Source organism: Falco punctatus, assembly GCF_963210335.1.
Source record: "Falco punctatus genome assembly, chromosome: 14".
NCBI lineage: Eukaryota > Metazoa > Chordata > Aves > Falconiformes > Falconidae > Falco > Falco punctatus.
In genome coordinates this window covers 2,446-146,018 of record NC_137594.1, presented here as the reverse complement: position 1 = coordinate 146,018, position 143,573 = coordinate 2,446, and the positions used below count along the sequence as shown (strand labels likewise).

The 143,573-nt window shown below is 48.1% G+C and overlaps 2 protein-coding genes and 2 long non-coding RNA genes across 4 annotated transcripts; 1 reads left to right on the top strand and 3 right to left on the bottom strand.

Annotated features, from left to right (window-relative positions):
- Nucleotides 1–10,472: 10,472 nt before the first annotated feature.
- Nucleotides 10,473–12,690, bottom strand: LOC308053489 (uncharacterized protein; the record flags this gene model as incomplete). The annotated part of the gene is made up of 3 exons (XM_080364743.1): nucleotides 10,473–10,669; nucleotides 10,828–11,366; nucleotides 12,650–12,690. 3 exons carry the CDS (start codon nucleotides 12,688–12,690, stop codon nucleotides 10,473–10,475), a joined length of 777 nt encoding a protein of 258 aa, XP_080220869.1.
- A 30,172-nt stretch (nucleotides 12,691–42,862) lies between these two features.
- LOC308053659 lies at nucleotides 42,863–49,793 on the top strand. The gene is made up of 3 exons (XR_013923750.1): nucleotides 42,863–43,045; nucleotides 44,307–44,504; nucleotides 46,343–49,793. It is a non-coding gene; the product is annotated as an uncharacterized lncRNA (long non-coding RNA).
- A 28,226-nt stretch (nucleotides 49,794–78,019) lies between these two features.
- On the bottom strand, nucleotides 78,020–100,931 carry LOC308053636 (heat shock factor protein 5-like). The gene is made up of 6 exons (XM_080365141.1): nucleotides 100,604–100,931; nucleotides 97,467–97,841; nucleotides 94,142–94,239; nucleotides 88,609–89,127; nucleotides 83,737–83,896; nucleotides 78,020–79,465 (listed from the first exon to the last, which is right to left on the bottom strand). Exons 1-6 carry the CDS (start codon nucleotides 100,899–100,901, stop codon nucleotides 79,398–79,400), a joined length of 1,518 nt encoding a protein of 505 aa, XP_080221267.1. The 5' UTR covers nucleotides 100,902–100,931; the 3' UTR covers nucleotides 78,020–79,397.
- Nucleotides 100,932–133,288: 32,357 nt separating this feature from the next.
- Nucleotides 133,289–139,277, bottom strand: LOC308053661. Its single transcript, XR_013923754.1, has 2 exons — nucleotides 138,204–139,277; nucleotides 133,289–135,706 (listed from the first exon to the last, which is right to left on the bottom strand). It is a non-coding gene; the product is annotated as an uncharacterized lncRNA (long non-coding RNA).
- Between the last annotated feature and the right edge of the window lie 4,296 nt (nucleotides 139,278–143,573).

The following is a 143,573-nucleotide window of genomic DNA, read 5'->3' as shown; positions in this document are numbered from 1 at the left end:
CAAGAAGCCCTAAGTTCTTTTGAATCTGAGAAATGGTGCTTGATTCTCAGAGACGGTAATGGTTCCGTATTACTTAGCGTGCTGTTTCAGTTTGGTAATCTACCGTCTGGCAAAGCTTGCATGTGATTAAAGACTTTGGAATATGACTTGTCAGAAATAAAAAGACTTGGAAACCGTCTCCATTCTTAAACATTCAAATTTTATCGGTTGGGTTTTTTTTTCTTTTTTCCTGTGGTTCTGTGACATTCTCACAACAGTCTTTTCTTTACAATGTGTACTCATAGGTTTTTTCCCTCTTCCTGTTTGTTGTATTAAAACTGAAACAGAATGACATGCCTGCTGTGGTAACTGTAACTTTGGCCCCAGCCTTTCCAGTGGTTGGACCTAAACACGCTGTTTACCTACAGATAGGTAAAGTATGTTCAGGAGAGTATCTGTGAGGAGACTTAACAGCACGGTGTTAGGGGTCTTGGGGGTGTTACGGGGTCGCGTGTCATACGGCGGTAGAGATAGACATGCAGGTAGAGGCAGATGTACAGGTGGTGACACAGATACTTACTGGAACTTCTGTAAGGGTGTCTTCCCTGTGGAAATGCAAAAATCCCCCAGTGGTTGTCAGAGCAAAGCTAAGGAATACATTTCAGTGTCATACACGTGTATGCCAGATTTTGGGGTTTTATACATAACCGTGAATTTCCGTTTTTGTTGAACAGCATCTGCGTGCCTAAAGTCACCTTCAGAAGATGAAGGAAAGAACTCGCTAGGATGTTCTGCCTAAAGGGGGTTCTTGGAGATCTTCCCTGTGGAGATACGGTCGTGGGTTTTATAACTTGGTGCAGGAGTCCTGACTAAATGTTGACATGATCTTGGAAAGACCCTTCAGTGAACCTTGTGTGAAGATGGCCAACTTGTTCAGATTTTTCCGGGCCGCGTGATCACAGAAATCTCGTAATAGAAGCAATGCTAATAGAAGCTGAAAGTAAACAGGATTTTAAACATCACTGGGGGGAAAAAAAAAGAGATGGTGGACTCTTTTTGAAGATGGTGGGAAGGCAAAATGGATGGTTGGGATGTGTTTGAAAAGGTGGGAGGCAGGGTGGGGGTGTCCTCTTCCGTGCTCGCTATTATAGAGACATGGTCTAGGGTTTTGTAAGCTAACAGGAGCAAAAGCAATGAAAGTTAGATCAGGAAAGAACCTCATGCTTTAGCAGACACTGCTTTAGTGACTTTAGAGACCATTTTGCTGTTGGCATTGAAACGATTCAAAACAAATGGAAAAGATTTTGCTGCTTGTGTTTGACTATCAGACCTGAAGATTTCTGGAAAGGTACCGTGAGATGATGAAAGCATGACGCTGTGTGTAAAAAGTTGCTTTTCTATCTGTAAAGGGATTCCCTGAAGTGCTACGTCACGACATGTTAATATCACTCTTACAAACTGACTGATGCTTTCTCTGTATTGATGTTGTTTCCAGAATACACAGATGACAATGCCCTGATTCCGGGGAACTCATCGGTAACTGTTAGGAGAGTCCCTGTTAGAGGAGTTAAAGCTACCGGCAAGACAGACCTTGGGTAAGTAGCCATAACGCGTTGTGTCCTGTGGGAGGGGTTTCAGTGTGTTCACCTTCTTTGTGGCTGTTAGTTTACGGAGGCATTCAGGTTGTATCTTTCTTGTTAAAGCTGCTGTTAACTTTTGTTGTGACAGGGCAGATTTGAATGTATCTGTCCCAAAGCAGACTTAGATTTTTCAGCCCGCTGGGACGTGGCATTCAAACTCCAACAGTGGTAGCTGTTCAGACGTTTGAATTGAGTTTGTTCTTGGGCTTGGTTTTTCTGAGAGTCAAGTTCTCCATCCTGTTTCCTCTATGCAGAGAGATCCCTTATTGTATGCTTTTGCTTGTATTGCTTTTAGAGTAAACGGAGAGACACATTGCAGTGTGAACTGGTGATTTGTTCCCATCTGCCAGCAGTCCGAGTCTCCGTGTTTGACTGCTTCCTTTGTTTGGGGGAGGGGGGCAGGGTATTCTTACACCCCAAAGGGGGGTGTGTGTGTGGGCTGCATACTGTCTCCAGAGGAAAGACTGAGAGTGGCCAGCTGGCAAACCGTGCGAACAAGAAGTTTCATTCTTAAGTGCTTCCTATTAGATTCCTAACGACAATGTCTATGTCGGGCAAGAGAAAAAGAACAACATCCTAAAGCGTATTGCCTTTTGTGCCAGGACGGTGAAGGAACAGTTGATCTTTTCCAAACCTGAAGCTCAGAAAGCAGTTGAGCACTTTCCCAAATGTTAGTAGTTACCTTTCTAAGTCTGATTTCACCCTAAGCTGCTCTCTGTGCTCCAGGTATTACTGCTGTATGCCTCAGATTTATGGAGGACAGAGAATCTGATTACAATTGCAGATACTCAAATGTAAGCCTGACTACAGCATTGTCGCTGTCATCGATGTATTCGTACAGTCCAGTTCTGTATCAGCTGCATCAGCATGGTTTGAATGGTCATGTTTTCCAGCCTTCTTCAAGACAGACCTCTCCTCCACCATGAGTAGGTATTATTAACTTGTGGTTTTGCCGTGTCTTTCTAATGTTAGTTCTCAATAAATAGAGTGTACTTGCGCGTTACAGCGTGTCTCAAACAAACAGTCCAGCAGCATCCTAGTACCCATGAAGCATCTGCAAGCAAAACCCCCTGAATTTATGTGGCTCCCCTGTAAGCTTTGGGCATATTACTGCAGTAGGTGTTGCAGTGCTTTCAGGCGCTACCAAGACTTTCTGGATGCCACAGCACTGTGCTTCTAAACATGGCCTGGTTTGGGGGGTTAATTTAGATGGGGATGCTTAGTGCTGTCTTGTCAATATAGCCTCCATTTCTGGTTGGATGGCACCCTCTCCTGGTGTTGGCATGCTGCCCTAAAATGAGAGGCTAGGTGTCACTAGCATCAAAGATCCAAGAAATACCTGCACGTGGGGATAAGGGATGAACGCCGCTGCTCTCCTAAAGTTGCCAATGGATCGGGCAGGTTAGCTTTCTATTCCTTCAGCTGGAAACCTTGTGGAAACAACTGGTAGAGTCGTTAGTGTTTGGGAATGATGAACGCTTGGTGTCACGGTGGAGAGGCCTTCAGAAATGCGTTAGTCACCTTGTAGTATCTTCCTCAAGGCAAGTGGATGGAGAAACCACGGTGCGGTAATCTAAAGCACTTCCTCATGTTCAGGAGGTACGTGGCTGTACTTGCGAGCCTGGTGGTGGTGTAGCAGTGGCAGGAAGAATGAGCCTTTCTATTTGTGCAGGACCTGCACAGCAGCCTTTGGGTTGCCTCTGCTCGTGGGACGCTTTGGATGAGGTATGAATTGTTTGTTAACTGATGGACGGTTGCATGTTTGATTCATGAGTAGCATGCAGGTACAGACCAATGAGTATGTGGAATCTCGGCAAGGGCTTGTGTGTCATAAGTGTTTCCTAAAATATTGTAGCATGTTCAAGATGATCCTAAAGCAAATTCTGGTAATCCAGGCTTTTTTTCGTATTTTTTTAACACAGGCCTCCTCGACCACAGAAAATCCTTGGAACTGCTTTCAGGTGATGTTTCTACTGCTATTGGTAGTCACTTTAGGCTAGAGGATGGTAGGTACCTGAACACAGTGCTTGGGCTTCCACAAAGAAACACTTTTCTACAGACAACTGTTCTTGTTTTGTCAGGGGAGTGTAGAAACCAAAGTGCTCTGTCTGGTACCTGTTTGTGATAGTGGGGCTATACAGATTGCCTGAAGGTGCCTTCATATTTGGATGGCTGACTATTTAAGAACAGAAAACTGTAGCACAGTCTTCATAGTTTTGAGACTTAGAGAGCAGAAAGAAAATACGTGAGGACTTCTTCTTGCACTGCTGTATTCTGTATCTTAGAGTAACTGGGGACAAAGAAGGAATGGGATTTGGGGTTTTATTTCAGTTGCACTGAATGTACCAGGAGAGCACACTTTATGTATAGAAATAAATTTCCATATTCATAAGACTATCAGAACACAGTGTTTTGGTGTTCAGGTTTTATAAACTGTTTTCACGGCTTTATGTTGGTTACGAGTGCTTTATATTAAGTTCTGATCATCTTTTTTTCTTCTTCTAGAAGTCAAACTGAGCCAGCGAGTAGAACATCAAAAGAGGTATGTAAAGACACAAGCTGAAACTTTTTTCTACATGCTGCACCTAAGTCTAAGAAATGTAGCCTTGTACTAATTCTTTTATATATATAAAATAGAAATGTTTTATATATAATATTTGTAATATATATATAGAAACATATTTTCCAGTGAAACACAGTGTATGCCGTAAATCCAATGTATTTGATTCAGCATAGTGAAAACTGAGCAATGCCAACATTTGCGCGGTTCTAATGTGAATAATGATATTTGTGCCTAGTAAGGCATTGCATTTCGTACTGACTAGGCTAGAATATTTCTTGTACGACTGTGTGTTGTACAGATAATGTAGGCTCATTTTTAGAGCTTGCAGGTTCAAGGTTTGCACCACTGAACTTGGTGCCACTCTTTGTACACCACCACGTTGAATTTACATTTGGAAAAGGGGCAGCATTTTTCTTCAGTTCAGAAAACACTGTCGTTCTGCTGCTAAGGCATGAATAAGTAACTCGAGGAGATACTTGAGTGGTAATGGCCTAGATCTCCATTTGGCCCTTGGGTGGAATGCTACGTGCAACGATGCATTTCAAAATAGCCCTCATAGTACAAACCTTACTTTGCGGTGGTGTTTGGTTTTCATCTCTAAGTATAACTGCTTTTTCTTCACTCGAATGGTGTGAGGCATTACACGAGCTCTAGGTCACGGGATCTGATCACTTTGTAAGCTCTTAGGATAACTTAATCTAGAAATTCATGAACTTGGGGTCTAATGAAAGTAAATGAAAGACAGCGCAAAAACTATACTGCGTTCATGAACCATACCTGTGTGCATTTAGAACATGTTGAGCTATTAATTGATTAATTTATAAACTGCACTGACAATGTTTCCTGTAGTGACACTTCCTTCTCAAATAAACGGAAATATTTTTTTTAGATCCTTTTGAGCTGAAAATGGACAGCTTCCTTGACCCTCCGTCTTTTAAGCGGTTGTGAGCATTTGACAAGGGTCCCCCTCTGAGGTATGCTGAGCGATAGATTGATCTCAAGAGGGGTTGGTTACTTTAGTTTCTTCTCATTAACAACGCAGGCATGCTTCAGCCCTTTAAGGTTTGTACTTTGTTCTGAACAAATCCAAATTCCACTGGCTTGGAGGTGGCTCTTTAAGTGGCACTCAGAGGATATAGTGCGGGCTTTCATACAGCAGTAGGCGTGTATGTAGAACTTGAATATGTGTTTAATTTTTCTGAATAGATTGGCGACTCTTCTGCACCTCTTTCTCTGGCCCAGCTTATTAAGGTATATTTAGATGTACTTTCTTGTGAAATAGTGGTTTTAAACCTTACAGTGTGCTCTCTAGCTGGAGAACTGCTGTAACATGAGCAAAACATTAGTTGCTAATAACTCAGAGTGTTTCTCCTAACTTTAAAATGTGCGTATACTTTGATACTATCCTGTAGAGAGTAGTTCCCAGCTTGGGAAGATGGAAGGGGAGCACCTTATTGGCCTCGGTGTAATGCTGCAGTGTTACTCATCTGCAAGACACAAAGAAGCAGCACTTCAGAAGCTGTTTACCATTTTTCATACGTCCCGTTAATTGTTCATTGGAAACTAACACAAATTTTACAGAAGAATTTAATTGGCTGTAAGTTATGGACATTGCTGGGGCCTTTGCAACAGCCAGAACAGACGTGTTTCTGGAACATGGACAATTGCATGGCGGTTATTGAATTTCTAGTCATTACCTAACCCTATGGTAGGTATGACCTAACCCTAAGTCTGAATTTTAAGACATAACCTTAAGACTTCACCCTATGACGTATCCCTATGCCTTAAGCCTAAGACCTATCTCTTAGACTTATGACTCAACCTTAAGATTTAACCCTGAGAGTTAACCCTAATATTAACCCTAAGACTTAAGCTTAAGATTTAAACTTGGGCCTTAACCTTAAGACTTAAATTTAAAAGTTAATATTAAGACTTACACCCTAAGACTTAAACTTCAGATTTAACATGAAGATTGAACCATTAGACTTAAGGTTAAGTTTTAATCTTAAGACTTAACCTTAAGTCTCAACCCTTAGAGTTAACCGTGAAACTTATCCGTAAGACTTATCCCTAAAATTTAAAACTGAGACTTAAACCTAAGATTTAACCTTAAGATGTAACCCTAAAACGTAGCCCTGAGACTTATCCTTGAGACTTAACCTTGAGACTTAATCCTGAGACTTAGCCCTATGACTTATCCCCAAGACATACTTCTAAGGCTTAACCCTAAGACTTAACCTTAAGGCTCAACCCTAAGAGTTAACATTAAGACTTAACCCTGAGATTTAACCATAAGACTCAACTTTAAAACAAAACCTTAAGATTTAAACCTAAGACATAACCCTGAGACTTATCCTTGAGACTTAACCTTGAGACTTAACCCTGAGACTTAACCCTAAGACTTATCCTCAAGACTTAACACTTCAGACTTAACCCTAAGACTTAAAGTTAAGATTTAACCCTAAGACTCAGTCTATAAGATGTAAACTTAAGACTTAAGCTGAAGACTTAAATTTAAGACTTAACATTAAGACTTAACTCTAGATTTTACCCTAAGACATAATCCTGAGACTTAATCCTAAGACTTAACCTAAAGTTTAACTTTAAAACTTAACCCTAAGACACAACCAGACGACTTAACCCTGAGACTTAACCTTGAGACTTTACCGTGAGATTTAACCCTGGGATTTAACCCTAAGTCTTAATGCTCAGACTTAACTTTAAAATGTACCATTAAGACTTAACCTCAAGACTTAACCTTAAGACTTAACCTTAAAACGTATACTTAAGATTTACACTAAAAACTTAACCCTAAGACTTAACCTATAAGACTTAACCCTAAGACTTAACCCTATGACTTATACTTAAGGCTCAACCTTAAGACTTAACTTTAAGGCTTAACCTTAGAATTAACCGTAAGAGTTAAATTTTAAGGCTTAACCCAAAGATGTAACCCTTAGTCTTAACACTGAGACTTAAACCTAAGACTTAACCTTAAGACTTAACCCTAAGACTTATGCCCAAGACTTAACTCTAAGCATCAACCCTAAGACTTATACTCCGGAATTAAACTTTATACTTAACCCTAAGACTCAATCCATAAGACTTGAACTTAAGAGTTAACGTTAAGACTTAACCCTAAAACTTAACCCTAAGATTTAAGCTTAAGACTTGTCCTTAAGACTTAACCCTAAGAGTTAACCTTAACACTTAAATATTAAGACTTAACCCAGTGAATTATCCTTAAGATAAATTTTAAGACTTAACCTGAAGACTTAACCTTAAAACTTAACCCTAAGACTGAACCCTAAGATTTAACCTTAAAACTTAACCTTAAGATTTACACTCATGATTTAACCCTAAGACTTCACCCTAAGACTTAACCTTATGACTTAAACTTAAGGCTCAACTTTAAGACTTAACTTAAAGACTTAACCCTGAGAATTAACCCTAAGACATAACCTTAAAACTTAACCCTAAGTCATAACCCTAAGACTTAAATTTTAAGACTTAACCCAAAGAGTTATCCCTAAGACTTATCCCCAAGACTTAACTCTACGGGTTAACCCTAAGACTTAAACTTAAGCATTAAACTATAGACTTAACCCTAAGACTCAATCCGTAAGAGTGAACATTAAGACTTAACCCTAAGACTTATCCTTAAGACTTAACCTTAAGCATTGACTTAATTTAACCTTTAAGACTTAACCGTAAGACTGAACCTTAAAGACACAACCTTACGAATTAACCCTGAGACTTAACCTTGAGACATAACCCTGAGATTTAACCCTAAGACTTAATGGTAAGATTAACTTTAAGATGTACCATTAAGACTTAACCCCAAGACTTAACCTTAAGACTTAGCCTTAAAACTTAACCTTAACATTTACACTAAAGACTTAACCTTAAGACTTAAGCCTATGACTTAAACTTAAGGTTAAACCTCAAGACTTAACCCTGAGAATTAACCCTGACATAACCATATAACCCTAAGACTTAAACGTAAGAAATAATCCTAAGACTTAACCCGAAAACTCAACCTTAAGACTCAACCCTGAGACTTAACCCTAATATTTTACCTTAAGACTTCACCATAAAAATTAACCCTAAGACTGAACCCTAAGATTTAACCTTAAGACTTAACATTAAGACTGAACCTTAAGACACAACCTTACGACTTAACCCAAGACTTATGCCCAAGACTTAACTCTAAGAGTTAACCCTGAGACTTAAACTTAAGAATTAAACTTCATACTAAACCCTAAGACTCAATCCATAAGTCTTAAACTTAAGAGTTAACTTTAAGACTTAACCTTAAGACTTGACCTAAAGACTTAACCCTAAGGCTTAGCCTTAACACTTAAATATTAAGACTTAACCCAAAGACTTATCCCTAAGATAAATTTTAAGACTTAACCTTAAAACCTAACCCTAAGAATGAAGCCTAAGACTTAACCCTAAGATATAACCTTAAGACCTAACACTAAGACTGAACCTTAAGACAGGCCCTGGGCCTGAGCCATCGCTGCAGGGATGAGTCCTTCCTCGGCGTCCGTCCCTCAAATCCCTCCCTCCGGCCCCCACGGTCCGTCCCTAAAACACTTCCCCTCTGGCCCCCAGTCCCTGCTGGCCCTGAAGGCCGGCCACAGCACTTGGTTTCAAGCCTGAGCTGGTCATGTCATGGCTGTTCTGGAATGTGGTACAGTGAAAGGAGAGATTGAAATGGCAAATGTTCCCTCTCAGGGTGGTCCCATGCTGGCAAAGGTTGTCCGAGGAGGTTGTGGGCTCTCTGTCCTTGCAGATCTTCAAAGGCCAAGGGCACACAGTCCTCTGCAACCTGCTCTAGCTGAGCGTGCTGGAGCAGAGGGCTTGGCCCAGAGGACCTCCACGGGTCCCTTCCAACCCCACCCTCCCGTGTGGCTCTGTGCTTTGCTTTTCCTCCTAAAGCCCCTCAGCTCAGCCCCGATGCCCGCTGGAAAGGGTGCTGGGGCAAGGGACGATCCCAAACTCCTCCCCTTCCCAGGGTCCTTCCCAGCACAAGAGCTCCCCACTCCAGAAGACCCTATGGCAGACACAGTCAGGAGAGGGAAAAGATTCTTTTATTGTCAACAGCAGCTGCGAGGGCCCAGGAGTCACAGCGGTTCAGCCGTTGAAAATCAGTCAGCACCTGCAAGGACAGAGTCAGAAAGCTCTGATAAACCCCCAGAGGCAGGAAGAGGCAGGATTTGGTTCCCCCCTCTTTGGGGGACGCTGTTTCTGAGGAATTCCTCATGGCCCAGAAGGGAGAGCTCTTGCTGGCCTCCACTAGGGGCCTTCTCCCCAGGGGTGATGTCCCTAGGGAGCTGTGCGTGCGCAGGGATGCTGACAGTGTCCCTGTGCCACACAGCAGGGCTCGACGGGGAGCCCCTGGGGAGCTGCCGTGGGGCTCATCCCAAACCCTGCTCAGCACCAGCCCTCGCCGGCCCTTGCCAGCCAGCTGGGCTGACTTAGGGCCGTGTTCAGAGCTGGGAAAGATGGGCAGCAGCGCCTGGTACGCACCTGGCCTTCCTGACGTGCTGCAGCTTCCTGCATTTTCTCAGGTTTGGGTCAGCAAAATGACTTCCTCTCTTCTTCGTTTTATTTCTGCTGTGCTGTCCCTCTCCTCTGCCCAGATTTCTTTTCTCTTTCTTTTCCTCGAGTTTTCCTTCTCCTGGTGGGATCCTGAAAAACTTTCCATCCCACAGCGTGATGAGATGGGGAAAGCCCCAGGCCCCTGCAGTGAGCTCTCAGGTCAGGCAAGGGGAGCTCTTCCTACCTGGTTTCCTGGGGCAGGCTGGTCAGTTGTGGCAGGCGTGCCAGGGACTCTGCCGTGCCCTCGGGGGTGCCTGGAGGCAAATCTGGAGGTGCCTAAACCAGAAATTTGGGAGGTAACGGGTGGCAAGTAACGGCCTGGCGTAGTGAGGGCCTGACTGCCAGATTGCCATCTTAGCTCTACAGAGGAGATGCTGGTTTGCATCGTGCACATTTTGCACAGCCCAGCCAATGCAGCCTAGACTTGATGAAGCTGTGACGGAGTAGGATTTGAGCAAAAGCCCTCTCAAGGTGACAGCTTCTCCCTTCTGTCCTTTTGTGGGTATTTTGTAGGTATGTTTTGTTTGATGAAGCAGATCATACTTAATGAAGTGCATTCCAGAAACAGCCTTTCCAGTTTTCCTTAACACATACCACTCTGGGGGGAGAGGAGGAGCCCCAAAGGCACAAGAGAGCGGCTGCCAGGAGGAGGCCCAGCAGCTGCTTGGCCTCCTGGGAAATTACTGTCCCACTTGAGACATGTTGTCCCAGTGTCTGTGGAGCTGCTGTACCTCTGCCGCTTTGGGCCCTGCCCCTGTGTCTCCCCCAGCTCCTCTTTCGATGTCCAGCAGAGAGGCGGCTGCATCCAGAAAGGCTTTTGCTGGACGCTGGGTGTCTGCTGTGCCTGCAGGGCCACTTTGCTCTTCGCACCGCAGCTCTGGAAAGCAAAAGCACGTGCAGCAGCGTGACTTCTTGGAAGTCAAGAACATCTCAAGCAAAGCCCAGCCGAGCCCTACACCACTTGTCTCCTCAAGGTTGAGGTTTCTGGCATCCCAAGCCCCAGTGTCTGTGACAAGCCTCAGCCCCTCCTCCTACCTGTGCGCCTGTCCATGGGTGCTGGCACCTCCTCGGCTGATGGAGGGGAGAGGCCGGCCACCTCCCCCCCAAAGATGTCCCCGCAGTTTTCAATCAGGAACTCCACCAGCACGTTCACCTGCAGACATGAAAGCCTTGGTCTCAAGCCAGGTGCCTGCAGACGTGTCAAGCAGCCTTTCCCGCTGCTGACCCTTTGTCTGCGCAGGTGGCTGCGGCTGGGGGTTGCTCTTCCAGGCACCCAGCCCACCAGCCCTGGCTCAAGGGAGGAGGCAGCCAGGGACCTCTCAACAGCCAAGCTCCGATGGGCCGGGAAGGCAGCAGCCGGCTGCTGGGTAGGGCGTACCTTCTCGGTCACCGCCAGCATGGCCTGCAGCGGGAGCAGGTCCTCGTTGGGTGGGCTCAGCAGGTTGGGCCCGATGCAGATGGCCAGGTTGCTGCAGCTCATTCTGCTGGTGGCTGCGTTGTTGCCGATGTGCTGCAGCAGGGCCATCAGCCGCTTCAGGAGGAGGAGATTGGCCACAGGCAACTTGTCGGCCACCCTGAGGGAAGAGGAAGACAAGGCTGATGAAGCAGAGGGTGCCCACAGCCGTCCCCGCAGCTGGCCCCAGGCGGGTGGGAGCCAGCAGCTGTGTTGCACAGCTTTGCAGCTGCCCGAAAAGACAGCTTTCTGAGGAGCCCGTGCCTTGGCAGGCAGGTCCCAGAACTCTCCCGGTCCCTGCTCACCAGGCAGGCTGCTGCCCACACTTACGCTTTCAGCTCCTCCACCTTGGCCTGCTTGCTGGCCCTCTCCATGGCTGCCATCCAGTCCTCGTAGAGGTCGATGACGAGGAGCTTGGTGGGGATGCTTCGCAGGAATTCCTGCAATGCCAAGGGCTGCAGGTGAGCCTTTGAACGCTGCAGGCCAGCCAGCAGCTCCTCCAGCTGCAGCTCAGAAGCGCTCACCTTCAAGATGACGGCCAGCAGCAGTGCAGGCTGGCTTCCCACATCGACTTCCGTGCCGCGGTCCAGGGCCTCGCGTAGCTGCCGAAGTTCCGTGCCGCTGGCAGCTCTGCGGAATATCCCCTCCGTCGTCGGTCCTTCCTGGTGCAGGACAGCCAGCAGCTCCTGCAAGAGATGCAGGACAGTGGCTTGGCTGAGGAGCTGCCCTGCAGCAGCGGTGGCCGTGGCCAGAGCTCTTCCCCAGACTGGGCTCTGTCCTCCTGCAAAGGGGCTGGGAGCAGAGAAGCGTGAGCCATGGGCAGAGAGCCCAATTCCCCAGTACCTGGAGCCAGGGGACACTGCCTGTGGACTGAGTGGGGGGCTGGGGACCCCGTGTGCAGGCTGGCTTACCTGGATGGGCCGGGGCAGCGTGTTGTCCTCCCCACAGAGGGCTGCCAGGGGCTGCCCAAAGAGCGCCCTGCTGCAGCCGGAGCCCGCCTGCCCTGGCGCCTGGGCAGCGGCCGGGGTGCGCCGTAGAGCAAAGGGCCAGGGCAGCCCCATCCTCCTGCTGCTGCTGCTGCTGCTCCCTCCTGCTGCAAAGGAAAACAGAGTAAGACGCCATCAACGGAGAACCCCAGGCCAGCGGTCCCAGAGCCTGCCCTGCCCTGCTCTGTCCTGCCCGCAGCGCGATGCTGTGTAGTGCGGCAGGACAGGCAGGGAGCCAGCAGCTGGAACCGTGGCTTTGGCTCAGCAGCTGTGGCTTGGAGGCTGCCGAGAGCTGGTGTGCCACCAGGACAGCCTGTCCCAGCCCTTGCCCTGCCCTCCTGCAAGCTGTGGGCAGCCGCAGAGGCTCTGTGTCCTGCAGAAGCTCATGCAGCGGCCGCTCTCCAGCAGGTGTCCTTGCCAGTCCAGGTGTTGTCCTCCCGTGCAGTGCCCAACCTGCATGGCGACACTCAGGGGACAAGTGAGCACAGTTCAGTCCATTGCAGGAGGTTGCCTTGCTTTCCCAAACTCACCTGGCTCGTGGCAAAGTCCCCCTGCGTTTGCAGATGGGGCCGTCGCAGGCCCTTGCTTGGGATGAGCCTGCAAGAACCAAGAATGAGGCTGCGCTTGGACAGCAGCCCCGCAGCAGAAAGGGCCAGCGGCGAGCTGCCCCCCGGAGCCAGCAGCCTGAGCATGGCAGAGCTGGGACCCTCTGCCCTCCCAGGCTCTCTGCCCCGTGCGGCAGGTTTCGTCCCAGCTCCGCCAGCCAGCCAGTACGTACCAGCGTTCCTGGTGTCTCCCCAACCCCCTCTGCTGCGGAGCGGTACTGTGGGAACCCCCGCCCTCCTGCACATGGTCACCCCACTCGCTGCACATCCCAGCACAGCCAGAGGCAGGTGCAAGGCAGCCATTCTCACCTCTGCCTGTGCCTCCATCAGCCTCTCCAGGCTCCTGGCGCGCACTGTCCTCCACTGGGCGGGAGAGAAGGAGGGGAAGAAGGTGAGCAGCCATGGGTCTGCTGCTCGGCTGCAGGAGCAGTGCTCGGGGACAGGGCCCAGAGCAGAGAGACACTCACGGCGTGGCGGCGGCTCAGCTCCTTCTCCAGGAGCTTGATGGATGTTAGGCGGGTGACGCGGGCTCCCGTGCGTCTTTCTGGTGTCCTGTGCACCGGGAAGGGAGAGGGAGAGAGCTGGGTGAGCCCCAAGCTGTCTCTTGTCTCTCGTCAGGCAGCTGCGCCCGAGAGCTGCCTGCAGCCCCAGGGGCACCTTCCCCAGCTGGGGGCTGTGTTCCCCCGTGGGCCCAGCTTCTCCTGGAGCACCCCCCCGGCTTACCCCAGCAGCGTGGCCACCCACAGCTCCTTCAGTGCCTGGGAGCTGCAGAAAGAGAGGGGAGACAGCGTCAGGCCCTGCTGCCCCCAGCCCTGGGCAAAGGTGGGTGCCTGCACAGCCCTGCCCCGTGGGGCAGGACAGAGGTGCTGTCCAAGCCCTGGGTCGCTCTGTCCTGCCCGAGCAGCTGTATTTGCCCTTCCCTTCTGGGGACCAAAAGGTGACCAGGGGATGCAGGATGGGGAAACATCCCCCATCCCTCCCTCCCTGCCACCGAGCTGCCTGCTCCCTGCCCAGCTCTGCACGCAAGGCAGAGGCCTGTGTTCATGGGATGGCGTGGGCATGGCTGGGAAGCTCTCCTGCCCGACCACGACTCACCCAAAAGTGGCGATGCAGGAGCCGGTGGGCCAGGCGAGGATGACAGAGGTGCTGTCCTCATCGGTGCTTTCCTCCTCCTCCTGTCCATCCTGCCCCGCAGCCTCCTTCCCGCTGCTGAGCACCCACAGCTGGTCCAGGGCCAGGCGGAGCTGTGGGCGCAGGCTGGTGCCATGTCTGCAGAGAGCAGAGGCGGGCACTGAGCTGGAGGGGGGCTCCTTGGGCTGGGTCCCCACGTGCAGAGCCCTGTCCCCCACCTGCCCTTGGGACGGACATGGGTGCCTCCAGCACCGAGGGGCCGGGGCCTGGGGCTGGTGCCAGGGTGTCCCTGGGCTGGGGCTGGGGGCAAGGACCTGGGCTCTGAGGGTCTTACCGCAACTTGGCGACCACCAGTTCCTCGTGGAGGAGCAGAAGGCGCCTCTCGCTCCTCTTGCGGCCCCGGGTCAGCCGCACGTCCGCGCTCAGCACCGGCTCGGCGTCACTGAGAGCCTCCCTGCAGAGCAGAGCGCGGCGGGCATGAGCAACGCCAGTGCTGCGTGGCCCAGCTGTGCCCGCGTGTCCCCGAGCCCGGGGGGAGCCCACCTGGAGCCGCAGCAGCAGCAGGCCTGGCCCATCCTGCCCGGGAGAGGAGGGCCCTGGCCGTGCACCGAGGAGGGGGCCCAGCCGGCGACGGGGAGGCTGGGAAGCGGGGTGCTGGTGCTGTGGCAGCGCTCCTGGGCCAGAGGCTGCCTCCTGCCAGCGCCGCTGCGTGCCAGCACAGCTCTGCCCTGCTGCCTGTGGTGGCCGTGGGCTCCCCGTGACCAACGGTCTGAGCCCAACGGAAAGTGGGCGGGGCCTGGGGGGGCGGGGCCGGGGCCCTCTCCAGTATGGCCGGGCCTGCCCCGCCCGGGGGAGCCCCGAGCAGGACAGGGCAGGGGGCGAGGGCCACCTCCCTGCGCCTGCGGCCAGCGCTTTGACCTGGGGTTTTGACAGGGTCCTGGTCGATAAAAGAAGCTGTTTTTCCTAGAGATGGCCGTTGTGGCCTGAGGCAGACTTCTCTTGGTGGAGGCCGGCCTAGCGGTCGGAAGGCCTCTGGCACACAGGCCGCGCCAGGCCTCAGGCCCCAAGGCGCTGGATCTGGAGCAGGCCCACTGGGAGGAAAAACTTCCATTTTTACCAAGAGACGGGGGGACTAGCAGCAGTCAAGAGCCGCTCGTGTCCTGCCAGGCGCCACAGGGAAATGAAATGTGTGGTGAGCTTCGGCAGGGATTGTGGTGCCCCTGGAGCACCACCCTTGCTTGGGAAGGCCTTATCCCACCTGGGTGCTAAGGCTTCCCCCTTGGCAATCAGGGCTGGATGAGCAGCACCCAGGAGCCCCTGCCCTGTTAGCCATGACCTTCACCCAGCCGGTGGCCGACACGGCCAGGGGCGAGTCTGTGGGGTAGGCCATGACCATGGCAAAGAAGGGACCCGTAGTCGGCTTTTGATGGCCCGTGTCTCGTTTCACTGTTGACCCTAAGCAATGCCTTGCTTCAAATAGAAGCCATTCAGAGAGTTACACACCCGCCCTTTTCAGGAAAAATGCAGGAAATCAAGAGACATGTAGCAAGTTCTCTGTTGGCTGTTGTACACCGCAGCAAGAAGCAGCGTGGGTCCAGTGGCTAATGCTGGAAGGGGAATTCAGCACTTCTGGGAAAGGGAGATAAAGGCACTCTTGTGGGCCAGGCTGGGATTGGAGAGCCTGGGTGGGTGTCTGGGGTCCCAGCTTTCCCGCAGTGCTGACTGTGGTGCCTGCTGCTTGTTCTTCCCTGCATCGCCGGCTGCATCCACCTGCTGGGGCTGTGCTTGGGAAGGGCTCCGGGGGTGAGCAAGCCCACGGGAGAGGGCTGCGGAGAAGCTCTTCTCCAGAGATCTACCAGAAACTGTGCAGAGGATGCTCTGTGTGACAAGGGAAGGTGCCCGTTGGTCCAATGTATGGAGCCTGCAGGGCTACCCATCCTCCAGCCAGCAATCCAGGTGCTAGGGGGTCCCATGTAGGTCTCCTGAGGTACCCTTTAGCCCCGGTGAAGGTGTCATGCCTCAGTGTGTGCTTGCAGGGCATGTTTCCTTCCTGCTGACAAGGGCGGAATTGCAGTTAAATGCCCCTGGGCGATCCCGAGCCAAAAGCATTTTTTTTTCAATGGGCCACACTGCTTTGCAGTCCATGTGTGTGGTTCAGCTCCTGCATGGGAGCTGAGGACACGAGGTGACCTAGCTCTGAAGCTGGCCACTCTTGCTCCAGGCAACTCCAGTTGCTTGCGTTTTCCTTCAGCTTCCCCAGCCTGATCATCTCCACTGTCACCTCCTCCCTGTCCTACAAGAAGTATCCCTCTCCCAGCCATTAGGACAGTGGCGCAGCACTCAGAATCCAGATCACTGGCAGAGAAGTAGGACAGAGGAAAAGAGAAGTTCTCCTTTGAAAGAAATCCTTCTTTGTCCTCCTTTAGCTACCAGTGGATGAAAAATAGGGGGACAGAATTTCAGGCCAGCCACAGCACTGGCTTTCAAGCCTGAGCTTGTCATGTCATGGCTGTTCTGGAATGCGGTACAGTGAAATTAGAAATAGAAATGGCAAATTTTCCCCCTCGGGGCGGTCAAATGCTGGCAGAGGTTGTCCAAGGAGGTTGTGCAGCCTCTGTCCTTGGAGATCTTCAAAGGCCAAGGGCACACAGCTCTCTGCGACCTGCTCGAGGTGAGCGTGCTGGAGCAGAGGGCTTTGCCCAGAGGACACCCTCCCGTATGGCTCTGTGCTTTGCTTTTGCCCTGGCGGAGATCTTCAGGGACTTTGCGTTCCATTTTCTGTTACCTTAGGGCTACACTGTGCTGGGGTTTGGGGGCAACAAGGTTATGGTATGCCAGAGGCCAGGCGAGTTAGTGTCAAAGTGTGTTATTGTTATGGACAGAACCTGTGTTTGTTGGCCCTGTGTTCCTGGGGTTATGGCATTTTTATCATGTGTTCTGTGTGGTTGGTTTTTTTTGTGGAGAGTGCCTTTTTTCAGCTATTTTGCCTTTGTGGGGTTTGGATGGGGGCCTTTGGTTTGTGTATGATGTTTCTTCTGGTTGTTTTTCTGCTGTGCTGGTGGATGGTGGTGGTTTTTTTCTGTCTTGAAACCATCGTTACAGGCCTAATCTATCTCCTGCAGGTCAGGCAGTGTCACTTCTGGCGTGGTCTGACTCATTTCTGGTGAGTTGGTAGGTAGGTATGGAGGACTTGTGGTCCCTCCATGGAGGATGACTGCTAGAGGACTAAGAGGCAGATCTGTGGAGGGGTGAGAGGACTGCTGGCCCATAAGCAGTGACTGTCAGAGGACTAAGTGTACTTGAATTTACGTGGGCTTCCAAATTCATGGTTGTTTCTCCTGCCTTGCGGAAGAGCCATGGGAAGTCACCAGCCACACGGAAGGATAAAGGGTTTCCCACGGCTACGTGGCTTTTTGGGTTTTGCTTTTGAATAAGAAAGTCCTGTCTCTACATGAGTAGAACTATAAACGGTCAATTTTGCCAACTTTAGAAAGCAGGGAGCAGCACTTTTGTGCTGTGCCTCACATGGCGGCCAGGGCATGGTGAGAAACAGCAAGAGAGTTTCTTCCTGGAACCTTCTCCAGGGGAGCAGTGCTGCACTTGTCAAGGTGAGGGGTTTTTTGGCTCTATGCGATTGCAAATGTGAGGGGTTAATTTTCAGAACACAGATACTAGGGAGCAGAACATTTGTGCTGTGCCTCACATGGCTGCAAGGACAGAGTGAGAAACAGCAAGAGAATTCCTGCCTGGCACCTTCTCCAGGGGAATAGTGCTGCACTTTCACAAAGTGAGCTCTGGTTCAGCATGAGTGCACAAGGTTTTGGTCAATTTTCTCTCCACAGGAAGCTGGAAGCAGCACTTTTGTGCTGTGCCTCACATGGGTGCCAGGGCAGGGTGAGAAGCAGCAAGAGAATTCGTTTCTGGAACCTTCTCCAGGGGAGCTGTGCTGCACTTTCTTAAGAGATACTTTTTCTTTTAGCTCTGCATGAGTGCACAAGGTTTGTGTCAATGTTCTCAGCACAGAAAGCAGGGAGAAGAAGTTTGGTGCTCTTCCTCACATGGCTTCCAGGGCAGGGTGAGAACAACAAGAGAATTTTTTCCTGGTACCTTCTTTATGGGAGGAGTGCTGTACTTTCCCAAAGTGACTTTTTTGGGCTCTTAACGACTGCAACGCTGAAGGATTAATTTTGCTCACCACGGAAAGCAGGGAGCAGAACTTTTGTGCTGTGCCTGACATGGCTGCCAGGGCAGGGTGAGAAGCAGCCAGAGAATTCGTTCCTGGAACCTTCTCCAGGGAGCAGTGCTGCAGTTTGCCAAGGTGAGTTTTTTGGGCTCTGCGCAATTTCAAATGTGAGGGGTCCATTTTCTGACCACAGAAAGCAGGGAGCAGAACATTTGTGCTGTGCCTCACACGGCTGCCAGGGCAGGGTGAGAAGCAGCCGGAGAATTCCTTCCTGCCACCTTCTCCAGGGGAGCAGCCCTGCACTTTGTCAAGGTGAGTTATTTGGGCTGTGCATTATTGCCAGTGTAAAGGTGTCCAGTTTCTCCCCACAGAGAGCAGGGTGCACAACTTCTCTACTGTGCCTAACGTGGCTGCAAGGAAATGGTGAGAGGTAGCAATAAAATTCCTTCTGGAACCCTCTCCAGGAGAGCAGCCCTGCACTTTCCCAGGCCATGTTTTTTGGTTCTGTGTGAGTTCAAAAGTGCTGTGTCAATGTTCTCACCAGAGAAAGCAGGGAGCAGAACTCTTGTGCTGTGCCTCACATGCACGGTGGGAAGCAGCGAGAGAATTCCTTCCTGGTACCTTCTCCAGGGGAATTTCCCAGTTCCCGAGAGACTCCTGGCACTGGCTGCAAGGGGGCTCCCAGCCGAAGGGTGGGCCTGGGTGTTGTTGGGGTGGGAATTGGTGATGTCTCCTTTCCTTAGTCACGTTAACACTTTGGGATAACAAATGGATGCTTCGCTCCTATTGCTCTTTTATCATATCGCTCACAGTAACTGCTACTGGTTCCTTTTATCATATTGCATGCTATTTTCTTTTATTGCAATACAAGAAACTGCATTTGATATATTCCATTATTTGATATACTTGATAGATTTGATTATATTTGATGTGGAGTTCAGCTTTGCTGTGTATCCAGTCAGCCAGCAAAACATAATTCGGCGTAGTCGGCAGCGTACGAAGTAAAACTCTCTCTATTTAAGAAAAAAAAACGTTCCTCGACTTGCTATTGTCAGGTGGGAACCATTGCCTTATGGTGTTTGGGCCAGAGTGGTCTGGTGGTGCTGGGCAGTTGGGCCATGCCAGGGACAGAGGGACGGGAGCAGGGGAGGGGGCGGGGGGAAGGGGTTTAGGGAGGGACGGGTGGGAATGGATGAAGGTGTTTAGGGATGGAGCGGGGTGTGTGGGGGTGGGGGGTGGGGCAAGGATGTGTGTTTGTGGGAGTGGGTGTATGGGGGGTGGGGGAGGTTTGAGGAGGCGGGTGTGTGTGTATTGGTAAACCTGGGTATGGGGGTGGGGGGGGTGGGGGTGGGGGAGGGTGGAGGGTGTGTGTGTTATTTAGGGAACAGAGTGGGGAGCCTGGGGGAAGGGTTTTAGGGACGGACGGGAGGTTTGATGAAGGCCTTTAGGGAAGGACCGGGGAGCTGGGGGAAGGATTTTAGGGACGGACCGAGGGTGGGGGAGGGCTGCACCAGGGTCTGGGGGAACAGGTTTTAGGGCCAGGACGGGGAGGTGGAGGTGGAGGATGATTTCAGGAACAGCCAGGATGGAGGAGGGTGTCAAGGGAAGTCTTTCAGGGTTGTTTGGGGGGAAGGATTTTGGGGATGGATGTGGTGTCTGGCGGGACGTTTGATGCCACTGTTTAGATTCCACTATATATACATTTATGTCCAGGGATTCTGCTAAGGGGAAGCTGCTGGCTCGGCAAAGGGACAAGATGTCTGAGCTCCCCAGTTGCCACGCTCTGATTTGCTGTGTAGCTCTACGTTAAACACACCTGCGCACAAAGGTTAGGCCAAGCTGACTCTCTAAAGCTGTTAGAAGTGACGAATTAAGGGACCTCTCATCCAGGGAGTCAGCCTTGGGAAGGATGGGGAAGAAAGAATGGATGGGGAAAAGATCTGCGTTCTCTTCGGTGATGCAGAAAGAGCCTCCGGGTGAGGACGTTGTGGTCGCAGGAGGAGACAAGCCGATAGAGTGCTGCGATCCGCAGAATGTTGGTTGGAATTCGGACAAAGGTAATTGTTGTGGGGGGAGATCGTGACCTCTGACTCAGATAGCCCCCCGAGAGAGGGCAAGGCCCCGCTTGGGGAGCACGGGGAGCTAGTAAAAAACCTCAGCAGTGCTGTCTGAGGGTGTGTGCTCGTTTGCATTAAAGCAAGCAACTTGTAACCCATCCCGTGCCTGACTGAAAATGCATGTGTAATGCGCTATGAGTGTGCAAGTGCTCTGCTGTCCGTAGTGCGTACCCTCGAGGAACTGGGTGAGCACGCTCAGAGGAAACATTCCCCCGTGCTCCCAGCACTGCCATAAAGAATGCCGGCCTTCTGAAACTTGCAAGCAAGTCTTAGAGGGTTTTTCTCCCTGACCGACTTTATGGCATCATTCCCACCATACTGGAGAGAGCAAATCTTTTTCTCTTTGGTGGTGAAAGCAGCTTGGGGAGCGTCACTGAAGTGCAGCACTTTTTTAACCTCAGGTCTAAAGTGCCACCGGTCCTACCGTGGAATACATCCTTCCTCAGGCTTTCAGCAAACGGAAAGGATGCATCAAACCCACCCCACAAACATGTCCTGCACTTTTTTTATCTTTCCTGGAACGTGGGGACATGACCCTGCTGGGCCATCAGTGCCACCTGCCTGGGAGCCAAGATGGTGCCTTTACATTCCAGGCTAAGGACTTACCTTCTTTTTTTCCTTTTCAGCGACTTTAGAGCCATCCTTAGGGAGGCTGGTTAAGCTGGTTTACTGCACAGCTGGTCGCCAGTGGAGGGAAACGGTAAGCTCCACTATTGCCTTTGGTGTTTACTTGTTACCTTGTCGCTCGTTTGAGTGATCTTACCATGCCCCGGCAAGCAGAAGCTATCACGGCACTTTAGGCCTTGGTCTAATAGTCATGCAAAGCAATATTGAAAGTCATTCGGAGATCTGGAACAGGCCCCAATGTGCATTTTATAAAAGTGCATCTTGGCTGCTCTTTATCTTTGTATGGTTTTTTTTCCCGTTTCTCCAGACTGTTGAAGCTCTGAAAGGTGCCAATGAGCTGCTCTCCCTCAGTTTGCTCCTTTGCCTTTGGGGAGTGCGGTTCATGTTTTCTTCATGGCTTTGCAGAGGACAAAATCCATGAATACACCACCTTGGTTTTTTCACCTAAGCTAATTTCAGAAACTGCCTCCTTTAACTTAGACATGAAACTCTTCTTAACCTCTTTGTGCACTTGTAGAAAAGCAGGGTGGGGTGGGGGGTGGGGGATGGGGGTGTCTTCAGGAAGTGCCCGCAAAAGAGCCTTTAGGAGACCCTGTCCCTTGACTCACATGTGGGGTAGTGAAGAGTCTGAGAAAGTCACGGGTTTTTGGTGTTCACCTAGGCAGGTTTTCGTTTTGTTTTTTTTTTTTTTTTCTTATTTTCTTTTTTAACTTATGGAGCTTATGTCACCAGGTAGTGACAGCCTGGGGATGACAGGAGGGGACAGCAGGCAGTGGCAGTGTGGAGGGTGACCAGAGGGGACAGTAGGCGGGGACAGGCCTGGGGGTTACCGGAGGGGACAGCAGGCAGTGACAGCCTGGGTGGTGACAGGAGGGGACAGCAGGCAGTGGCAGCCTAGGGGTGACAGGAAGGGACAGCAGATTGGGACAGCCTGGGGGGTGACAGGAGGGGACAGCAAGCAGTGACAGCCTGCGTGGTGACAGGAGGGGACAGCAAACAGTGGCAGCCTGGGGGGTACAGGAGAGGACAGCAGGCAGTGGAAGCCTGGGGGGTGACAGGAGGGGAGATCAGGTATTGAAAGCCTGGCGGTGACAGGACCTCAGGCGCCAGATCATGGCCCGCGAGAGGCTGAAGGCGACTCACTGCGACCTGCAGGTTACCAGCGCCCAGACCATGGAAGGTGCGTGGGGGCGGCGGGCGCGGGGACCGGGGACCGGCCGGCTGGCGGCGGCGCAGGCGGCCAGTGAGGCGGTTGGGCCGCGGCCGGCAGCGGTGACTTGTGCTGGGGCCTCAGAGCTGCTCTTCCGTGGTTGTGCGCTGGCAGCTGGCGTCAGGGCTGTGTGCGCAGCCAGGCACAGCAGCGTACGGGGTCGATGTGCGACACCGCGCGTGGAAGAGGTTTGGTTTCTGGGAACCCTTCTAGGTAAAACGATAAGGAAATGTGGGACAATGCCTTGTCATCACAAACCTGCCAGATTTCTTTGAAAGCCGGCAGAGAAGGCTGAACGTGATAGAAAAGGAGTGGATGGCTAATTTGAAGGGGAAAAAAGTGGGTTTGGTGACTGAAAGTTGTCTTCAGCTACTTTTACTCCACCGCATTGGAAAAGTGGTGCTTGGCTGCTGCAGAAACTGCTCAGTAGCAACGTTTGGGATCAAGAGTGTATCTGTGAGTGAGAATCTATGCAGACCCTGGAAAGCCATCTTGTAGACGAGCGTTCCGTCTAAAGTATACTTGGCATTTCTTGCCAATACAGCTTCTTTGCTACACGAAAGACATTTTCATTCAGATGCTATTGAGCATCATTTCTTCGTTTCTTTCAAACGGTGCATTTTTTTCCTGGTACTGCGTGTTAGACGGTGTCAGGGCAATACTGAAGTTTTATGGCAGATCACTTATGGTGAATATACCTAAAAATGTTCTTCAAGAAGCCCTAAGTTCTTTTGAATCTGAGAAATGGTGCTTGATTCTCAGAGACGGTAATGGTTCCGTATTACTTAGCGTGCTGTTTCAGTTTGGTAATCTACCGTCTGGCAAAGCTTGCATGTGATTAAAGACTTTGGAATATGACTTGTCAGAAATAAAAAGACTTGGAAACCGTCTCCATTCTTAAACATTCAAATTTTATCGGTTGGGGTTTTTTTTCTTTTTTCCTGTGGTTCTGTGACATTCTCACAACAGTCTTTTCTTTACAATGTGTACTCATAGGTTTTTTCCCTCTTCCTGTTTGTTGTATTAAAACTGAAACAGAATGACATGCCTGCTGTGGTAACTGTAACTTTGGCCCCAGCCTTTCCAGTGGTTGGACCTAAACACGCTGTTTACCTACAGATAGGTAAAGTATGTTCAGGAGAGTATCTGTGAGGAGACTTAACAGCACGGTGTTAGGGGTCTTGGGGGTGTTACGGGGTCGCGTGTCATACGGCGGTAGAGATAGACATGCAGGTAGAGGCAGATGTACAGGTGGTGACACAGATACTTACTGGAACTTCTGTAAGGGTGTCTTCCCTGTGGAAATGCAAAAATCCCCCAGTGGTTGTCAGAGCAAAGCTAAGGAATACATTTCGGTGTCATTTATGTGTATGCCAGATTTTGGGGTTTTATACATAACGGTGAATTTCCGTTTTTATTAAACAGCATCTACGTGCTTAAAGTCACCTTCAGAAGATGAAGGAAAGAACTAGGCCTGGATGTCCTGCCTAAAGGGGGTTCTTGGAGATCTTCCCTGTGGAGATACGGTCGTGGGTTTTATAACTTGGTGCAGGAGTCCTGACTAAATGTTGGCATGATCTTGGAAAGACCCTTCAGTGAACCTTGAGTGAAGATGGCCAACTTGTTCAGATTTTTCCGAGCTGCGTGATCACGGAAATCTCATAATAGAAGCAATGCTAATAGAAGCTAAAAGTAAACAGGATTTTACACATCCTGGGGAAAAAAAAAAAGAGGTGGACTCTTTTTGAAGATGGTGGGAAGGCAAAATGGATGGTTGGGATGTGTTTGAAAAGGTGGGAGGCGGGGTGGGGGTGTCCTCTTCCGTGCTCGCTATTATAGAGACATGTTCTAGGGTTTTGTAAGCTAACAGGAGCAAAAGCAATGAAAGTTAGATCAGGAAAGAGCCTCATGTTGTAGCAGACTCTGCTTTAGTGACTTTAGAGACCATTTTGCTGTTGGCATTGAAACGATTCAAAACAAATGGAAAAGATTTTGCTGCTTGTGTTTGACTATCAGACCTGAAGATTTCTGGAAAGGTGCCGTGAGTGTGTGGACATGATAAAAGCATGACGCTGTGTGTAAAATGTTGCTTTTCTATCTGTAAAGGGATTCCCTGAGGTGCTATGTCACGACATGTTAATATCACTCTTACAAACTGACTGATGCTTTCTCTGTATTGATGTTGTTTCCAGAATACACAGATGACAATGCCCTGATTCCGGGGAACTCATCGGTAACTGTTAGGAGAGTCCCTGTTAGAGGAGTTAAAGCTACCGGCAAGACAGACCTTGGGTAAGTAGCCATAACGCGTTGTGTCCTGTGGGAGGGGTTTCAGTGTGTTCACCTTCTTTGTGGCTGTTGGTTTACGAGGCATTCCGGTTGTATCTTTCTTGTTAAAGCTGCTGTTAAATTGTGTTGTGACAGGGCAGATTTGAATGTGTCTGTCCCAAAGCAGACTTAGATTTTTCAGCCCGCTGGGACGTGGCATTCAAACTCCAACAGTGGTAACTGTTCAGATGTTTGAATTGGGTTTGTTCTTGGGCTTGGTTTTTCTGAGAGTCAAGTTCTCCATCCTGTTTCCTCTAAGCAGAGAGATTCCTTATTGTATGCTTTTGCTTGTATTGCTTTTAGAGTAAACGGAGAGACACATTGCAGTGTGAACTGGTAATTGGTTCCCATCTGCCAGCAGTCTGAGTCTCAGGGTTTGACTGCTTCCTTTGTTTGGGGGCGGGGGGGCAGGGTATTCTTACACCCCAAAGGGGTGTGTGTGTGTGGGCTGCATACTGTCTCCAGAGGAAAGACTGAGAGTGGCCAGCTGGCAAACCGTGCGAACAAGAAGTTTCATTCTTAAGTGATTCCTATTAGTTTCCTAAAGACAATGCCTGTGTCGGGCAAGAGAAAAAGAGCAACGTCCTAAAGCGTATTGCCTTTTGTGCCAGGACGGTGAAGGAACAGTTGATCTTTTCCAAACCTGAAGCTCAGAAAGCAGTTGAGCACATTCCCAGATGTTGGTAGTTACCTTTCTAAGTTTGATTTCACCCTAAGCTGTTCTCTGTGCTCCAGGTATTACTGCTGTATGCCTCAGATTTATGGAGGACAGAGAATCTGATTACAACTGCAGATACTCAAATGTAAGCCTGACTACAGCATTATCGCTGTCATCGATGTATTCGTACAGTCCAGTTCTGTATCAGCTGCATCAGCATGGTTTGAATGGTCATGTTTTCCAGCCTTCTTCAAGACAGACCTCTCCTCCACCATGAGTAGGTATTATTAACTTGTGGTTTTGCCGTGTCTTTCTAATGTTAGTTCTCAATAAATAAAGTATACCGGCGAGTTTCAGCGTGTCTCAAACAAACAGTACAGCAGCATCCTAGTACCCATGAAGCATCTGCAAGCAAACCCCCCTGCATGTATCTGGCTCTCCTGTAAGCTTTGGGCATATTAGTGCTTCCAGGCACTACCAAGAGTTTCTGGATGCCACAGAACTGTGCTGCTAAGCATGGCCTTGTTTGGGGGGTTAATTTAGATGGGGATGCTTAGTGCTGTCTTGTCAATATAGCCTCCATTTCTGGTTGGATGACTTAAGTCAATCTGGGATCATCACTGGGAACCACGGAACTTGGCCAGCACAAGGTCTATTAGGTAGCAGGTTAAATGAGGCAGAGGAGAAGCCCACCACTCTGATGAGCTGGGTTCTTGGCACCAAGGTACCTCTGTGACATTTTCAATGTGCTGCAGTGTAAAGACCGCCTGTGATTTTCAAAAACTGAAGATCAGTCTTTAAAATGCAACTCCTTGGACAATAATAACATTGTGTCAAGTAAATACACACACCCCTCACCAATGGAGTTTTGGTTTTTTTCTTTGTACCTTTGCTGCTTCTGCAGAAGCCAGTAGTGCAGAGGGCTGAGGGCACAGCTACACAGAGTGGCTTCTGTTTTGTGAGCTCTAACTAAACGTGCAATGGACAGCCATTAAGATTGGGAAAGCTCACAAAAAGCTTAAAAACAGATAAACCACAACATTTCTTTCTTTTTTATAGACCTCCTTAGATTACTCCTTTTTTTATAAAAATGAGAAATCAGGGGTTAGTCATGCTTTGTATGCTATCTAAAGGCTTTAATCAGCAGTGCCTCCCCTGTCCATTCAGAGGAGGTCATGTCCATCTTTTTTTAGATTTCCTGTAGCTGGAAGAAGTGTTTTTGCCAGCCACCACAGACAAGTTTTCCTAAAAGGCATAATCTGTCCATTTAAGTGTTCCTTCAGCCTGATAATGATTTAAAAACTGTGCCTGCTGGTCTGAACCTGGATTTCATGTTCTAGTTCCCTCCTAACAAAATAAATAGAATGTTCTTTGCTGTAGATGCCCCGTTGCAACGGGGTCTCCAGGAAGGGATTCTGCATCCAGCCCATCATAAATAATCACGCAGAATTCAAGAGAATATTTTAAGACCAACACGCTCTGCACTGATTAACGTCTTCACCACTGTCATCTACAGTGGTGAAGATGACAATGAGGAGTACAATGAAGAGGAAGAGAACTGTAAACAGTTTTTTTCTTTTTTTTTGCAAGGAAGAAGAATGAGGGGCTTTTCAACTCTTGCAATGCACTGCGCGAATGATTTCTTAGAAAGAGCATTACAATTCTAGGGAAGACTTGTCAACAAGTTTTTGAAATAGTTTCCTAATATTCAAAATATTGGAGCTGGTAGTCACCAGCTGTGGCTGACGCACCATTTTCTGACTCCTGTGAAATGCCTAACTGTCTATTTCCATAGTGGTATCATTCCCATACCTCCTTTTCCTTAAATAGAGTTTAAAATGGGGTCCACAAATCAGATGATGCGGTCCACAATTCAGATGGCCATCAAAGAGTCTTCAAAATTTCTCAAAATTCAGGTACTTCTTTTCTGGGAAACATACTCTTTGCTACTTTAACAGAACATGTACGTGTATGTATGTGTAGGTATTTACAAAGAGGCATTTTGTAAAACATTAGTTAAAACGTTGACTGTCTCTCACTTAGAGGTGAGAGATTCCGGGGGAAGGAATGGATTGCACATTCCCAGCGAGTGAAGGCGAGAGAACACCCTGCTCCCGCGCGTTCCCTCCGTAAATGCCTGTGCTAGTTCTCAGGCGGCCCCAAGCTGCTTTTCACATCCCCCCTGCCCTTCAGGCTGGCTGGCAGGGCTGCCTGTTAGCGCTCCCTCACCGCGTTTCAGGCTGAGCACGCCTGTCAACAAGACAAACAGGAGGGCTTTGCTAACCCTAGTATCCTCAACGGAGACAGGGAAGGAGCACTCACGTCACCAGCTCTGCTGGCAGGCATCACGGGACAGCAGGTCTGCGCAGAGGTTTTGTGTCGAGCCCTCCCTGGGGACACGTTGATCCCAAAGGTTTCCTTTTGGGTGTCAAAGGGCGATTGTTTTGAAAAGGAGTGCTGAGGATGGTTTTGGAATCATTGAAGATCAACAAAGAGCAGCTTCTGAGTACGTGTTGGACCTGCAGTTCCACTGCACTTGGCAATAGCTGCTGTTAAGGACTCCTTTTCCTGGCCAGAAGCAGAGCTTGTGGGCAGACAAAAACCAACAGAAAATCCAGTACCAACAGAAAATTCTTAAATCCCTTGCTAAGGGATTATCAAAAGCTTGATTCCTTTTAGTGCTTCTGGGTCTGAAGCTGAATTTCAGCAAGCAAAAGCATCTGCAACAACTCTTAAGTTGTGTGTCCTTTTAATGCTGCAAGACATAAATAATGCTACTTGCATGCATCTCGGTTAAATGTACCGTGGCTCGCTTCTTCAACCAGTCTGGAGCTTAAAGGCCAGCTTCAAAATGCTGGCTGGTGGGCTTTTTTCTACACATAGCTTCAGTCCGCTTGGAAGAAAATTGGATTGGTTACACAAGTCTTTACGTAAGGTACAAAGAGAGCCTATTTGTAGCCTAACGTGAGTGTCAAATAATCATTACCTGTTAAACAGACTGCCAACCTGGCTGAAGCCAATGCTACCAGAGGATAAGGTACAGGCTATGATGGTACAGTCTTGCTGTGAATACAACCCAGTCAAGTGAGTGTCAGGTATGTTCTTTGAAGGTTATGGGAACATTGTAGAGATGTTTGTTTTAAGAAGAAAGATACATGCATACGTTTTCCTTTTTTTTTTTTTTCTTTTTCAAAAAACTCCTAGTTACATGAAAGACCCCTGGGATCCACCTCCACCATCGAACATTTGCTTGCGTTGTAGAAAACCTGGCCACGATAGAAAGAACTGCCCAACAAAGTGGGTAAGGTTGTGGGGCGCTTCTGGTGTTACTGAACCTTTTAGGGTTTTTACCTTGGCATTTATGTGACAAAGACATGAACGCTCCTAGTAAGAATTGTTTCTCTTGGGGTGAAATACAGAGGTTACATGGCAATGTTGCAAAGCCCTTCCATATTCAAGGGAAGCCTGGAATTCTGAATGTGAAATTTTCTTTTCTCTAGGTCACAGTCATTAAAGATGTCCATAGATCTTTCTCAGTGAACTTTCACACCTATTTTTTGTCTGTTTCAGTAGGACTGGAAATTTTTCTGCTTCTAACTCTGTTCAATGACCATTCAAAGTTTTTAGTATTTCCTATAAAAACAAGATGTTTCTGTTGACCCCCCTCTATTGAATATCTGTGAGTTTTAACTACCAGAAGCCTCTGGCTGAGTATTCATGCCGTTTAACATCAGTCCCTGAATGTATATGCAAGAGGGACGAATTCAGCTTTCATAGATGGATTATTAAAGAATTTCCACAAGCTGAATGGGTTTCTCTAGGTTTGCTTTTAATCACAATACAGAGTTGGGCATCACCTCAGTGAGTGGCAACTTGCGATTTTTCATTTTGCATCTTAGATAGATTTCTTAAAGCAATTACATAATCCCTAAAGTCCAGTCATAAGAGTCCACTTAAAGTTTCATCATCTTTCTGATTCTTCTGTTCTTCTTGGTCAGCCGGAAAGTACTTTGAAATCTCATCCGTCAGCTGATTCTTGTCATTCAATCCAATTGTTGACCGTGTAGGTCACGCTGTTCTCTTCTTGACTCAAAATCATAAAAGTCATTTATATCTAATCATAATCATCTGACAGGCTTATTTGATTATTGCTTACTGTTTAACATACACATTTATTTTTAACTACCGATTAACTCAGTTGAAGGCTAAATCAATCATGGAAAGAAATGTACAACGGACGTGGTTATATTGTTATTGCTGCACCTGTGTTTTCACTGCTGCTAACAACTAATCTTACTACTTTAACCTAGACAATACTGCTATTAATCTATGATTAACCTTGAACATAGATGGTGAATATAAGTTTGCCCAGGGACTTGTGGATATTTCTCGAGCTAGCTTGACAGCATCAGTGAGCAAAAACTGACCTTGGGAGAGAGACACAGTTATGCTTGTTGGGAGGAAGTCATGGGAGCAAGAAGAGAAACTTCAAGATACGGAGATGTCTGCAGAGCTCATGGCCTTGTAGGTAAAGGCAGTTGCTAAGTTGCTGTGTCTGCAATAGAAAAAAGAGCTACAGTGGAAAATTACTGAGCACAATCACAGGCTGATACGTCAACCTGCTGTAAAGGCAAAAAGGCTTGTTTGATTTTAGTAAAGTCTTTGAGGTGTCTTTGATTGTCTTTGAGTCTTCAATCTGCTCTCAGAGTCCGTGCATCAATAAGCCACAGGGACTGATTCAGAGCCCTGAATGAAGCTCTCACTCTGCAAAGCGTTTTGGAGGGGCAGCGGGTTTGTGTCTCTGCTCCAAGCAGATGGTGAGCAAAGGGCTATTTCACCCTGAAGGGTCCTGAAGTTAAGCCAAAGAATGACTGAGTCCAAAACACTGCTCAAAGCTCTGGTATATCCTGGCTATATTCACTGAAGAAAGTAGATATTTCAGTCGAGCAACCCTTATGCTAGCTAAAAGGGGAGGATTAAAGGCTTTCAGTGCTTAAAATAATCACTGCAATGTCATATTAAGTGTGGGTCTTAAGATGAGAGATGTCTGCATTTCCATTCTTAACAGGGCAAAAATGTTGAGTCTCTTCCCAGGATTAAAAGAAGCACAGGAATTCCAACAAGTTTCATGATGGAGGTGAAAGATCCCAATACAAAGGGTGCCATGCTGACAAAGGCTAGGAAAAATGCAATACCAACTATTAATGTGTAAGTGTGGAATTCACTGGACTGACCAAAAAGTGAATGAGATAAACCATGTAAAAATGTAGCCGAGGTGGCCAGCCTCTGCCATTACGAGGGAGGAAACATTATCATCGTATCTTAACATTAAGACCTGCAATACTTTCCAATATTAAAATAGGGTGGTCTTAATGTTCATGCCCCTGGAAGCTGGCTGACCTTGGGATATGCTAAAAAACTGTATTTAGGCAAGGCATTTCAGTAGCATTTACAGTTGGCATCATTCTCTTTGAAAACTCGTTTTGCTTCTGGTTTATGTTTCAAAGGCTTCTTGCAAAATTTAATAAATAGCCGTTGGACTGAGATTTCCTCCCCCTCCAACTTTTAGTGAAGTTTTCCTGTAGCTATAAACTAAGAAATGCCTACTGTGTGCTCTCAAGAGTGGCTGTTGGAAAATGCACTCGGTAGCACTTCTCTTTTTCTATCGTGGATCTCCTGTTGTAGAAGCTGTAGCACAGACTTCTTTAATTTACAAAATGAAATTACTTGGGGACGAACTTTACCCTGATCCAGAAATTTACATTTACCCTCTGGCAAAGGAGAGGTGGGATTCCTTTCCCCTGCTCTCTAGCTGCAGAGCAATCATTTTTCCAGTCTGAGATTGCTTTGTAGTTGATCCAATGGATAGGAGAGCTCTGCAGAAGGAAAACTGTTCCTCCCTCCTTCTTTTGATATTGTGGCTCTAGAAAAGTCATTTAGCCTAAATGCCTACGTTGTAGAAAGCCAATGTGGAGTGAGAAGGCTTCCATCTATTACCTTCGTTTGATAAAATCCAAAGCTTGTAAAAGTTTTCCTTTAGCCATCTTTCAATTTTTTCTTTTTCCTCCCCTCACCCCCTCTCCTCCAGGGAAGCTTATGCTAGAGGGAAGAAGGAAAGCCTCCCTTTTTACCAGAGGAGCCTTCCTCCTCCTCCTCCTCAGACGATCCCATTCCAGAGGAGTTGTTATGTCCCATTTGTAAAGATGCGATGACGGATGCAGCAGTTATTCCCTGCTGTTTCTGTAATGGTATGCAGCCCATGGCTCAGCACCTCCACATCACCTACAAAAAGGCAACACCCTGACGCCAGGAGGGCCAGATTTCCCTGCGGAGGGTGAGGAGTGGGGCGTCGTGCACCGAGAGCAGGGGCAGCTCCGGAGCACAGCACGGCAGAGCCAGGAACTGGCAGCCTGTGCTTGCCCCCAGGGCTGCGGAGCTGCCTGTCCTGTTGAGAATGTTACGCAGAGGTTTCTGTAATTGTATATTTACAAAAAAAACCCAACCCAAAAAAAAGGAAATAAAAAGCTTTTCTTTTTCTGGCTGTGTCCTTGGGTGTGATTGCAGAGTGGTCTGTGCACCCCTCTGCTCTGGCAGTGGTTAGAGAGGGGCTTTGTGGTGCCTGCTCGTTAGTAGGCATTGGGTTGCAATCCAAGCTCCCGGACCCTTCTCTGCCACCTGAATAACGCTGCAAGAAGCAGCAGGGTCAGGAGTGGATTTGCGTGGCAGGGACATACCCTGAAAACTGCAGCTCCTGCCTAATGAAACTCGGCTCAAATGTTTGGAGGGAGCACCTACATCTTGCTGTGGGACCGGGAGACCTGTCACAGGACCCAGTTCTGATGGTGCCGTCCAGCTGACTTGAGAGGACTTGGGGCAGTCCTGAAAGTCAGGACCAGACCTTGCCTAGCTTCAGTGCAGAGCAACACGAGAGTTTGGGTGAGAACTGCGAGCCAACAGACAGAAGAGAAACTGCCAACAGTGGGATTGATCTCGGCAGCTCTTTTTCTAGCATGGGAGTCATGATGCAGCCTCTGACCTTTGTGAAATGTGTCCTGGAGTCCCTCCCCAGTGAGGGAGGCAAAGGTCTAGCACTGCCTCTGGCCCACGGCAGAGGTGGGAGAGAGTTCTGGACGTGTCTCTCCCATCAATTGTCTCCAAAGGCTTTCTGTGGTGGGTGTGGGGCTCTAGGGAAGGCCTGGGCCGTGATATTTCTTTCTCACAAACTTTCTGATGCCAACCATCTGGACAACACATCTCTCCGGTGAGAAGGGGCTGAGAGAGATGGGACTCTTCAGCCTGCAGAAGAGAAGGCCCAGGGCACCTTCTCCATGTAGGTCACTATCTGAAGGCAGGGTGCAAAGAAGCTGGAGCCTGGCTCTTTCCAGTGGTGCCCAGCATCCATGCGGCTCAGGGTGGCCCTCCTTCAACAGGGGCTGGCACCAGGTGGCCCCCGGAGGGCTCTGCCAGCCCCAACCGCTGCACCAGCGTGTGATGCTGGCACAACTACCAGCAGCAGCAGGGACCGCCTGAAAGGGGCCTGAGCAGACACGGAGGTGTGAAGCAACGCTGCCGGAGGGGCTTTGCATCGCAGGGTCTGTCTCTGAGGCTGGGCGAGCGCCTGGGTGCGCCTGCAGGTGCACCCCTGAGACCACTGTGATGTCACCAGAGGGTCACAGTCACCCCTTGACGTCACTTGGGCTGCACAGCAACACTGCCAGCATCAGGTACTGCCAGCGTCAGAGTGTCCTGTGGGCAGCACCCAAGCCATCGAGTCCTGCCACAGCACGCCGGACGTTGAGAGCTGCCAGCAGCTGAGGAGCCAGAGTCCTGCCCGTGGAACCCGAGCCTTCAAGTCCCACCAGCAGCACCCGAGCCTTCGAGTACTGCTGGCGGCACCCATCCAGCCCTGCCAGTGGCAGGTGAGATAGCAAGTGCCGCCAGCAGCTGACAGGGCACCAACTTCCAGCACCAGTGATGGAGGCGTCCAGGCATGAGCCAGCAGCACTGGGAGCCGCCAGGATCTCCCGGCGGGAGGACACCTGCCCCATCTGCTTGGGTCCCCTTGAGGGCCCCGCTGCTGTGGATCCGTGCTGGCATGCGTTCTGCCACGCTTGCATCCAGCACTGGGCTGACACCACCGTCGCTGCCACCTGCCCCATCTGCCGGGGGCGCATCGTGGCCATCCGCCGCCTGCAGGGACAGGTGGACCACAATGGGGCAGCTCGCCATCATCATGGCCGTCTCCATCCTCAGGTAGAGCTGTGGCGGTGGCAGGGGTGGCGGCAGCGGCAGCAGCAGCGGGGCCCCGGAGGTCCCCGGCGCCGGCGGCTCTCTGACAACGCTGGGGAGCGCAGACTCCCCATGCCCCGCCAGCGCATCCGCAGCATGTCCAGCCTGCAGGACAGAGACCGCAGCCCCCTCCGCCGCTTGCCGGACATCAGCGAAGGTCTGCAGTGGCTGCACAGGTTCTTGGAGGATGAGCCGGGCTCAGGGGACCATGCGCGCCGCCTCCCCTTGCCCCGCTACCGAGTGAGGCGGCCGGGCCCCCCAGGGCCCCCCTGAAATAAAAACACTGGGGATGCTGAGAGGGGCCACACCTGGTTTCTTCTGTGTCTGGTTGCTCATCGCTGCACAAGTCGGGGAGTGAGAGGGGTATGGCCCTGGGAACTGGGGAAGAGGCTGGCATATGGCTCAAGAACTGGGAGGGAGGGAGGAATGTGTGTGTCGGAACTGGGGGAGAGGGGCCACTGCTGGCTTCTTCTCTGCTGCTTTGCTCATTGCTGCGGGGATGGGATGCATCCCCAGAAGGGGAAGGGGGAGTGCCCTGGGACTCTTGCCAGCAGATCCCCAAAGGGGCCAGTGCCTGCTGTCCTGAAGGCCAGGGCGAGGCAAGCAGCCGAGATGGGGGTTTCAGGGAGACGCTCCTCTCCTCTTCTGCCCCCACACCCCTGTGCTGCTGAGGGCTGGGGGAGGCTCTCCGGGCTGGGGGAGGCAGCCCTGGCACAGCCGCCTGCCCAAGGGCAGCTGCCTGCGGGAGAAGCAGCCCCAGCTGGGATGTGCCTCACGTTTTGGGGTCACTTCTCCAGGGAAACCCACAGCCCTTCCCTGCTGCAGGGCAGCCCCACCAGCTGTGCTGCAGGGGGGCCTGTGGCCCTGCTGGGGGGGGGCTGTGGCGGTTTTAACCCCCACTCGCAGCCTCTCCCCCCAGCAGGCTTTGGGGGGACACAGGTTCCCTAGGAGAGACCTGCCCGGGCTGCGGCGCTGCCAAGAGCCTCGCTTGATTTTCCGGGCATTCACGGGTGGTTCTGTCTGGGCTTCCTCCCATCCATGGCTGCCTGGCAGGGCTGGCGCTTGCTGTCAGCTCCACTCGCGGCTGACTGCTTCATGGCGTTTGACTTTTTTGTGTAGCGGCACTTTGCTGTTGACACAGCTGGATGGGCTACAGCCAGCTGCCAGTAAGACGGCACAGCTGGAGCTGGTGCGGCGTGCAGAGGTCACCGCTGGAATGCCAGCTGTCACACACAGAGGCAGTCGTCTTGGCTGACCAGCAGCTGAGAAAGACAGCAGTGCTGAACGGGCTCTCACAGGGAGTAGGTACCAGCATGTTCTTGCACCTGTTTGGTATTCTCTGATAACATGTGAACCAAGTGACCAGCTGCAAGGTTTGAAGGGGGACAAGTGAGGTGTGGCGCTGGGGAGAGAAGACACTACTTGGATTCCCGCAAATACAGTGCTGCCTCGTTCTGGACTCCAAGGCTCAATTTTGCAACCTAGTTTCTACACGCCATAAAAGCAACCCATAGATAACGGAGAGCACAAGTTTGTGCACATGCAGCCAGTGTCATAACCCTACTCCCTACACTCACTGACGCACCAAAAGGTGTATGAGCCTACGCGAACAGCGCCGAACTCCATAAAGGCAGTCCTAACTGCCCTGCCTTCCCCTGCCTGTTTTAAGCTGTCGGCTTTCTCCTTTCCCCGGACCAGCTGTATCGCCTCCTTTCTGTAGCAAAAGTAATAAAGCCACTAAATACCTTCTCCAGGGGAGCAGTGCTGCACTTGCCCAAGATGTACTTTTTTGGCTCTGCATGAGTGCAGAAGTGTTGGGTCAGTTTTCTGACCACTGAAAGCAGGGAGCAGAACTTTTGTGCTGTGCCTCACATGGCTGCCAGGGCAGGGTGAGAAGCAGCAAGAGAATTCCTGCCTGGCACCTTCTCCAGGGGAGCAGTGCTGCACTTTGCCAATGTGTTTTGGGGTTCTGCATGAGTGCAAAGGTGAGTGGCCAGTCTTCTCAGTACAGAGAGCTGGTAGCAGAACTTTTGCGGTGTGCCTTTCGATGGCTAGGAGGGCAGGGTAAGAAACAGCAAGAGAATTCTTCCGTGACACCTTATGTGGCGGAGCTGTGGCTGGATATTTCAGTGGAGCATTTGGGCTCTGTACGAGTGCGAAAATGAGCTCTTAAATTTTTCAACACAGAAAACAGGTAGCCAAACTTTTGTGGTGTCTTGCACATAGGCACCAGGGCAAGGTGAGATCCAGCAAGAGAAATCCTTCTTGACACCTTCTCTGGGGGAGCTGTGGCTGGAGGTTTCCACGGAGCACTTGGGCTCTGTACGAATGCAAAAGGGAGCACTTAAATTTCTCAACACAGAAAGCAGGTAGCAAAACTTTTATGATGTCTTTCACATGGCTACCAGGGCAGGGTGAAAACCAGGGTAAACAGGTCCAGCTCCCAGCCTTTACTCCTAAGAGAGATGCTCCAGGTCCCCTCATGTTTGGATCCATACACTGGACCTGCTCCAGTAGTTCCCCATCTCTCTTGAACTAGGAATTCCAGAACTGGATAGAGCACTCCAGATGCAGCCTCACCAGGCAGGGTAGAGGGCACCCCAGACAGCGCTGTAGACAGATTTTGTGCCTTTGTGCAAGGCACAGTTTGCAGCTCCTGCAGTGCGTAAGGTCTGTCCCTTACTGGGAAACGATCAGCAGCAGCAGACGAGGCTGAGGGGACGGCACCTGGAATCTTAAAGCTGAAACTGGATGCCAAGGACGTAAGCAAACGCTGCTGTCCTCAACAGCAGAGAGAAACACGACTGGGAAGCACAGCCCTGACAAGAAAAGAGGTTGCTGACAGTGGTGTCTCTGCTGCCCACGAGGGCCTTTGGTGGAGGTGAAGGTGATTGCCAGGAACGATAAGGTGCTGCTGACAGGCTCACTGTGAAAGTGGTTGGTGTGTTCATTGGCTGTGTCATCAATGGGGCGAGTACTGGCCAGTGGTGAGAAAAAACAGCAGTTTGAGGACGTAGTCACACGAGCGGAGACACTGGTGTGATGTGCACTGTGGATATATCAAGATGAAGTCCCTGGCGGTCACACGAAACGTCGTGGGTCACCTGAAGAGGACAAAGGCCAGCCCCATCGCTGTCCAGCTGTTGGAGAAGCTCCTGCCCCTCTTTGCTGCGGTAAGGCTGATGGGGGAGCCCAAGCCTCGTGGGCAGGCAGGCGCTGGTCGGGGACAGCTACCTACAAGGACGCAAGTCCTACTCGGCTTCTCTCTACCAGGGCTTCGGCGAGCTGAGAGAGCTCTCCATCAGCCTCTTCAGAGACCTAATGAAGACTGTGGTGAGGAAAAACAAGAGGCAGGTGAAGACAAAAGTGGAAGTGGGCTTGTTCCCTCTCATCTTTCACATGAGCGACCAAATCCACAGCGTGGCCAAGGCACAGATTCCAAAGCTAAGCAGTGATGTAGGGATGAAAACCTGAGATGTTTGGGCCAGGGTACCTCCCAGCTTCCTAAGGGCAGGATGACCCCAGGAAGAAAGGAAAAGGCAGGGAGATGCCAGGTCTCCTTCCCCAGGCCGTGGTGCCATCTCCCAGTTTCTGCTGTTCTGCAGGCCTCCAGAGAAGCCCTCCTCGCTGCAGCAGAGCTCCTCAAGTGGAAAACACTCAAAAACCTGCTGCAGAGCCATCAGGCATGGAGGATTGCAGAGGGCTTGGTGAGGACAACCCCTGGACGAGGGCTGCCCCACGGGTCTGCCCTGTGCACTCTGCAGCTGTGCCTCACCTGCCCTGCTGCAGCCCGCAGCCCACAGCCTGGAGCTGCATCCTTGTTCCCTGTCCTCGAGAAGAGAGCCCCAAGGGCTCTTCTCCACACCCCTCTCCCCGCACCCAGCGGGAGGGAGGGCTCTGGGCAGCGGCGGGTGCTGGCAGGCGGGACTGCTCCGGCCAGCTGGGGAGGCTGTGTGACACCCCATACCCTTGTGCTCTCTCCAGCTACGGCGGGACAGGCGCAGGACCGAAGAGTACTTGAATCAGAGCCTGCCATACCTGGAGGATGCTCAGGCCACCTTGCGAACAACGGCCGTCAGGTTCGTCGGTGAGCCACAGCCCCCAGGGTCCCGCTTTTGGCAGCCCAGCCCCAGTCCCGCCGCTGCACCGGCAGCAAGGAGCAGCCCTGTGGCTGCCAGAGCCTCGGCTGCCCCGTGCAGGGCCTTGGCCTCTCTCTCCCACCCTTGACCATGCAGGTGGGCTCGGTGGCTGCCTTGCTCAGTCCCACCCGCCTCAGCTACTGCTCTTCCCTGGGGTCAGCCTGGTGAGGGGGAGGAGGGCGTGCAGCCCAGCCAGCTGAGCTGGGGGCTGTGCTGCTGGGAGCACGCTGGGGAGTGGGGGGTCTGATGAAGCTCTGTCCCTAAGGCTTGCTGGGCAGCTCCTGAGGGACCAAAGGGAGGAGAAGCTGGCTGAGATCTGCAGCAGGGAGTAGGGAGCATGGGCTGGAGGGGATGCCCGGTGGTTTTCGCAGACACGGCAGTTCATCTCTGCTCCGTTTCTTTCCATCACAGCCCTTCAGGCCTTGGAGGAAGACAGAGGACCCTCCATCTGCTCCCTGGCAGCCCAGACCACCTCCATCCTGAGCACTCCAAGGGTGCAGCAAACATCACGATGCACCCTGCGATCACTGTGCTGCTGGTGCTGCTAAGCCAGGCAGAGGTGCAGCTCTTCTCCAGAGAAAGGCTGCAATTCAATAAAGCTGGAACAAGAAGCCTGAACCCAGGGCGTCTTTCCCAAGTAGAACTGACGGGCAGTGAGGAGAGGGCATGGGATGGGTGGTCCCAGCTCTGACCTCCCTGTAGTTCTCCGGGCACCCCAGCGACACCACAGTATCTGCTTTTACTGCACTGCCACGTCCCTGCACCATGATGCACTCAGGAAGGTTTCCATGCAGAGTACAGAGGTGCTAAGGGGGCCAGAGGGACTGGGGGACAAACAGAGTGCCTGGGTCACCATGACGGCCTCGGGAGGGCTCCCAAGGTCTGGCTAGTTGAGCAACAGAAGGCTCTGGGGCATTACAGACACCTATGGAGGAGTGCCGCGGGGACTCAAGTGGAATGGTCGAGTCTAGGGGGGCAGGCCCCCAGTCCAGCGGGCTTCCTTTGAGTGCTTGAGGCTCTGCAGAGGTGTCTGGGGTGCAAGGAAGGTCTCAGAAGGCTAGTCCACCTGGGTGGACTAGCGCGAGCCTAAGACAGCTCCAGGGCAAAGACAGCTCCAGCGCACCCCAGGGTAGAGGGTGCCCAGGGCCAGGTGGCCTCCGCAGCCATCAGGGACCTGGGCACAGGCACTGTCATGTGGGGAGGCAGGGAGCGTGGCATGGGCTTGTTGTGCTCATCGTCTCCCTGCCCCTTGGCAGTGCCTTGACGTTGCAGCTAGCCCAGGCACTGCCCCCCACCAGCGCAGGGACCCTCGCGCAGCACTCCAGCTTAAGAGCACTGGCACCGGCTGCCCAGAGAGGCCTCTGGAGACATTCCAACGCCACCTGCACAGGATTTTGTGCAACCTGCTCTAGCACAGCCTGCTTTTGCAGGGCGTTGGACTAGATAATCTCCAGAGGTTCCCTCCAACCCTGACCATCGTGTGATTCTGTGACTCCTGGCACTTTGGATGAGGAAGAAGAAGTCAGGATCTTCAGGCAACACAACACCTGACTGCCCTCCCAGTGCCTGCCCAAGAAACCTGCCAGTCCTCCCTAACAGAAGTTGGACCTCCACACGTGGGCTTGCAGATGTGCATGAGCACTGCAGGGCAACAGCCTTCTCTCTCTTCCCCATCCTCCACTGCAGGGCGAGTGCAGATGTTCTGTGGAGGGAGCACCAGCCTGCACAGGCCCTGCTGCCCTCCCTGTCATGCACTGGCCGTTCTACCCCGGGCTCCCTCTACTGTGTCCCAGACCACTGGCCTGGTGTGATGGCAGAGCCAGTGGCACTACCCGGCTCTGCACCTTCCTGGTCCATCAGGGCAACCTGGGTGCCAGTGGGAAGCTGGGAATTGCCCTTGGCCAGGGCCTCTCCCTGGAGCTGCCAGAGGAGGAATTCCTTGTGGATGGCAGGGATGCCAAAGCATGAGGAGTTCCCCACTGGATGGCAGGGACAGGGCGTAGAGCCCCATCGATGTGCAGCCACCCCCGGCAGCCCCTCAGCCATGGCCATGGTCACACAGAACCTCACCGAGGAGCTCATCCGCATCGTCCAGGGCACCCTCATAGTGACCAGGCAGTACCAAAAGTTTCTGCAAGTAATGATGGCCAAGTGGCAAGAGGCGGTCTGTAGTGGGACACACACCACGCACACCACCACCCCACAGCTGTCTCCCTCCCCCCCGCCAGGAAAGAGGAGCAGCAGGAAAGAGGAGCAGCTCTATCCAGGGCTGCTGGAGCCCAGAGGGTTTCCCCAGGGCCTTAGAGTGGAGCTGCTGGGGGCAGATGCGCACATGGAGAAGATGGCAGATGGGGACAAAGACCAAGGGGAGGACATGGGGCCAAGCAGAAGCAGCCCTGCGCAGGTGGGCAGAAGGAGCCCAATGGGGATGAGGAAGAGGAGCCCCATGACTCCAGACAGAATCAGCTCCATGGGCCTGGGCAGCACCATCCACGTGGGGCCGGGCAGGAGCACCCCAGCAGACCCCAGTCCCCGGCACCATATCCCCGTGGGCAGGGCACGTGGGCAGGCAGCCTCAGGACCGTGCTGGGCAGGATTGTGCCTGCAGGAGGGCTGCTCCCGCCTGTGGGGCTGCCCAAAGGCTTGGTGGAGATGCCACTGCCGGCTCCATTGTGTCCGTTTCTGCAAGCCCCCGTGGTGGCAGCGCTGCTCCCACAAGAGCAATGGGTTCCCCTGCCAGTGAGCGGCTGGTGGGGTGCAGGGCTGGGACCCCCTGGCCTGCCCCCTCATCTGAAATGTTCAATCTTTCCTCTATCCATGGATCTATCTGTGGAGCTCATCCATCCGTCCCGCAGCTGGGGCTGCTTCACCCTCAGTGCCTGAACCCAGTGGGGATGGTCTGGCATTGGGCACTGCTGGCACCCACAGAATGGGGGGTGGGGGTGTCTGGTACCACACTGGTTGTGCTGGCAGGTGGGGACCGGGCTGGGCTGGAGAAAGGGGCCAGCAGGAACCTCATGAGGTCCAACAAGTGCCAGCTCCGGCCCCTGGGGAGGAGCAAGCCCAGGAGGAACAAGCACAGGCGGGGGCCACCTTGCTGGAAAGAAGCTTGGCAGAGAAGGTCCTGGTGGGCCCCTCAACGAGCTGCCTACTGGGCAGGGGATCTGTGCCCCTTGCAAAGGGGGGAACTAGTATGTAGTGAGACCCCACGGTGAATCCATACACCACAAATAGAAAGTCATGTTATCCCCAGGTTGGCATATTCAAATGGCTAATAAATGGGGTATGGCCTTGGTGCCTTAAGCATTTTTGTCCAAACTAGATAACAGAGTTGAAACATGGGAATAAGTCCCCCACCCCATCAGAGCACTCCGCTCAGGAATTGTTCGTGAACGATTTGTTGTGAATCATGGAATAGAACCATGGTATACCCCAGACTTGCGAACCCTTATTCCCGCATGTGTCCTTGTTTTCAGGCACCAGGGTTTAAACTGCATAACACGTTTGCAGAACAGGTTTGCAGGTTTGGAGATCCCACGTGTTATGCAAAAACTGCCAATCAAGGAAACACATTGCAATATGCAGTTTTGCTTACCCACAAAACAAAATGAATTTTGTGTGAGAAGGAAAAAAAACATGCTATGACCCATCAACGCACTCCACCGTTCAATATCCAGCCCCTCAGGGTCCTTTCTGAGCATGTTCAGATGGGAAGATGTACTTTGCACTAACTACTTCCTCAAAATTATTTACATATGCATAAGGCACTTGCATACGTCACTTTGTTCCTGGGGGCCTTTCTTGGGGTCTTTAGAGATCGTTGGTGGTCAACAACCTGGTGAACTTCAGCTGAACTTTCCTGGGGCACCTGTACTCTACGTGTGGTTATAGACCTTCATTTATTCTCTGTGCTGTGTGGTCTTGAAGGCAACACACCGTTACCCCACTACCCTCATCTATCGGTATAGCCCAGGTGCCTCAGAAAGCTTGCCACCCCTTACTGAGCTTATTCAATAGGTCGAGTTAATCACTGCTTTAGCTGCAGCCTCTCCGAGTGATTCTTTATAACTTAGTCCTGTCAGCGAGGAGAAGCATCCAGCTCTGCCACTGAAGGCAGCGGCTTCCAGTCACCAGCCTGCTCCCTACAGGAAGCAATCCCGACTGCCTGGATCTCGCCGCTGAGAGGCTGTATTTAAAAATGAAGTGTTTTCCAGCAAGGGAAACAAGGCTGGAGCACTCATACTCTGGCTGGTGACTCTCCCAGGCAGCTGCATGTTCCCAGTCCCTCAGCAGGACAGGTGTAGCCAGAGCCCTGCCGGAGTCAGCAGTAAAACACGCTAGCCCTATTCCTGCAGGAACTACAGACGCCGGGGTGGCTCCAGGGGGCTCTGCGAGTCGGGGTGCCCGGTGCCTGTGCCCGGGGCACCTGCCGGCACCTCTTTCCCTCCTTAGCTCTCGGCTCACCCCCAGGGCTGCCCCGGCCAGGCCTGACTCCAGCTGCCCCGGGGCCTGGCACAGCGGGGGGCTGGAACCTCCCCACAGAACCCCCGGGCAGCCAGCAGGCAGCAGACACCCTCGCCCCACGGCCGGCCACAGGTCCCCTCAGCCGGGCCACAGCCCCAGCACAGGCTGCGCCTGCCCAGCCCAACAGGGATGCCAGGAGGCTGAGGGTGGGCAATGGCAGCTCCCAGCATGCCCCGGGAACAACCTGGCCATGAGGTGGCCCCGGGCCTACAGCTCCCAGCATGCCCCGGGAACAACCTGGCCATGGGGCGGACCCGGGCCTACAGCTCCCAGCATGCCCCGGGAACAACCTGGCCATGGGGCGGCCCCGGGCCTACAGCTCCCAGCATGCCCCGGGAACAACCTGGCCATGGGGCGGCCCCGGGCCTACAGCTCCCAGCATGCCCCGGGAACAACCTGGCCATGGGGCGGCCCCGGGCCTACAGCTCCCAGCATGCCCTGGGAACAACCTGGCCATGGGGCGGCCCCGGGCCTACAGCTCCCAGCATGCTGCAGGAACAACCTGGCCATGGGGCGGCCCCAGGCCTACAGCTCCCAGCATGCCCCGGGAACAACCTGGCCATGGGGCAGCCCTGGGCCTACAGCTCCCAGCATGCCCCGGGAACAACCTGGCCATGGGGCGGCCCCGGGCCTACAGCTCCCAGCATGCCCCGGGAACAGCCTGGCCATGTGGCAGCCACAGGCCTACAGCTCCCAGCATGCCCTGGGAACAACCTGGTCATGGGGCGGCCCCAGGCCTACAGCTCCCAGCATGCCCTGGGAACAACCTGGTCATGGGGTGGCCCCAGGCCTACAGCTCCCAGCATGCCCTGGGGCACGCCTTCTCCCAGCAGGCCATGGGACATCCCTGCCCTGCAGTCGGGCCCTGGGGGGACACCAGCCCCGACCCCGGGCCCGTTAGGCCCCATGGCCCCTTCCCAGGGCTGCCCAAGCACAGGCCCCGGCCCCGGAGCCCCCGTGGGGCAGGGACGAGGGGAAGGGAGGCACCGAGCGGCAAGGAGAGGTGGGTCAAGGCGGAGGGGTGGCCAGAGAGGGACAGGAGGTGGCCAGAGGGGCAGGGAGAGCGGGAGGGGCTGGGCAGGGATGGAGAAAGGACAGGGACTGGTGAGGAGAGGGCAGAGGGATGGAGCAGGACAGAGACAGAGGGGCAGGGGGGTGCCGCAAGGAATGCAGGATCAGCAGCAGGAGAGAGGGCTAGGGAGAGGAGCGGAGGGGCGGGAAGGGGGACAGAGGCACAGACCAGCACAGGCAGGGCGAGGGGACAGGATCCGTGAGCGGCTTGTGACTTTGGCAGTGGGCAGCAAAGCTGCTTCTGTGGGTCTTTCCTTTCCCCCTCTGCCCTTATCCCCTCCCCACCCTTCCCCTCGTCTGTGGTGTGCCTGCTCTGGTGAAAGGAGCTCCTGCACCAGCCTGAGGGCAAAAGAAGAGGGGCAAGGAGCGAGCTGTCGCAGTCCTTAGTTTGCAGGTTTAATGTATCGTCCCTGTTCAGAAAACACAGCGTGTCTGTGTGTCAGTGGTGCCGGCAGATTTTTATTCTTTATAGCAATTTCTTTAAATACCGGGCTTCATGCAGAAGGTTCACACGGTGCTGTGCTTGTAGTAAACGGAACTGCTTTTATGCATGCTGCATTCTGGAGGTGGCAAGTGCCAGGTTAGAGATGAAGATGGAAATGAAAGCAAGTGACGCACACGCAGTGGTGATCCTGCCACAAGCATGCTGTGTAGTGACCTGGGAGAACGCTGCAGGGACTCTCAGAAGTCAAGGTTTTCAGTGCTGTTTCTGTGTTTGATACCCAAGGGATGGTTTCCCTCTGCATGCGTTTCTGGGCAGGCATGTGCATGGAACATAGGTGTGTCTCTGTGCCGTAAGTGGGACTGATGGCAGCTTTTCATTTCATTCCAACTCAAAAGTAAAGAAAGATTGTACCTGCAAAAGCATTCAAACAGCCGTCTTTGTTTCCCAGAGCGAGCATACAAGCATGGGGGAGCGGTTTACAGGTTCAGAACTTCAGCCAGCTCTGGATGGTAAACCCTCAGGAGAGGAAAGAGAAGCCCCACTTTTTTAACTACAGCTCTGCTTCCCTTAATGTGTCTTCTTGTTAGATTGTGTCGGTAGTCAGATTAAAAGCACATGATTAAACTGTGCTTGTTCATGAAGATATTTGAGGGTTATTTACTGCCTTAAATCCTCTTACGAGTGGGGCACTCTGTTGCCCTGTGGGCAGTACAATGTCGTGACTGGTAATTTTCCTTTTCTTGCCTAGTGTACGGATGCATTTATGAAGGCGAGTGTTGGGTCTTATTGGCGCCGCACAAGAAACCAACGTGTGAAACCCAGACATTCACTGTTAGAAACAGGAAGAAGCTATGGGCCCTTGCTTCAGATTCTGCAAAAGATGTACCAAGGCTGAGGAAAGTGGCAAAAAGGGAAGAAATGCCGTAGCATAACTTTGGGATGGCAGGTGAGGTTTCCATCAGTGTTCCTCAAATGTAGCAGCCTCATTTTGTTTGCAGATGTGGTGTTGAACTCAAACTGCGAGACTAGTTTCCTTTATTGCGGGTGGTACTGTAGCACATGTACCTTTCATGTCCCAAGTGAAGTTGCCAAGGCTCTAGTTAAACTTCCGCAGAACCACCTCAAATTTTCCGTAGTGCGTGATTTCCTTCAACAGTCAAGTCCAGGTCTGTGGCATACAATAACCCCTACCCCATTTGGGATCTGCATGTGGTTGATTTTTAATTCAGACTTACCTGCTGTTAGAGATGTTTGGGTTTTGGTCCAAATAGGGAAATGCTGATTGTGTGCATTCTTTTGCTTTTTTCACAGTGTTGTTCCATGTTTAGTCATTTGTTCCTTACAAAAATAATGTATGGGTGTCTGTGGAGCTGGAGGTGTTTACATTCTTGTGGCTGAATGTAGCAGTGGAGCTATCTTGCTGTATTTAAATCAAGAGGAGCATAATGTAACTTCACTTAAAATCTGGTCTTGGTAGGCAGATCCTACCGTGATAAACATTTAAAACAAAACAAAAAAAAATTAAATCTGTGACAAGGTATAGGTGGAGCACCTGAACTGGTGCAAGGCAGCAATTCTCTCGCTGATATCCACACATTGCAGAACTGTTGCCATCACGACCTTGAAATAGTGAGCCATTAACGTTAACTACTAGCAGCTTGTGAACCTCACAGTCAAGGTAGAAAATAATTTCCCACTGCCACCTTTTTTTAATTTTCTTTTATGTTTTAAAGTTTCTGATTTGATACTTTCTGATGTATTTGAAACCTGTGTCATATCCTGCGTAGTTTGTGACAAGTGTGTGGCAGATGGGACTTGTCTGCTTGGAGAGGTAGTGAGATGGAGAGTGAAGAATGGTTTTATGGCACAAGTGTAGAAGTATAAAAAGGGATTAAGAGGCTTGTGTACCTTGCTGCCAGTTCAGTGGCATGAGAATTCCTGTAATGACAAATTCCTTCTGGCTCTGAAGGAATGAACGTGCCAGCCTGCTGAGTTCCCAACCAGAGCAACACTAGCAACGGATGTCGTTCCCAAATGGTGAGGTGGTTGTAAGCTTCATCAGTAGTAGAAGCTGTGGAGAAAGTCACGAATCATCTGCCATTCTGCAAGTCAAGTGCTTGGCTCTTTTGTCACTAGTGTTGATTTAAGGGTACATAGCACTTGACCTTTGTAATTCTTCATACTGCTAAGTTCTGGGTGCCATCAGAGAACCACTGTGCTGTGAAGGCCTTGTAAATATACGGCGATGTTTGTGTTTATCCATTTTGCCTTCCCTTAGATGATGTTATTTTGTCATTTGAAACCTTAGTGGCAGGATTTGGGGCTTTATCCTGATCAGGCATCTAAGGGCCAGCTCTCGGCTGCAGCTGCAGCAGAAGTATTCAGGTGGTTTGAGCACCAAATGAAACTTCCACTTGGCTGCCATTTTGGCTTTTCCCTTCCTCTTAATTTTTATATTTTAATTAAGAGTTTTAAGTATTTGGCTTCCTTACAGAAAAAAAAAACCCAGTGCTATCCTTGTCCTGTTATGATAAGGCCCTAATCTGGAGGGCAGAAAGCTGAGACCACCAGGAAGATGTTGAGAGGAAGGGGAAGGATGTTAGAGCCATGAGTTGGGTGTTCTGAGATCTGAGGAGATGGAAAAGGTGCCTCCCAGGTAGCTAAAGGGAAGCACAGGAGAGCAGCTGGGAGCCAGAGGTGTCGTGTGGGCATACGGAAGTGCTACGCTGTGGTGTGTTAGGCAAATTACTTTCAGGAACTTTCACATTTGTTGTCATTTCCCAGGCTCCTGAGGTGCAGGAATGCTGGAGGCAAGAAGCTGCCAGCATCAACTACGTGGAGAACAAACACTTCTATCTCCATTTCACTTTCCTCACTTCTGTGTAGCGGTGGCAGGGCAGTACAGACCCTGACCCGGACCCTGACCCTGACCCTGTGAGTACGCAGGCAGCTTGTGTGGCCAGTGCCGGTGTGGTTCTGGCACAGAGGATCAAGCTCTTCATGCTTCAGAGCTGTCAGGCTGACACTCTTCAGCACTCAATGAAGCTCTAAATTACAGCTAAAGGAAGACAGAAATTTTGCTTCAGAGCTTGATAATGTCGTTCTGATCCATCCTTTTGCTTGTTCAGTGGCTACAGAAGGGAACCACTGCCTTGGTAGGAGCATCCATTGAGTTCTTCATGTGTGATATTAGAGAATCATTGTGTCTGTTTACGCATGAGACCATTACAGTAGGTGTTTTGAAGATGTTCACGTGTGGTACATAAAACCTTTGCCAGTAAAACAGTAAATCCATGCAGTGGGGTCTAAAGCACACAGATCCAGTGCAATCCTCCAAAGAGCTTTGAAAGTGTCTCCCCAAGGGTACAGACCTGGCTGTTGGTGATTCTGTTGCAGGTTGCTTGGAGAAGTTGCTATGTCAGAAGTCATCTTCTGGGGGCCGAACACTGCAAATGGTAGGATGTTTAAGGAAGCAAATGAGTAACCTTCAGACTTGATTTTACTCTTTTAACAGATTGTACACAAATGGGAGGCCTGAGCAGGCTGCCTTTAGCAGGGGAACGTGACCTGACTGCACAGGAGGCAAGGAACTCTCTTCTCTCGCTGACCATGAGCCCTCAGTTTCAAGGCAGATATGAAGAGGAATATTTGACCCGTGGGAAATGCAACTTCAGATACGTAACCCAGGTGGGACTGCCATGTGAGCCCTGTGATAGGAGCCGTGTATCCCAACCGTGAACGTAGAGGTTGGGCCCAGTTTTTAGCTTGGTTCAATATGAACTCTGCTGACTGATTCTGTGATCAAGAGCAGGCAAGTCTGCCCCCTGAGAGGATGTTGTCATGGGTGGAAGGGTTGAAGTGCAGTGACTGCGTCAACAAACAGGTGGTTTGAAAAGTCTTTTGGGCAAGGATCTGGTACGCTGGTGTAATGCCTTTTCCCTTTACAAAGGTGTCCAGTAAACACAAGTGTTCCTGCATGTGTCCAGTAGCGCAGAGACCTCTGTACTTTCTTTGGACTGATTGTTGTGTAAGATCTGGGGGTTTTGGGACAGTTCTGAAAATTGTTCAAAAGGTGTCTTGAATGTTGGGTGAAATGGGTCATCACTTCCATAAGCCTCTAGCCTGTAAAGAAGAGCCGTGGATGTAAGGAGATTTTCTTCTTTTCTCTTTTTATTGTTACTGGGAGGAAAAGCAGTGATTAACTATTGACCTGTGATACCCCCAGGTGCAGACTGTGCAGTGCATTTGAGGTGGATCACTCCTGTACTGCCAAGACTGAGCCCAGACTCCTCGATGCTTTGCACACTGGCACTGGAAGTCCTTGTGCAGCTGTGGGTACTGGCTTTCTGTGCTGCAGTGTGAAAAACACAAAACACTGGGGTTAAGGTTTGCAGAGAAGTGGGAAAAAGTTGATTATTTTGTGCTAGGAAGAGAATGTCCTGTAGTTTTCAAACTTTGAATGTCTCCACTTGGAATTTAAAAGCTGCTTTTAACTCTGCTGCTATGTTTCAGTGGGCGGGAAGGTGTCTGGTTGTCACAGATGATGCGTCCCATCAAGAAGGATCTTTCCCTTCTGAGTTGAACTTTCTTTGCTTGATGTGGAAAGTGCCTTAAGCTGAACAATTTCAATGGCAGTGAAGGAATTACATCGACATGGGGATTTAGCAACAAACCCAAAGGTATGTCGTCTTACATTTCAGTATATGATTTTTTAAAATCAGGATTTGCTGGGTTTTGAGCAGGAGACCCATTTTGCATGTGCCTACATAAGCCCCATTTTCATGGATAGATGGCATGCAGTATGTTTTGTGATGTGATACTTAATTACGTATAAGCTGTTCTATGCTGTGCTCTTCTGGGATTGTCGTAGTCCTTTGAAACGCAGCCCTGTGCATCAAGGGGGCAAGCTGTGTCACCTGCTTTCCCCCACAACATAGAGCAATGTAACTGTCATAAATACAGGCTGAGCAAAACTAGTTGAGAGATTTGTGGGCTACTGTTAGCATCACAGTGGGCCAGGAATTAGCCCATGCTTACTAATAAGTTCCTGTATTTTAATTATCCTACGCCACCTGAGAGGCAGGACAGTGTCAGGGCACTTTCCCAGGGAATAAAACTGGACATGTCTGCTTCTCTCCGAGGGTCCCCTATGTACAAAGCATCCTTCAGCACAATCTGGGTGCTTGGTGTTCTCAAAAGGACCCAAAGGGATGAAGTTCACTCCTCCTGCCTGCGTGACAGCAGGAATTATGTCTGCAGCTGTGCTTCTGCGCACTTCGAAACTGCCTCCGTTTCTTTGCTTAGCCAACCAGAGAAAAAAGCCAAAAAACCCTAAGCTGAGTTGGCAACAGTGTCTTGCTGTCCTCTCTGAAGGAAGTAATTTACCATCATCTCGCAGCTTGTCAAACGTGCACCAAGTGTGAAGAAGAACATGACGTGCACTGGCCTAAGCTCTCAGCAGGTCAGGTTTTGCTGTCCTCTGGAAACTGTCTAGCTCTTCAGTTTTTCTCCACGAAGGACACATTGTTTGGAGTAGTGATGAGGTGGCCCCCAAGATGCCCCAGCTTTGTTTCTAAGTGCTATTGAAGTATTTTGCCTCCTGAAGAGACTGTGTTCCTCATGAGGAACGGTTACTTCTCAATAAAGTGACCCCCTTTCCGCCTAAAGGGATGGAGCTTGAGACTGTGGAGGTGGAGGTGCTTGGTGAGGGAGGCAGTCAGGCAGGGCCAGTCTGGGGTGCGCAGCTGCGCAGGGCAGTGACGGCACCCGTGTGCCTGGCGAACGCTTCTCTCGCAGTGTCGCAGGGAGAAGGTGTGAGGGTGCTGGGAGAGAGCCGGTGCCCCTGGGAATGACAGCAGCTAAAGGTGAGGGCTGGCTGCGTGGGCAGCAAAGGGTGGGCCAGCCACTCCCTTTGCAAATGCAGTGGAGAGGGAGGGAGCCCCTCCATCAGTGCAGCAACGTCTGCTGGGGCAGGGCCGGAGGCACCGGCGCCCAGGGCAGGGCTGGCAGGGGGTCTGAGAGAGCCATTCCGCCACCCCCTTGCTTACTGACCCTGTGGGGAAATCGCTTCGGGGGCAGCGATTAAAAAGTGCGTGCAAAGTTTTTAGGTCCAATTGGAACACTGAGAAGGGGTTCGGGGCCTTTCTCAGAGCGCCACACGTTGCATGGTCATGTGTCATACACAGGTTTGGTGACTGGTTTCTCGCTTCTAATGCAAACGCGTATGCATCCGCAGTAGCACTGCTGAAGTGTTTTACGGACTACGCGTGCTCCCCAAGCGGGATTTTGGCCTCTTTGGGGCAGAACTATTGCAGTTAGAGCTCCCCATCTCCCACTGCCACCATTATCTTTGTCCTATTTTAAACTCATTTCCTGTCGGTGTCAGTGGATCCCAAGACCCGATCAGCTTGTGTTCTCTTGCAGCCAGAACTTTCCCCATTGGAAGTCTTCTTCCTGCGCAACTTAGATAACGGTGCTCTTTCCACTACCTGCTCTTTGTTTCTCACCCCTGCCAAGGCTGCCTCCCTTGATGAGAAGTCCCTTCATTTGTAAATACTTTAGAGAGTGGGTCAGCTCGGTGGAGGGGTCACCTCGACAGAGGGGAAGGTGGAGCCAGAGGGGAAGGTGGAGCATCAGGTCTCTGCATGTGGCAGGGGCTGCATTAACCCTCATCTCCCGCTGCGTGAATGACCGCAGGCAGAGGCACTGTGCAAGGAACATCAAACGTTTAATGAATTAAGAAAGACAGATCTGGTAGAGGGCCGGGGCTGCAGTGGGCAGGTGCAGGTCACACGTCAGAGGGATCTGTGCTCCACACCTTCTCTATCAATATATCAACGGCGACTGGGGCAGCGTGGAGCACCTTGTCTCCTGGTGTTCCTCAGGGTTCTGGCTCGCTTGGTGGGCACATAGTCGCTATTGGATGGCCTCTGCTTGCTGCTGCCCCCCTGCTCCCCACTACAGCCCACTGCCGTGGCATCCCTGTGTGGCTTCCCCTCCCAGAGGGTTTTGGAGCTTTTTGCCACCGGGCACACCACCATCTTCTTCCTCTTCTTGGGTGGCATGCTGCCCCATGGGGACATCTCTGGCATCCCGAGGGTGTCAGCCGATGGGGGGCGCTTGGCCTGTTTGCCAGCAGCCTTGCCTGATCTGGGCACCACCCGGCAGGAGGAGATGCCCGGTGGTGGTGGCAAGTGGGTCAGAATGACCCGGGGCTGCCTCTGCAGCACCTCCTCCACCAGCTGGGCCATGCGGGGCGGATGATGCTGGGGTGCAGTCAGGGGGCTGGCCAGGGGACTCTTCAGCAGGATCTGCTGAGGACTCTCTGGGAGACCCTTGTGGGGACCCTCTGGGCATCCCTTCAAGGGGCTCTCCTCTGAAGTGTCCATAGGACCCTCCTGAGAGGGCTCCATGGGACTCTCTGGCAGCCGGGTGGGGAAGACCGCTGCCAGCCCACCCTGCTTGCCTTTGGCGTCCAGCAAGGGGGATGTTGCCACCCTCTGCCAGGAGGGGTTGGTGTCCTCCTGCATTGCGGCCACCACTTGGTCCTTGGGACAGTCGCCCTCCATCATGCACTCCAAGAGGTCAGGGATCCTGTTGAGGGTGGTGGTCAAGACAGGGACATCAGGGACACCACGGTCGGTGTCCTCGCTGTCCCCCAGCCCTGCCGCCAGCGATTGCTCCTTGGAGCAGCCACCCTTTGCCACTTACTCTGAGAACTCTGGGAACTTGTTGAGGAGGGTGGTCAAGCAGGAGCCGCTGAGAACTTCAGGGAGCTCCAGGATGCTGTCGAGCCAGGCGAGTGGGTCACTGCTGTCCACGGCGGGCGAATGCTCATCCTGAAACGGCAGGTTGTCCTCTGCCAGCTCAGGAAAGGCCTCGTTGAAGGCATCTGGCCCCAGCTTGGGCAGGTCCAGGAGATTCTCTGGGCTTGGCGGGGTGGTCACCACTTCTGAAAAAGCAAACGAAGCCAAGCCACCCCCAGGGTGATGCAAGCCTTCCTTGGTGCAGGTCACCCCCTATGGGCTCTGCCACCCTGCAGACCTCACCTTGGTGCTTGGTCCTGCTTCTGCCAGAGAGCATATCCAGGGCGGGCTGGCAGGGGGTGGCAGCAGGGACGCCATCCTCACTGGCCACCACGTCGTTGTTAAAGGCCTCCAGCAGCTTCTGGGCGCTGCCAGGATGGGTGCAGAGCACAGGGGAGACCTGCACGCGATGCTGAGCCGCAGGGTGTTGGGGTGGCAGGGGCCCAGCATGGGCAGGGACGTTCAGCACAGTGCAGCCCCTAGGGTAGAGGGGCTGCCCCTGGCCCACGTCCCATGGGCCCAGCCCCACTGGCTGGTGGGGCACAAGTGTCCCCATCACCACTTGCTGTCCCCAGCCATAGGCAGGGGGACAAGGAGCAGGCAGAGGGGGCAGCTGCACACCGCTGGGGAGCTGCAGCACGTGTGGCAGCTGCACGACCTGCCCCGAGTCCCCCAGGGGCCCCTGCACCCCCTGCCAGGTTGCCAGGGCGGGCTGGTGGGTGACAATGTGGAGCTGGGAAGGCCGAACGGTGATCAGCAGCCCTGGGACAGAGGGCAGCACACCAGCAGTGACTGGTGGCGGCATGGTCAGGGTGGTGAAGCTCGTGCCGGGCACCTCTGGTCCTGTCGGCAGCTGGAGGGGGAACCTCTCTGTGGGCAGAAGCGAAGGGGGGTGATGGGGTGAGATGCTGGCCGGCACAGCTGGTTGGGGGTTACCCGGAGGGCAGGAGCACCACGAGGAGCGTGCTGCTCTGTGCCGCGGCAGTTGGCCAGTGTGGCGTTTGTTGGGGCACACAGTGTTCTGGGGTTCCGTCTCCATGGCGATCATTCTGCCAGCACCTGGGTCAGCCAGCATTGTGACGGTTTGACTTTTAATGACAGAACAACTTCCCAACTCAATGGTTTCCCATCCTGCTGATGCTTTCCTGCCCTCAGTGCTGATTTCCCACCCCCACCATAGTTTCCCATCACAACTGTTTTTTGGTTTGGGAGTTGAGTTTCATGTGAAAGGGGAGTTTTCACCTAAATTTCTGTTGATGTCAGTGGATCCCAAGACCTGGTCAGCTTGTATTCTCTTGCAGCCAGAACTTCCCTCATTTGAAGGCTTCTTTCTGCCTTCTTTCAGCCAGGGCAGGGCTGGGAGGGAGTTTGAGAGAGCCACTCCTCCACTGCCTTGCTTAGGGACCCTGTGGGGAAATTGCTTTGGGGTGGGGGCAATTCGAGAAAAGTGGGACCTCAGAGAAGCATAGTATTACAGGAAGCTTTTTAGGGTAAGAGACAGCTGTCGCTTTCAGGATGGCCGGCATTCACCATCCTAAATGTGTGTTGCCACGGCTCCCTAAGCAGCGCAGCCTGCAACCTCAGCACGTGCTGACAGGGGTAACGGGGGCTGGAGCGGAGTGGAGACCCCACGGCCAGGCTCTGTTATGCTCCTGCAGGAAGGGGAACTTGACGGTACCACAGAGCTGATGAGATGTCCACTGCCATGATTTTCCCTTTTATAACAAATTCTACCAGGGACGAGCAATGACGGAAAAGGCAGGAATATGGTTACGCCAGTACTTCACAGTCCCTTGAACTTGTTGTAGTTCCAGCGTACTGGATGGATTGTGCCCAGATTCTTTCTTTTCCAGTGTGTCTGGTGGAAGAGAGGCAGCTCCTGCAACCCACCAGACTCCTTGGAATTTAACTTCTCGTGCTGGCCCTTGGCACTTTGACTCTGGGACTTCCAGTCCCAACTTGGTTAGTGTTGCCCAAATGTTTTTCATTGCATCTGTAATGCTTTCTGGCCCTTCTGCCCCGCTGAGGATGCCATCGATGTATCGATACACTGTGAGGCCAGGTGGAATGGTGACCTGTGCTAAGGCTGTGGCCGGAGCATTGTGAGCGATAGTGGGGCAGTGTTTGTATCCTTGCGGAAAACTGTTTGAAAACATACTGAGTCCCGCTCCAGGCAAAGGCAAACCGGGCTTTTTCTTGTGTGTGGAGCAGAATCACGAGGAATACATCTCTAACACGTAAAGCATCTAAAGCTAACCTAACATCTATGCTAACCCTAACGTCCCACAAAAATCACTGGGTTACTGACAATGAAAGGAGAGGAAACAGCACTGTGAGAACGAAAATACCCCACTAAGTCAATTTTTTTGTCTACCTATACAGCAGAAGTGTTCTTTCGTGTTAAAGTCAGAGTATGTTCTGATTTGCGCTGCCCCACTAAATGGTTTTATGCTGGAAAGGTTTACTAAAAAATAATTGTTAGTGTTCTTCCTGGTTATACACCCACATCTTATAATGAAAAAATTAGATGATAACGTCTTTGCTGTGCTACACTGTTCTATAACTGAGAGTTAGGTTGTGTTTCATTTTAAGCATTCTCAAAAAAATACGGATAGTTACAGCTTTTACTAACAGCACTGCGGCAAATGTGAATTCACAGGTGGGCTTTTAAGCCTCACCTCAGCATGTTTGGTGTAGGAACAAACATTACAAGTACTCTAGTATTTTTGCCAATGCTTTCCTGCACAAATTGTATTAAAAGCATAGATTCTTCTGGTCTTCCATGCAGAAAGTATGGTGAGAATAAATCTGATATTAAAATGACTTCTTCAGATGTCAGAGGTTTATTTAGAAATGTCCACTACCTGTATTTTTTCTTATTTACTTGCAGCGGGTCGTAACAACCTGCAGAGAAGATATGCAAAGTATGTCATCCCTATTATTTCCATTCCTGGGTTATGATAGAATTTGGCACAGAATTTTAGATCAGTTGCAAAAAGTAGTGCTGGGCCACGCATATTCAGATTGATCCATGATCCCAGGTAGCTGTATGGGATTTGGTAATTTTCTTTAATAAGTAAAGGAAAACTGCATGTATTATAGAAATGAGAATTTAGTGAGACAAAGGGCAGGTCCAGTTCCTTTTCGACTACTACACAGAGATATTCTAACACATCAAATGAAAAGAATTTCTAAAGAAGTAGACCTTTCTGAGCTGGAGAAGAGGTAGATGAAATAGAAAAGATAGAACTAAAATCTGCAGCAAAATATTGCCTCTAAAGGAAGATGTGTTGGGGTTTTTTTCTTTCACGGAAACAAACGAACAATTACTCTGCGATTCTCCAGACTGGAAATTTGCAAAAAGCTGTGTAGTGTGGTTTTCAGTAGTATAAAAAGCAAAAGCTCTTCAGGGTTTCAAGTACATCTTTGCAACAGCTGTGAAAAAAATGCAAGCATGCAGATTGTTCCATTGTATGAAAACACCTTCATTTACTACTTATTTGTCATACAGGGAATAAACTAGCAGTGACGACCGTTGGAAAGCTTTAGGTGAATAAAAAAATCCTCCAAACCAGGAAAAATACTGTGCTATCAGGTAGCTGCAGCTTTGCTGTGTGAGCTTAATATTCACGTAGAGACTTTTTCTAAATGTGTCACTTAAGGCAGGGATGGCTTCTAATTCTAAAAAGCCATTTGCCTAGAGCAGTCACTCATGTGCCACATACAGGATTTTTATGCTAACACTATTAAAAAATTTCCCTAGAAAATTTTCCATCTCCTTCGAGTAAATACAACCGACGTCCCTAACTGTCTCAGTTTCCTATTCCACCATAGGTTGCTGTATTTCAAAGACGAAGTTAACCAACGGCTGCTTACTAACCGAGGGCTCAAACCAATTTTTGCAGCAGTCAGGTAGAGAGTGGCCATTTAGTCTGGACCCACTGAAGTGCCAATGTAAATACAAACAAAATAAGGTCTATCAAACTTTAGATTCTCTAGCAAAACAACGGAAAGAATATGAAGAACTACGTCTTGTCTACTGTCTGTTTCCCATATGTGTGGTGATCGGCTCCCTGGAAAACAAGAGGCTGGGCTGGTCCTGGCTGTGCCCATGAGCTTGCCAGCTGAGTGCTAGGTGGTAGCAAGGAGAGCACTAGAGAAAAGCACAGACCCATTGACCCAGCACCACCGTTCTCATGTTCTTCATGCACGTGAGGCCTGTTAGCCATTGTACTTGTATTTATTCTAACACGGGACATCAGTCAACAGTCACAACACCGGTGGATTACCAGCACTTCCGTCATATGCTTCACATATAGTGTTAAAGGAGAAATTTACACAGACGTGGGTACCACTAGGTTTGCTTTAATCGCCCCTCAGAGCTGGGCCACCGCCCCAGCGAGTGGCAGAGAGCAAAGGGATACAGCACAACTTATATACACTTATCAAATCATTAGTCAACGTCCGAAGTTTTAGAAGTTTCCTTTGGTCTTGTCCATTCTGCAAATCCATCACCTGACCCTGTCCCTGTTGATTCATCTATTTGCTTCCAGTCTCTGCCTCGGTTCCAAGCTCCTCCTCGGATCGTGATCTTCTTTCTGCCAGCTTTAACTCACACACTCCTTCAAGCACACTTAGTCTTTGAGCAATTCCTATTCACATATACTGATTTTTTTTTTCTTGAAACACCTGCGTTTCTGCGAGCACCTGTGTGCACAAGTTGATCATCTGTTGTTTCTCTGTTCTCCCAGTGATTAACTGGACTGGGTGTTAAACCAGCCTTGGATTAGGGCTATACTGGGGACGAGGCCTGGTTCTGCCACTTTAGCTGCTTTAGCACTTTAAATTTCTGAATTCAAAACACATTTTCTTTAACAAGCAATACCAGAACAATGGAGAACAATTAACAATGGTTTGGTCACTGCTGATGACAATTGCTGTTTCTAGTGTATATTGCTGTATGTCACGTTTATGAAACCTGGATCTGCAGGAAGAAAAATGTTCTGTTTCATGTCCACAGATGAGCTCCCTGAGATGAGCATCCACGTTTTAACAAGCCTTTACATCAAAGGCTGTAAACGAGCGTCAGTCTGCACAACCAGCTGGGAATCTTGTGTTGTTCCAGGCACATATTTTTGTCCCATTCAATACCTTGTCTGTGTGATTTGGCTTTTGTCTGTCCTGTGCTTTCCTGCTAAAGATTTATAGGCTTCAGTCTTCTGATACTGCTCCAGCTCCCGCATCTAATGCTCCTTATCTCTATCCGCTCCATCAAGGTGTTGCTGAAACAAAGAAGTCCAAGAGTAGCAGGGAGTTGCCTCCCCTTCAGGAGGAAGGGAAGAAAAACAACTTGCCACATGAAGTGCTGATCCATTTCACCTGTGCAAACAGGAAAGGAGTGAAGAAACAATGAGAATGTACGTGAGATGCAAAGACACAGGATTTCTGGATAATATTACTGTATTCTGGTGTGTGTCGTGTCCGTGTCTCCCCCCCCCCCCGCCTTTCCCTTTTTTTTTTTTTAATTCAAATCACTATTCTGTTAACTCTTTTGTTTTTAGATCAAGCTTTAACATTCAGACCTGTAACAGTGTGGTTCCAATACGCCCTTGTTTTTGTACCCCATGGACAAAAATGCACTACCATTCTACAACCACACACTTTTCCCATCTGAGAGGCGAACAAAACATCATGGCTATTGGAAAAGAGTAGCATAAAGGTAAAAGAGCCTAGGTGATATCAATTTAAGCTAGCTACGTTTAGGTTAAAAGAAAACTTCAGGCTAGGAAGAAAAAAAATATTTCACACGTGCATAATAGAATGAGCTTAACTGGAGAACTCTTTAGGGAGACCACTGAACTGAAAACCATTTAAGGAGTGGTCACAACACTTGCTAAAGGGCTCTTTTCCAGAAAAAAAAAAAGTTGTTGAGCAAGTTTTTCATCCAATGAGTTTAAAATTCAATGGAAATAAGTATTCAATCAGAGTGAACATTAGTCACTGGGCATGCCTTTTTATTTTCATTACGTCATCGCAACAATACATGCAATAGTTATAAATTTTGTGCATTTGCAAACCTGTTTTGATGCTGTTGAGGACACAGTTAACATTCTAGATTGGGGTGCAAATTTAGTGATGCTGTGTTTGCATTTCTTTTGGACACTGTATTCTTCCAGAAGACATTAATTCTTCTCTTCTGTCTCCAGCAATGTGCTGCTGACAGAGTACAGTAACCGACTCAAAAACACCAGAAGTTTTCCCTCAGCTTGTGTCTTGGATGGATTGTTTTGAATCAGTAAGGAGGAGTTCTACTGTACTAGCTGTAAGTAGATGTCCTAGGTTTTCTAGCACAGATCTATACAGTTCTTTAAATATTTCTTTTTTTGTATATATATATATATTTCTTATAAAACTTAAACAAGAAGAATGATTTTTAGGGTGTTTGCTGTATAACTATAGTAATGGTCTTTTTCTAGGGGAGACTCGCTCTTTGGTCAGCTCAACCAGTCCTTATTTCAGTCAATTCCAGCCAGCTCAGCGGTCCTTATGCTCACCAAACACAACAAGCAGTAGCAGGACTGCAAGGCTGGAACAGGGGAAGCGCGAGACTTTCCCTTCAACTGTTGTATCGGACAACTAGTTTGCTGTTGCTGCAGCTCAGACACTTTTCCCCTGGGTTGCGGGACACTCACCCACACACAGTAGTATACTATTGTTATCGATTTGTTAATAAGTTAAGATTGATTGACTTTATTTGATTGATTATTTGATTTTATAGAATTATTTTATAGAATAGAAATATAGAAGGATAAAAATATATTTTGAGGAAACTTATAACTGCTCAGTAAAAGCTGCTATGAGACCCTCTGTACATCCCGTACCAAGGCCAGAAGAATGGGCTGGAATTATTGTTGAAACTGCGGTAATAATTTAGGGTTTGAAAGGTTTCTTTGTATCTGACCAGTCTTCTGTATGTAGAAAGTGTATTGAGATGTCAGAATATGAGATTAATGGAAATTGGGAAGAGTCGACTGGAACAGCTTGTGGTTACCTGCCAAGAAACCGTGCACTTTAGTAGCAGGTAATTCTGGCAGGGGGAGATCGCGACCACCGACTCACATACCACCTACCCAAATCGTACCCCAGACCCATTTCTAGACCTTTCTAAGCTCTACTGCGCAGAATCGGATATAGGAGGAGAATATGTTAACGATTTACTGGAAATATTATGATTATGTATGAATACTTAATGAATATGTATGAATAAGTTCTATATATGGTGTCTGATTTTGAGACCTGGCGTGCGTTGATCGTGAGAGGACTCGCTCACGCACCCGGCCGTCAATAAAGAAGTGTCTGCTTATCTACATCACATTGGTGTCGATAAGTTCTTCATTCCGAGATTTCGGTAACAGTTTTGGCGACCCAGGTGGGACCTCGCTGAAGGAGACCGGAGGAGTCGGGGACCTGATCGGTTCCAGCCGGCACCGAGGATTTCTCGGGGATCCCCATCGATCCCCGATCCGTAAGGCTCTTTGCGACGTTCCCTGGATTTTTGGTAAGACACTTTTTTTTTAATTGTAGTAAGTGGGTCGGAGTCCCACTAAAGTAAGTGAGTAAGTGCACTAGAGGAAGTGGGTAGGAGTCCCACTATAATAAGTGTATGGTAAGGAGTGGGTTGGAGACCCACCAGTGGGTTGGAGTCCCACTGAGTAAGTCTGCCTGTCAGACGCGGTGAAAGCTGTGCAGGGTTGGACTAAAAGGATCCTTGTGGAAGTGGAAGCCTAGGCGTCTGCCCGTAAGACATAAGCGAAAGCTATTGCAGGGTTGGACAAAAGTGGAAACAAGAGAAACTATATGCTATAGTGTTCTCTAAGGTAGTGCCTCTAACAAGAAGTTAGAAGAAGTTTTTGGGGGTTTTTGTTGGTTTTGTGAGTTTGTGTATTAAGAAGAAAATTAAGAGGTATAATATTGTGTTATATGTTTGTTTAAAGTAACTGTGGGAAAGTGTGAGTGTGGCTGTAAGGGTGAGATGTGTAATTGAGAACGAAAGCGAGTGTGGAGTGTGGATCCGCGGATCGGAGTGACAGAGTTGAATAATTGTGTATTGTATTGTGAGTAATTACACTATGGCAACTAAGTTAACTTGGTTGTTTAAAAGTAAAAGCATGGGTAATCTTGCTGTAAATGACAAAATCCCGAAAAATTCTTTGTTGGGATGTTTATTGGCACATTGAGGAAATTTACAGGATGATCTGCAAAAGAGCCAGGTGATTGAGTATTGTAATAATTTGAGTATTGTAATAATTGGTGGCCTTTGTATATATTGGATGATCAGGAAAAGTGGCCCACGAATGGGACACTGAATTATAACACTATTCTGCAGTTAATGCTGTATTGTAAAAGAGAAGGGAAATGGAATAAAATGCCAGATGTGGATTTGGTTTTTTTAACTTAAGACAAAGAAAGGATTGGCAGGATGAATGTAAGCTAACTATTAGAGATAATTTGGTAATGGCTATAACTTCTGATAATAAGAAAGTGGAAAAAAATGTTGTTCAAATTGTGAGATTGGGAGTGGATACAGGAGCAACATTTTTTTTATTAAATACCTGTAAAGGAAAAATTGGAACAAAACCAGGCCATTCCTGCAACCCCTGGATTTGAAATTTGGAAATAAGATAATTACACATAAATTTTTGTGTGTACCAGAATGTCTGATACCCTTCTTAGGAAGAGACTTGTTATCCAAATTAAATGCACAGATTGTTTTTGACGAAGGAGAACTTTTCTTGAAAATACCTGAGTCAAAAACAGGAGAAATCCTGATGATACAAGAAAAAGTAAAGGAACAAGAAATTCCACCGGAGGTGGATTTGCCAGTGATCCCTACTGTATGGGAAACAAATATTCCTGGTAAATCGAAACTAGCAGAACCTGTTAAAATAGATTTGAAGGAAGGCACAGGAACAGTGAGAATTAAACAATATCCAATCAAACCGGAAGTGAGACAGGAATTGAAGAAATTGATTGATAAATTTTTGGAGTATAAAATTTTGGAAGAATGTGAATCTGAGTATAATACTCCTATTTTACCAGCCAGAAAACCTTCGGGTGAATATAGACTGGTACAAGACTTGAGAGCAGTAAATCAAATAGTTAAGGATATTTATCCTGTAGTAGCAAACCCTTATACACTGTTAACAGCATTGAGGGAGACTTATCAGTGGTTTACAGTGCTTGATTTAAAAGCTGCTTTCTTTTGTATACCTTTGGAAAAGGAAAGCAGAAAACTGTTTGCTTTTGAATGGGAAAATCCTCAAACTGGGCGAAAGATGCAGCTGACATGGGCTAGATTACCCCAAGGATTTAAAAACAGTCCAGCTATTTTTGGAAATCAGTTAGCAAAGGAATTTGAAATCTGGAAACAGGATAAATCAAGACCTGGGCATTTACTTTTACAATATGTGGATGATATATTGATTGCTACAGAAGAAAGATTTATTTGTATACAGGTGACTATTGACCTCTTGAATTTCCTGGGACTAAATGGGTACAAGGTATCCAGGAAGAAAGCCCAGATAGCCTGCCAGACTGTGATATATCTGGGCTTTGAGATTTCAAAAGGACAACGGCAATTAGGAAAAGATCGCACAGAAGCTATTTGTGGTATACCCGAGCCAAGAAATATTCATGAACTCAGAGCGTTTTTGGGAATGACTGGGTGGTGTTGCCTTTGGATCATGAACTATGGGCTAATAGCTAAACTGCTGTACGAGGCCCAAAAGAATTCCCCCTTTGTATGGGGCCCACAACAGCAAAAGGCTTTTGTAGAGTTAAAACACGCCTTAATGTCTGCACCTGCCTTGGGACTGCTGGATCTAACCAAAGATTTCCAGTTGTTTGTTCATGAAAGGCAACACCTTGCACTGGGCGTGTTAACCCAGAGGACAGGAAGCTGGAAACGACCAGTCGGATACTTCTCTAAACAACTGGACACAGTGAGCAGAGGGTGGCCAAACTGCCTTCGAGCAGTGGCCGCAACAGTGATGCTCATACAAGAAGCTCAGAAGTTAACTTTGGGAAGAACAGTAACAGTCTATGTCCCACACATGGTGATAACTGTCCTAGAACAGAAGGGGGGACATTGGCTGTCCCCCAGCCGAATGATGAAATACCAGGTGGTATTGACTGAACAAGATGATGTGATTCTAAAGACAACTAACCTGGTAAATCCTGCAGTGTTTTTAAGTTCCATACAGGAAGAAGGACGACTGGAACATGATTGTTTGGCTGCCATCGAGTATGTTTATTCCAGTCGTGAAGATCTGAAGGATGTACCACTGGAGCGACCAGACTGGGAACTGTATACTGATGGAAGCAGCTTTATGGAACAAGGAGTCCGATACGCCGGATATGCGGTAACAACAGAGACTAGTTATAGAAGCAGGAGCATTGGCGAGTACCACATCAGCCCAAAAGGCAGAACTCATCGCTTTAAACCGGGCCTTAGAACTAAGCAAAGACAAGAGAGTAAATATTTGGACTGATTCAAAATATGCCTTTGGGGTAGTGCATGTCCATGGAGCTTTGTGGAAAGAGAGGGGGTTATTGTCCTCTCAAGGATCAAACATTAAGCATCAAACAGAAATTTTACGATTATTGCAAGCAGTTCAAAAGCCAGATCAAGTAGCAATCATGCACTGTAAGGCACACCAGATTGGGAATACAAAAATAATAGCTGGGAATAATTTAGCTGATAGAACAGAAAAAAAGAAAAAAAAAAAGAAAAAAGGTAGCAAAGAAACAAGCATTGCAAATGGCAATAATTCCTTCTAAAACAGTAACCCTTCCCAGGGAAAAACCGAGATACTCAGAGGAAGATGACAAATTGGGTCAGTTATTAAATGCTAAGAAAAACGTAGCTGGATGGTGGATAACTCCTAATGGACAGGTAGTAATTCCACCTCTTGTGATGAGAGAGATAATTCAAACAAGACATCAAGTATGTCACTGGGGAGCAGAAGCCTTAGTAACATCTTTACGAAAGCAAGTAATATCAGTTAAAATGTTGGGAATAGCTAAAATGGTAACTCAAAGTGTGAAGTATGTTTGAAAAATAATCCAGTGATTAAGAAAAAGGTTCAAATGGGTAGACTGAAACCTGGTACAGAACCTGGAGATTATTGGCAAGTAGATTTTTCAGAGCTACCTAGACAAAATGGGTATCGGTACATCCTGGTAGGGGTTGATACTTTTACAGGATGGCCAGAAGCCCTTCCCTGTCGCACCACACAAGCAAAAAGAGGTTGTGAAGTGGTTATTACAAGAAATAATTCCGAGATTTGGAGTTCCTATTGGAATTTCCTCTGACAGAGGTCCACACTTTGTGGCTGAAGTAGTCCAAAGTGTTAGCAAAGTATTGGGTATTAATTGGGATTTGCATGTGTCTTGGAGACCACAATTTAGTGGAAAAGTGGAGAGGATGAATCAAACTTTGAAATGACAAATAAGTAAAATTTGTCAAGAAACCAGTCTAAAGTGGCCTCAGGCACTTTCATTGGCATTATTATGAATCAGGGTACAGCCAAAGAGTGGAACCTCAGTCAGTCCTTATGAATTATCATATGGAAAAACATATGAGTCTCCAGAACCAAATCTAAACATACATGTAAAAGGAAAACAAGATGTGTATTACTATTTGCTTTCTCTAAGGAAAACTTTGGCAGCGATTTGGAGTGTAGTAATTTGGAATAGACCTTTACCCCTGGAAAATTCAGTGCATGATTTCCAACCAGGAGACTATGTCTATGTGAAGACCTGGGCCTCCGAACCTTTGCAGGAGCGCTGGAGAGGACCTTTCCAGATACTGTTAACCACTTTTACAGCTATCAAGATAGCAGAATCAGATGCTTGGATACATTGTACTCGAGTGAAGAGAGCACCTACTCCATGGAAGATTGTCAATCGTGACTCAGAGACTTTAAAATTGACTCTGAAACATGTCTAATTTTTATATTGGATTTTATTGTGGTCGGTAGTGTTGGTGGGATCATGGGCCGGCTTGGTGGACAGGAACAAAAGACAAATAGAAACAGAACAAGTAATTGACATTCCCAAACAAATGGCTGAGGAAAATTTGATGGTAGGATTGATTAAAGAATTTGCCAATTTACAAAATGTCACGCAGATCACTGCTTGTTTGCCAATACCGAGGGCAGTAGGTGAATCTATTCCATGGGGAATTTTAACTATGAATCTGACTAATCTGGAACATAAAAATGAAACCACCTATTGTGAACAAAGGCCAGTGGCTCGATAGTATGAACAAGTAAAGGTTATTAGAAAACAGTGGAAGTTGCCAGGTAAAGAAACAGATTGTAAACAAAAAAAAAAAAACCAAACTATTGAATTATGATTTTATAACAGGATCCCGACCTAGTGCCATAGCTTGAGTTCTTCTTCCTGGGGGTCCAAATCTCCAGTTAGGATGGTGTTCTTATGATGAACAACTTAAAACCAATGTGAGCAGAAGTATCATGAAATGGAAGTGTAACAAAACTGGCCAAGGTACCCAATTAGTAGAACAATGGGACTCTATGTGGTCTATGTCCATATTTTCCCATTTTCAGTATATGGCAAGAACTTCTTGGTGTTTTACCTGGGATGGAAAAGTTTTTTCAGTATTACCCTGGGTCAATGATAGGTCAACTTCATCGGGAGAGAAGGAAAATAAAATAGTGCCATGGTGGAAATGTGAAAAAGTGTATGATTGCAGTAAAGCAGACTTAGTAATCCAAAGAATTCCTCTGTAGGCCACTGTTTTAAAATATGGTTGTTTTTGTCGAGGTTAAGAACACTCTCAATTTAACCAGCACTTTTATAGTTAGAAAAGGAACTTTGTTTAGTTGTAGTAAAACTACTATTTGAAGTCCAGGATATTTAGTTCGGGCATTAAGAGATGGAACCTGGACCACTCATCTACCATTAGATGGTAAAGTGAAACAAATTACTTTAGGCATGCCAACATTGTGTCCGATTTGGAAGAAATCACCATTTAGAGGATCCCTAGAGAATATAGAACTGAAACGAATAAAGAGATCTGAGACAAATGATGATAATTGGAATGAACCATCTACAGGAGTGAAAATTGGCTGGGCACTTGAATCACTTTTAAATCCTATAGCTTCATACAGAAACAGAGCATGGCTCTATCAGTTAACTGGTCGAGTGGAAAAATTAGCAAACGTTACTAAAAAGGGGTTTAAGGAATTGAACATACAATTACAGGCGACCTCTAGAATGACTTTACAAAATAGAATGGCATTAGATATGCTCCTACTTAAAGAACATGGAGTATGTGGATATCTCAGGGATGAACTGGACCACTGTTGTATCCACATTCCAAATGTCACTCAGGATGTGGAACATGATCTAGACCTATTGGGAAAAATTGAAAAAGAAACTGAAGCAATTCAAAAGGATATGTCAGAAGATTGGCTTGGAAAAATTTTTAACAAATTAGGATGGAACTTGAGTGTTGACGGTGAGGGAAGTCAAGCGGGCAAACTCAATATGAGTGATAAAGCAAGCTTCGATTTATTACGGCGCGATTATGTCTCATATACAGTTCCAGTTAATTATGCCTACTAGTCATCTGCTGATTGGCTAAGCTCTAAAGGGTTACATTTTCATACATCCTCCTACTTGCGGTTTCTGCGGTTAGCTAGCTACATATTTTTTTTCTCTTTTGTCTATGCAAATTCCTCAAAGTTATTTACAGCATTAGGCACAAGGTCAGTGTTTTTCTCAGCTTCCTTATCAGCATGCCTCAGCACAGCTGCAAGGCCTGCTTCAGCTAACTTACGCTAACTTTGTTTCACAAAGATCTTTAAGGGAGTCATGGCCGTGATCACACAGCCATTCTGCAACACTTGAGCTCTTGGATACAATCCATGATCAAAACTTTGTTTTTGTTACTGATTGTCTTTTTGATGATCATGCTAGTATATGCATGTTTGAAGAAGCAGTTTACCAGTAGGATTGCAGTCAATCGTATGATTATGAGAGAAGTACCTACTAATCCACCAAGGTATAGCCCACCACCAAAATATGTTGAAACAAATGACATGTAAATAGTGTGAAAGTATTGAAATAATGATTTTCAACACTTTCAAGGGGGGAAATGTTGTCGATTTGTTAATAAGTTAAGATTGATTGACTTTATTTGATTGATTATTTGATTTTATAGAATTATTTTATAGAATAGAAATATAGAAGGATAAAAATATATTTTGAGGAAACTTATAACCACTCAGTAAAAGCTGCTATGAGACCCTCTGTACATCCCGTACCAAGGCCAGAAGAATGGGCTGGAATTATTGTTGAAACTGCGGTAATAATTTAGGGTTTGAAAGGTTTCTTTGTATCTGACCAGTCTTCTGTATGTAGAAAGTGTATTGAGATGTCAGAATATGAGATTAATGGAAATTGGGGAGAGTCAACTGGGACAGCTTGTGGTTACCTGCCAAGAAACCGTGCACTTTAGTAGCAGGTAATTCTGGCAGGGGGAGATCGCGACCACCGACTCACATACCACCTACCCAAATCGTACCCCAGACCCATTTCTAGACCTTTCTAAGCTCTACTGCGCAGAATCGGATATAGGAGGAGAATATGTTAACGATTTACTGGAAATATTATGATTATGCATGAATACTTAATGAATATGTATGAATAAGTTCTATATATGGTGTCTGATTTTGAGACCTGGCGTGCGTTGATCGTGAGAGGACTCGCTCACGCACCCGGCCGTCAATAAAGAAGTGTCTGCTTATCTACATCACATTGGTGTCGATAAGTTCTTCATTCCGAGATTTCGGTAACACTATGACTCCACCACTTGCTTCGAGAACGACTTCATAGTCGTTAGCTAACCAAAACCCGGCTTACGCAGCATTTTGGCTGTGGACAAGTGCAAAGGCAGCGGCTCCGCATCTCGCCCCAGAAAGCGGGCAGCACAGCTCCTGTGGTGCGCTCCACACGGCTACCAGGGCAAAGTGAGAAGCACCAGCACGAGAAGAAGCACCAGCCGCCCGTTCGAGCTGCGGCGGGCGGGGGCTGGGCTGCCGTTCCGCGCCGGGCCGGGGCTCGGTGCCGCCGCGGGCTCCCCTCAGCCTGCCGGCCCCGGGGCTCTACGGGGGGGTGCGGGCTGTGCCCACAGCGGCTGCCTGGGGGGGCTCGGTCCCGAGGCGAAGCTGCTGGCCGAGAGCAGCTGCCGCTCGGTGTCACAGCCCCCCGGCCCGCCGCTGACTCCGCCTGCAGAGCGCTGCACTCGCTTACAGACGCGCTGCCGAGAGCAACCGAGCTGCCCCCCGACCGGCTGGCACAGCGGAAAGCAAATCCTCGCCGGAGGGTACCCGCTGCCGGGGGGCGGGGGGCGGGTGGGGGGAGGGAGGGAGGCAGGAGGAGGAAAGACCCCGCTCCCTTGTGCCACCTTTCGCCCCTGCCGCGTACTCTGCACCCCTTCGCTCCGGTAACGGCTGACTTTCCCGTCACGGGGAGCGGCTGTCAACACAAGAGCTCGTGATGGCTTAGTGGTGCAAGGGGAAACCTAGTGGGAGCTTCTCTTAAGCCACATATTTACACCGCTCGTTTTCCCTACTCAAAAAGGGCAGTCTTGCAAGGTCTCTTCTCTTTTGTAAAAAAATAATTTAAAGCTGCTGTTACTAACAGCTGCTTCCAAATGCAAACAGAGCAAATGCACCCGTTTCCCACAGCGAAACAGAGCGCATCATACGCAAAGGACTGAAATGCTTGAGGCACGTAGATGCTTTTGCATACGGAGGCAATGAGTATGAGTGCCCGGGCTGCGAGTGGGCAAAGGGCAGAGCGCAGGGAACCCCGCAGCCGCAGCGGGCACTCCCGGGGTCCGGTGGTGTAAACTGGGCTGAGACCCGGCCCAGGGCTCGCCCGGCCAGTGCTCAGCACAGGGCTGGTGGGGACCTGCTGCCACCTGGCGACCAAACGTGGGTACTGCACCCGCCCAAGACCTAGACCCCTGGGACCGGGACACCCTGCGGCTCGAGACCGGGACTGGGACCCCCGCAGCTCGGGACCGGGAAACGTGGCTCGGGACCGGGACCCCTGCGGCTCGGGACCGCGACCGGGGCCCCGGGGACCGGGACCCTCGCCGCTCGGGACCGCGACCGGGATCCTCGGAACCGAGACCCCTGCGGCTCGGACCAGGGACCGGGACCGGGACTCCCGGCACCGGGACCCCCGCGGCTCGGAACCGGGACTGGGACCCCCGCGGCTCGGACCGAGACCGGGACCGGGACCGGAATTCTCGCAGCTCAGGACTGGGACCTAGACCACCGGGACCCGGGACCCCCGTGGCTCGGGACCGCGACCGGGACCCCTGTGACCGGGACCCCCGAGGCTCGGGACCGGGACCTCCGGACCCCGGGGACCGCGACCCCCGCGGCTCGGGACCGCGACCGGGACTCCGGGGACCCGGACCACCGCGGATCGGGACCGGGACCGGGATCCTCGGAACCGAGACCCCCGCGGCTCGGACCGGGACTGGGGCCAAGACCCCGGGACCGGGACCCCCGTGGCTGGGGATCGAGACCGGGATCCCCCCGCGGCTCGGACCGGGACTGGGGCCAAGACCCCGGGAGCGGACCCCTGCGGCTTGGACCAGGGACCGGGACCGGGACTCCCAGGACCAGGACCCTCGAAGCTCGAAACCAGGACTGGGACCCCCACGGCTTGGACCGAGACCGGGACCGGGACCCCCGCGGCTCGGAACCGGGACTGGGACCCCCGCGGCTCGGGACCGGGACCGGGACTGGGACCGGGATTCTCGCAGCTCAGGACTGGGACCGGGACCACTGGGAGCCGTGACCCCCGCGGTTAGGGACCGGGACCCCGGCGGCTCGGGACCGAACCGGACCCCGGGGACCGGGACACCCCTCAGCTCGGGACCGGGACCGGGATCCTCGGAACCGAGACCCCTGCGGCTCGGACCAGGGACCGGGACCCAGACCCCCGGGACTGGGACCCCTGTGGCTCGGACCAGGGACCGGGACCGGGACTCCCGGGACCGGGACCCTCGACGCTCGAAACCGGGACCGTGACCCCCGCGGCTCGGGACCGGGACCCACGTGGCTCGGGACCGGGACTGGGACCCCGGCGGCTCGGGACCGAGACCGGGACCACGGGACCGGGACACCCAGCGACTCAGGACCGGGACCGGGACCCCCGCGGCTCGGGACGGCGAACGGGACCCTGGGGACCGGGACACCCTGAGGCTCGGGACCGAGAACAGGACCCCCGTGGCTCGAACCGGGACCCCCGAGGCTCGGGACCGCGACCGGGACCCCGGGGACCGGGACACCCTGCGGCTCGGGACGGAGCCGGGACCCCGCGGCTCGGGACGGGGAACCCCGCAGCTCGGGACCGGGACCCCGGCGACTCGGGACCTCCGCGGCTCGAGACCGCGACCGGGACCCGGTGACCGGGACCCCCGCGGCTCGGACCGGGACTGGGGCCAAGACCCCGGGACCGGACCCCTGCGCCTCGGACCAGGGACCGGGACCGGGACCCCCGCGGCTGGGGATCAAGACCGGGACGCGGACCCCCGGGACTGGGACCCCCGCGGCTCGGGACCGGGACCGGGACTGGGACCGGGATTCTCGCAGCTCAGGACTGGGACCTGGACCACTGGGACCCGTGACCCCCGCGGCTCGGGACCGAACCGGGACCCTGGGGACTGGGACCACCGCGGCTCGGACCCGGACCGGGACCCCAAGGACCGGGACCCCCGCGGCGCGGGACGGGGACCTCTGGACCCCGGGGACCGGGACCCCTGCGACACGGAACCGGGATCCCGGGACCCGGACCCCCCGCGGCTCGGAACAGGGACCCACGTGGCTCGGGACAGGGACCCCTGTAACCGAGACCCCCGCGGCTTGGGACCGTGACCGGGATCCTCGGAACCGAGACCCCCGTGGCTCGGAGCAGGGACCGGGACCCAGACCCCCGGGACTGGGACCCCCGCGGCTCGGGACCGGGACCGGCATTCTCGCAGCTCAGGACTGGGACCTGGACCGCTGGGACCCGTGACCCCCGCGGCTCTGGATCGGGACCCCCGCGGCTCGGGACCGCGACCGGGGCCCCGGGGACCGGGACCCTCGCTGCTCGGGACCGCGACCGGGATCCTCGGAACCGAGACCCCTGCGGCTCGGACCAGGGACCGGGACCGGGACTCCCGGCACCGGGACCCCCGCGGCTCGGAACCGGGACTGGGACCCCCGCGGCTCGGGACCGGGACCGGGACTGGGACCGGGATTCTCGCAGCTCAGGACTGGGACCGGGACCACTGGGAGCCGTGACCCCCGCGGTTAGGGACCGGGACCCCGGCGGCTCGGGACCGAACCGGACCCCGGGGACCGGGACCCCCTCAGCTCGGGACGGGGACCGGGATCCTCGGAACCGAGACCCCTGCGGCTCGGACCAGGGACCGGAACCCAGACCCCCGGGACTGGGACCCCTGTGGCTCGGACCAGGGACCGGGACCGGGACTCCCGGGACCGGGACTCCCGGGACCGGGACCCTAGACGCTCGAAACCGGGACCGTGACCCCCGCGGCTCGGGACCGGGACCCACGTGGCTCGGGACCGGGACTGGGACCCCGGCGGCTCGGGACCGAGACCGGGACCACGGGACCGGGACACCCAGCGACTCAGGACCGGGACCGGGACCCCCGCGGCTCGGGACGGCGAACGGGACCCTGGGGACCGGGACACCCTGAGGCTCGGGACCGAGAACAGGACCCCCGTGGCTCGAACCGGGACCCCCGAGGCTCGGGACCGCGACCGGGACCCCGGGGACCGGGACACCCTGCGGCTCGGGACGGGGCCGGGACCCCGCGGCTCGGGACGGGGAACCCCGCAGCTCGGGACCGGGACTGGGACCCCGCGGCTCGGGACCGGGACCCCGGCGACTCGGGACCTCCGCGGCTCGAGACCGCGACCGGGACCCGGTGACCGGGACCCCCGCGGCTCGGGACCGGGACCTCCGCGGCTCGCGACCGGGACCGGACCCCGAGGACTGGAACCCCCGAGGCTCGGGACGGCGAACGAGACCCCGGGGACCGGGACACCCTGCGGCTCGGGACAGGGCCGGGACCCCCGCGGCTCGGGACGGGGAACCCCGCGGCTCGGGACCGGGACTGGGACCCCCGCGGCTCGGACCGGGACCGGGACCGGGATTCTCGCAGCTCAGGACTGGGACCTGGACCACTGACTGGGACGCGTGACCCCGCGGCTCGGGACCGGGACCCCCGCGGCTCGGACCGGGACTGGGGCCAAGACCCCGGGACCGGACCCCTGCGCCTCGGACCAGGGACCGGGACCGGGACCCCCGCGGCTGGGGATCAAGACCGGGACGCGGACCCCCGGGACTGGGACCCCCGCGGCTCGGGACCGGGACCGGGACTGGGACCGGGATTCTCGCAGCTCAGGACTGGGACCTGGACCACTGGGACCCGTGACCCCCGGGACCCGGACCCCCCGCGGCTCGGAACCGGGACTGGGACCGGGATTCTCGCAGCTCAGGACTGGGACCTGGACCACTGGGACCCGTGACCCCCGCGGCTCGGACCGAACCGGGACCCTGGGGACTGGGACCACCGCGGCTCGGACCCGGACCGGGACCCCAGGGACCGGGACCCCCGCGGCGCGGGACGGGGACCTCTGGACCCCGGGGACCGGGACCACCGCGACACGGAACCGGGATCCCGGGACCCGGACCTCCCGCGGCTCGGAACAGGGCCCGGGACCCAGACCCCCGGGACTGGGACCCCCGCGGCTCGGACCAGGACCGGGATTCTCGCAGCTCAGGACTGGGACCTGGACCGCTGGGACCCGTGACCCCCGCGGCTCTGGATCGGGACCCCCGCGGCTCGGGACCGCGACCGGGGCCCCGGGGACCGGGACCCTCGCTGCTCGGGACCGCAACCGGGATCCTCGGAACCGAGACCCCTGCGGCTCGGACCAGGGACCGGGACCGGGACTCCCGGCACCGGGACCCCCGCGGCTCGGAACCGGGACTGGGACCCCCGCGGCTCGGACCGAGACCGGGAGCAGGACCGGGATTCTCGCAGCTCAGGACTGGGACCTAGACCACTGGGACCCGTGACCCCCGGGACCCGTACCCCCCGCGGCTCGGAACCGGGACTGGGACCGGGATTCTCGCAGCTCAGGACTGGGACCTGGACCACTGGGACCCGTGACCCCCGCGGCTCGGACCGAACCGGGACCCTGGGGACTGGGACCACCGCGGCTCGGACCCGGACCGGGACCCCAGGGACCGGGACCCCCGCGGCGCGGGACGGGGACCTCTGGACCCCGGGGACCGGGACCACCGCGACACGGAACCGGGATCCCGGGACCCGGACCCCCCGCGGCTCGGAACAGGGCCCGGGACCCAGACCCCCGGGACTGGGACCCCCGCGGCTCGGACCAGGACCGGGATTCTCGCAGCTCAGGACTGGGACCTGGACCGCTGGGACCCGTGACCCCCGCGGCTCTGGATCGGGACCCCCGCGGCTCGGGACCGCGACCGGGGCCCCGGGGACCGGGACCCTCGCTGCTCGGGACCGCAACCGGGATCCTCGGAACCGAGACCCCTGCGGCTCGGACCAGGGACCGGGACCGGGACTCCCGGCACCGGGACCCCCGCGGCTCGGAACCGGGACTGGGACCCCCGCGGCTCGGACCGAGACCGGGACCAGGACCGGGATTCTCGCAGCTCAGGACTGGGACCTAGACCACCGGGACCCGGGACCCCCGTGGCTCGGGACCGCGACCGGGACCCCTGTGACCGGGACCCCCGAGGCTCGGGACCGGGACCTCCGGACCCCGAGGACCGCGACCCCCGCGGCTCGGGACCGCGACCGGGACTCCGGGGACCCGGACCACCGCGGATCGGGACCGGGACCGGGATCCTCGGAACCGAGACCCCCGCGGCTCGGACCGGGACTGGGGCCAAGACCCCGGGACCGGGACCCCCGCGGCTGGGGATCGAGACCGGGATGCCCCCGCGGCTCGGACCGGGACTGGGGCCAAGACCCCGGGACCGGGACCCCCGCGGCTGGGGATCGAGACCGGGATGCCCCCGCGGCTCGGACCGGGACTGGGGCCAAGACCCCGGGACCGGGACCCCCGCGGCTGAGGATCGAGACCGGGATCCCCCCGCGGCTCGGACCGGGACTGGGGCCAAGACCCCGGGAGCGGGACCCCCGCGGCTGGGGATCGAGACCGGGATGCCCCCGCGGCTCGGACCGGGACTGGGGCCAAGACCCCGGGACCGGGACCCCCGCGGCTGGGGATCGAGACCGGGATGCCCCCGCGGCTCGGACCGGGACTGGGGCCAAGACCCCGGGACCGGGACCCCCGCGGCTGAGGATCGAGACCGGGATCCCCCCGCGGCTCGGACCGGGACTGGGGCCAAGACCCCGGGAGCGGGACCCCCGCGGCTGGGGATCGAGACCGGGATGCCCCCGCGGCTCGGACCGGGACTGGGGCCAAGACCCCGGGACCGGGACCCCCGCGGCTGAGGATCGAGACCGGGATCCCCCCGCGGCTCGGACCGGGACTGGGGCCAAGACCCCGGGAGCGGGACCCCCGTGGCTGGGGATCGAGACCGGGATCCCCCCGCGGCTCGGACCGGGACTGGGGCCAAGACCCCGGGAGCGGACCCCTGCGGCTTGGACCAGGGACCGGGACCGGGACTCCCAGGACCGGGACCCTCGAAGCTCGAAACCAGGACCGGGACCCCCACGGCTTGGACCGAGACCACTGGGAGCCGTGACCCCCGCGGTTAGGGACCGGGACCCCGGCGGCTCGGGACCGAACCGGACCCCGGGGACCGGGACACCCCTCAGCTCGGGACCGGGACCGGGACCCTCGGAACCGAGACCCCTCCGGCTCGGACCAGGGACCGGGACCCAGACCCCCGGGACTGGGACCCCTGTGGCTCGGGACCGGGAGCGGGACAAGGACCCCCGGGCTCGGACCGGGACTCACCGGACTAGGGCTCGAGACCTAGACTGGGACCGGGAACCCCGGGATAGTGACCCTTGCGGCTCGGACCGGGCCGGGACCGGGAACCACGGGGCTCGGACCGGGACCGGGACCCCGGGACCGGGACCCCCGCGGCTTTGATAAATGAATTGTAAAGGCAAACCAGCTCGTTTTGGCACGACTTGTGGAAATGCATCCGTATCCTGTGCTGACGTGCTATTTTGTTTTGCTGCAAACCACACAAGTCTGCATCTCGAGAGGACAAGGTATTAGTCATCACCGGTGTCCTTACACAGCCTCTTTACAGCCTCACCGCCTGGACTGCAGGCGTGCTCTTGCCTTTTCTAGGCACCCGAGTGATGGGTTTTGCCTCAATATTGCCTCCACAATGTTTTATTTTTCCTCAGTATTTTCAGATGACTCCTAATACAGTTTCACATATGAAGCACTTTACTCACTTGCGTAATCATTCAAAACAAAAAAACCCCACCCACCCACCATGAATAGTGTATCTATGTATTATGCCACAATGCAGGTATGTTTTTTAATTATAATTTCCAATTCAGTACCAGGGTTAGTTTAAATAATTTAATTCTTCTTCTAAGTGCTTTACCGAAACACGTAACAAATTCTCCCTCTATGAATGCTCTGCCAGCGCATGCTATGAGCTTGGCAACTTGATCGCTTGCTCAAAGTGATGATATATTGAGCTGCTTTTGCTTCACAAAAGTATTTTGCTGAGTTGTCAATCCATGTTTCAGTCTTAATATTTTAACTTTTCTCACTTGTCCGACCAAAGAATCATATTTACCTTTATGTTGAGTTTCGTAGTGTTGACGCAAATTGTATTCCTTGAACACAGACACTGAATTCTGGCATATCAGACAAACAGCTCTTTCTTTGTACTCCGTGAAAAAATGATCAGAAGTCCACTTTTCTTGGAATACCCCGCACTTGGAGTCCATTTTTCTTTTTCTTTGACATGATGGTGCGCGCGCGCTTCCCACTGGTGCTGGCTTGCTTGTCCTGCCCGGGAGCTGGAGGGAGGGAGAGACGGGGCAGCCGCCCCCCTCCTCAGCCCGGCCGCGCAGTCCGGACAGGGTGGCCAGAAGGGACTTTGCCGCGCCGGGGCTCTGGCGACTCGCCCGAGTTGGCTGGGCCTCGCAGTGCAGAGGCTGCCGGCTGAGCCTGCCCGGCAGAGGAGATGCCCGCGCCTCTCGCCCGCCGCGCACCGCAGAGGAGGAGGGGGAGGAGGGGGAGGAGGGGGGGAAAGGAAAAAGCTCCTTTCTTGAAAGTGGAATGGCAGAAGGTGCCATCGTGTTTTAACATATGTGGACAAAATTATTCTTTAGAGAGCCTCAGTTTACTTTTAATGACTCGAGAACCCAAAGCCAGAGTATGCGGTGCATTTGTAGTTTATCAGTTGAGTTTTTACTCCCAGATTCCTTTGGAGCACAAGGCTAAAGTGCATCTGATACCATCAGCACATGCCATTTAGCCCACAGCAATCATCCAGAAGCATCAAGTAACCTCTCTGTTATTTTCTGGCCCTAAAAGTGCTCATCCACAATGCAAAGCCAAACAGCTTAGCTTGAAACAAGAAAAAGCCAAGAGAGGGTTTACACAGCCGTCACCTAAAGGTTCCCAGCTGAGAGGCACGTCTACAAGTGCTTTCGTTTCTCAAGCCTCAACTAAACTCCTGGCTCACTCTGGCGTGATCTGAAGAGCCCGAGACTGAGCGCTCAGCCATGGTGCTGGAGCAACGCCCACTGGTTTCCTGCTGCTGCCCCGACAGCCACTGCAGCATGAGCAAGGCAAGGTGATGCTGAGTGTCTGTGAGGAGCTCTCTCGCTAACATAGTCCCAAGGCCTTCTCAAGGTGGCTGTGCAGACAGAGAGTAGTAACGAGGAGCGGCTGGCATACAGTGCCCGTCTGCCTCTCCAGTCAGCTAAATGGTTAACTGCATCCTTGGCGCTGTTTTACACAATTCACTATTGTGCCTGGAGGCTCCTGCATCTCTGCTGTACATCTCCACTGAGGACCCAGAGATGGAGACCTGAACTTCTGCTTTGCCTAACAGCTAAATTATACTTTGTATAGAAAACTGATCACGTGGTACCCTTGGTGTCAAGTTGTATAGATCTGTGACCCAATGAATTCAGAGTTGCTCTCCAAAAGCTCTGAAGTCTACCAGTCTTAGGGTTACAGAGTCCCTACAGGGATGCACACACTCCAGCTGGGTTCTGCACTCTCTCCTGAACTATGAGCGAGGAGGAGGAGGAACTGAGCGTAGGGCTTCTCATTTCTTCCCCTTTCATGCAGCACAAGGCACTCCAGAAGCAGCCATGGCCTCACAGAGCCTCCTGGCCAAAAGACTTCGATCTTGAGGGCAAAGGCTGAAGAGTGCATGAAAGTGAGAGAGACACTGGGGCAAGCACGTGTCCCACCTTGCAACATCACTTGTCGGCATCTTCTCATCTGATCCCAGGCTGCAAAGGGTTGCAGCTCCACTTGTGAATTACTGGGTACCATTACAGCGGTATTATCACGTAAGGAACAACGTTAGAGTAGCAAAAAGACACGGCTCTGCCCTCGGCTGGGGAGGCACACTGGGACAGCCTCCAGCGCCAGACCATTTTTAGCAAAAGCAATCACAAATACAATTAACTTCTTAGCTGACTTGTCTACAAAGAGGGAAAGGCTCCATACGATAAGCAGCACTCATTATTACTCTGCTGCAGAATTTAGTTCTTCCAGAAGTAATACACTCTGTTTTGCCAGCATCTAACAGCAAACCATATAACGTGAAGATGCGGAGTTAAGGTACCTGTAAATGCACTGGTTTTGTTTCCTGGCTTTTGTGCTTCCCAGGGCTGTCCTTTGTTGTGCAGCTCTGATATTTTCCGATTTTTTTATATTTGGATATAGTAATTGCTAACACAGAGTCTAAGGCTAGCAATCATAACATCTATTTACAACATGCACACTGGCTGTGTGCACCTGTTCCACCAGCCTCCCGTTTGCTTCAAACATGTCAGTCTCCCTGAGGACGCGTTCAATGAGAAACCCCCCCCCTACCCTGCAAAGCCCTGCTTTACTTGCTGCCAAGCCTCCTGCATCCCCCTGGGCGGATTACTTTTGGAAGGCTGGCCAGGGAATATTTACCAGCTATTGAATCAACAAAGTTCAGCCACATGCCAACGTTTCATGCTGTTACCTAAACGGTGGCAGAACTCTCAGAACTCCATCAAAACAGAACTGGTTTGCACTTTGGTATTAAAAGTTATGTCCAGGCCTGAACACCTCATTGGGAGCTGGGCCACACAGCAGGCTCCTCTGGGCAAAGATTTCTTTTCTAAGCAGCCATTACGCAAGTACCAATCTGTGAAAAAAATCTGAAAGTCAAAGAGAGAGAACCTTGATTTGACATAGTGCTCTTGCTGCATGTTCTGTAGAAGGGAAGTCACCCACATCTTTAGATCTAACGGAAAGTAGGAAAGAGGCACCAAGTGCCAGGTTCTGCGTGTGGGCTGGGGCAACACCAAGCACAAGCGCAGGCTGGGCAGAGAACAGATGGAGAGCAGCCCTGAGGAGAAGGACTGTGGGGTGTTGGTGGATGAGAAGCTCAACTTGGCCCAGCAACGTGTGCTTGCAGCCCGGGAAGCCCAGGGCTGGGGCGGGTGGAAACTGGGCTGTAAATCCTGGGCCAAAGTTACTTCCTGCAGCTTAAGAAAACTGCGTGGGTCTGGTGATGTCTGGTCGTTGTTTTTAAACCCTCCCCCTCCCCCCCCCCCCCAGTCGGTATTTCTAATAACAAAGGGTTAGAAGCCAGCAGGCAGCCCCGCGGCGCGCAGGCAGCAGGCAGGCAGGTGCGAGCGGAGCCCAGAGCCCCCAGCAGCATCAAGGGCAGCACCCACCGCCGCAGGCAGCGCAGCCGAGCGGAGCAGAGCAGAGTGTCCGCAGCAGCGTGAGCCCCGCACACCGCCCCCCCGCAGGGCACCCCCCCCCTCGCTGCCGCGGCCGCCCCACAGGAACTGGGACATGGCGCAGAGGAAGAGCCGCCGCCAGCTTGGGAACTGCTCCGCCGGGCAGCAGCCGCTGGGTGATACACGTGTCAGCAAGAACCGCTGGAACAGGAAGCAGCTGCTTCTTCCAGCTGTGACACGCTCACCCTTGGTCGTCGAGAACACCGATGCGACACCCGTTGCCGTGCCAAAGCTCCATTTATTGCAGCACCGCTACACGTCTGACAAGGGAAGCCAGCTGGCAGCTGCTGCACGTCTGTCACCGCCAGAAAGCACCCCCGCTTCCAAGGTGCGTCCACCAGCAGACGGAGATCTAGGAAGAAAAGGGAACGCTGAGTACACAGCAGGGCTCGGGTATGTTTCCCTCGGCAGCGTACAGAGCAACCGCATTTCTGTCGGGCACTACAAAATACGCTTCCAACGGCAGACTAGAACCTGATCACCTGAGGCCCACCCTGCCTGGGCAGGGGCACAACAGGGCACACACGGGAAACCACATCCCGCCCTGCTCCCGGTAACAAGACTGTCGGTAACAACATCTTTATTACAGAAGGTGCTACTTATTTAAAATACCTTATTACAAAACATCTTATTACAAAAGTTATTTTTAAAAAAGTAGCATCTTGTTACAAACCACCTTATTACAGAAGTTACTACTGGTTAAGAAAGATCTCATTACAGAAGCTGTAAGGAAAGGTTTCGCCTCAGTTCATCTTACTGCCCGGTGCTCCCGTAGCACATCCCGGCCACAGCTGGGAGCTACACAAGCCGAGGCGGTCCTGACAGCTTCTCTGCTCCCTTCTCGTGCGTTTCGCTCAGGGCTGGCTCGTATGAACACGCATGAAGCCGTTACATGGATGGTTCAGGTGCTCTTCCACATGGATCTCCTGAACACCACAAGTAGAGGATGTGTCCCCTTTATCCTTCAAACAGTATTTTAACATGAACACAAATGTATAGCTATTAAAAACTTAAGATCTGCTATCAACATAAATACAATCTTCCTCTAAAAGTTTAAAAAATATTTTCAAGACGTAATTAGAACAGAGTACTAGAATAATAAATAAGTTATCATTACAGATACCATTAGCATCAAAAGGAAATTATTAAACCAGAAGAATTCCCCAGGAACGTAAAAGATCAGCAGCTGTGACATACATACACTTGCTGCTGAAACAGAGAGCTGGTTCAGGAAGGAAGAAGGTTTCCCGGTTAATCACTTAGAAAATTAGCTCATCTTTCCTTTAGCTGCTCTCCTGAAATCTCTGACCCATTCAGACCCAGAATCTTGCGACTTTCCAATGCTTTTGTTTCATACACGATCCCCAGTAAAGGGCCACGGTACGACTGCAAGCAAAGACAGCAAGAGCACCAACCACCACCTATGCCGAGCATACTGTAGCTCCCAACAACGTTAAATAGATAAATAAATAAGTGAAACAGATTCCTAACAGAGCACTAAAACCCATTTGCTTCCCAGTAAGGATGTCTCGAGAAAGTGTTTAAGGGTTCCTGTAAAGTTCAGACTTTCCAAATCTAAAGAATACAAACAGCTAAGGAATTACTTCATATTAATTACTCTGACCACTCGGTGCTTTATAACTTGACAGGTAGAAAATGTAATGAAAGAGGCCTACTAAACAATACCCTACCAAGTTAAAAAGAAAGCAAAAAATAGAGTGGTGTGGGGCTGGTTTTGTTGGTTTTTTGTTGTTTTGTTTTGGGCTTTTTTGTGTGTGGTCTTTGGTGTTTTGTTGGAGGTTTTTTGGTTTTTTTTTGGTTTTGTTTTTGGTTGGTTGTTTTTTTTTTAAACACAGCTGAAATGATCCAAAGTGGCTGTTGTGGGCAAAGCTCCACTGCTGCTGGAGTCTGACAGGGAAATCCAGCTGGCAGCTGCTGCACATTTGTCACCCACTTCTCACTCTCTTATTTCGTCCTCCAGAAAGCACCCCCGCTTCCGAGGTACATCCACCGGCAGACGGAGATCTAGGAAGAAAAGGGAACACTGAGCACGTATCAGTGCTCGGATATGTTTCCCTTGGCAGCATACAGAGCAATTTCATTTCTATCAGGTACTATAAAATATGCTTTCAATGTCAGACTATAACCTGATCACCTGAGGCCTACTGTTTAAAGAAACAGGAATTCTTCCAATTTTTCAAAAATTTAAATATAAAAACCCAAAGCAGATTATAAGAAAAGTGCTCCCATTCTTCAGTATGTATTATTTAGAAATGCCTTTGCCACCATGGATACCAAAAGCCAAACATTAATTACTATAAGCCCCTGGCAGTATCTACAGAAAGGCCTGACCTGCTTGTGCCATATCCCTTTGTTTACCCAGAAAAGGCACAATTGCCTCAAAGCACCCCACAGCCAGCGCCAGGATCCCAGAAAAAACTCGTGGCCTCACAGAGAAGACAGACAAGATGCTCCTTTTTTGACAGTTACCTCGATCCACAGCAAAACAGAGATACTTCCCACGTATGGCCAGATCTTGCAGGTCAAGAAAGCGAACAAGTACCCCGATAAAGTCACAACAGCGCTACCACTGCAAACATCACCCACAAGAAATTTAACCTCTAAACAAACACATTCACATCTTCCAGCCTCTGTTCGTTCTCTGTACTACGGAGTTCCTGCCCAATAGGCACCACTTTTGCACTTTCTGACACCTGCCTCCTGCCAAAGCAGACTGTTGGGAACACATCTTGAAAACGCATAGGGATGGAGAAATGAGGGGGCTTGTAACAATGCACCTCTAAATTACGGCAAGTTAAGACACAGGGTATGACACCCACTCATCCCAAAGAGCAGACTGCCAGGACAGGCAATTTGAAATGCCTTCAATGAATATATAATGACGTCAAGGTAATGGCAACTGAGCTGGAGCAAGCAGCTGCCGCTCGGACTCCCGAGAGCAACTTCGCTTTGGGCTTCACACAGATGTTCGAGAGTTCAGGGCCAGGCCTGTCCCCACATTAACTCTTAACACCTTTGTAGGAAGAGATCTCACTGTGACCAGATAGGAAAACTAAATGAACGTTAACAACATTTTTGGCTGGAAGGTGCAGGAAACAGTTCAAGGGAACAGACGACAGCATGGGAGACCTTGCCTGAGTGAAGATTTGCCCGTAGCAATTGCACCTAGAAATCTATTTACCTTGGAGGGAATGAGAGAGAACACACAGTGACACAACTGCAGCGGCATGGGAGTGGGTGGTAAATGTCTAGGGCACCTTGCAGCATAAAAAAGAAAAAAAAGTCAGAGACAGTCATCAGATTATTTGCAGGACTAGACGACTCACAGAAAAGATATGGTCAGCCATCGAGAAAGAAAGTTTTTTTCCTTAATGTCTCAGCATCAGCTTAAATGCTTCAGTCCAGAAGTAACAAATTCCCCCTGCTCCATTCTGAGATGCCTATTTCCAGAAAGACGGGCTGCAAACAAAAATTCCTCCCATCAGAATCTGGTCCTTCTCCCATGCTCTTTTAGAAGAGGAAGCACAAGCCACAGATATTAGGTCCAGTACAGCTGTGCTCACTAGCCGAGTGTACCTGTGGAGCACAATGCAGAGGAGATGGGGAAGGGGACTCAAAGTATTTACAGAGTTCCTCTCAATCCTTTGTGAAGTCCAAAAGGACTCCTGTTGCAAGCGTGTATGCTGCCAACAAAAGCGGACAGATTTATTTCAAAACTCCCATTTTAACAGACGAGCTCAGCTAGAAAGTAGTGGGAAAAGCAGATGCATCATCAGCACCTTCAAATCTATGTCCTAAGAGCGAGCTTGGGGCTGAAAAAAAGCAGTCCCTGAAAGGTGAACTATTCCTTGCACCTCCGTGTGATAAACACGGCAGGAGCTAGAGCACCATACCCATCGCCTCTCAAGAAAAAGAGGGGGAAGGGAACAGATGACACAGCCCGTAATCATTTGCAATGATGTATCTTAGCGCCGAGTTAAGTTCTGCACCCTTTGTAGCAGACTCTGGCTCCCGGGAGGACTCAGAAGTAGTTGAAGAGGAGGGTTCTTCACCCGCTGTGTAGTTAATCTGCATTAATGACATTAACTTACAAAAACCACAGTGGATGCTAAATGTTTGCACAGCTTCAAAAAGGGACTCTAAAAATCAACTGAAGGTTACTGAGGCCTTTTCTGCTTAATGGTACAGAAATGCCGAAGACACTGTTGGAGACAGGACAATGAACTAGAGACACCTTTCATCTAGATTCTGCTGGGCAGAATGGTCTTAAAACTGGTAAACTAGAATTTAGCTGAGAAGGCTGGTTAAATACATTGGTTTTCCATTTGAAGGAAGCAGATAACCCATCTCAGTGATTTATGGTGCTGCAGAGATGGGCTGGCAGCTATGGAGGGAAACCCTGGGGACGGTGTTTTAGTGAAAGGATGCTCGCCTTTTCTTGCTACAGAACAGCTGTGAAATGCAAAGAAGTCCAGTCCAGCTCTTTGGAGGGAAGCAATGCCTTCTCCACAAAGGCGGGGGTTTGATTCTTGGTGCGTTTTTACAGATTAACACCTTGGGTTGGGCTCAGAGCTGCTCCCAGTCACTGAAATGTACCACATTATATTGGCTCTCGCTGTGTGGTATCTAGAACTTGGGTGTCACCGCGTAACAAAGAAAAGTGATGTTAAAGAAAAGTGACATTAACATAGAAAAAAACAGCCTACTGAAATAGATGGAAGAAGAGCCTTTTTCACAGCAGGGTGTATGTATCAAAGTGCAGGCTCAGAAAACTTGCAAAGGAGTGCCCAAAGGAAAACAGGAAAACAGAGAGGACTCCATCACACTCAGAGGGCAAGTTGCCAAGAAACACCTGGAAATCATCGTGATGCATTTTAGCACACAGAGATTAAAAAATAAGTTGTTTCCAAAGTCTCACAGAGGACAGGAGGTGCTGACAGACAAAGGTGTAGTCAGAGCAGCAGAAGTCAGCTTGCACTTGAGCCTGCCTGCTTCAGGCTTACAGCTGACATGCAGCTGACAGGCTATGCCAGCTTGGAGGCTTCTATCACGCACCCAACTGACTTTGGGCTAGCTTGAGCCTGATCACGTTTGGCTCCGCTGTGCTGTCTATCTCTACCCTTAACACGCACACCAAGCCTCAAAGGTACAACCGTGGAGATGCAGGCCTGGATGACCGTCACATTTCCCAGAGAGCAGACTATGCCAATTGTTGCTAATTAGCATTAGCATAACAGTGTTTCATCCCTGTGGAACAATCCCATGGGAATGCTTTCCAACATGTTCCTGTACATAACTTTACAACTGGCACGTTAAGCAAATGTTTTGCTTCAGATATGAAAGCTGAGAAGTTTGCTAGTTATCTGTGATACCAGGAAGTAATTGAACAAGAACTCTCGATTATATGTTTTAAACAAAAATTGTCTTTTTTCAAGGTGGCATCCCACCTTTTTTCTCAGCTTCCTGACAGAAAGACTTTATTCCTTACTTAAATGTTTGAAACTGATGGGCATTATGAGCTGAACTATTAACTAGCATCATGATCTGGAATCTAGAAACTACCCTTTGAAGTGAGCAACAGCTCTTCAAACTCTACCATCGGCTCTTTGATGAACAGCTGTGAGGGAAACAGCCTCTTAGAGACTTGCAGGCTGAACCAAATTCCCCTCTAGAATGGATCCCAAGTACTTTTTGTGTCCTCTTATGTCTCTCTAATCTGTGGACATTTAGGTTTTCCCTTCAGTTACTAGATTTGTGAAGTTTTTTTTAGCCTCAGATACTCTGCGGCTTGTTTTTCTCATGTGCTTCAGGACACTACCAGACTGGTACAATGTATTCAGTGATCTGAGACAAAGAGTTCAGACTTCTACACTAGCTTCATCAGTTCGGTGGTTTTTGCCCCTGGAACTTCCATAGTTACCTCATTACTCAGTGTTTCCTTCACAGCACTGTCGCCCTCCAGCCAACACATCTATGGACTTAATCTCAATATTGTGACATCCAGGTTTCTGGCACAACTCCCAGAACTTCAAGTTTTATTTACTTACGTAATTTATACCCTTGCCCACATCAGAGTAATTAGCATAAGTGTCTCTATTGAAGTGTGTTGGTAAGTACACTAAGAGGTTGTACAAGTTTAGTATTTTAACTGAAGGAACAATGAGGTACTTACACGGCAGACAACAAGTAAATTCTTCTACTCTCCCCTTTTTGTAATAGTTAGTTTCAGAGCAGCTGTCACCGTAATCTCTGAGAAAACGTAGAATCTTTCTTACCGAGAGAGTTGCCTGTGTCTGAACTGCGTCTTTTCCGGGAGAAAGATTTTACAGATGAATCTGTCTGTTCTACAGATTCGTTCACAGGCTCAGCTCCTGAAGTGAATTGTCTCTCTTCCGTCTCCGATGACCTGGATTCACTTTTAACACTAGTATTCTCCTTAAAAAAACACAACACAACAACAAAAGAAATAAAACCAAAGATCACTCAATGTTATCTTATAATAAAACTAATATAAAACCAATAAAACAAAATAAAAGCTATTCTTCTCCACTCCAAAAGGGCATCTAACAGGTGGTGAACACTGCCTAGACAGTTGACATAGTAAGTGTTTTTAACTCAGAATTAAGGTTGCTAAATTGAAACAACCTCTTACAAAACATCTTATTAAGCAAAATATGAGATCAGAAAACCAGAATACACAAAGTTAGGGTACATGTCCCCACAGTCTGAACTTTTCCCTCAGTTATTAAACTAGCTACAAGAAATACAGGTGCACTCATTCTTACCAGCACGTGTAATAATAATGACAGATCTAGCTCAAACAACTTGACAGAGCTGTGTGATGCAGAACCACACGTGAACCACACATTTCTGGTTGGGAATCTCACCCCACCCCATCCAGTCGTTAAGACATTAAGTTATAACGTGTTGCTTGCTTTTTAGAGCCCTCTGCTGCTGCTCTACATGTATTTTGCAGGCAACCATTTGGCAAACCGGTACATTTCCATGATCATGTGGCAAAAACCTGTAGCTTAAAAAAAAAAAAAAAAAAAAAAAAAAAAAAAAAAAAAAAAGGCCCGAACAACCAAGTTCTGTTTCATTTTCACTGAGGCAGTACAGGCCCAAAGTTAAGCACCTGGAATCTACCTTTAGACAGAAAAATTTTCACAGTATCACCTGTTCTAGAATAGTCATCTCTTCTGCAAATATCTCATCCATCAATAACCTAAAGATGAATGACTGCTCAGAGCCTGCAATGCTTCCTTCTATTAAGGGGAAAAAAAGCTTTTGAAAACCATTATGTGTGAGTTTACAGAAGACAAGAGGTCACACTTGGTAATAAGATAGTCTTTCCAAAAATCACGCTCACCACCTTGAGTCTGTCATTACTCAATGTTGAGTATGTAACAGGCTATGTGTATACGTATCAATAGAAACACACATACATTGCTTGACAACCTTGTATAATAACATTCAAAAAGGCCTGTGCAAATACAGTAATGGAGTACTCCAGGGAGAACTAGTTCCCTCCCACACACCTCCTGCACTTGCTGGATACCCATTTGACTCTTTTTCCTCTTTGAAATGTGCTGTCTGGATGTATTGCTTTAGTACTGTTAACAAGGCCACGTGAAAAACACGTGGCTAGCAGTGCCTGTTGTCTAATGTCTGAACCACAACCCCTTCCCAGGCACAAAAACAAAGAAGGAAGGCAGGCTGTAGGTCACTACCTTCACCAGCTAGAATCCAAGTCTCATGAGTGATGATGACTTCTCTATTCCTGGCGACATTTACATAATAGCAAGTTCTAGAAAAATTAGTGAGCAGCCTTCATCAAGTAGTGAGAGAAGGAAAGATTTCTCAGGTAAGCATTCTAAACTGGATATTCCACCGGACAACTGCTCTAGAAACAATTCTGCAAACTTCATTATTTAAAAAGAAGAGAATAATGAAAAGCAATACCAGGCAGGGGATGTAGAAACCAAATTGCAGTGTCTGATAAAGAAAAAACAAATAACATGCATATTGGGATCACCATTATTAAGACACTGTTACTAGCCTATGTGGTGAAAGTAGTCTAGACACTCTAACTAGCAGTTCTGCAAAGGACCTGGGGATGCTGCAGTGCCCAGTAAGGCTAACGACACCTTGGGCTACACCGGGACGAATGTGGCCAGCAAACTGAGGAAATGTCATTCCCCCTCACTGGTGAACCTGTACTTCCAATGCTGTGTCCAATTTTAACCCTCACAGCTGCGTGTGTGGAAACTGAAGAGCAGTCATACTGCACAGCACCCCTTTCAGATTTCTTTTTATCACTGTGTTTATAGAATCTTACACACCAACTCTTCAGTAATCTAATGTAATAGGTAATAATACCATTTTCATCCTAACAGCATCAGCCTAGCCCACACAAGTCTGGTTCCCAAGCTATCCCTTTTTTTTATTGTTTGGTCTTTTAAGTGAGCATGTTTCCGACCATGGATTCACCGCACCTGTGGACAGACCCTCCACTCAGGTCTAATACTTCTGCAACTTCAGAGTCCGAAACACTGTTTGGCAGAGAATCAAGCAAAGCTACCAAAGCTGACAGACGTGAAAGTTTTGCCTTTTCACTTCAGTTACTGAAAAACGCCAAAACTGCTGCATCTCACTACTTACATGACTTACGAGACACTGACTGGACTATACCTATACCCAGCTGGAACCATGATGGGAAGCTGAGGCACTAAAATTAGCAACTCGCAGGAATGGGGTTTGCTGGATTAACCTTCCCCAAAGAAAGCAAGCGTTTCAGCCTTCACATAGGTATGCTGCCAAGGAGACTGAACGAAATCGGAGGCAAATTCCTCTTGATCAAGCATTACAGAAATGTTCTATTTCCACTTTAACAAGAAAATAAAACATTTCTTAGGAGTAGGAGTGGAATAAGAGATGCCCATTGAAGGCCAAAGCCCCTAGAAGTCTAGGACAGAAATTCACTGAGGCTAAGAGGACAACGCTGGATCTGAACTGTTGAATGTACTAACTCTTTTCATGTAAAGAGCTGCTCTTTAATTTGCTGTCTTTTAGGAAATCGGGAAAGCAGAATAAAGCAGGTTTCTACTAAACTGTTACTTCTATGAGGAAGACAGTTCAAGGCTCAGTGCTGGTCACAAAAGTAATTAAATGCTGGGAAATACTGTGAACGGAACAGAAAACAGAACAGTACCAGCTTGGTCAAAAGGTCCCGTATGCTAAAACCGACAGTTTCAAGGGCTGACTTCAGTCCACAGAGCAGAAACCCGAGATGAAGTACACTGTATCATCACAAGTCTTCGGGCTGAAAGTAGCTGGAATGTGTAAGCAGGAATGCCCTGCTCTGTTTGCGCTCTTTGTTCTTGCTCTTCCCTACACATCAGGTTACAGCTGTTGTTTTGAGACTTGACGCTGGGCAAGACAAACCTTTGATCTGACCCAGCAGAGCTGTTCTGATGCTCTTGTATGAACAGTGGAGGAATTTGCTCCCCCTCTGCTTGTATAGAGAGGAATAGAGCGGTCTTCTGTGCACGTCCACTATTCTGTCATAAGCTTGCTCTAAAACACATGGTACCAACAGGCACTGAAAGCCTGAGTGCTTCCAGATTCAGGGATGAGGAAGAAAACTGTGCTGGAGCCTGATGTGAGGAGTACAGGCACAGAAGCCTCCTCTGGAGAGTTCTGCACCTGCCATGACCCCAGGCTCTGGACAAGCAGGGTGTTAAGTTAACCTTCCCTCTCCCGAGTTTGGGAGGAGGAGACTAGTTGAAGAGTAGTTCTAACAGAAAGAGGGAATCTGTCAAACAAAACGCTGAACATTCGCTGAATTGCTTTTCAATTGCTCAAAAAATGAGGCCAGTTATTTAACCAGTTACAGTCCAGGACCAACATCAGGATTCTCACAAATATACAAAACCTCCCTCCCAAACAACTACGTGGTTCGTGTGCTTAATTCCCCCGGTTCTTGACAAGGAAGTTCGGGTCACGGACTCCAAAGGCCTTCAACAAGGGACAACCTATCATTCTAAAAATGCAGTTCAAAAATTCTCAAAACTGACAACATTTAAAGTGCGGTCAACACTTAATATAATGAGTGGGCACCAATTAAGGAGTACTGCCAACTCTATGCACTAGCACAGGGATGTGCTCTTCCCTACACGGTACTGAGCAGAACAGTCTAGTCTAGGCTTGAGCTATGCAGAGGCTTGATCAGAATACACATCCCTTTCTAGAAAGATACCCAAGAGGAAGATGACTAATCTTTATAACGCCGAAAGCAACAATGGGAGGTTTGCGCCAGCTGATGATTTCCGATCTAGAAACTTCAGTGAAGGCGTCAAGCTACCGACAGAACAATAAAACAGTAGCTTCAATGCACACACAAAAATGAGATTGAGTGCCTACATGCAAGGTAGGTCTCATGCAGCAGAAACAGATGCAGTCAATCTCCTGAGCTTACCTTGTTTTCAAAACAAAAGCAGAGCACGCATTTGCTGCCTTAACAGAGTAACATCTAGAATGCCCCTCACCCCTCATGAGACTTACAATTTTACATACCAGGAAGACCAGGTACAGGTAGACTGAAGTACAATTACAACTTGTTGTACACCACAAAGTATAAACCAATGAAGATGCTTTATACCAGTCAAATGTCAATAAACTATACTTTCCACAGAAAACAGAACTTAACAACTATTTATCAGAAACAATCTAACCGTTTATCTAAATTTAAGCAAAAATCTGCCTCCAGCAGAAATTCTCAAAATACTCTTCTTTGTTGGAGATTAAAGATGGTATGTTACAACCTAAAAAAGCATCCACTTCATCACCACGAATACACCTGCACTACGCATGTTTCCCATGCAAATGAGCACCCTAACTCGGCCAACAGGCTGACACATGTCATGCTCGTTAACATGGGAAACATGGGATACTTTTTCATTCCGTCTTCTTTTTTATACCTTGCTTTACCAAGCAAACCCTTCACTGTCCATTAAAAGCTTAATTAAAGAAGCCTTCAGTTCTTAAGCAGGCAAGAATATTGAAAAGCTATCGGTCCAGACCCTAGCATTACTATCAAATATAGTTACCTCAAGAAAGATGTTGGTTTACCTCTCCTTACCCCTTACCTGCTCTGGACTGAACAATTCTTCCTGAAAAAACACGAGGGAGAACTCAGCTGGGCGGTGATCTGGTTCGTTGCTCCATTTTTCATCTGCTTCCTGTGTGGTCAGAAGTTTTTGTAGTATTTTAGCAGCAGCAGCAGTTTCTATAGACAGAGTGGTATCGGCAGCACAAAGAATGTCAGAAGGCTGTAATGGAGACAAATTCAGTGCTCCATCTGCTTCCACCAGAAATGATGTGTCTGAAGTTACAGGAGTGAGACGTTCCAGCTGGCTTTCCTCAGTTGAAGAAGGTGTGTAACTATTAACAGGCAGTGCCTGATTTCCATTAAACTCCAGGATCGAATACTGGCTCTCTGCAGGTGCCACTCCCACCTTTTCAGCTTTGCATGATGAACACACCTCAGCGGCAACCTGAAACGTGGCTTCAAGACTGACTTCTGCCTTCCTGTTTTCTTCAGATATATTACATAGCCAGTCAGACGGCATCAGTTCAGCTTCGTAAGATGACTGCATTGGAGGATTCTGGAAAAAACAAAATGCAGTGAACTTTTGTATCAAAAAATTACCGTGACAGGATGTGTATTGATTCTGTTTATCCATTTATCCAAAAGCTTGAAAGATTGTCCATTATTCTCAGTTAAAATAGCAAGTTTAACCAGAAGAAAAAAGAAAAAAGCTACTGCTTTGTCTTGGTTTTCATTAACCACCTTACTCTTGGCACGTTTCCTTTCTTCTATTCATGGTCTATCCTGGAGAGAAGGTTACTTACCAGGAGCTGGTGTATGCCTGCAGATGCATTGTCTGCACACCCTTTGCACCGCAGGTGTTAAATATACCCAAGCACTCAAATCAGAGACTTCTGGTCTTAGTAGGACCTGTGGGGGTACACTAGAACCACCCTCTTCACGTGCCACATACGTAATAGAAAATGAGAGAGAAAATCCACCTGCCTTCAGTTCCTTCTAAAACTCAAGCATTCCTGTTGTTGTATAAAAAAATCAGTATAACCCACAACATTTTTAAGCAAAAGAGAAAGGTCCATATGCTGTAAATGTGCATATGGACAACACAACTTGAGGAACTCACCGCTTCTTAACCAATAATACCATTTTCCTCCTCAAGTGATTGTCCATAGGCACATCTACACAAGGGGTGCCCCCCAGGGATGCCCCAGTCCCAGGATGAGTGGGAGTTCAAATACCGATGAAAGGAAATACTGCAAAACTGCCCTGCCTGTCACAGCCTCACATCTGGACTCTCCGGTCATGACAGTGTCCCACAAAGGCACAACTCAAAGTCTGCATCAATCTGCATAAAAACCCGACAGAATTTCAGGTCAGAAACACTTCTTGTAGAACCTACAGAGACTCTGCCTTTGCCATCACAGATCAGGTCTGAACACTACTAAAATTTTTCACTGTAATGACATCACAGGACGACAGGACACAATCAGCAATCCAGTGATGATTTTTTTAGTAGCATTCATATATATCGAGTAACCTTTAAAACAGAATGAAGACAATGAAAGAGTTTTTCCAAAGCAGCAAGTCCTACCCAAGTGAAATGATAGATGACATTTTAACAGCCAGTGTCTGTACTGCTACTTCTTCTGGAGGTGACTCAGTCAAAGGACACTAGAAGGGTCATTTCTTCTGACAAATACAAGTCATACAATGATGTTGAACAGAAACTCAGGTCTATTTAAAATACAGCCTTCTTTTGGAAGGGATCCAGTATGAAGGAGTAGTCCTTAGTGCCTGACTATCCTTAGACCTTTTAGCTGAGCTCATGGTTAATGAAAAGCTACTTCCAGAGACGAGTAAATTAGAGAACAGGAAGCTACAGGATCACCTACTAGGAAAGCTGTATCAGATCAAATGCCAGTGAAGGACTTGGTCTCTCCCTGAAGGAGATACCACAAAGAGATGAGATCCTGTCTCCTGGGTGTGTGAAGGCAAGTCCTAGTGTGGATTCGTGTAGATGTGCCAGTTTGTAGATAGCCACAAACTGTGGAGGGTGGGGGGAAATGGAGGGAGAAATAAAACATAAATTTCTCAAATTCCAGGTTAAGTTAAGCAAAGTCTTTTCTATTAAAGGCTAAGCCACCTTTATGTTTTTATGAGATAGGTTCAAACATTATTCCTCTCTTTTTTTTTTTCAGTTCTATTTTTTTTAAAATGTTAACAAGGTGTTTCATTTCTGTTGCATTGCTTTTTTACTGTCATAAGTAGTCAGGATTTTAAGTAAGATCTGGGTTACCAAACCGTCCAGGAATAAGATCATCCCTGCCAAAAACCAATGAACCAACCCACCCATACTGAATCTTTTTCTGCCTCTTCTTAGGGGACCTCAGCTTGAAGCTGTTACAGCACATATTGTCCTCTTGGATGCACTACAGGATCTCGTGTGTATTTCCAACAGGAGAAAGGGGCCACGCAAAGGTACAATTTAAATCCTTTTAGTTCACCTGGAGAAGGATGGGGGGAGGCAGCAACGAAACAAGGAAAACCGATAAAAGATTGAGAAGTCAGGGCCTGAAAGACTAATAGCTTGCTGGTCATTCAAGCTCAAGAGGAAAAATGGTCTGACTTAGCAGAAGTGGTGAAAGAGAAGATGGGCATTTCACTTATAAGATTAGCGTAGCGTGTGCAGGAATTAAAGCACAACCACACCTTTTCAGGGACCGCTAGGACTACACAAATCTGGCTTGAGTGCTTGGGCAATCGGAATTAGTTCAGACTTGATTTCTTTTTGAAATAACATGGCTGATTATCATTCCTTATTACAAATAAAAGCAAACTACTTAGGACTGCTTTTAAGGTCAGAAAGTTCTTCTTTTTTCTTGCATGTTTATTTCTTCCCGTTACCTCTCGCTTCAGTTCCACAAGGAAATACCGACAGCTTAATAACCATGGTAATAGCAATAATCAAACAGCAGGGCTGCCATTAAAAAAAAAAAACAAAACAAGGTGGGGGCAGGAAAAGAAAAATTTAAAAAATCGCTGAAATCCAATATGTAGCCTCAGTTCACATCTATGATAAAAGCAGTGGGGAAGTATTGAACTAATGGTTGTGAGCTGCCAGCACTGCTGTTGCAGAAGATAGCAGGAGGTCTCTCAAAAGACTCATTCCTACCCAATGATACTGATTCATCACACTAATCCAAACCCCACTTGAGAGAACCCAAATGAAAAATGGGTAAGAAGTTGTACCTGAGCTCCCTGTTTTGTAACCAACCGTGATGAGAGTGTAATACAAACCTCTGAAACCCCGATTTCAGAAACCTGGTGAGATACACCATCATCAGCCACCATGTCTGGGTATAACCACCTATGTCCCCTTGCCATTCCACGCAGTAATTCTCTGTAGCTTTTTCTGGAGAGCAAACTGCAGCCAACCAACCAGTTAAGTTACCGGCCTGGTCTGCCCATGTTCCAGTCAGGGTCACCTAACACTTTCAGCAGCTCAGGTGTGTACTGTACAAGCCCAGCAGCTGGCCTCCAAGACCCAGAAACTCCACCTGTCTTAAATCTCTCCTAAACTTAAAAGTGATGCTCTCTGCAAGACCCAGTAAGGAACAGCACAAGGTTTAGGCTTCCTTGTCCAAGAGTGCCAGCTTTTCCTTCTGAGACCACAAAGCACTGTCTGGATCCAACAGAAATGGGGCTGGTAACCAGCTTGCTGACTACTAGTGCGCCGATACGGTTCGCTGTCTTCGGGACTGGTCCAGCAGTTTCGTATAGGCTTTGCCACTCCTACCTAGCAGCACACAGCGGGACCAAACAGCCTAAAGCGCCCCGCAAACCACGCTTCAACAGCATCGCACTGAATTCCTGCAACTGGTAGAAGGTATTGAGTGGAACGATAGGAAATATACCATGCAATAGTTCTATTTTTTGTGAAGAACAATAAAAATGCTTAGTCAGCCAGGGCTGATGAATTTTACCACTTTTGAGGATTTGTGCAAGTGATTACTGATGGATGATCAATACACCAACAGGGCAGGATGCTCAATACTGCAGCTTGCCACATCCCCCAGCAGAAGTCTGGGGAAGTATATGCCCCAGAACACACAAAAGGCAAACTGATTATTCCCCACAGCTCAGCAAGAACCGCAGGCAACTGCTGTCTTCTGTACCACCTGCACAGCCTGTCACCACGTTCCAGGAGAAATGACCTATGCTATGCTAAGACTCAGAAATCTCTAGAAGTCCTGTTGATCCACGCAGTACGATAGTTGTGTTACCCTGCTCAGAGACAGCTGGTTACTGACCTGGTGGAACTGATACAGGGCACTGCTCGCCTTTGGCCTTCTCATGCAGAGGATCGCCTTCCCGCAGTCTGCCCAGATGCTCGGCAGCTTTTTGCTGGGGGTTTCCAGGAAACAAAGCAACCACTAGCAAGTGGCCTAAAGCTCTTCTGACTCCACACACTGCCCATGGACTTGCTTCTCCAAACAACTGATTTTTACTAGACCCTTTGGACACTGTATATTATCCTTCAATCTAGCCACAACACCACCTTTGACAACTCCTTTGGAATGATTTACTATCCCATGGATCTCGGCCTTCCGAGATAAGCTATTTAATTGTGATTGCCCATCGCTCAGACGGATCCTCATGTCCTGGATGAAAAAAGCAGCTCACAATCAAAGTGAGAGGACAAAGATATACTGTGCGAAAAACAAATACTACAATATCGACGGCATGACTGGCTGTTGGCTATTTATAGCCTTACACTAACGTGTTATCCTGGCCATAACCTGCCCATCTTGGATAAGCTTATTTTTTAAAAGAAGTCACGAATAAAAGAGAAAGGTTGATATTTGCAAGACAGGAAACTGGATGATCAAGCTTGGGTAGGTCAACCCTTTTTCAACACGCATAAGCATAACTTGCTTCGCTTGTCCTCTGTGAGGGGAAAAAAGTATATGCGTTATGCTGTAATAAAAAAGGAAGCTCTTGCATTTTTACTTCATATCTTCTGATATCTGATAAGCCAGGCCCTCCAAATAAGGTGCAGTTTCCACTAGAATTACATAACGCATTTTACAGGAAGACTGGAGTTATCTTTAATAAGAGATCTCTGAGGTGGGGCCCATTCCAAAAAGTCACCTTAGTTTTTCTCGTTCATCAAATCAAACTCAGGACTGCAGGAAACTATCTGAGACAAAGAAGTGGAGCTGCTTCTCAGTATTTTCATAATATTAAAGAATCTCTTTTTGTCCAGGCAAGAACATTCTTCAAATACAAATGCAGGCTCATTAACTAAAAGTGATTCTGGTGAAGTCAAGCAAAAACACTCCACTGATGAGGACATCCACTATGCTGCTACCCTGAAACCTAACCTGAATTACAAAACTACCCGTTTAACATTCAGTGGTTCTTTGAAATAGGTATTTGTAGACCACATCACTTTCACTTTGTCAAGCAGATCCATTTTCAAATTTATATCCTTAATTTCACAAGTGTATAAACCTGCAGTTCATTCATACAGTCTCCTTCGCTTTCACCTCCTTTCAGTAGGCTACGCTCACCTGGACAAAGCTGTCGTGGGTGCACGCTGAAGCAGCAGGACCAGCACAGCCAGCCAGAGGATCTGTGTGGGCTGCTGCTGAACAGCTCTGCGGTGTGGCTGCAAGAATTCAAACACAGCTGTCAGACTGCAAGAACTTGTGTCTGGTGTGCAGAGTTCTATTGCTTACTTTGATTAAACATTTCAATAATCACACAGTAAACGAAATTCCAGAAATTTATTGTTACCTCCCAAGTCATTTTAAGACCAATTTCTTAATCTTAAAAATATTTAAGATATGTATAAATACATTAAAAATATATATTGTAAAATTGGTAACACACACACATACATACATGCAGAAACTTCATAATCAGAGTCTTTTGTGTCTTAGTATCACCTCTCTGATTTGGCTGCTTGAGTTTCTTGTCACAATACACCACAGAAAGCGTATTCACATAGCTGAGCCTAGGTGTTCATACACACTTGTAACCATGTGAATTTTAAGACTTACAAAGAAAATGAATTATCTTAACCAAGAGTGTATCATTCCGAAGAATATCATGACTACTCCTAAACTACCACTCACCAGAAAGGTCTTCTTATGTAAATGAACCCTACAGGCACAGATGCATTCAAAAGGCGCGACTGGACTTGCACTGTCAGGTGGCACCAATAACTAATATGTCTCACATGGTCTCCATGACTGATTTTTCATTATTAGACACTCTCGGATAATAAAGCTTCAACGCATTTCTTTGACGCGATTCTACTACTGTCAAAGGTTTTGCAGATAGTTGAAAGTAAACAGAACTAAATCCTTAAACTAATTATGGTCTAAGGCTAGTGGGGAAAAAAAAGACTTAGATGAGCATATTTTATGTTACTGACTTTTCAGTAAGAATCATAATGAAAAACTAGGGAAATCTTTTTGTCACGGAAATTAACAAACAAGTTTGAATACACACAAAAAGAAATCTTTTGACAAAGTTCTACTTTGATTTCATTTAATGGGACTTCAAAAGTGAAATGAATAGAGTCAAGCATAAGATTGAACATACATTCTTTAGTTCTCTCACTTACTAAATACGTATCTTAAGGTTAACTATCACTTTCCAAACAAACTAATCTTGCTGCTGTGCTCTCATGATGAAGGAAACCAGACTTTTTCATGTGGACATATGAAGAAACACGCTTTCAGCATTCTGTATGTTATAATACATAGAAGAAAGGATAGCGGAGAGATTAAGAGATACACAGGCACAGAAGTAAAACCACTGAGACAGTCCTAGAGTGACAGTGAAAATTAAAAGATTTATCATACTCCAGTGAAATGTCACTTACACTCTCAGAAACGCTAATTAATTCACTGGAGGTTTCAAACGCCTCAGGTTCCCTAAGTTTCTGTATTTTAGTTTTGATTACACCTTGCAAAATTTGGTATGTTTTCACTGCGTTCTCACACCCACCTCCCACCCCAGAAGATTCTACCTGAGCAACATAGCCAAGTTGTCCTTTAAACTTAAAGCAAAAGGAGCGTCATCCAGTGAGAGAGATCTCCATATTCATGTCTGAATCTACGCTGGTCTCCCTCAGCTCCCCTGCAGGCAGTACTTCAAAACAGGCACTTCCAGGACACCAGTAATCTTACCCCAAGACAAACTCTAAACCGAGCTACGTGAATCGCACCCGAGACGCCCCTTTCCTTCCCTTGACTACGGGAGAGGGCTGGGGCCTTAGCTGAGACAGAGACAACTACAATTCATCATGATGAGTTTCAGCCTATGCTCTGTACCAATAGAGACGCAACGCGGGGACCACCTCCCACCTTAATGAAGCAAGTATTCTGGATGAGGCTTGGAGCTACCTGGTCTAATAGAAGGTGTCCCTGCCCACGGCAGGGGGGTGGGAACTTGCTGATCTTTAAGGCCCCTTCCAACCCAAACCATTCTATGATTCTCAGGACACCTGCTCCTGGGAGAAGACTTAATAGTTAGCAGCTGGTAAGGCAGGCTCCACACTCTGGCCACCGCAGTAATCTCTGCATAAGGCGCACGTGGCAGAAGTTGCCTGTCTCTTAAACATTTAAGTGTGTCTACAAGAAATGCCCAGCTCCTCAGAACCCTTCCTTGACAAAAATGACGTTACGGGAACTGTTGATTATTGTCTGAAATGTTCTCAGCAGAGGTCTCAGAAGAGATGCACAAAAGATTTAATGATTTCACTGTGTAGGATTTCTAAACAGGGATAGATAGCTGTCTTTGTGAAGGTGCGGCTGCCAAAGGAGGAGCAGGCAGAAGGAAAGAATAATAACTGAGATTTAGTTTGTTCAAGGCAAGAGTCACTGTTCTGAATTTCAGAAGTTTTAGGGAAATTAAAAAAAACACCACAAACCCACAACAAATACACCACCACTCCCCAGAAAATACCCTATCATGTGATTTTTCCCATTCAAGGTAAGGGCAAGGAAAAGAACAGTAATTTGCTTCAACTCCTCTTCTGAAGAATAAAAACACTTAAGTGAGACTGATTTATTTTGTAATTGAGTGATTAAGTGAGACTGACAATTGTGGCAGAAATAATTTAGAAAAAAGAAAGGAGCCAAGACTTTTGTACTTTCTAGTCTTCAGTGCATCAAAAAATACAACATAAAGAAGCTAAGCAAGAAAAAAAATTCAGATACAAAAACAGTATGAGCAGAATGAAATATTCTACACCAGGAGTCCTCAAACTACGGCCCACGGGCCGGATATGGCCCCCCAGGGTCCTCAATCCAGCCCCCCGTATTTACAGAACCCCCACACCACCCCCACCCCCGCCGGGGGTTGGAGGGGGAAACCAAGCAGCTGCAGATGACTGCCTGCCACCTAATCCGCACGCCGGCCCCCTGTTTAAAAAGTTTGAGGACCCCTGTTCTGCACAATACTTTTGACTGATCTTTGAGTTTAAAACCTTAACCTGGAAAAACATGAGACCAAGGCCTAGGATACTACTTCTTAACAAGGTCTCAGTGCTTTAATATCATTGTCCAAGTTTTGCTTAATTAAAAAAACAAAAATGAAAGTTAGCCTCACACCGACTAGTTTTGGACAAATGTTCTTCTCCTCGCCCTTTCACCTCAACAGAAAGGCTATCCAGAAAATCACCAGGGGACACACAAAATCTGGAGGACGGACACGAATACCAAACAGAAACTCCTTTTGCTTTAGGTCCATCTTCCTTTTAGACTTGACACTTTCTAATTCTCACTTGAGATATACACATGGCAGAGTATTGTAGAAAAATATTTGAAAGTCTCACTTTAAAATCTATTTTTGAAAAGCAAAGGCAGATATTTTTTTTCATACCTGTTGGATAGCAGGCTTGTGAGTACGGCACTGAAGATGCAGAGCTGCTGCAATTTGCAATGGATGTGGCAACGCTTTGAGTCCCTTGCTGAAGTGGTGGAAGAGAAGCCACAGGCTGGAGTGTGTACGTGGCTCCTGTTGGAAGTGTCTGGAGTACAGGAAAGGCAGCCCCTTTATCTGGAAAAGCTGGGGAAGCCCCTTGCCCTGGCAGCAACCCAAGTGGTCCCTGCTGGATCCAAGTGGAAGGGACTGGAGTCGGATCTAATCTTTGTGCTGGTAAAGTGCTGGGGGCTTGGCACGAGGTTGCCATGTAGGAGTAAGGAGAGAAAACACCTTGACCGTAAAGTTGATGAAACTGTCCTACAGTCAGCAGTCCTGCAGTGGGTACAAAATAAAGCGAAACAAGTGTTAAGGAAAGGAGTTTTCACAGGCAAAGAAAGGCAATATGAGGAGCCAAGGCTCTACAACATGATTTGGGAAGACGACCTTTGCTCCAGCGTACTTAATCCAGAAAGGAGACTGTACTCTTAGACCCGAGCATGCAGTAACTGCTGTGTGGCACACGAGTGAAGCGCCAACACAGAGGTGTCTGCGTAGCATTCAAAATCTCCTTAAACTGGCAGTAACGAGTTACCTATATTTAGAAACGTGCTATAAATCAAAATGCGTAGTAACTTACTAAACCAAACAAAAGCAATTTTGAAAGTACGGTGTGTTAAATCAGACAATACATTCTAAAAAAGGGACATCATAAAGCAAGATTTGACCAAACTCCACTACTGACAGCTCACAAACAGCTAAGGGAAGGGCAATGTCAAAATCCTCCAAAGGACTTTGCAAGTACTTTATGACAAGTCATTTATTTGGTCAAGAAAAAAATTTCAAAGCCAATTTTTTCGCAGTCAGCTCAACTAGTTCAGTGCAGACTAAAATATCCCAGACTTTGCCATTTTGTTATTTCCTAGAGAGTCCTTTTATTCTTTTCTATTATTTTATAGTTTCCTCTCTCAGGCAGTTACTGTTTCATGAAATGGTATTTGCTTTTATACCATGACAGCTCAATTTCTGTTTTAGTGACTTTGTGGAAACACTGACAGTAACACCGCAAACGCCTGTGCTCATTGATTTCTGCAAGAACTACTGCATTTGTGACTCCCCTGCAGGACTGCATTTAGCCATAAGAATTACGAGTTTCAGGATGGTTCACGTCAATAGGGTTTATCTAGAAGCCAGGCTTTCTCAGACCTGAAGTTTCCAATTCTCACTCAAAAGGACTTTTTTTAAAAATAGCCTCACATTTACCTCTTGCACTCCTCTGATGAAAACTAATTCAAGAAATCAGTAACATACAGTCATTATTCTGCAAGTTCACATTTAACCATTAAGAATCACTAAATAAATACCAGCTGACCCTGAAGATTTGCTAAGACTTAATGTATAGGACCGTTTATTTCCTGTTCGGTACTTTCACCATTTATAAACAGAGAAGGAACAGGGGTATGAAAATTCTTTTGTTTATATTTTACCTTTGGATAGGGACATGAAGATTATCTAGTTCTAACACGTAAACAAGACACCACGGGATGCCAAGTTACCAACCTCCAGTTGCTGTCCAGGAATTGTTCCTGAATGTTTAACAGAGCGTTACACCCTGCAAGACACTGGGAACAGACGTGCCCCTGAACAGTCAGTACAGAGCGCACAGTGCATTGTCAGCCTGTCAGAACTTGACTGCATAGAAACCCCAATGTTTTCCTTGTTCTGTCTTTCTAGAAAATGAGACTCCTAGAGCAAAAACTCTGAAACTGCAGCCATAAAAACAGAGGACAAAAAATGAGAGTCATCTCTTTCTCATAATTTCCTTTACCAATGGTCTGCATTACATCAGACAAACCACATGTCACTGAAGTCTGCAATGACTCACCTTAGCCTTAACAAGGTTAACATCAAATCATTAGTTTAAATGCTTCCTAGCCTCCCTACTGAAATAAATTCCATCCCTTCTCAGATGCTTCATTTTGTCTTCTTGGTATTGCACGTGCAGTTCCACACACATCACGGAAAACACCACTTGAATTAGATGACAGTTCCTACCCTGACACAGTAACCAAGAGTATGGGGATACCCTACTCTGCTCTAAATGCCAGCCGGTGCTGCAGAGAGCAGTACCGTCAACTGCTTCTCCCCTTCTCCTGGTCGCACAGTCCTGCCGCTTCTCCTACACCACGCCTTACAGCTCTGCACCCATGGGGTGCATCACTCGGGTCCAAGAGCCAGCCACAAATAGGCTATTAAAGTCTTCTCCGATCACTGCGCTGAACCAACATGTTGCTGTATCAGCTGCAAGGAAGATGACAGTTAACACGCCACCAAGGGAATGGGAAGCCGGAGTGCTCTTCTGGCAGCAGCCCAAGAGCACTGCAAAGCAAAATATTCACATCTTCCTTACACAGCGCCAACTACAAAGATTTAGGGCCGATACAAATTTTGTGGAATAATCCTGAGGGCTCAGACTTGTCTTGGGAAAACTCAGATCCTCTCAAAGAGGGTTAGAAAGAAAGAAAACAAGTTCTAGGGCTTTTCAGCAGTATTATTTTCTAATTAGGTCTCACCTACTCATTCAATCCCTTTTAAAAACTACGTAGCTTGTGAATTCTTTTTCAGGAGACAACTGACAAAAATCTTACTACCAGGTCTTGTCTCCTTTGTACAAAACTAACAGGATGCTCTAGTTACCACTTCACATGACTCACTGTTTCACACACATTTAATGAGAGCTTATTAAGCATCCCTACTGATGGGCATCCTTACTGACGGGCAAGAAGCAGTAATGTTCATCTGGTAGAGCTGTGCCAGCTCCAGAGATCGAGCAAGGGTGTTCTTAGTGTAGTACGCAACAGAGACTGTACTGTAGTCTACAGGCAGCCTGAAATACATGTGAACCATGCTACTCATGCTTACTGGCAGCAGATCTACCTGCATAAACAACAACAGCTTCCCTACACCAGGTGAACTGAGATGCCACCGGCAAGGACAGGTAACCCTTCTCCCTCAGGAGAGCGTTGATTTTCAAATCCCATGCCACCCAGCGCTTCTCAAAAACCCACCAAGATCCCACATGGCCCACTCCGACTCACCAGGCCTGTTGGCATTGCTGAGCGTCGAGGGCGGAGGCAGCGGCTGCCCGTTCAGCGGCGTGCCGAGCAAGCGCTGGAAGCGGTTGGGTGGGCGGCTGGTCACAGCCAGGCCCGCTGCCATCTTCGCCGTGTTGCCCTTCGTCAGGCACTTCAGGTGGACGAGGAGGTCGGGGCGGCCGCGGCAGAAGTGGGGGCTACGGAAGTGATGCAGGGGCCCGGTGCAGTTGCCACCGCTGCCTTGTCCACCCTCTGGGCCCGGCCCAGGCCCGGGCCCCACCACACTGCTCCCCGGCAACATCCCCACCTTGCGGAAGCCATAGAGACTGAGCTGCCGGATGAAGCTGCTGAAACCGGCGGCTGCCGCTGCCCCGTCGCCACCCGGCTGCGCGGCGACAGCCGGCCCGGCGCCCAGCAGCTCGCACCCAAAGAGCGGCTGGTTGATGACCAGCCCCTGGCCGGAGGCACCCAGCGAACGGAGCGGCAGCGCGGGCTGCCGACCAGCCGCCACAGTCTGGCGGGGAAGGTGTCGGCACTGACGGGGACGGGCTGCTGCGACGCGTCCGTGTCGGTAGGTGGCACCAACGCCGCGCTCAACCGCCGCCCGCGCGGCCTCCGCTTCCCCCGCCACGCGCCGAACGGCACGTGCCCCGCCTGCGAGGCGCTGCCCGCCGCGCGCGGCCCCCGGCCCTCAGCCCCGCCGCGGCGCTGGTCCGCGCAGCGCCCCGGTCCCCCGGCACGGCACGGCCGCAGCCCGGCCCCCCCTCAGCCCCGCCATCCCCTCGGCCCCGCCATCCCCCTCGGCCCCGCCATCCCCCTCGGCCCCGCCATCCCCCTCGGCCCCGCCATCCCCCTCGGCCCCGCCATCCCCCTCCGCCCCGCCAGTCCCCTCGGCCACCCCCTCCGCCCCGCCGGTCCCCTCACCCCGCCGGCCCCTCAGCTCCGCTGCCACCAGCATCTCCCGTAGCTTCTGTGAGCGACCGGGCGGCTGAGGCCCGGGGCCGAAAGCTGCCGCTCGGGGCGGCCCCGCTGCCAGCCCAGAGCCGTCCCGGGAGCAGCCTGGAGGTTCTTGAACCACGGCGCGGGTGGGCGCCGGGCCGTGGAAAGCGGCTGCAGGCGGGGCAGAGCGGGGAGCACGCGCTCCGCGGCCCCGCACCCCGCCATGGCTGCCCGGCGCCCCGGGACGGCGCGCGGGAAAGGGGGGGCGCCGCAGGACCACGTGACACAGCATCGAATCCCAGGGAGGGGCGGGGCGGGGGCGGGTTCTGCTGAGCAGCCGGACCTGCCCGGGCCGCCGCGGCTGCCGCGGGGTGCGGGCGGCGGGGACGGAGGGGGCGGAGTGGGTGCGGGCGGCGGGGGCTGGGGAGCTGCTCCATGTGCCGGGGGCACCCCGGGCTGGTGCGTGCCCCGCCGGGAGGAATGCAGCCGGCAGAGCAGGTGTTGCAAAGTGTCGGCTTGAAAACCACTGGCAGTTCACAAAAGGAAAAGCAAATTTATAAAGAGTGCAGAGGAACACGGAACAAATCGGGAATTGTGTCACGTTTGCCCTAAACCCACCCCAGACCTGTGCAGCTCTGATCCCCACGCCAGAACAGATCAGGTGGAGTTAAAATGGGGCAGAGAAAATCAGCAGCGAGGATAAGAACTAGCTTCAGCGGAAGGAAATACTGAAGAAGGAATCTTCAGAGGGGCAGTTATTGTATAAAAAGATAGGTAGTAAAGTTGTAGTTAGTGTAAAGGAGGCAAGCGTCGTAATAATGGAGGATTTCAAACAGGAGAAATCAAATCACAGAGAAACCGGGGAACTGATTGCCACAGGATGTTTTGGGTACCATAATGTTACTTGGCTAAGGGAGGGTGTGGGGGGGTGCGTGTGTGTGAAGAAAAGAGAGAGGAAAAAAGAACAAGATTAGCTACATTCACAAAGACTAGAACTCTTAAAGCGGCACCTTTGTCACTGCGAGTGCTTGCACTGTGCGCTGGCACAGCTCTGAGGCGGTGCCTGAGCTGCACTGGTGCAGATCTGCCCTCTCCTCAGCCTTGTGCTGTCAGCTGTGACTGCAGGCAGACTGCAGGAGCCAGCAGAACCATCCTTACCGCTGCAGAACAGGAATCTGCTATGAACCAACAGGCAAAGAAGAGCAGGGAGCCAGGGAAGGAAGAGTGCGGTGATCTCTCTCTGCTTGCATCTTGCCCACAGGTCACCAGCAGTGGCAGAAGAAAATGACATTCCTCTGTCTTGGCTGCCCTCAAAGCAAGACAGTGAGAAAACTGAGCACCTGTGTGTTTTGTGAGCTCAAATATATTATCTTGACCTCAAATATATTATCTTGGAGTTGTCGTAAGATTTCTTAGCAAGAAGGTACAAAACCAAACCTCTTCTTCAACTAAAGTCGTCCTTATTGCTTTGGTTTACAGCACAGCCCCTAACCACCAAGGCAAGTAAAAGTGCAGTAACTTCCAGAAAGGGGGCAAAATTGAATAAACTGATGGGAAACTGTTCCTATTTTTAAACTGAAAGTAATATCCCTCTGCTCTTCTGCATAGCTGAAGTGAGGAAAATGATGTTTGGGTGGGGTTGCTAACAGTGTTTCACACTTCAAATCAAACCAGAAGCAGAAATTTTGTCAATGTTGTCATCAAAGCTGAAATCCAGCACCACAGAAGGATGCTGCTTTACCCAAGGAATTAATGGCCTACAATTCTAGTAAGCTCATGCTGTCATCTTCTCAAGAGGCTTTGCATTTTTTCCCCCTCTGTAATAATTTATTCAGAATTAGGTTGCTCAGTGTAAACAGCCAAAACTTAAGTAAAGCAAATCTGAAAAATCCAGAAAAATGTCCACAAAGAAATGCTTCTCGGCATTCTTGAGGTTGTCTTTTGCATTACTTCAGTGAAATGAATTTGGGTTTCTTTCTCCCTGTGCAGCAAGAGTGCCAGAAGACCATGACTACCTGATGGTGGGACAGGTGAGGTTTTTAGTGTATCATCCGTAAATCAGGGCAGAGCCAGCAATAACTGAAATGCAGAGCATGATTCCCTAAAACTAACACACAGAAACAGCGGTCCCTTTCGTACCACTGGCCATTCTTGACTTCAGCCACAAGAGTGGGTTCATTTGCCACTTCTTGGTCAGTGGGTTAAATTTGGTCCTGAGGGCTTTAATTGTTACTTTACTGTCAAAGATTGTTATTAGCCAAAGGTGATGGGAGCTGCAAGAATAAATAGCTTATTACTAATTTGTGTCATTGACATATGGACTCAGTGCTTTCCTTCTTTTTCACCCATGTGAACTCAAACTGCTGTTAGCCCGCACGCCCCTATTTGCCATGTACCACGGCAGTTACTCTCTGGTGTCTGCCTCTCCCACAGCTGTGCCTTTCTCTGCAGCTAGCTTTCTTCCTCCTTCCCTGCTGCGGGACACCAGCGATGTGTCCATTGTACAGACGAGAAGGTGGGCCTTTGCCAGAAATTCATAATCCTCTTCTGCCAGTGCTTAACCTCCATTCCAACCCTTTGTAATAACCTCCTGGTTTTCTACATTTCCCTTGCTTATACATCTATATATAGTACAAAAACCCCCTACCAACTTAACGATGTAGATTACACATTTTGCAAACTGATTCTGCAGAGCTGAACAAAAATGTTATTGTTAGCTTGTCTACTGTATGTCAGGGCAAGGACAGCTGCATTTCCATGCAGTGTGCTGACCCTGACTACCATCCAAGGACATACCACTGTTAGTAAAGGCAGCACTTAATCCCTGGAAGGTTTTACCAGGTTAAGTGGAGGATTTTTCATCACTTGGAAAATGTAAATCAATGTGTGCTTTTGTTCAGCTACCAGTTAGTTGAGGAAGTGACCAGTTTACGTTATCAAGCCTGTAATTTGCAGAAGGCCAGACATGCTACGTACAGTCACCCTTCCTGGGCTGAAAATGTCCACCTCTAAATGCATAAGAGGAATGTACATATATAATACAAAGCTGGAAAATAACTGTTCTTACCATGATTATAGGCATGTTAGATTTGTGAGTGGTAAGAAGTGTTGCTGTAATTATTTTCAGTTTTGTTAGGAAGATAACAAAGAACCGTTGAGAAACATTCCCTAGAGAATTAACATTTTGGAAGAAAAGTGATTTTTCTTACATTTTTTTTCTAGCTAAAGAAATAATTAGCTAGTACAGAAGGATGGGTATTATTTTCTTATTGAATGTATAGCAGTACAAATCTTTGAGCTCCAGACCTCTTGTAGCGCAGCTAAGACAGAGTCTCATACTACTACATTTTAATTTGTTCTGGATCAACATAAGTAAACATTGAGTATTTCTATCCATTTCATCTTAGTTAGGAAGGAAAGAAGGACCTAGATGCTTTGCTAATAAGTCAGATAAGATTAAACTCAAAACTGTTTTCAGATCTGTCAAATTTTGGCAAATAATCTCTATTTTTAATTAGGGATGGGATTAGGTCTGGAAGCACGAGCACAGTACAAGACAACCAACTTTCCTACTCAGCTGACTCATCTGAAACTATGGAACATGACAATTTTAGAACAGAAGCCTAAGAACATATCATCAGCCCATTTTTCTCAGTTCTGTCTTAAGTGATCTTTGAGAAGCATAGTTAACCTCTTTCATGTGTTAATACCGTATTAAATTGCCTTATTGCTTTTTGATGCAGAGAAACTTTGGTGTTGATTTCTCTGATTCGTTTCAAGAATGTTTTTTTCTTGTAAGCTTGAAAAAAGAATATTCCACTGAAATAAGTTGATTGCAAGGAGTTTCAGTAATTGAATCCCTAGATAGTTGTCTTTATGCTGGGAGGTTTTGTCCCACTTCTAATGGATTTTCAATGCTGAAACAGTTTCATTTAAAACTGTTGCCATAAAACATGTTAGAATTTTCTAATTTTGTTGCAGGATTTTTTTTCCCCAAAAACCTTTTTAAAAGCTGAGGTTGAAGATAATATTATTACACTAAGAAATACTGTAAAATATATTCTGAGAAATTAGAAAGATGTCTACAAGCTAGACCTGTTAAGACTATCATGCTGTCAGTCTGTTGCGGAGTGTTCACCAGTACTAAAACGACTGCATTTAAATACTATTATAAGTTACTGGGGTGTTTTTTCAGTGGGAAGAAAAATCCTTTGTGACCAAAATGTAAACCAAAGACCTATCTTCCACAAAGTTCAGAAGTCTGTGGCTATCCAACTGCACAGCAGTTCTGTCATCAGAGCAGCTTACGTAAACTCAGCACCTGTTAAAGGGGGATGATGAACTTCTTGCTTCCTTTAATTGCACCCTCTGTAAAACCGGTTTCATTTCACTCCCTGCTGTTCCCTGGTGTGGGGTCAGCAGGATGCAGACAGCACCCTTCTGTGCTGTGAATTGGGGTCTGATGGGTGAGCAGTCTGCGGGGGTAGGGTGGGGGGGCAGGAAGGGTACCGAGGTGACACCCCCCAAGCCCAGGGCACACTCGCTCCAAGGACAGGCAGCCCCCCTAAGTCAGCATTTGAGAACCAGAAGATGCTGGTGAGGGCTCCCAGCACAGGGCTCTACTCCATTGTCTGTGGAGGAAAGAGGGTTGATGACTTTGATGTTTATCAAGACGAGTGCTCTATAAATTCATGCTCCCAAAAATTCATGTACTACTATCGTGATTTTGGGGTGCAGAGCGCAGGAATTTGGTTGGTGGTCCTAATCCACCAAGCTAATGCAGCTTCATAAGATCCTATCTGTCAGCTGAGCTACGGTAGCAACAGGTGTGCTCTGGTCAGCCTGAGTTGCAAAGCAATTTGGCTAGATAAGCATCTTCTGATACAAAAAGTTTTAAGGGTAGGACAAGCCTTACATGACTGTTTCTTGTAATTATTCATTCACACAGATCATTTTTTTGACATACTTTGGAAAAATTTTGAAGTGTTCCCAAGATGTAGGACAAGTGGCTGGATCGTAAGAGCATAGATATTTCAGATCCAGGTGGGTAAATATCTGAACTACCTCAGGCAAGATAAACCCAAAGTTTTGTTCCTCACAAACCAATCACAGAAATGAAAAATTACCATTCTTGTAATAAGACAATATGTAAAATGACAAACAAAATATGACAATAGGGAAGTCAGTGACTTTGTTACATACTCTCATAATCTGGCCCTTAAAAGCTGTCTCCTGGCTACATCATTGTTGCAGTGAAATTCATTGTTCTCTTTACACATCTTTGAAACTCTCATGTATCAATGACTATAAGATCAGAGTATGATCATCTTCAAGGAAGAGTTGGTAGCTCACTCTTCGCCAGGGTTGTAGAATGACCAAATCTGGACTTCTGCACACATTGTCAGGAATTTTGTCTGATTTTCTATTTTGAGGGATGTGGGGTGTGTGTGTGTATGTGTCGCGCAGAATGTGCTCTTAAGTTCCTGTATTCAGTTAGTGCTGTGATCATGCTCAGGAAGGTCCTCCACTGAAGTCAGGGCAGGTACAACAAAATGAGAATTCTGGATTTGGCTTCATTGTCCAAATTCACAGTGTCTGGGAGATGAATAAGCCAGGCTGATACTTACAATGATGCGTAGCCATTTTCAGACAGTTTAGCATAATACGTTATTCCAAAAATCTTTTGAACATGCCAGCATTTGGACATTCATAAGGTTTTTAACAAAGAACTCTCTAAATGCATTTAAAACCATTTTAAGCCTTGTATCACTAACAAGCAGACTGGAAGAATTAAGTTGCTGTGACTTTGCATTAGTGGCCATGACAGCATACATTCAGTTCTGACATTTACTGTTATTCCCATGACACCCATAAATATTGCAGACAGCTAGCTGGCTGATCACACATTGCTTGGCTTAGCTGCTTCTATAATTTAGGGGGGGTTAAGTTAGCATTTGAAAAATAGAAACTTTTTTACATTTCATATTTATTACTTTGCAATCTTCAAAAGGAAAATCACCCCACACACACCATGTTCTGATCCATCCAGTGAAAAGTTCCTCAAGGACCAATAATTCCTATTGTTGTTAGTCAGTTCTCTAATATTACAGATTAATGTGGAATATCTTTTTCTGACTCCTGTTTGTGGCCTTGCCCATATGATTTCCTTCACGATATTTTGGGATGTATCATTTAATCATTCAAGGTCATCACAGACATTTTGCCTCCTGCAGCAGTGAATCCCACAGTTTACTTACACATGTTAAATATATTTCCCAATAATTGTAAAACATGCCGCTTCTTTCCTTTTCTTTCTCTCCATTCGCACTGCCAAATGTTACAGTAAAAGGAACTCTAAAGCTTATTTTTCCTGCTACCATTTCAGCTAGTCCCTGTGTCTTAAAATCTTTGCTTTAGCAAAGCATTTCAAATACAACAGTAGCATTGAAGAATATAAAGATGTCATATGTTTGATTTTCCTCTGCTCATTTAAAAAATGTGTTATCTGTATTTTCTGTAATTTCTGGTGGAGGCTGGGCAGAAATCGATATTGCTATTTATGTTTGCTCCTACGGAGAGGTTCTGCCTACTCAGAGCACAGTAATTGTGCTCAGTAATTGAAGTATGGGATTATTTTAGGCTAATGTGTGTTTACTTGCTCCAAGTTAAATTTCATCACTGCTACTTCTATTTCCATCTGAAATATTTCTTAATCCTCCATAATTTTTCACCATCTCTGCTGAAGCACTTCTCCAATAGTATTACTGACTGCCCTGTTTCTGTCTTCTTCCTTCCGCACATCAAATGTCTGGGATTTTTTGGTGTTATCTTAGAAGTTTAATTTGTATCTAATGCGGATTTGGACCATTATATCAGATACTGAGCCAGAGTCGTGTGGCTTTTGTGATGAGCAGTCCTGTCTCACCAGCCTGCAGGTTCTAGGAGCTGACAAGCATATTGATAGGGGCTTGACTGCTGGTTTTCCAGAAGGCTTTTGGCAAGGTCCTTCACCAAAGGCTCTTAAGGAAATTCAGACATTACAAGGAGGAAGGCAGTTGCATGGTTAAATAACTGGGTAAAAGACAGGGAACAGAAGATAAGGGTAAACGTTCAGTAAATGGTCAGAAGGCTGTTTTTCACCTTCATGAGCAACTTAGGAGTAGGTATCAATGACAGATGAGGTATCAATCTTTACAAATAATATGAAGTTATTCAGGATGGAGCAACTGTCAAGGACTGCAGAAGCTGCTAACAAAACCGAGTAACTGTTTAAATGTATTTTGCACCCAGTTATTAAATGTGTTGCTTTATTTGCCTCATCTCATAAAGACAGAGTGGGAAAAAGCTCATAGGAGAACAGCAAAGATCACGGGTATGGAGTATCTTCCATGTGAAGGAAGACTGTGCAGACCAGGACTCTTCAGCCCAGAAAAGCTCCAATATGTGACAGAGGCATATAAAACCATAAATAGCCAGAGAAGTTTATTGTTTATTTTCTTTCCCTGTGGGACAATTAGGGTTCAGCCAATGAAGCTCGCAGGAAGCAAGTTCACACTGAACAAAACAGGGTGAATCTTTATACAATATGTAGTTAAACTGGTGGGAAGCCTTGCTGTAGGATGCTATGAATGATGGCCATTTACACGATCTCAAGAGGACACTGTGTAAAAGCCTGGACAGGAAATCCTGTCGAGCTATTAAATGCAAAGATTTTCCTGAATCCCTCTGGAGAGGTCCATAAGCTGCACATTCGTGGCAAGAGTGCATACCAGGAGGTGTCACTGGAGGCTTTGCATCCCCAGGCACCTGCTGGTGGCCACGACTGGCAACAGGACACAGGGTTAGACACCGTGCAGCCATTTCTTATGGTCTGCTCCCCTCAGGACACTTGGAACAGCTTCTCTTCTTAAGCGACAGCAGATGTTGTGCCTGACTGATGATATCCCGTCAGCTGTATATTGAGGCCAAGAAAGTTCAGGCTGAGACACAGGTTTTAAACACATAAGGTCATTTCTGTTTGGAAGCCTTAGTCCAGCCACAGCACGCTCCTGCTCACTGAAAGCTTTGGAAGCAACTAAGATTTCCCTGGGGCTGCTGAGCTCAGCAGAACGGGAACGGTTTGCTCCTGCGGACTGTCCTTTCTTTTGCTAGCTGCATGCTTCCCAAATCCCTCCCTGCTAATGAGGGCCACAGAGAGGCCACCAGGACCCTTCTACTTGTGAAGGAGAAGTTGAGTAATTGCTGGCTGCATGTGCCCCTCTCTCCGTACCCTTCCCAGCAGGTGCACTGGCTCTTCCCTTGCTACGCAGCCCCTCCTCGCTTCCCCAGTTGCTGCATTGCTGCCCCTACCAGATCTTGGCAGCTCTCCTGATGTTGTAAACTGAAGGAGGGTGGCTATCCTCATTTCCCACTCTTGCTATTAATCCTACTCCTCTGTCCTTGTTGAGATACTATTTCTACCTTCGCCCTGCTGATCTCCCACCTTCCAGGGCCGATGTCGCCCATGCAGCCGCCCCTGCCAGGCACCGCTGCCTGCACCTGCCTGTGGCTCCTGCTGCTCTCCGCAGACCTCACCTTGCCCCCTGCGGAACAATGGGGCTTGCTGGGCGGCTTTGCCTCTTTGCTCTGTTTTCTTCTGCCTGAGCTCTAACCGGGGAATTGTTCCTTGCTTTGTGCTTAAGGTTAAGAAGCTGAACTAGTTCCCCAGGTTCCTTATTGAAAATGTCCCAAACCCAAAAGTAGTTAAGTATTTATATGCCCCTTGTTACTCCTGAAAGCAAAAGGAAAACACACTTTCCCTACCATTGTCCCTGTTTGACATTTGCCATGGCAAAATTTACAGAGGAGTTTGGTGTATGGCCCATTTGTGCATCATATTTTTAATTTGGAAACACAAGAAACCCAAAGCCTCATTGCCATGAAAAAGTAATGCTCAAATCTGTAAGAATATAAACTATACTTTATAAAACAAGCTCTGCTTTTCTCTCACAGCTCCCATCTCAGGTTGCTTTCACTTCGTCCTTAGTGATAAAATGGTACCATAAACTTGTTTTATGTCCTGCTCTGTAGTAAAGCACAGTGTAGTAGGTGGCAGACACAAGAAATTTGTATTCTTAGTCACTTCACTGTGAAAGGTATTAACCACAAATGAGCAGTAGCCTCAACGTGTCAAATTTATAAACAGCAGAGAAAATGGAGATGGACCAAAGTAAAGGTATGAAGAAAAGTTCAGTCTTTACCAGCCCCTGAGGACTGATGGTGTGATTTGCCTCTGAGTGGTGGAAGGGAGTCAGAGAGGGTCTTAGACTTTCTCTTGTGCTATCCTCCTGCAGATGGCTGGGCTCGGGGCTGGTGGGTGTGCACGTGTTCTTCGCAGAACTCTGCAAGGGAATGCTGAGATGTGGTGCTAGAAGACATGAAGCTCGGTGCACGGCAAATGCTGTGTCTGCAGCTCACTGCTTGCAAGTCCCGATGCAGACGGAAGTGGAAGGGTGAATGATGCATCTGATACTGCAACTGTGACTGGCTGTGGCTTTGGAAAGAGCAGAAAACTAGTCATGCGGGAAGTGTGCCTGAGGCTTTGATCTCCCTATAAAATTATCACTTTTCTCCACTATTGAAATAGACGTACCACATATGCATTAAGCCAAATGGAAGAGAGCATTAGTTTTTGGACTGTCACTGCCTTTAAGCACCAGCAAGAAAAGAGGAGTTTGTTTTCCTGCTTCAGATACTACAGATTCTGTGGGACGTTGACATTTTCTTACAAGCCGTCTGTGAACTTACTCAAGAGAAGGGCAAGTTAATGAGGCAAACATTGTTTGCCTTAAGTGTCTGTTTCTCCTGTGTGTCCGGGGGCTGTGACACAGTCCTGCAGACTAAAATGCAACCCCCAACAAACACTAACGATAAAAAAGGAAAGAAAACAGAAAAATACCTTACCGTCTCAGAGATTTGCTTTTCCTTGCTCTTTCTTCTTACTTCCTCGGTGTTTTCCACATGAAATCCCGTGGCTTGACTGTCACACCATGGGCAAGCAAGCAGGGCCGGTCTTTCGCGTTGCTGCACTCAGCATGGTCCCCAAAGCTATTTTGATGAGAGTTGTGGGTGGGTGAGAGGGGTGGGCTGAGCTTGGGTGGCCGCTCTGGCTTCCAGATGAAGCTGGATCTCCCTGGTACAAGAGGCAGTCAGTGGCTGCAGAGCCTGGACAACTGACAGACCACCCTGAGCCCCTCACCAGAGAGCTCCAGCCATGGGAGGGATAATAACAGACACCCAGTTGCCTCCCTCTGGAAAACTAAAGGAAGAGGAAAGGCTAGCGCAAAGTTTCTGGAGGTCATAATCCAAGAGCTCTGGGGCATCCTGCTGTCAGTGGGAAGAATTAGTGGCTGCAGAAAAAAAGGATGAATGCAGAGGTCAAGAGTGATGTGGAGAGCTACACACACAGAGGGGAGAGGAGGGAGGGCAGACAGCCTGGAACGTGCCTGGGTCGTAGATGAGCATGAACCAGGTTTTGGTTCGGCCTTGTGGACATCAAGAAAATGATGTGGCCCTGTTGTATCCTGCACAGCGTGTTGTTGGTTTTGTGCGTCGCCTGTGCTGCACCTCTCTGGCCCTGGCTGAGTTAGGGCACAGGCAGAGACCCCCTCTCCTGTCTGGCACGCCACATCCAGCACAGCCCGGACACAGCCGGCCTGCTTCTGGTTCTGCAGAAGCTCGTCTCTTGCCTGTGTGAGACCCTCTTGGGAAAGCTGGCCACCAGAAAAGGCAGTTTCCTAACCTGGGGAAGAAGCTGGTAGAGCAGGGCCCTGCAGATAACTTCAGTCAGCTTTGCATAGTCCTACTCAGCTTCTCCTCCAGCCCAGGGTGAGGATGCACAGCAAGGTAAAGAGGGAGAACACGGAGCTCGGAACAGATAGGATGGGCTACCTATGTAGCTGTTTGTGCCTTAATGGCATTTGTCACCGTGCAGGTGGCTGGAGAACCCAGATAGTGTGTAAGGCACCTTCTGCCCTTCTTTAGTGCTGTGCGTGTCAGCTCAGCCACATGCACACAGTCATGCTTGCAGAGGTGGCAGGCTGACATCCAACACAGAAGTACTGTGTAGTATCATTCTGTGCAAAGCCCATGGGTGAAATACTGGTATTTTGCCATTCCGGTATGTATCTTAATGACATAGTTCTGCACAGTTGCAAACAGAAGTATAAAATGGGTTTCTTTCTACCTTTTCCTTTTTTTTTTTTTTTCCCCTAAAGGTGTGAAGAAAGAAGTACAAAAAGGTCGGGATGCTAACAGGCCTGTTGTCTCATCCCCTAAGAGATCAGCAGTAACAACCACCAGGCTCCATTCACCAGGTAATTATGAACCAAAACCCACTGCTCAGGGAAGATTTAAACTTGTTGACTTTGCATCTCTTGTCAACACACTAAGTGGAGACCTGCTATTAAGTGAGGACTGATTGTGTCCAAGGTTCATTAAGCCGGCTCTGAGTACAGCAGGCTTTATTATACCAATGCATGAGCTGAACAGACTTTTGTTTTCTTTGTTACAACCACGAAGTCATCTCTCCGTCAAAACAAAGAGTTGTTGCTATTACATCTTTAAGGTCACGGGAACATTTATGTTTATCATTACGATTTTCTTCTCTAACAAGAGAACAGATAGGTATAGTGAAATAAAAGACACCTCAGATACCTGGAATGAGAGTATACTGTATATTGCCTGGGATCTACTCTTACTGTTTGCAGAGGCGCTGAATTTCCTGGGCTGTTTCTGTGCAAGACTGGAAAAGGGGTTATCTATAGAAATAACCTTCCGAGTGCTACTGGGGCATTGTCAGCTTAGCCCTCAACATTGCGTACAAACACATGGGTTTAGCATTTCTGAAGAATACCTTTGCTTATTTACTAAAATGAAGGGAATTTCTTTCTATTTATGTTTCCTATGTGTACATCAACAGATGTATAAGGTACCTAAAGGCTTTTCTAAGGCTGGCCTTTGGCTGATAACGCTTCTGAAATGCGTGGGCATGGTCCCAATGATTTCTTTGTGCTTGCAGTTTATCTCCTGTTCTGTTGCCTCATTTTTTAGACTCTACTTAAATACTTCAAATGTCATCTCTACAGCTATATGATGCTTGAGTTGTTACTATTATGGGGGGCAGAACCCCATGTTTCTTCATTTGATGGTAAAGTAAAAAAAATGTAGAACAGCTCTTTGGCCTCTAGAACATTCATCAAGAGTCTCTTCATGTTTACTAAACTCAAACTCTTCTTCCTCCTTCACGCCCAACAAAATCCAGAAAATGGGAGGTTAAATTTAATCTTCCCAGGCACCGACAGGATTCAGAATTCTCCTCACGAAGCTACTAGGGTAAAAACATGAACTTACCACTGTCTTCTGAATCATAGAATGTTTAGGCTGTTTTGCAACTGGTGAGATCACCAAGAGAGATCCAAAGAAAAATTTGTTGTGCAGAGTGCCTGACCAGCAGCTCACCAGCATTTATAATGGTGGGACTCCAGTTTAAGCACCAGAACTGACTGTGGTGGTAGCAGCATGTTACAGAACAGCTGATTTGCTTCCACTAGAACTGGAAAGCAAAATGAAACATAGGCGTATTGGTACTGCGTGTTTCTGTTGTCCTAAGGAGGCCTGCATTTCCACAGGTCACTTAATGGTTTTCAAGGCTGAAATTTTTGGCATATCCAATTCGTAAGTCCTCAAATGTTGCTTCATTGTCATGACAGGTTGAGTAAGTGCCCTCTCTCCCACTGCACAGACTGATTTAGGATTTCTTAAGCTTGGTTGTCTGAAATTATGACAACCTAAAATTGTTTATCACTGTAAGGATCAAATAGGAAGGTAAACCTCATCTTTATCTTTTGAGAGTAGCCTTTAGCATTCTATGAAATGACAACAGCAATAACAGAAATAACAAACAGACAATGTTTTCACCTATTTAACAATTTCAAAAAACAATCAAAGCAGCCATTAAACAGGACAAGGCGTGAGTGTAGCTGGGGCTAAGGGGCAGTAGCACAGCCTTTCCTCCATCAGGATCACAAACTTGTGAGGCATTTACTCTTTGTGATAGGAGAGCAGGTGTCCTCCAGGTAACTGCCACACCTACGTGTGGCCATGAAACAGGCTGTAAAACTTGGAGTGCTGTCTTTAGGTTGTGTTCCCTCTGTTACTGGCCTCCTCACGTACAATTCTTTTAAATCAGTGCTGGTCTTTGACTGTCATGCAAATTTTTTTTAGCCTTGAATCTGATCTTTAGACTTTTGGTCAGTCCTCCTGCAGACTTGCAAGGAGTTTTGAGATGCAGAGTCTCATAGCGATATCTATTTTATCTATTGATGCAATCCCATTCCTGAAATATGTGTATAGGAAGAGGTGTACATAGATGCAGGTGCTCTGCATCCACTCCATTTTAGGATGGTGCTATCTGTTTCTGACATCTGTCACTCTACAAATTGCTTGTTATCAGTCCTCTGAAAGTAATTTTCTCATTTTCCTTATGAAAATGTCCAAAATTGGACAGTTAAAGGGCAAATAAATTGCATTCCCCATCTAAATCCTCATGGACTGTGTTAATTGTGAGTATATACTTGTCATGTCTCCTAGTTCAAACACAAGTAGATAAAAAAGACCTGGGAGTTTTGAAGTGGATCAAAGGGGTTTGGTGATTATTTCAGCATACACGAGGTCTCCTCCCTGGTCCCACCATCAGCAAAAAGGACATTCAGGATCAGGGCCAGCATCATTAATACATACCCTGTTTTGTGCAGAGCAACAGAAGGGAGACACGAATGGCAGAGTAAGCTTAGTAAGCTGCTTTTCAGACCCAAACGAGCTGAGAAGTTCAGATTCATCCCTGAGGAGAATAGCACAATTTCATTTGCAAGGACAGCTTATAACACTGACGAGGTCAACACAGAGATGTGTGCTTCAAGTGTTCCAGTGAACAGGAAAGCTAGAAAGATATAAGGCAAAGCAACCTGATGGGTTTCTGTTTTCATTAAAACTGGACTGATTTCAAGAGCTTCCCTTTACACTTCTCCCTATGCCTTTGTTGTAACATCACCACGCTGCCTCAACAGCCCAAGATTTTTACACTAGAAAGACAGATATTTGTGGCCGTTGCTCCTATGAATCTCTTATTTTGTGATAATACCTACTGCCTACTGCCCAGCTAAGAGCCCCTTTACATGAATGGAAGAATCTGTAAGAAAATAGCATTCCTGAACAAAAAGGCGTACAGGCTTTAACTGACACGAAAATGGATAGAGGGAAATGGCTGTGCTGGTTGAACTCTCTTAATGACAGAAAGTCCTCTCTCTCTCTCATCCGGTATTGTAGTATTTAGGACTTGCAACATCGTAAAGTTAGTTTTGACATGTTGGGAAACCTGGTATTCCTCCTTACAAATGCCAGTCATGGGCACAAATTGTGTCAAAGGCTGTTTTGCACTCGTGGCTCTCTGCGGTTGCAGCACGAGATACTTGGGGTCATGAGGGAGCATCTCTGGAGCTAGTTCCCTGTAAGCTTAGCCTGGAGCCAGGACACAATCCAGCAAATTGGAAGACATGCTCCCAGTGGCTCCACGCAAGTCAGGGATCTAAAAAAGTAGGAATATGCTCCTGGTGTATTGTTCTGGAAAAGCTATGCTGCTTCCCTGCCTGATGTAGTAAAATTGCCCTAAGGGTCTGTTTGCACACCCAGGCCACAGTCTTAAAAATCTAAAATATCTAAAGCACATCTAACAAAATTACCTCTGGAACAATGCTCGGCTTCGTAAATTGGTTCTAACTCATACCATTAGATGCATCTCTGTGGAAAGATTCTTCTGGGTTTTGGGAAAGGGGTAGGTAGCATCCACAGTGGAAGACTGTCCCCTGTTACCTTCATTGCTGACAACTAGTTGGAGACATTGTTCCTGTGTTGTTTTGCAGGAACTGCGTGCTACAAGACTGTAAGACCACAAGATACTCTTTTTTTTTTTTTCCTTCCTTTTCTTTTTTCCCAGATTCTTCCGTACCCAACCCTTGCTGCCAGCACAGCAGTGTTTGTTTTTCATCTATCCAGACCAATGTCCTCCATTCCTAGTAACGCATGGGACCCAGGTGTCTGGCTGTTTTCTGCCTCTTTCTTACTGACTCGAGCTCCTCGGCTAAAAGCTTGATACTAGTGGGAGGAGCTCAAGAAGTGAACCAGGAATTCCTGGCCAGTATTCAGGAATGAGCTAGAAAGCAACAACTGAGGGGACACAAGGGTAGCAACAAGAATCATTAAATCAAAGGTGTTGCCCCAGCCTGATGTTTGCAGAGAGTTCTCAGGAAGCTAAGAAGATAAAGACAAAACAGATGGTCCAAGCAGTGGCTTGAGCAACCTGGCACTACCAGAACACTGCCCTTTCTTGCTTCATCCTCCCGAGTATCTCCAGAGAAAGGAGTAGCTGACCCAGGCAGGATATGAACTTAAATTAGGATAAAAGCCTCACTTCCCCGAAGTGGCTTATCGTGAGCGAGCTTTAGTTCCTGAGCCATTCACGTGAATATGACCGTGTTTGAGCTGATATCCTGAACACAAGCTACACCAGTGGTTCCACATCTTTATACGGGATCAGACTTGCTTCAAGCCAACCTGGAGCACGTCAGAGGAGCCAGAGTCGGTCGGGGCCCATTTCTGCGGGCAAACCGTACAGCGCTGCTGCTGTGACCGACGGTGCAGAGAGAGCAGCCATGCAGGGTCAGCGGTGTAACAGTCAGCACCGTGTGGCACCTGGTGGCATTTCTGTACAGATCTGTTTTGTGCTGCAACTTTAGAAGTGTTACAAAGGGCAGAGCAAGGGGGACTGGCAAGGTAGACTGCAGTATTGCTGAGAAAAAGAAGTCGTGAATCCCAATAGCAAGCAACCCACGCTGTGTTTGCATTCAGGGAAGGACAACTCCAGTCCCACATTGTCCTATTTGAGGCAAAAGGAAATCTACAAAGGCCATCTGGGACCTCTGTCAAGTCACCAGACTTGGGGTTGAGGTGGCCAAAGAAATCATGTGTAGAGTGTAGACATCATCCTACTGTTTCCCACATCCACAACAGGATAAGCTGAATCTCAGTCTGGACGTGCCCATTTCTCTCACTGTTATCCAAGGGGGTCCAGCATCACGCATCAAGATGCAGACCTCTGTTGTTGATGTCTAGCATAGGTGAGAGGGAACCTTCCTCTAACAACCTCAGTTCTCAGTAAGACGTTCTTAGGAGAGCTCTCCCCGGCTCATAGCAGACCTTCAGGCTCAGAGCCTGCGGTGAGATGACTGTTAGAAAGGTTTGAGCTTTGGCCCCTACAGAAACATATTGCGCTGTGCTCTTGCTTTTTTTGAAAGTCATTACAGATCCGTGTGAATGCTACAGACCTTTTTTTCTTTTATAGGGCTGAGTCCCAAGGGCCTTAGAAACACAGGAAGGTCATATCCATACATATAAAGGGACCCTGATGGTCTTTTCTTCTCTCCTTTGTAGGACATCCCAAGCAAAGGCCAACCACCCCAAAGAGGGGATTCTCCCCCAAACCGGGAGAGAGTCGAGATGCTGAAAAGCCGTTCATTCAGAGACTGAAGGAAGAGTGTGATGAGCAGTCCCAGCAATTAAGCAATATTCAAGGTGACCTTAAAAGGGCCAGCTGTGGCTTTGATGTCTTTGCTATAACAACACAGCACTTTTTCAGGCAGGTAGGTGCGATGAGTATTTTCTACCATTGGAAAGATACTTTGCCTTTACACCAGCCACTTGCCCAGATTTATTCCACAGTTGTTGAAACTTTGCTCTTGGGAGAAAAGCATGTAATTTCTTTGCAACGGTTATTATGATGAGGGAATCGTAATTTGATGCCATGTATTTGAAAATCAAGGTTCAGGAACTTGGAAGAGGAAGAATTGTGACTGAAGTATTTCTCATGGAGGGGTTTCAGGATGTTTTTAGGAGTAAAGCAGATGCACAAACTTAGAAGTACAAGTCCCTGACTGCTACAGCTGGAATGGAAAGTATAGGTGAGATCTTGATACTTGTGACCAAATGCAAAAACAATCCATGCATTTAGTCAACCAAAGGTGTTGGATGAAGGAAGAGATTTGCTTTCTCACAGTGCTTACCTACTCCTGCTGTTCACCACAGATCAGTCAGTGTCCCTGTTACAGAGGTGCCAGCTCCTGAAGACGTTAGAATAACATTATCTCAGCATTTAGATTACATTCAGCAGGTATAGAGAACATTAAAGGAAATGTTGCCACTAATTAGAGAAGCTTATTTATTCACTAAACCTGAGACAAAATGAGCAAATTTTAAGACAACCCTGAAGGACTTGTAGGTAGTGCTTGTTTCAAAAGCCATTTACTGATCTGGGAAATCTAGCTGGGCTCTGAGGTCCAGACCTGGTTCACCTGATGCCCACGTATTTTGTACCGTCCCAGGTTAACCTGGTGTTCCAAGTACTTTGTAAAACAGGCAGACAGTCACCAGCAGTAGGACCCAAGGTCTGGAGAATATCCCTGGTTGCCTGTTTGGCTACTTCTGGAAGAGGCAAGAGTAAACTTTCAGTGTTAACTAGGATGAAAGAAACCAACAAAACCCAAAGCACAGATTCAAACAGTCTTTACAACTTCTGAAATACTTGATTCAGTTATTTTTTTTTATATTAGCGGGAAAGGTTACCTTTGAACAAATAACCACAGTTCACACTTTTCCCTAAGCAGGAGCTGGTCTTGCTAGGGGGAGCTTCAGTGAACTTAAAAAAAGGGAAATTTTTTAATATGTACTGAATATTTTAAATACCTTCTCAAGGGGTTTTCCCCATCCATTTTTCTATAGTCTTGACACTTTTGGGCTTGATGGGCATTTATAAAGGGCTTTTTTTTTTTTCCTTTTGGTTTTTTTTTTTTCATTCGAGCTGACTGTGGAGTGTCCTTGATTAAAGCAGAGGGAAACAAAAAAGGGAAGGGCAGTGTATGCTGAGCTTTGTCTGTGTGTTGTCCACTGGGGAGAGATTTTTCATCTCATGCCTCATTCACAACTTGCTGAAGGAATTCTGGAAGCTTGGGCACACCTCCTGTGTCTCCTCTGGATACGTTTTCAGTGAGAACAGCTGCTGCAGCTGAGCTTTCAGATGACTCTCATCCAGTTGGCGCATGTTAGATCTGTCCTGAGAATGCCTACTGAACTGAACACCTCAGGGGACTTTATTTAACAGAGTCCTCTCCAAGTCCTGCCGGGCGTAGCTGTGCCTCGTGTTTCCAGCTCCCCTGCACCATCAGGCTGGCTGGGGGTTTGCAGTGATACCCGGGGCTCTTGCAGGTGAAAAAGAATATACTTCTGGAATTTAAGCACCTTCAGGCTTGGGCAGGATTAGGTGTAGATTTTTTCCAGATCCACCGCTGGGCTCGTTTACCTGTGTTCAGCCTGAGCGTCAGTTTCTTCTGGGCTTGTCTGGTCGCCCTGGAGATATATATGTGCACATCATCATTCAGTGCAGTGCCAGACACCTGTATCTTGCTGCTCGCTGCTGGGAGCCATGTAACACGGACCCCTCCCAGGCAAAGAGACCCCCGGCTTCCCCGGGTGGTGAGCTGCACAGTCAGCGTGAGCCCAACAGTTACCCATTAGTCACTTAGGTGTGGTACCTACATTAGGAGTATGGTTGCTTTAGGCTCCATCTTTAGGGAATGGAGGCAGGTGAGCACTTCCAGGAGACCATTTTCAGCACCAAAGATCTGAATTTCTGCTTGAGGTACTTGCCTGTACTGTGGCCTCCAGGGATGCCTAAAGCTGCTGCACTTTTAAATTCACTGCTGAAGTTGAGAGCCTACATGTGATGGGATGATCTGGGAGCATTCAAGCAATCGTGTAACTGGGCAGTCTGTTCTCCTGCAACATAGACACAGGCTTCCAGGTTTTGGAGTCATTAAAAAATACAATCTGTAGACATTTTCTGAGATGGCATTATTGTTTGAAAGCTTGAGCAAAATTGCATTGGCTGGCTTTGAGTTAGGGCAGCATGAAAAAAGAAACTTTCCCCATTATAAAAATAATACTTATGTTTGTTCCCGAGAAGCCTGCAGGCAGAATGTTGAGGTCTGAGTAGAACTGCAGTTTGGCAAGGGAATAATACTCATTCAGGAAAAAGGTGGGGCCTTATTCCAGAGAAGTTTGAGCTTGAGTTGTCCAACTGGCAGTTCTGCTCTGCTTAGCAGAGGACCCAACCCTACTTTGGTGCTAGGGAGCCTCTTTGGGCTGATAACCAGCCGTAGCCTAATTTTACTGTGTGTGTCTCTCTCTCCTTACACCACATCAAAATAATGCCCAAAACATAGGCTTTTATCTGAACTGGAGTTGAATTCTGTTGGAAAACGTGCTCCAGGCAGTGAGGACTGGGCTGAGTCTTAAAAGCAACCCAAGGGCCAGTGTTTTGCACACAGGTGGGAGCCTCCCTGTGCCCATGGCTCTCTTGTCTTGCTCACACCGTTTCTGTTCTCTCTCCAAAGCTGGGGAAAGCACCAATGCAAGTGGTCCAACAGACGTGTTTAGCTGAAGAAAGAGTGTGTCAATATGTAGTAAACAGTGTTGGCCCACACCCAGGGTTTCTTTGAGTGCTTTCTAATTGTAAGCACCTGCTGTAGCAACCTTAAGGTGGCATGACCATTTTCTTTGGGTTTCGTTGGATTTGTTCAATTGCTGTTCCAGACCACTGCTGAACATCATCCTGAAATCATCTCTTTTTCTCAGTTGTAATAGGCAAGGGTCATTAAATAGGCATCAAGGAGTTCACAGCATGTAGTGGTACTTAGCACAGACCCATTGAATGCAGCTAAACCAATTTTCTGCCTTGGTGAAGAGCCTAGGCAGTCAAAGCAAGCGATGGCTGAGGCAGCGGACAAAAAAAAAATTGAAGCAGTGGTTCTGACTTACACGTTTAGCTAATTATGAAAAGTAATGATTGCAGTGCGTGTGGACAGCATGGCTTTTAATTATTATTTAATTAGCAGATGGATTAGTGAAGACCCTCAGATATGCACACATGACTCCTATTGACTTTGGGAACCACTTTAAACTTCTCCTGAAGAGGAGCAGATGGAGTTTGCCCCTAACGTCGGATGTTCATCATGTCGATACAACCCTTGTGCTGTGAGGCACCAAACTGCACCAAGGCCCTGGACACTGGACTGATGCCTTTCTGCCAGTCCCGCATGCCCAAGCAGCTGGACTGTTGGAGCCCCGCTCATAAGTTCTGCCCCTGAAATTTCAAATGAGGACTCCAGAGCTGCAGGGCACGTGAGGGGAAGGGATCGTTTCTGAGCTGCAGACCCCAAGGGTGGGAGGAGGTAAGGGAAGGCGCTGTGCTGTGGGAGTCTGTCCCACACTCTGCTGGGGCATGGAGGGGTTTCCAGACTTGCGGCACAGCCTTGTGCTGCACTTTCCGTCACAGGGGAAAAACTGCTCTGGACAGGTCCTGGCATGTGGGCGCAAGCAGATCAGCTGGGATTGGAGGAACCACACAGATGCGCTGGACGAGAGCAGGTGCAGGAGGGGGCTCGATCTGCCCAAGGAATGGATCAGGGTTTGTAAACTGAAGGAAGGTGCCTTCTGCGGGTCGCCTGCTTATTTGCTGTGGGTGCTAGATGACAGGCAGTGAGAAGATAAGGTGCTGTAGAATAGAAACCTTAAAGCAGCTGAATATCTTTCCCCTCCTCATGCTCTTGAATGCTGAATGATGCACCACTTATCTATAGGATGATGTACTTATGTTTATCTAAAAGCTGGGAAACACGCAAGGACCCTTATTGCTAACATGAGGGATGTACTAATTGCGAAGTCCTTGGATTTGTCATCTTTAAAAAGGCTATCTGGTCCTAAGTTCCTGTTGTTTATGAAAGGTGGCAAAGACAAGGACTTAAATCATGGTCACTAGTTTAGTGAGATGTGTAAATGAGTTCCTGGCATTGTAATGAATATGTAAACAATTTCCTGGAAAGTTAATGAATAGGTCTGAGTTGCTTGTATAAAGAGGGGACTGAAAAATCCCCTCGGTGTGCATGACTTTGGTGGAGGGATCCCCCATGCACCCAGCGCTGGTGAATAAAGATAACCTCCTCCACTCACTCGAATATTGGTGACTGACTCTTTAAATCAATTTGGCGACCCAGATGGGACCTCCTCTGCTCGGCTGCGGGACCCATTGAGAGCGAGCGGGGACTCCCTAGGGTACCCCCGGGGATTTTCCCGGAGGGGCTCCTCGTCTCATCTGGATCACCGCAGGAGCAGACAAGGACTCCATCTTGCGGAGCAAAGGTACTATCTTTATTCAAATATTATATTAATTGTAAATATTATATTAAAATTATATTTTGAACAGTACTGTTTCGGATATTTCTGTTCTGGGACCGGTCCATCTGTAAAGCTGTCCGTAAGACATAAGATCATTGTATGCTTATGCAGGATGGCGTATGCCGGGTAGCTAGCACCGCAGGTATGCATCTGATTCTGTTCTGGTATTCGTTCCGGTATTAAGGTAATATCGGAACTCTGATTCTGTTCTGGTATTTGTTCTGATATTGAGGTAATATCGGAACTCTAATGCTGTTTTGGTTGGAAGACTGACACGTTTGATGATTTGAAGTCAATCTGTGTATATAGGATTAATAATTATAGGGTTACTAATAATAATTGTTATACTCATTTTATGCTGGAAATGTGAGAACATTTCTGTATTAGGTATATTATGAATGTTGACATGTGGTTATTGTCTTGAACATCCGAGGGGTGAGTGTAAACCTCTATATGTTTTAAAGCGCATATAGTGTAAAGAATTAGTGAGTACATGGTGGGAGTTGCTGCTTAAAGACAAAATTTGTCTCTGAGCAGTTATCTGTGCTGTTTGGGCATCGATTTGGCGAGCCAGCCAGGAGAACTCTCCACCAGTGCTGGAATCCAGGGGCCTGGGGACCCTCAGGGCCCCCGACTGCATCTTCTGTCGGCAAGACTCCCCTGCCTCTCGGCTTCTCACACAGGTGGACAAGGACTTCTGCACAACATAAAAGGTATTTCTATTTATTCTTTGTTTTGAATATTTGATTGTCTTAAGATTTGTTTTTACCCCATAAGACAAAAGACGGGGCGCCGTCTTGCAGGGTTGAGAAGAAGGGACGCCTTCTGAGAAGGGTAATAGCCCTATTTGATTATCTTAAGATTTGGGAAGCTAAAAACTCTCTTTAGGTTGTCTTAAGATTTGAGAAATTCCTAGAATATAACAACTGAAATAGCGCTCTGTGTCTTGTTTGTTCTATGTATTGTCTTGTTACATGTTCAAAATTGGAGTTATGAAATGTATGTTGAAAAAAAAAATATTCTGGTAATTCTAGGCAAATAGCTGAAAACTTAACACTCTGCTTAAGGCCAGAAAAAAATGAGAATCTGTTTTTTGGCAATTGTTCATTGAAATGCGTACTTTGTGTGATAACGTGAACTGTCAGCGTTCCTAGAGTTGTATGTAAGTGCACGGTACCGTGTAACATACTGCCTGTGTGACTGAGGGCTGCCCAGAGAGTGTGACGTGTGTGAGAGACGCGGTGTCACTGCAAAGCGAGTGGGGAGTCCCGATCTGTGTGTCCGTGTTCCCCACGAGGGGCCGGCCAGAGACGGACGGAGTGATTGAAAAATCAATTTATGAAGTGTTGGAATGCATAATTAGAAATTAGAGCGGGAGACTGTGGACAAAACATTAGAACTAACATCTTTGGAAAAAGCATGAACTAGCCTCTGCCCTTAGTGTCGTAGGTGCTGTCTGTACACTCGAGCAAAAGGTTGCAAGTGTCTAAGATATATTACCTCCTCCCAAAAAAAACCCCAATAATAATAAGAAGAAGAAAAATAATGAGACCAAGAAATAAGGCTAAATAGAGGTCTGGAACTGTGGTGTGTGTTCTGAGATAAGTATGGTACCTCCAGGAATAACTAACACATTGTAGAAAAATGCCAGACTTATTAGGATGATGGGGGGCAGGCTGAGCCAAGAAATAAATACCAAAACACCCCTGGGATGTATTTTGAAGCATTGGAAAGAATTTGGCAGAATTCCCAGTGGAAATTTGAACAAAAAGACATATTTAAAATATTGTCAGAATTGGTGGCCTTTGTATACATTAGGTGATGGTGAAAGATGGCCACTCGAAGGAAGTCTTATATTACAACACAATTTTACACCTTATGCTGTTTCTTCATAGAGAACAAAAGTGGAATTAACACCACCTGATCTTTGATTATGGCTCTAGAAAAGGATAAGGGAAAAACTGAGACCTAAACTAGAAAGATGTTCTTGTTGAATTTTTTTTTTTTTTTTTTTTTTGGGCGGGGGGGGGAAGAGAGAGAAGAGCTCAGGTTGTGGTTCCTTTCCTTCTGTGGAGCAACCAGAATGAAACACGTTGTAAGATAAAAACTTGCACTAACCTATGTAAGACCTAAAGCGGGGTGTGGAGAGTCAAAGACCCTGTGAAAGTGTTAAAGTATTGGGGTGAGTTTGTACGAACCCCCGTACCCCCTCGAAGGTGCATGCTGGACGCATGGCAGGGTGTTTGCTGTTTGCCTGCGAAGGCTGATGTGTAAGAACACAGACTTAGAGCAACAAGTAGCAGATTTGCATTCAGGGTAAGAAAGAGTTAAAACAGAAGTGCTGTAGCAGAGGCAGGCTTGTGTAACCTGCAGAGCAGGAAGAGCATCTCCTGCCCCGAATCCTTCTGATGGTGGGGAGGAGGGGGTTGCTGTTGCTGACGATTGAGCAGAAGGACCTGACAATGTCACCCCAATTGCTGCAGCATTTGCAGTACAACGGGACCGGTAACGGCCCCTCTAGGGCAGGCAGTGGGTCTGAGGAGAATAAAGGTGAGTCTTTGATGGGGAAATGTAGATGTTTGAAAGTTGGTTGTGAAAGACTTATCAGGATGATCTAATAGGACTAGATAAAGGTTCGAGTTGATTGTTATTAGGTAATTGTGATGTAGAAAAGTTGATAGAAGGAACAGGGAACGTGTACAGAAGGTAAGAGAAGAGCTGGGTCGTGCTGAGCTGGTAGAGGAGACGAGGCAGAAACAGGAGGAATGTCAGGCAGAAGTGAAAAGTGAATCCCTCTCCTATGGGATTGGATCACTGTGCATATTGTAGGGAAAGTGGACACTGGAAGCGAGATTGCCCTGAGCTAAAGAACCAGCAAGGGGTTCTGGTGAACTAGGGACTAGGAAAAATGAGGTGGAATTTTAGTGAATACAAAACCAACTGACTTGGTGTTAAACTTCAGTGAACAGAATTTGTTACAGTTGTGGGAGCTGCTGGCCACCAGGAAAACATCCTGAAGCCTTTAAAGTACAAACTAAGAAAACAAACAAGAATGCCAAATTCACCAAAATCTTTGTTGGGATGAGATTTATTAGAACATCTAGATGTTTAAAGAAGGAGAAATGAAACCAAAATTTAAAAATAATCAATTAATTGAAATCTTGAGCTTATCTTTGATTCAACAGAAAAGTGGAAAAGAGGATCTCCCTGAAGTAAAAGAAATCTTTAACCAGGTATATCCGGGAGTAAATTCCAGGTAAGGCAAAAAATGCTTTACCTGTTACAGTAAAAATGATAAGCAGGAGGCCTGTCTAGTTCAGGTAAAACAATATCCCTTGGTCAGCAGGGCTGTGGGGGATATTGGCATAAAACCTGAAATAAAACGCACTGTGTAGTAGTTCTACAACCAATGTAAATCTGTGTGTTTTACCACGACACAGACTTGTTATGGGATGCGCAGATGAAACTGCATTGACAACGAAATGCTGAATGCTGAATGATGCACCACTTATCTATAGGATGATGTACTTATGTTTATCTAAAAGTTGGGAAACATGCAAGGACCCTTATTGCTAACATGAGGGATGTACTAATTGCGAAGTCCTTGGATTTGTCATCTTTAAAAAGGCTATCTGGTCCTAAGTTCCTGTTATTTATGAAAGGTGGCAAAGACAAGGACTTAAATCATGGTCACTAGTTTAGTGAGATGTGTAAATGAGTTCCTGGCATTGTAATGAATATGTAAACAATTTCCTGGAAAGTTAATGAATAGGTCTGAGTTGCTTGTATAAAGAGGGGACTGAAAAATCCCCTCGGTGTGCATGACTTTGGTGGAGGGATCCCCCATGCACCGAGCGCTGGCGAATAAAGATAACCTCCTCCGCTCACTCGAATATTGGTGACTGACTCTTTAAATCACTCTGGGTAACTGAATGTCACCGGCGGAGGCTACACAGGAAGATCATTTCATCCAGTCTCTCCACCGCCGTGCCAGGGTGCGTCCCTCATTTTCCACTGGCACAGCACCTCTTGGTGCTCAGCGCTCCGCTGCTGTGGCTGCAGAGCCAGATCCTCACTGCACTGTGCACTTCGGGTCTGCCAGCAAAACCCACGGCTCACCTGGCCCAGGATCTAAGGAATGCTTGTTATTTCCCTGTGCCTCAGTGCCTAGCTGTTAGACAGGGATGCCAGGGAACTGCCCTCACATTAAGAGGCCACAGAGGAAAAAAATTGTTATTTCTGATGCACTCTGATGTCAGGGGTGAGATAACAACAGCCTGCGAGGAAGATCAGCACTGCTGTCAGTGCAGAGGATAGCATGGGTGATAAATAAGGCCTTGGGCTACAGAGTGCATTACAAAGATCAGCAAATCCAGAAATGAGTACTGACATGCCTGTTCACCGGGCACAGTGGGAGTGCTGTGCTCTACCTCGTGCTGTAGCTGTGTGACGGATCTGCCCCACGGAGGGGGCATCCACCCACCTGGGTACTGCACCGCTTCACTGTGCTGCTGCTGGGCTGTGGATGCAATTGCACACCCATCGAAGGGGCATGGGGGTGTGAACTGGCTGGAGTGGAGGTGATGATGGGGATACTGGGTATTGCGAGAAAACAGGGGAATTCCCCACTGAGGGCTCCTGAGGCGGGCACTGTGTGAGGTGGGAGTAGGACCAGGCAGTGCAGTATCCCACTCTCCGTACATTTTAGCTGTGTGCTCCTGGGTAGCCCAGGTCCTGTGGCAGGATTTTGCTCTGTGATGTGGACTCACTTGCACAAGCTACTTCCTCACTGCAAACGGGGCAATTAGAGCCCCTCTGCCTCTGAGATGCACCCCTTCCCCCAGGCCTGGCTGGGTACCCCTGCTCCAGGCTGGTGCCTCGTGGCCCTACGGCTGAGGTGGGAAGCAGGATCAGGAAAGCAATACACGGAGGAGGCAGAGACTTGCCGGGCCCGACCCTGTCTGTAATGCGGTGGATGTAGCTGTCCTGCAGGGCAATGGGTGGGAGTGAGCCACCACCACCCCCCCGCCCCCGCCCCCATCCCCCCCGGGCAGCAGGCAGTGAGCACAGGAGCAAAGGCATCTGGAGGGGCAGGAGAGGAGCAGCAGCAAACTGCTCTCCCTGCCTGAAATCCTGAGGCTGCAGAGCAGACACAGAGGCTCTGCAGGAGAGTTTTACTGCAGGTCGATGTTTGAGTGCATTCAGGTGAGAGAGTGGCTGGGGAAATGGTAGGTGAAGAACTAATTGCTTAGTAAAAAGGCTGCTTATTCTGTCTGACGTGCGGAATTAAACTCCGTAACCCAGGGTAAGTTATAAAGCGGGTGTGTTTATTGCGGTGCCGGGTGCAAGGAGGGTCGCTCCTCCTGACTTGCACACGTAGTTTTACTCACATATTTACACAGTGAAGTTGGTTAGTTCTGCCCAAAGTCTACACCTAACGAGCTAATTATTGGTTAGTTGCATTCTCGCTTCAATTTAAAGGTAGAGTTTGTAAGAAACTATGGAATAGGATATTGTTTATTAAGATTTATGTTAAGCATAATGTAAAGACTAGGCGCCAGATGTCCAGGATGCCTCTTGTGAAAGATAATGTTATAAATTGAGACCACAATTGATCATAATCCAATTAAAATTTTATTAATTATAGCAAGTAGAATATGAGCAAAGACAGCGCTGGACGGCAGGGGAGTCTGCGCTCCACCAACTGCCGCCCTGAGCAGTTTAAACAGTCCAATTAAAATTTTATTAATTATAGCAAGTAGAATATGAGCAAAGACAGCGCTGGACGGCAGGGGAGTCTGCGCTCCGCCAACTGCCGCCCTGAGCAGTTTAAACAGTCCTTTTTTATACTTTTTACTTTCGTGTTTATGAAGTAGTGGAGGTGTTAACCCCTTACTCATATATCTTTATATGGGGTCGTCTGTCTTGTTTCTGTCTGGCAGTTATCTTCTCTTTTACAAGCAGCATCCTGGATGTAGTGGAGGTGTTAACCCCTTACTCATATATCTTTATATGGGGTCGTCTGTCTTGTTTCTGTCTGGCGGTTATCTTCTCTTTTACAAGCAGCATCCTGGACATCTGGCGGTTATCTTATTTTTCACAAGAGGCATCCTGGATATCTGGCGCCTAGTCTCTACATTATGCTTAACATAAATCTTAATAAACAATATCCTATTCCATAGTTTCTTACAATCCCCCCTTTTTCTTTTTATCCTATTATTGTTTATTAGACGCTACTTTCATTCTCGGCACTGCAAATAAACCTTTTTCCACAATCCCAACATTTATCATAACACTCACAAGGTAATACCTCACAATTACAATAGGCACAATTTTCACGTGGCATAACGCATTCGCAACAATCTTCATCCTCATTAATAGATACACTCTTATATTTTGCCCTAGACCTCATAGTTAAAATAAGCAATTTAGCTATGTCAAATCGTTCTCTAATAAAGTGTAAAATATAGCGTAATATACAAGGCCCAAATATAAGTCCCAGAATCAACATAATAAGCGGTCCTGCTAAAGCAGACAACAAAGTAGTTAGCCAAGGTGAAACATTAAACCAGTTTTCATACCATGACCTGCCCACCTCACGATCTTTCTTACGTTGATCTAACCTTTTCCGGAGTTCAGACATGGTGTTCTGGACTACTCCCGTATGGTCAGCAAAAGAACAACATTCTTCATTGAGAGCTACACATAACCCTCCTTCCTTTAAAAACAATAGAACTAATCCTCTTCTATTTTGCAGCACTACTTCTGATAAAGACTTTACTGAAGTGGCTAAATTTTGGATAGATTGTTCTATTTTTGCTAAATCCTCATCTACAGCCATCTGCAAACTTTGTAATTCCTGACCTTTTACTAGGGAGGTTATGCCTGTACCTGCTCCAACTCCGCCCGCTATCAGCAGTGTAGCTAGGGTTACCACTGTAATTGGCTCTCGTTTTTGTCTGTTCAGGTCTCCTTCAAAGTGGCGTAACACCTCCTCAGACGGGGAACAATAATCACCTGTACGCAAAACTGAGATTGGTTAAACACGTTTAGGGATAGGCAAGGCGTTACTCCAGTGTCTGAACAAACCCATTTAGCTCCTGGTGTCGGGATAGCCCATTTGTCATTTTGATTCTTGTGTTTCTCTATATTGGTGTTAGTGACTGTTCGGTTGCACAGAGGCTGATACTTTTCGGGCACTGTACCTATACATTTTCCTTGACCTGTTACTAATTGAATAGTAATTCCTTGCGTATGGTTCCTCTGGTCATCCCATGGGCATTCTCGTGGGTTTGAACCATTAGACCATTGAATCCTACCTGGTTTTCCAATTGCCTCAAAATATGGTGGTCTAACATTATAACATAGCCAGCATTCCTCAGTTAACTTTGGTTTGCTTTCATTAAGGGCACGATAAGAGGCTTGCATTAGATTCCATAAGGGGTCTCTGGATTCTGACAACTTTAGATCCCTGGATAAGGAGAATTCAGTCACAGTGTTTGTTGTTTCCGAAAGAGAGTTTGGAGAAGTGGTTGCGACACTTGCGGGGGCAACCTTTTCTTCAGAGAAAGTGGGTGGATTCAGGACCAGGTTTGGTCCTATTGGCAAAGGATCATGAGGAAGTCTTTCTTTTATTATTTTAAACATACTCCCCCTATCTGGCCCTGTGTCCCAAAACCTAATTCCCCAGATTTTTCCACCTAACCATGAGTCTTCTGTAGGATTAATTACTTTGATACTAATGTTTCTGCAGTATCCTGGTGAATTACAATGTCCATAAACATGTCCATCCTTCCCAATGTTTGGCCGCTTACACCCTTTAGGCTCCCATTCAAATTTCAGATATCTGTCTCCAGGACTTGTCCAATCAGAAGCCCAGGTTTCACAACCCCAATAGCCACAAAAGTATTGACCTGGTTGATTACAATAGCTTTTACCAGGGTTTGATGCAGGACATACATAATATGCTCTACATGGATCTGCCCTATCTTTACGTCCTCCAATAATCATTGCAGTTAATGGTACAGTAAATTTTACTGTCTTTGGAGTTGTAATATTTTGAATTGCATGTGTCTCCTGTAAGTTATATATTTTCCATACCATAGGTTCGTGTGGATTTCCTGCCATTGTGGGTAAGACTAATGTGCTAAAGGTGCACAAGAAAAAGGGTACTGTGAGAGGGGTTTGTTTTTTATTAAATTTTAGGCTCTTACCAGTCCCGGGGGAGTTCAGCCAGGGTCGCTTGCGCATTCCAAGTTGTAGGCTTTTTCCTCTGGTAGGTTCTCCTCTGCCTCGCCCGTCGACTGGGTTGCAGCCAGCCACGGGGGTTGCCATCTTCTCGGCAGCAGGAGTCCCTGGTGGGAATATGCCTTTCGCACTTGGTTAAACGGTGAGCATAAGCAGGCCAAGCTTTGGCCTTTACCATATGTTCATTGTACCCTACAGCTTTTACTTCCCGTCTACATTGGACTGTGACAATATCAATTACAAATGGTACTCTTTCCTGAGGGTGATAGCAATAATATTCAGGGTTTATCCCGAATGCAAAATAGAACCACTGTTCAGGAGTCCAATCCGGAAATTTGTTTCCAAATCGTTTTAGGGCCCAATCAGTTAGGTGCCTCTTGCTTTTATGGCAAGAGTTACAAACTCCTCGAGGAGGAGTTCCCCTCTTACAGTGTATCCACCATTTTTCCTGACACTTTTTGCACTTAAAACATGTAAATGGATAACACTCACAGTCAGGTTTCTCACACCTGACCCTCACGTCAGAGGTATAGGTGGCAGAAGTTGAGGTGGCTTTCAAATAACAAAATTTTTGTTGATTAACTTCCAACGGGCAAGCCCAAAAGGCTTCAAACAGGGTTACAAACTGAGCAGGCATAAATTTAACATACCCCTTTTCCACACTTAACTATTTTCCACAGATAATATACAATCAAATATATTATTAACGCAAAAATCAATCCTAAAACGCACTATATTCCAAAAGGTAGATCTGCTAAATACTGGAAAAACAGTTTGTATCATTACTTATCGTTTTAACACAAGCTTTGTGTCTCCAGGTGAGCTGACAATCTTCCACTGTGGAGGATTTACTGGTCCCTTAACGTGACTGGCATGTGTCCATCCACGCTCTGCAGTTCGGATGGCTGTCTCTGTGGTGAGCAGAACAAGGTAAGGTCCCTCCCAATTAGGTTTTAGGGTTTCTTCCTTCCACACTTTAACCAATATCCAATCCCCAGGTTTAACATTGTGAATTTTTAAGTCCAACGGGGGTCGTTGCACAATCAGTCCGCGTTCCCAAAGCTTGTTACGATGTTCTGCTAATTGTAAAACATATTCATTAATCGTACGGTCTCGAATTAAAATATTTGTTTGTGGGCTTTCAATTCTATAGGGCATTCCATACACCATTTCGAATGCTGATATTCCCACATCCGCTCGGGATCTAGTTCTGAGAATTAATAGTGCCATGGGTAGGCACTTAATCCACGATAATTTGGTTTCTATCATTAATTTAGTTAGAATAGTTTTGATTTCCCCATTCATCCTTTCAACTTTTCCCGAACTTTGTGGATGCCATGGCGTATGGTATTCCCACTTAATACCCAAGCTTTCTGTTAGATCTCTAACAATTTTTGACACAAAGTGTGTTCCTCTGTCTGAGTCGATTACTTCAGGTACTCCATATTGAGGTATAATGTGTTCAAGTAGCACTTTAGTAACTTGGTTAGCTGTTGTCCTGGAGGTAGAAAAAGCCTCAACATAATGTGTTAAATGATCTACCAGTACTAAGAGATATTTGTAACGCCCTACTCTAGGTAATTCAGTAAAATCCACCTGCATGTGTGAAAAGGGTCTGTATGCTGGGGAACGTCCTCCAAGAGGTTTTTGCCTCATGTTGTTTCGGTTTACTTTTTGACAGGTCTCACAGGCTGCTGTAACTGCTTTTGCTACATTATATACACCTATACAGGCAAACAGTTGATTAAAATGATCAACTAACGCCTGGGTTCCCCAGTGTGTTTTACTGTGTATTTTTGAAAATATTTCGAGTGCTATACCTTTTGGTAAAACTTCTCTCCCATCTGGCAATATGTACTTACCATCCTGTTCCTTAGCTCCCATTTGTTCTAGTTTTTCCTTTTCTATAGACTCAAAGCTCAAATTTTTATTAACAGGTATTTGTTGTATAGTTAAAATCGTACTATAATTGCCTGCCACTCGTTTTGCTTCTGTATCAGCTGCATTATTTCCCCTAACTTGGTAACTTGTACCTCGCTGGTGTCCCTTTATATGTACAACTGCTATTTTATTTGGCATTTTTAATGCCCCCAGAACTCGCCGAATTAATTCTGGGTGTATCAGTTCTTTTCCCTGTGAGTTAACGAATCCTCTTTCCTCCCATATTTTCCCAAAAGTGTGTACTACTCCGTACGCATAGCGTGAGTCTGTATATATAGTTCCATCCTTTCCCTTCAGTGACTCTAATGCTTTCCACAATGCATACAGCTCACAGGCTTGAGCCGACCAGCTGGCACTCAGCGGGCCTGATTCTATTGTCTTAAATTCTCCTATCTCTGACTTAATGATGGCATATCCAGACAATCGTTTACCTTCCACTATTCGTGATGACCCATCTATAAATAGTACTTCTCCACATTGTAGTTCTTCTTCTTCTAAGTCTGGTCTAATGCGTGTCTGTTGTTCAATTGTTTGAAGACAATTATGTACTAACTCAGTACTTTCCCCTGGGTATAAAAATTCTGCAGGGTTAACCGCTTTGATAGTCCTTAGGGATAGTTTTGGAGATTCTATGAGTATTCCCTCATACTTTAGCAGTCGGCTATCTGTAAGCCATTTTTCTGCTTTTTGTTGAAGCACCCCCCTTATATTATGAGGTGCATATAGGACAACTTCTCCATTAAAGGTAATACGATTCGTTTCTTCAAGTAATAAGGCAGCAGCAACAATAATTTGTAAACAACTCGGCCAACCCCTGCTCGCAGGGTCTAACAGCTTTGATAAGTATGCCACCGGTTTCTTTTGTCCAGCCCATTCCTGAGTTAATACTCCGAATGCCGTTCCTTCATGTATGTTAACGAATAAATGGAATGGCTGCTTTAAATCTGGGAGGCTTAAAACCGGTGCTTGACTTAGCTCCCTTTTGAGACTGGCAAACTGCTCTTGATCCTGAGGGGTCCACTTGGGTATTTTGTCTTTAGACAGTTGTTCATATAAGAATTTAACTTTAAAGCTGTAGTTTTCTATCCATTGCCTACAATACCCAAATAGCCCTAATGCCTGCCGAATTTGCCTCTTAGTGACAGGCATAGGTAATTCCAGAATTCCTTTAATGCGCTCTGGATCTAATATCTTCTTGCCGTTAAACAAATAATGCCCCAAATATTTCACTTTTTCCTCCACAAATTGTAACTTTTCTTGTGATACCCGTAGGCCCTTTTGTGCAAGAAAATTTAGGAGTCGAATGCTTTCTTTTCTTACATCCTCCTTATTATTTCCTGCTATAAGCAGATCATCTACATACTGTAACAGCACGTTTCCCATTTGTACCTGGTATTCTTTTAAGAGCTCTTCCAGGGCCTGTCCAAACAGATTAGGGGACTCAGTGAACCCTTGGGGGAGCACGGTCCACCTTAATTGCTGTCTACGGCCTGTCTCTATGTCTTCCCATTCAAAGGCAAAATAATCACGTCATTCTTCTGCCAGTGGACAGGCCCAAAAGGCATCCTTTAAATCTGCCACACTATACCAGGATTTATGGGGTCCTAGCTTGCTTAGTAGGGTGTATGGATTTGCTACTACAGGGAACCGGGTGATAGTCCTTTTGTTTATTTCCCTTAAATCATGTACGAGCCGATATTTCCCATTTGGTTTCTTTACAGGCAGAATGGGAGTGTTAAAGGGTGACATACAAGGCTCTAAGATTCTGTGTGCTAACAATCGATCAATTTCTGGTTTTAATCCCCTCCGTCCTTCTAGGGATATGGGATATTGCTTTACCCTCACAGGTATGTGGGGTTCGGAAATTTGGATTTTAATCGGTGGGATTTCCAGTCTACTAATTGTGTCCGGAGAGTACCAGACATCAGGGTTAATTTGTTTTTGATCATCCACTGTCAAAGGATAAGCAGATACTGTTAGCTCTTGATTTTTTACTTTAATTTCTAATTGCAATTCAACAATTAAATCTCGTCCTAACAGATTAAATTCTGCTTCAGGGACGAGCAAGAGTTCACCCATTCCAAATTTATTTTCAGTTTCGAATACCACATTTTTGATTTTGCTTACTTTAAAGGGTTCTCCTTTTGCCCCAATTACTTGTACTTTTTCAGGGGAAACTTTACATCCCTCAGGTATTTGCTTAATAGTTGATTTCTCAGCTCCAGTGTCTACTAAAAAGGTGAACTCTTGTTTATGGGGTCCTATTTTTAATTTTATCAAGGGCTCATGATGACTCCGGTCCCCTAAAATATAAAGCCCCTGACTCTCCTATTCCGTTTTCAATATTTCCTCATCCCTGATCCTTTCTCTGCAATTCTTTTTTATATGTCCCTTCTTTCCACAGTAGAAACAATATCTCTGTTCCTTTTTTACTATTACGTTCCCTTGTTTTGTTCCAGCGAATCTGTGTTCACCAGTTCGCCCTTTGTGATCCTCTCTGACTGCTGCTACTATCATTTTTATTTGTCGCTTGCTGCTCTCTTCTTCCCGCCTTACGTAGACTTTCTGAGCTTCCCTCAATAATTCATCCAACCCTCTATTCTGCCAGTCTTCTAACTTTTCAATCTTCTTTCTGATATCTTCCCATGATTTTGCCACAAACTGAGTTTTGAGGAGTGCTTGCCCTAAAGGGTCGTCTGGATTTACCCCAGAGTACAGCTGAAGGGCTTTCCTCAGTCGTTCCAGCCACTCAGTGGGGCTCTCATTTTTCTTTTGCATTTCATTAAATGCTTTATTGATATTCTGGCCACGGGGTACTGCTTCTCTAATCCCCTGAATTACTATAGTTCTCAGGTCCTGCATATGAGTTCTATGCGCCGGATCCTGGTTATCCCAATTAGGTTTTTGAAGTGGCCATTTAATATCTGCTTGGGGTCCCTGGGCATGCTGAGCATCCCACAGTCTCATTCCTGCTCGTCTAATCATATCTCTTTCCTCAGTAGTAAATAATTGACCAAGGATAGATTGCATCTCATCCCAAGTATAAAGATTTGGTCCCAGAAATTGATCTAATCTTTCTGCCACTCCGAGTGGGTCCTCAATTAAGTTTCCCATCTCGGTCCTTTTAAAATCTCGTAGGTCAGCCGAATTTAGAGGCACAGAAATATATCCGATCACAGGTTGAGGTCCCCCCATGGGCATTTCCCTTAGGGGGTACATCTGAGCTGCCCCTTTTTGACTTCTAGTTACGCGTCTAGGAAGAGGGGGAGACTCTTGTTCTGACTCTGGTCGGGGAGTGGGTGCTCTGGGGACCTCTGCAGGAGCAGGAGGAGGAATGTAAGGAGGGGGGGTTAGAAGGGTTTCGTCTAACTCTCCCTTCTTTTTCTTTTGTTTAGTTTTTATTTCATTCAGCGGGTAAAGTCTAGCTCCCGGTCTTTCTAGCCACACCTCCGCATATTGACTCTCCTCCGGGTTAAGGGGTTTTTTATTATTAACCCAGAGGTTTAATTGCTGTCTTACCCAATCTTCTTCTGACCCATAGACTGGCCAAAAGACATTTTTAGAAATCTTCTTCCCTCCCCATATCTTAGTACAATATTCTATCATTTTCTGCTTATCTTTCCCTAGGGTTCCAGGGAAATATCTCCAATTGTCCAAGATATATGCCAGAGGGGTATTCTTAGGTACAGTGGGTACCCTTCCCATGGGATTCGAAGGCTTGCTGCCCTTCGCCCCCATCTTCTGGAATATCCACAAACATACACTCACTCGCTCCCCTTGTTCCTGGCCCAGTCCCTCGCGGGAGATGGGAAACGCAGTACTTAAGAGTCCGCACTCGCTTGGTTCAGTATATCGAACCTCTCACTCGTTATATTCCAGGAAACCCAATCCCGCCCGAACGGCAAAACCCGCGAACAAATTCGCAATATACTTACGCGTCCTGCGTCTTCGTCCGGACTCCCGTGCACAGAATTTTTATGGGATTTTACCGGTTTCTCCTTTGCTCATTATTCTAGAATTTAGGTTCGTCGGTAAGGTTGGAGTAAGCTGTTGGTCGCGGGGCCGCGAAATGCCGCGGGGCACCTCCCCGGAGGACCAAAGCCCACTGTTCCTTATCCGAGTCACGGCACCAGAAATTGTTATAAATAGAGACCACAATTGATCATAATCCAATTAAAATTTTATTAATTATAGCAAGTAGAATATGAGCAAAGACAGCGCTGGACGGCAGGGGAGTCTGCGCTCCGCCAACTGCCGCCCTGAGCAGTTTAAACAGTCCTTTTTTATACTTTTTACTTTCGTGTTTATGAAGTAGTGGAGGTGTTAACCCCTTACTCATATATCTTTATATGGGGTCGTCTGTCTTGTTTCTGTCTGGCGGTTATCTTCTCTTTTACAAGCAGCATCCTGGACATCTGGCGGTTATCTTATTTTTCACAAGAGGCATCCTGGATATCTGGCGCCTAGTCTCTACATTATGCTTAACATAAATCTTAATAAACAATATCCTAGTCCATAGTTTCTTACAGTCCTTTTTTATACTTTTTACTTTTGTGTTTATGAAGTAGTGGAGGTGTTAACCCCTTACTCATATATCTTTATATGGGGTCGTCTGTCTTGTTTCTGTCTGGCAGTTATCTTCTCTTTTACAAGCAGCATCCTGGATGTAGTGGAGATGTTAACCCCTTACTCATATATCTTTATATGGGGTCGTCTGTCTTGTTTCTGTCTGGCGGTTATCTTCTCTTTTACAAGCAGCATCCTGGACATCTGGCGGTTATCTTATTTTTCACAAGAGGCATCCTGGATATCTGGTGCCTAGTCTTTACATTATGCTTAACATAAATCTTAATAAACAATATCCTATTCCATAGTTTCTTACAATCCCCCCCTTTTTTTTTTTTTTTTTTTATCCTATTATTGTTTATTAGACACTACTTTCATTCTCGGCACTGCAAATAAACCTTTTTCCACAATCCCAACATTTATCATAACACTCACAAGGTAATACGTCACAATTACAATAGGCGTAGTTGGGTAATACATATAATAATAACATACAAAACCAAAACTTAAAAATAACACTTTTTCTTAACACGTTCTCTTTTTTTTTTTTTTTTTTAATGCGTCACTATCATGGCTAGACTATAGGGATTTCGCATGCGCGGTCTTTCCAGATTTTTCCAGCACATTCTGTGGGGCTTTAAAATCGCGCATGCGCATGTTCAAAGGTATACACGGACCATTCGCGTGATAAACAATGGCTACTGCGTGCCCAGATGAAGTCCCAAACCCCTTTTCCCGAGCTTACCACTCCGGTAAGTCTGTTAATGGTAACATTCATGGCACTATGGCCAAATGACAGGTCCCAGTTTTCAATGTAAGGTTTTTTCACCACCAGACCACCACGTCACCTGCCAGAGAAGAAAGGTCTAGAGTGGACATTTCGCCCTCTGAACATTCTGTAAGGTGAGTGTTCTCAAAATGTTTAACCTATATGGTTCATTAGAAAGAAGATCAAAATTTTATATATATATCTTTTTTTTTTTTTTTTTCCTGTTGCTGTTTAGGCAGAGGGTGCGTTTTTCTGTTGTCTCACGTCAAGAACTTATGGCGGAGGTGAAAAAGTATAAAAGGCGTTTCCATATCGTCGTCTTTGCGTTCCTGGCGCTTGTTTTTATTGCTATTCTATTTTTTTTTTTACTCAGCTTACATTATTATCTGAATTGTTAAGAGTTAATTGTTTCCAAATTCTTGTTGGCTATTAAAATGTTATTTTGTGTGTACATTTTGTCATACTACTCGCATTTGTTTAACGCCATCGGGTGAAACCATAATAGCAAATTGCATGTTAGTTATAACGTGTTGAATTAATCTTATAAACATGGAACAACACATGGCAAAAACAATAAGGTGGCTAATCCACATAACAAATAAAATAGGATTCGTTTTACCCAGGGGCTCCCGAGAAGCCAGGAAAACAAGTCAATATTCGTCTTTCCAAGTTCAGACGGGAACATGGGCTAACTTCCCTGTCTCTGATGTGATTTGTTTAACTACCTCACCATTGTCATCAATTTTCAAACAACAATTGGAGACATTTACTTTACCACAAACACCTCTTTCTTTGGCTAGCAGGTAGTCCAGAACCATCCTGTGTTGATAAATTGCATTTAACAGCAAAAGCTTTAGCTGTTTGATTAATAATAATTTCCAAGACAGCCTGTAGACGAATGATATGATTCAGATTGTAGATAGGTTCTCGAGCGCCGTTAATAAGTTCATTAGGATTCCAAGTTGCAGGTTTATAATACTGTATGATACGTTGGGGTGTCCATTCATTTAATAAATATTGGTACCCCCTCAATTCTTGGGAGTCTGGAAAAATCAACTTGCCACTGTTGCCCTGGCTAATTTTCAAACACATTTCACATCGCTGAGTCACCTGTTTTATTACAGTATACAAGTTCTGCCCTATCAATTTCTGATTTAGACTTTTATATAAATTATCAGCTCCCCAATGCATCTTATTATGTTCTATTACGGCTGTGGTCCATATTAAATTGGATGGTACCACTATACGACCATCCCTCAAATAAGTCCACTTATTTATTTTATCATTCATGTCCTGAATGACCTTTAAGTTTTCTTTAGAATAATTTGGCTCCTGATCTGTACTTACAGTTTGGATTTTACCATCTGGTATTAAGGATAATTCCTTTTTTCCTACCTCCTCTGCTACTTGTCTGGCCTCATGGTCGGCCAGGCGGTTTCCAATTTCTAAATCAGTGCCTCAATGGGCCATCTTATGTTCTTCCTTCCTGGGTGACCCTCTTATAACAGAGGGGGCCATTCCTCACATCAAGGTCTGGCATGGCACATGTTCCCACCGCTCAACGCCTACTGGGTTGCAGCCAGCAGCAGAGCTCAAGATCTTTCTTGGTGGCAAACACAGAGGCCAACCCAGTCTTGCCCTTGTGGTAGGAGGCACTTGACCAACCTTATTCCTTGTACTTTGTTGTCAATGCAGAGTTTCATCTGCACATCCCATAACAAGTCACAGTCATGGTAAAACACAGATTTACATTAGTAGAACTACTACAGAGTGTATTTTATTTTAGTTTTTATGCAATATTCCCCACAGCCTTGCTGACCAAGGGATATTGTTTTACCTGAACTAGGCAGGCCTCCCGTTTATCATTTCTACTGTAACAGGTAAAGCATTTTTTTCCCTTTACTTGGAATTTACTTTCAGATATACCTGGTTAAAGATTTCTTTTACTTCAGGGAGGTCTTCTCTTCCACTTTTCTGTTGAATTAAAGATAAGCTCAACATTTTAGTTAATTGATCATTTTTAACTTTTGGTTTCATTTCCCCTTCTTTAAACGTCTAGATGTTCTAATAAATCTCTTCCTAACAAAGATTTTGGAGATTTTGGCATTCTTATTTGTTTTCTTAGTTTGTCCTTTAAAGGTTTCAGGTTATTTTCCTGGCGGCCAGCAGCTCCCACAACTGTAACAAATTCTTTTCACGGAAGTTTAACACCAAATAAGTTGGTTTTATATTCACCAACTTTTCTACATCACGATTACCTTAGTAAAAATCAACTCGAACCTTTATCCAGTCCTATTCACAACTAACTTTCAAACATCTAAATTTCCCCATCAGAGATTCACCTTTACTCTCCTCAGACCCGCTGCCTGCCCTAGAGGGGCCGGTACCGGTCCTGTTGTGCTGCAAATGCTGCAGCAATCGGGGTGACATTGTCAGGTCCTTCTGCAAAATCGTCAGCAACAGCAACCCCCTCCTCCCCACCATCAGAAGGATTCGGGGCAGGAGATGCTGTTCCTGCTCTGCAGGTTACACAAGCCTGCCTCTGCAGCAGCACTTCTATTTTAACTCTTTCTTACCCTGAATGCAAATCTGCTACTTGTTGCTTGTTGCTTTAAGTCTGTGTTATTACATATCAGCCTTCGCAGGCAAATAGCAAACACCCTGCCATGCGTCCAGCAGGACTCAGCCGCACCTTCGAGGGGGTACGGGGGTTCGTACAAACTCATCCCAATACTTTAACACTTTCACAGGGTTGTTTGTTTTTTGGTTTTTTTTGTTTTTTTTTTTTTGACTCTCCACCCCCCTGGCTTCAGATCTTACATACATTCGCACAAGTTTTTTATCTTACAACGTGTTTCATTCTGGTTGCTCCATAGAAGGAACCACAACCTCCCCTCTGATCCTTTTCCATTGCTAATATTAAGGGATCTTGTGGAGCTAGGTTAATACCACACTCTTTTGCCACTCTGGGTGATTCCTCAGAGTGAAAAACATACCAGCATACATTACTTCATCCCATTTTTCCTCTCGCCTTAAAAATAACATTAATTTTAGCAAAATATTATAATTCAGTGTGCCGTTTAAGGGCCATTTTCTCTGTCCCCTAACTTATACAGGGGCCACCACTGATTGCAGTACTTAGCCAAAGTTCTCTTATTCACGCTTCCCCCAGCTGCCCCCCCCATTTCCTTTCAGTGACCTTTCTTACTATTATCTCAATCGCTATCCCAGCTACAGAGACTCTAATTTCACTTACAGCTCTCTCTCTTATCCCAAGGCGTCCAAACCTTACAGTCAGGGCATTCAATTTCTTGTCGCCACCATACATATAATAATTCTTTACACCATATACACTTTAAAACATACAGAGGTTCACATTCACCCCTCGGATGTTCAAGACAATAACCACAAACCAACATTTGTAATATACTGAATACAGAAATGTTCTCACATTTCCAGCATAAATGAGTATAACAATTATTAATAACCTTGTAATTATTAATTAAAAGGCCACTTTTCTCCACATTCCAACTTATAAAGCGGCCACCATTTTACAATATTTTATCAATGTTTTCCTATTCACATTTCCACCAGCGGATCCTCCAATATCCCTCCAGTGACTCAAAACACATCCTAACGGGCTTTTCTTTAAAATCCCACCACTCTGTTTTCTTCCCATTTTTCCAGCTTACACTCACAGAACACACTTATCACTTACAGAATTTCTACTTACAAAATGCAACACACAGGTATCTTTTTACAACAACACCAAGAGCTCACTATTATTATCAAAAATATAGCCAAAATCACAGTAACAATTATCAAAGTCAAATTCTACATTCCATAAATCCGGTAACCAAAATAAGCAACACTGCAGCAAATAAGCTTGAAACAATGAATATTCCATTAACGCCTATACATATTCATTACCTGAACCCGCCTACCCTCGCTTCGTATGCTAATTAGCTTATCAGTCTTTCACGCTTGTGCAGATTCTTCCAAAAATTGTGGGCCGGGGTCTTTAGAATGTGGGCAGTGGTCTATGGGAGGAAGGCTGTAGGTCTTCCTCATGGTGTACTTTTCACCTTTTGCTCATTTGCAGTGTTCTTATCAGTCTAAGGTAATTTATGCCCTTGCTGGCCATCTGCTTTTCTTGCTTAATTATTTCTTTTACCCTTATCTGTCCTCTCCTGCTGAAGTGTTCCGCTAAAGTTTTTCCCATGATTTTGCCACAAACTGAGTTTTGAGGAGCGCTTGCTCTAAATGGTTGTCTGGATTTACCCCAGAGTACAGCTGAAGGGCTTTCCTCAGTCGTTCCAGCCACTCAGTGGGGCTCTCATCTTTTTTTTTTTTTGCATTTCATTACATGCTTTATTGATATTCTGGCCACGGGGTACTGCTTCTCTAATCCCCTGAATTACTATAGTTCTCAGGTCCTGCATATGAGTTCTATGCACCGGATCCTGATTATCCCAATTAGGTCTTTGGAGTGGCCATTTAATATCTGCTTGGGGTCCCTGGGTTTCCTCGGTAGTAAATAATTGACAAAGGATAGATTGCATCTTATCCCAAGTATAAAGGTTTGGTCCCAGAAATTGATCTAATCTTTCTGCCACTCCGAGTGGGTCCTCAATTAAGTTTCCCATCTCGGTCCTTTTAAAATCTCGTAGGTCAGCCGAATTTAGAGGCACAGAAATATATCCGATCACAGGTTGAGGCCCCCCCATGGGCATTTCTCTTAGGGGGTATATTTGAGCTGCCCCTTTTTAACTTCTAGTTACGCGTTTAGGAAGAGGGGGAGACCCTTGTTCCGACTCTGGTGGGGGAGTGGGCGCTCTGGGGACCTCTGCAGGAGCAGGAGGAGAAATGTAAGGAGGGGGGGTTAGAAGGGTTTCGTCTAACTCTCCCTTCTTTTTCTTTTGTTTAGTTTTTATTTCATTCAGCGGGTAAAGTCTAGCTCCCGGTTTTTTAGCCACACCTCCGCATATTGACTCCCCTCCGGGTTAGGGGTTTTTTTTATTATTAACCCAGAGGTTTAATTGCTGTCTTACCCAATCTTCTTCTGACCCATAGACTGGCCAAAAGACATTTTAAGAAATCTTCTTCCCTCCCCATATCTTAGTAAAATATTCT

Bases quoted from the DNA above. Each gene is read 5' to 3' on its own strand.
- LOC308053636 (XM_080365141.1), bottom strand. From the start codon at position 100,901: ATGTTGCCGGGGAGCAGTGTGGTGGGGCCCGGGCCTGGGCCGGGCCCA. The intron at 97,842-100,603 runs GTGAGTCGGAGT...TACCCACTGCAG, and splicing joins CAGCAATGCCAACAGGCCTG to GACTGCTGACTGTAGGACAG. The intron at 83,897-88,608 runs GTAAGGGGTAAG...TGTTTTTTTAAG, and splicing joins AATTGTTCAGTCCAGAGCAG to GAGAATACTAGTGTTAAAAG.